Below are 144,179 nucleotides of genomic sequence, written 5' to 3'. Positions count from 1 at the left end.
ATATATTACAGATAAGATTCAACTTTATAATTTGACTATTCCATTTTTTCTTATATACTTACATTCAATACAATGGAATATATGGTTCCTATGCTACCAATACCATATTCATCTCAAAGAGCTAATATTATTCTATCATGTCCCATGCACTGCAACCAGATTGACATGCTGCTGCTTTTGAACTGCTTGCCACAACTTTATACAGCATCACATTATATCAAGGACAACTCAAAATATTTTGGTTACATCACAAGCAAGAGATTTACTCAATTCATAGCCCAGCTAAACTCATAGACATAGCTATATTTTTTTCCAGAGTAATTATATTATTTTATACACATCCCACCGTCCTTTTTCCATTTTAATTTAAAATAGAATAAAAGTATTAAAAGGGCTTGTATTTGATTTATTTTTTTTTTTTTAAATGAATGCATGTTTTTGTATGAGTTGATTTTGATGATGTGGCATGATTAAATTTGGAGGGTGAAACGTTTCTTTCATAAAGAGATAATGACGGCCTTATAATTGTCAGATACAGTGGTCAAATGTTATAGTATTACTGTATTAAGCACTATATACAGTGCCAGAAAGTTGTGAGAACAAAGATGCAGGTATTATATATATCACTAATTACAAAAAAGGGTGGACTCTAAACTTAAGCCAGCCAGCATATCTTCCTAGATCCCTGCCTACCGACGAAGATTAATTAATTTGGTAATTCAATTAATTAATATTTACAAAGTTTACTTTATGGTGTCACTATATATTCTTTTTACAAACATGACTTTCATTGTCTTCATTCATTTCATTAAAACAATTTAACACAAAAAAATATAGATGGTATACTTTTGAAGAGAAATCTGTTTTTGCTTTTACCACTGATATGTGATTAGTGCCAAGGAATTGAGATTGAGACTTTTTTAATTAGTTTTTTTCCCTTGGTAGATCAATGTATCTCCACATAAAATTGTAATGACTAATTTCTTGGAAGTAACTGACATTCATTTCCATGTTACTTGAATTGTTTGGATTGTTTTTGGTGTTCACTTACTTTGGAGTGGTCCTCATCATAGAAAGGTTTTGGCCCTAGTTTGGTATGCAATGACGTGGGCTATTTGGAGATCACGAAATGATGGTATCTTCTCCTACATGGTTGAATATGTTGAACAATTGGTGTATAGATCAGTTATATTTTCTTCTTGTAAAGAGTTCTTCGGGAAGTCTTGTGGGCCCTCTTGAACTTTTTACGAGTGAGTGGTGAAACATTCTCTATGCTTTTTTAGATGGGGTGGGGGTGTCTTGTCGATTTACATTCATCAATTAAATGACCATGTATTCCAAGGTACTCGCATTAGAGCGAACGATATGCACTAGGTTTAGTCTATCTTTAACAAGGTAGGTTGATAAGGTTAGAGTAAGTTAGGTATGTATTCCCATCTACGATCCATATCCTTGTTTCGATTATTGTGTCCCCCTTCACGGTGTTAGTCGTTGTTCGTGGGGGAGGCCTCGCTTCGCTGGTGATGTAGAATGTTGTTAGCTTGTGCAACTCGTCTAAGGTCTTAAAGGGTCGCCTTGTCAATGAGTTAGTAAATGATCCTACTTTGAGGCATGAAACCACCACGTAGAGCGCTACAGTCGGATTCAAATTTTTCATCTAGGAAGTTTCGTCATTGAAACCACCCTTGAAAGCACTCAAAGATCGATCTTGTATTTGCCCGAGTTCAACTAGGTACGTTGAACTCTCTAGCTATTCAACTTTAAGTTAAATGATCCGCGAACATCTCAGCTAACTACTTCTAGATATCACTAATCTTCTGTGAAGATGGAAGAATCACATTAAAGCAATTTGAAGAGAAATATGAATTTTATATGTTTCACCATGAATTAAATATGAATTTTATATGTTTTATGTGCTTAAAAATTCGTATTTAATTCATGTTTTTTTATAAAAAAAAATATTCTTGTAATTTTATAAACTCGAGTTTTTACGTCAATTCGTTTTGTTTACCCTTAATAATTTTCTTTCAGAACGAATTGACATATTTTTGGTCTCTAATTTTCTTTAGCTTTTTGTTGTGTATTTTAATTTTCCATATTCTTAACGAATTTTGCTATTAGATAACCCCAAAAATAATTGGATCAGACCTTTTAAGTATGTACCACTACACTTCCTATTTAGCATCAAATTAAGAAGGCTTCCCCTCACTGTGGCAATAAAAAATTGAGTGCTTATTAATAAACGTGGTTATAGAAGCATCGTTTCTCTCTTCTTCTCTCCCCTTTTTACATGCCCCACTTAATAATTTACATTAAAATAAATAAATTTTATTGAAATATAATGCTACAAAGTTATTTACGATATCTATTGAATAAGAAAAACTAAGGTGTTGGGTAGAAGAAATTGTGTATATTGGTAATATTAAAATATAAAATTAGTGATTTGTACATATAAGATGCAATCAGGCATTAAAAAAAATGGACTGAATCAATTTGAATTATTATGGATGGATCAAAATTATTCTTTAGTATTATTACTTAATAAAATTTTATAGTGAAATGGTAAATGGATTAAAGAATAATTTTGATCCATCCATTATAATTATAATTTAAATTTGACTCAATCCATTTTTCTGTCACCGGCACACGATCTTAACAAATCATTTTGAGAGAATGTATGAATGCACAAAATCTATATTTTTTTATCTTATTTCTTCTAACAACTAAAACTCATGATCCAGCGTAGATCACATGCAGCACCGAGTAATAACACATTTCATTTCCTTCCCTGTTCAACTATAGGGATATGGATATAGGCATATGATCAGCATGATCTCAGAAATTGAAGAGGGCATTTCCAGATAGACCTTTAGGTCCTATTCTTATGGATCAAAATGGACTAGGGAAGTAAGCTAAGTGATTGTTTTGCTTATTTAAATTTCACAATGATGCTGATCAAGGACAATTGCTAGGTATAGGTAATATATTGATGTATTGCATCATGTAAATGTATTGATTAGTCAATCCATACACCTGATCAGATGAATTTACAGGCAAAGAACCTATCTCATCTCTAGAGCTCAAATGAAGCGTAATGAGGATCTATTATCATCTTGTGTTATGCATGTATAATCGTACAATTACAAGTGGTTGCATAGTTTTAAAACTCGGCTCGGTCATCGACTCGGCAAGGGTACTGGGTCACTGAGTTGATGGTCGAACCACTGAGTCACTGGTTGAACCGCATGACTGAATCGGATTAAACCGAATAACTCGGTTAGATGACTCGGTCTGACGATTAATTTTTTTTACAAATATTTAACTAGATTAAATTGAATTGAACCGAAAGTTTAGTCACTTAATAACTAAAAAACTCACATGTAATATGTATATTAATAATTGTATAGCTATATTTTTTTTTTAGGGATATATTTTGTTGACATAAAATATATTTTGTTTGCATATATATTAATATAAATATAATATGCAGATTTTCTAAAAAAATATATAAAGTGTATTTTTTTTTAGCGAAGAGATGATATGTATATTTTTATTATTATTGCGTAAATATTATATTTATTAATAATATGCTCTCTTTTTTTTTAGGATAATGATATGCTCTTCTTAAAAGAAAAAAATAAGATGTGTTCTTATATCTTGTATATATGAAAATGTAATAAATCTAGATATATATAATACGTTTCATTTAAAAAACACAAATAAACAGTTGGTGCAGTGGTTAAATTCTCAGCAATCCATTTTAAGGTGCACAGTTCGACTCCCTTCCGCCCCAACTTTTTCATATTCTGAATTTTTCTACAAAAGTCAAAGCATTTCTGTAGCTAACATAGGAATCAGTATTAATTATCATTAATCAGCATTAATCCTTGCTTGATTGATCGAATAAATGGCTAATTATTAGAATAAATATTAAAAACAATATTGAACCGGATTGTTTCGAAAACCGGCCGAGTCACCGGTTTTGACCGGTTTTCAGCGAGTCTGACCGGTTCGCACCGGTTTAATTACATTGCCGATCTGATATGTGGCTCGAACCGGTATACCCACCGGTTCCTGGTCGGACCGGTTCGACCGGCCGGTCCGAGCCGGTTTTGAAAACTATGAGTGGTTGAATTTAGAACTACAGAAGATATCTTTAAATAAAGTAATGGTAAAACTGTGATATTTTTTATTTAAGTGTACCTTTTGTTGAAAAGAAATGCAAAATTATTAGAAGAAAAAAAAAATGCAAATGATTTACTAAGTTAAAATATGATAGATTGTATTTACTATTCCTACGTATTTCAATATACGATTAAAGTCGTTATGTTTAATCAGATTCGAGATATTGTTGATTTTACGTAAAACAAAAAAATATACATTCAAATTGTGATAACATGTAAATTCAACTATCGAGAGAGAAAATTAAATAACAACTCAAATTTTAATGACCAGTCGGCAAAACAAAAACTCATATTTTAATCATACAGTAATAATTTATTGATAATATGAATAAATTGTATTGAAAAATAATTATTAAAAAATCAAATTAATCTTTTTTTATTAAGGTAAAATTTAAAAATAAAAAGTTGAGGGACATAAACCTTACCTAGTAAAAAAAATAAAGACAAAAATAAAAAGCTAAAACAAAAATCTCCTCAAATTACCGAAGGGTTGGTTTTTCATGTCGATGTCTCACTTCAAGAGTCAACAAGACGCATATTCTGATATGTATTATCCTCCGTCGCTAATTATAAGCAAATTTGACTCTTTAGATTTATTCAATTAATAATGTATATAGTTCATATCGTTGACTTCTTTCGATCCATTCTTCAAACCAAATATCTCATGGTTGCTCATTCCTTCTTTAAATTTAAAAGAATCTATAATTTCTATCGATCTTGAAGATGAGTCACTAAAAACACTCTTGCTCTTAGACTAAGCCGAATTTAATTCAAAAAATGCAACACTAATTTAAAAAAGTTGTATATATTTAGCTATACATGTATGCATCATTTTGATATTTTGGTTGTAAAGTTTAAGGACGTGGTTGTATGCAGTCACAAAAGATACATGACCTGCTTTTCCACAATTATTTAATGACAACATAATTTCATGGAAGTTCAGGTGCGCCCTAATGATACATACATGTCCTCCAGTTAGATATACTTGATGTATTTTAATTCCTAATTGCGTACTCCTTTCCAATTTTTTCTCTCAGTCTTTAATTAATATAATGTTCTACTTTTGTAGAGTGTCAATGCTTTGATTAATAAATTATTATGATTAAAATAATAATTAAACCCCACTATGCTGAAGAAAACCAGGCCAATCATCCATTTTGGTCCGTGTGTTCGAATTTGAGTCACAATGTTGGTAGCTGTAAACATCACTAACACTACATTTACAATGTTTCTTTCTTTATAACAAACTTTGGATACTTTTTTGTCATTAGAAAACAATCAAACCCTACTGATTAATCAAACGGTCAAGATTTGATTGGTGACATAATTAAAAACAATCCAAATCCAATCCTATTTGAGATTAGAAAGCTCTCTTCTAGACAAATGACTAAACATTAAGAAGATTGGTAAATTAATTAAATTAAACTACATATATGTCCACATTTTTTTCTACATTTGAGTTTTGCATGCTTTTTTTTCTCTCTCAATGAAAATCTAATAAAATAACAATTTTTTAACTGTTTAAAAACAAGGTCTCTTTATTATAAAGCACAAGAAGTCCCCACAAAAGAGATAACCATCAGAGAGAGAGAGAGAGAGATAGAAATGGGAAGAGCTCCTTGCTGTGACAAAGCAAATGTGAAGAAAGGACCATGGTCTCCAGAAGAAGATACAAAGCTCAAAGAGTATATAGAAAAACATGGAACTGGTGGAAATTGGATTTCTCTTCCTCAAAAAGCTGGTAAGAATTCTTGGTATTTCATGAAAAATGCTTGATGAAGTTAAATAGTTTTAAACCTAACAAATCTCATGTTATATATCTTTTTTAGGTCTAAGGAGATGTGGAAAAAGTTGTAGATTGAGATGGCTTAACTATTTAAGGCCAAACATTAAGCATGGAGAATTTTCAGATGAAGAAGACAGAATCATTTGCACTCTTTATGCTAATATTGGAAGCAGGTATTAGTTATTATACTAATATTTTTATACACTATATATAGAAAAAATCTCACTACTAGTACTACTTGTACTTATTTTCACACATTTTTTTTGCTTTTTATACCTAATAATCTACTTTGAAATTAACTATCCAGATCCAGAAATATTGACATTGGCGTTTTCTTTCCCCTTTTTTTGCTTCAACTTTTGATCATGAATTTTTTCATTTTTTTTTATAAGCATTTTTTTTTCCCATTTTGATTAAAACCTCATCTATATTCTACCTATATTTTGACTACATGGATTTCAAGTATAGATCTAGCATCATCATCCACTCATATATATTGTTTGGTTAATGAAAACTACATTTGATTTTTTTTTTTTTTTGTCTTATTTTCATGATATTGTTTTAGGTGGTCAATTATAGCTGCTCAATTACCTGGAAGAACTGATAATGATATAAAAAACTACTGGAACACAAAACTAAAGAAGAAACTCATGAATCTTCTTCCTCAATCTCATAACACAGTCTTACCATATCTAACCTCTTCTCATTGCACCTCCTATTACAACCAAACACCAACAAACACATCTTTCACAACATCCCTTGAACAACAATTTTCTGTTCCTTCATCAAGTAGCTCAATCTCTCTCCCTTTTTACCATAACCAAGAGTCCTTACTCAATGGTTTTAGTAGTAATACTAATACTACTTCCATGCAATATCAACTTCAAAACCCTATGATGAAAGAAAGTCTTGTCATGTTTGGAAGTGAGGGAAGTTGTTGCAGTTCATCTGATGGAAGTCTTGGGAAACAAGAAGAAATAATGGGGTTTCAGAATTTCATGCAAATCAACAAGTTCAATCTTAGTCATGGAAGTGATGTTGTTGATGTTAACCAATGGGAAAGAGAAAAGGTGAATTTATGCTTTAGTCAAAATCATGAAAAGCAAATTACTAGTACTACACCTTTGGATTATGATCTTGAGTATATTAAGCAATTAATTACTAGTAGTAATAGTGGTAGTTGTAATAATGGTTACTTGAGTATTGATGAAAACAAGATGGAGGAGAAGACTATGTACTATTACTGAACTGATGAGTGGAAGTGAAATCAGAAAGATATGTTTCAGTGAAAGGTATGGTAGTGTGGAAGATTCAGAAAAGACAATTTAAGCTAATTATTATTTTTATGGGATTCTGTGTTCTTTTGATGGTATTAATAGTAGAGAAATTTCTTATTTTGTTAGTACATGGTATGGTTTAAGTATAACCTTCTTTTGTATTTTGTGTAGAATGCTTCTTGCAACTAATTAATGTTAACCATGATGTTACATTTTTACAAGTATTCTCTAGTATTAAGGATTTATGTGTACTAATGGTATAGAATTGTCAAAATATTATTTTATAATTTAATTATTGTATAAGTTAAAATTTATTTTGATATTTTTTAACATATATTATTATGATGAACAATCGAACATGATGCGATCAATTGATCGATAATCAGGTCTTTTGAATATGTGTTTAGTTTAGTTTGCCTCAAACCCTAAATACCTAGAAAAATTAGGCTGAAATATATCATTGGTGAGAAACTATGAAGCATGTCTTCGGATTAGACGTGTTCCGATATCAGACACATGTCATGTCCGACACATACACGACACTGACACATATAATTATACTATATTATATGATTTTTTTTTGTTAATGGCGTCGGTGTGTCCGTGTCATGTCTGGTATTCGTGTCCGTATTTGTGCTTCATGTATAAGAAAAACTGTAAAGTAATTTTAAAGTTTTCATTTATTAATCTTAATTTTAATTATGAAATTAAAATGTCTCACAAAAAATCAAATGATCAGTGTATCGTGTTAATAGAACAAACACCCTGACCAAGAATTTTCTGTACTAGATGTATGCTTTGTCCAAAAGTTTTTCTTGTTTGGATACGTCAGAAGTCAATGGAAGCTTGTTTACCATGAACGAACATCGAGTATCTTGACATTAACAAACAAAAAAGCAATCATGATTCTAAAAGAAATAAAAGAAAGAGTGTGATGGTGGAGAAATTTTGTTGTTTTGCGTAGAAGTTTGGGAATTCAAGCTGTAACTTCAATTATTTAGCACAATCTTAGTCATATTGCACAACTTTTTGTTATTTTAATACTATATCCGAACGACTAAAGACACAACCATCAAACTTATATCTTGTTTAATTGTGTATGTGAATTTATTTCTTTAATGAGTTTTGTGAGATTTATATCATCAAATATAATGAAATTGTTGGGTCTTCGTGAGCTTAGCTCAGGTGGTATGGACAATGCATAAGATATGCAAGGTCCGGGGTTCAAACCCCGGCCACCACCAACCAAAAAATGAAATTGTTGGGGGAATCTAAGGGCAGACTAGTAAGAGCCGGTCAATACTTGATGACCGCAAGAGATAGATATACCATATTTCCGTCTAAAATCGTGTTAGATATATGAGTTATCTTTGTTATCTTACTGTTTATTCATTTGTAGATTAGGTAGGATTTAACCACTCATACTTAAACTCAATAATCTTCACGTCAAGTATGAGTTTCAATAGCTTATAACAAATTATGTTTCTAAAACATATTTAACTCAAAAAAAGAAAAACGCAATAATTATCTTTCTATAAAGGCCAAGTTCAAACTCGTGTTACATTGACTTCTGAGTTCTGAAGTGGAGAGGCTCCTTTCCTTAGTTTTGAACCTGACATTGATTTTCTTGGGACTGGTTATACCTCTCAAAATCAAAATCTTCTCTCTTCTTGTCTAATAGTACTGCGTATTAGTACCATAAGGGAGAAGACAACTGTGTAGCTAAGCTGACTGATCAGACTCAGATTATTTTACGTCAAAAAACTGTAGTAGTACCACAGCCTGTAAGTTTCAGACAATATCAAAATAGACGACTCATGTTACATTACATGGTTCGATTAAATTTCTAAATGTACAATACACACAAAATAAATTCAATATATAAAGTATTTTTTTCATACGAATTCGACAAGATGATATAAAATTAATTTGGGAAAAATAAATTTTGTATATAACTTTTTCATTTTCTATATATATATATATATATATATATATATATATATATATATATATATATATATATATATATACATTTCATTTTATGTAAATAGATTTCTTCACTATATTTTTAACAGATAAATAAAGTGAATAGTTTTCTACACTAAAATAGATAAATAAATTTCATAGGTCCCCTTTAACCCAAAATAAATCATATTCAAGGCACCAAAGAAAATCAAATATGGAATGGATGTCTCACTCAACTGTTTCATCTAACTCTATTGATGAAGAATATAATGTTTAAGAATATGTTATTTGTCAATTTTTTGTAAACTAAATATCCTTTGTGCAAAAATGTAGAGACTAATTTCTCATGTTTTTTGAGACCTAAATAGATAGCAAATTCTCGTTAAGAGTTTTAACGTTGTCGCATGCACAATGTTGAATTCGAACCTAGAATCTTAGCTGGTTAAGCTAGAATTTTATAAAGGCTCCCATAGAAAATACATACAGGTATACTAACAAAATAAACCTTTGTGGTGTCCATTAATGTACAGTTAGGTTTCTATGTAGTCGGAGGGTTCAAGGTCATGCTATCAAGATCGAATGATTCAGATTTCAACATCAAAATTTCAAATTAAATAAAAGGAAAAAATTGTCTTGAGATATGAACCAATTGATCAATATCTACAATCCTAACCGAATCTGATCCAATTCCCTATCGACCACCCCTTTACTACGACAAATGAGAGAGTTGTCAGGAACTCTTCATAAAAATTAGTTCTGTAAGTGTAGTGGAAAACAAGAATTTTAGGAAAATTGTGGGGTAGAGATCAAATTTGAGGGTTTGAAGTAAACAAATTTCACACTGGAGCTCGGCCGAGTTGCATACTTTTTATGGAATAGGCCCAATAGATGATAGGGCCCCGTTTTTGCGCACTTAAAAGTTTGAATTCTGCTATATACCCAACAGTTTTTGCTCATTCCCAACTGAAATGATCAAATTGCCCTTGCGTTAGTTAACTCACGCTAGTGTAAATTTAAAAAAATTCAACGTGAGTTAACTCACGTTTATTAATTAATATGCAACTTTATTTAGTTAACTCATAAAATAAATGCAAATATAAATAAAAAGAAAGGAAGAAAGTAACATAAATAATACATATAAAATCATCTCATTTTATTAATAATTGATACATTTACAATAATTGGTACATTTTATTCGAAATTACTAAAAAGAGACCAGCCTTGGGGTAACAGAAGATCGAGGTTGGGGCAAAAAGAGACCAACCTTCTTGGGCAAAAAGACATCAACCCTTGGGGTAAATATAAATCTGGTTCTTTTTATACCCCAAGAAAGAGTCTTTTTACCCACGGTAAAAAGTTTTTGGAGTAAAAAGAAGCAGATTTACTTTTACCCCAAGGGTTGACCTCTTTGTGCCCCAAGTCGGTTGACCTATTTTTACCCCTTGCTTGACCTTTTTTACCCCTCGATTGGCATCTTTTTACCCCCAAAAAGCTAAAAGGACAAAGTCTATAAAGGTGAGAGAGTGAGGAGGAGGAGAGAATGTGAGGAAATGGTGAAGGTTTGAGGGGTATTTATAGGGGGAATGGTAACATAGGTTTTATATGCACTAAATGCAGTCAAAAAACTGTAAAAAAAAAAAAGAAAAAAAAAGAAGAAAAAAACGTGTAAAAACGGTGTAAAATCAAGGTTGAATAACTGACCACCGTCCAAAAAACGTGTTCTTGGTGCATGAACAACCGACCAACTAGCGTGAGTTAACTCACACAAGGTTTAACATTAGTGTGAGTTAACCCACTTTGCATGCATATGGTGTGAAGTTTTTTTTTTTTTTTAAGTTTTTTCACGCTTTATATTTGCATTTATTTTATGATTGCATATAGAATAAATAAATTCAAATTTAAATTGTGTAAAAAAAAAAAAGACCAATTAAACTCAGCGTGAATTCTAATAAAAATTGTGTATTAAATAAATTCGAATAAAGTTGCGTATTAAATAAATTCGAATAAAGTTACATTACATTACATAAAGTTCCTAAATATGTCATATCATTACATTACATTCGGGAAGAGATAAGTGGTACAACAACTGTCTTACCTCTGAATTTCGGGTAAATTCAAACTTGCCAAACAACAGCTCTCAAGCATTCACCTGGAAGTTTTATTGTTCCATTCACAACAACATGTATTATGCAGAATCAACTATATATGTTATCACATCGAATTCCCTCATATAAGACGAGTCATCACATAAAGAATGAGGTCCATTCCGTGACACTCATCTTATATGAAGGAATTCGATATCATAACTTATATAGTTGATTCTGCATAATACATGTTGTTTTGAAAGGAACAATAAAACTTCCAGGTGAATGCCTAGGAGTGTTGTTTGGCAAGTTTGAAATTACCCAAATTCAGAGGTAAGACAATTGTTGCAGTTGGAAGGTGCATTCCCTACCTAATCACGATCTTCTGGCGGAATCAAACTGTTGAGAATATCTTCAATTGATCTCTGCAACATGACAAACATATCGATAAACGGAACCATGCTGTGCTGCCAAAAAATCGAGAACATGCTTCTCACGTCGTCGTCGTTCTTTAATTCTAGCCGACTAAATGTTATTCTTCCGTCGTCCAATGTTGGACGTTCATACCAAATGTATTTCACCCTCCTTGTGTCTTCGGGGTTGAGTCCTTGGTTGATTTCATTCAGTTGATATTTGAGACCTTTTAATGTGACATTAATGTACCGAACCTTGAACATCTGAGGATTTCCACCATTGAAGCGTATGCTAACACTGAACAAATCGGTCATTGTTTCAAACCTACCTACACCATAAAAAAATTTAACAATCAATGAAAAACTCATTCAAACATTTCATCAAACACTTGGAGTGTAAATTATACATAAACCCTAAAACTGATAACTATAACATAAACATACAAACATCTAAACAATTAAGCAATATAAGTGATTTACATGTAACATTGTATCATTTCTGGCAAAAAAAATCAAAATTTAAACTAAACCCTAAAACTAAAAAAATCTAATATAAGGGAAAAAATCTAACATAAACATGCAAACATCTAAACATCTAAACAATTAAACAATATAAGTGATTTACATGTAACATTGTACCATTTCTTGCAAAAAAAATCAAAAGTTAAACAAAACACTAAAACTAAATTATTCTAATTTAAGTAAAAAAAATTATCATACCAACATAATTTAAGTGAAAAATTTGAAGTTGAAGGAATTTTGGATTTGGGTAATTTGAGAGAGATTTGAGATTGGAAATGAGGAAATGAGGTTCTGCCTGGCCTTAAAACAGCACGCAGCGTGACTTAACTCACGCAACGTGAGTTAAGTCGCACTAGTGTAAATCTCTGCTTGAGTTAACTCACACACCTTTGGCCGGTGGCGTGAGTTAACTCACGCACCTTCTGCACCACATTTGGCACATTTTTTGGACGGTGGTCAGATGGTTACCACGTTTTTTTTACACATTTTTGACCCACCATAATGGTTAGATACAACCTAGACTTGCATTAGCCCTATAAATACTCTTCCAACCTTCGCCATTTCTCACATTCTCTCCTCTTCATTCTCTCCTCCTCTTCTTTCTCCGATATTTGCATTCATTTTGTAGATATGTCTCAGAATCAAGGTGATGTTCAGTTGAAAAATGAGAGTGGTAAGAAGAAAGCAAAATCGACTATGACATTGCACGGAGTCGAATGTGATGGTTCCATAAAAAAATCAATTCGAAGGTGCCGGTCTACAATCATTCCAGATTGAGGAGGAGCGGAAGGACTTGTTATTTTGGTCCTCAACCAAAAGCAGGTGCCCCAGGGACTGTCGAGGACAACCCAATTGACTTAAGCGACGAAGGAGATAATTAAATGTAATGACTTGTAATAAAGTTGGATATTTTTCTACATTCCTTTCTAATGTAATGGCTTGAATAAAATTGAATAAAATTGCGTTTTGAATAAAATTGTGTATTGATTAACTAACACTAGCGTGAGTTAACTCACGTAGAAAACACAACTAGTGTGAGTTAACTCACGCAGGGGGTAATATGGATTTTTCAGTTGGGAGCGAGCATTTTCTGTTGGGTAAAGAGCAGAATTCTAAAAGTTTAATTTTTTGCTTTATAAATTAATTTAGGCTTTAAATTTTTTCAAAAAAGATATTTTTTGTAAGGAAAAAAAAAAGAGATAGTTATATATTGAAATCATTAATTTCTCGAAAAATCAACAATCAAAGGCAGACCTTTCCGAAGTATATGTTTTGAAAAAAGACCCTTCAGAAATATACAATATATTCCCTAAAGAAAAAAACAATATATAGGCAATGTAAAAGTTAGCTTAACATTGTGGAATCTCATAAGAGAATGAATTTTCTCAAAGTTTTTGCTTCTCATGTTTCTTATGTGTTATCAATCTCGTAAACGTTGTCAATCGATTGTGGAGCGATATATCCATGATTCACCTACTTGACTCTTACCATATGCTAACCTATTATGGGGAAGCTTTACCCCACACCCCTACATTTATACCTTTACCCATACATTTTTTTCAAAATTCCTATTTTGTCCTCATATACAAACTAAAATCCACCCCATTTTTTTCACTTTTCTCTGTATTTTTTTTTTTAAACTTTCCGGGAACAAGATACAATAAGTGATAGAAATGTGCATCTTTTATAAAGTCATCGCCGTTCTTGACGGTCGTCACGGTTGTCGTATTCTTTCTGGTGTCACTTCTATTTCTCAATTTGATTTGTAAAATTTAATTTTGTAGTTACATTTGCAGATGGTTGTGGCTTTGGATCTATTGTGCCATACTGCCATTATTATGTAATTCCTGTTATTACAATTATAAATCTTGTGTGTCCTTTAAAACTCGTTGTGAAATCGGAGATATCGATGAAAAATGGAGCATCAAAATTAAAAACAATTGTGATAAACATGTCAAAAAACGAGTAGGTGCAAAGGGGTAAAATTGAAAATGAGCAAACAAAAGAAAAACTAACAAGTGATGATATAATACATTTTGACGAAGAATTTGATGTAAGAAAAATCAAATTGATTCATTTTTGACAAAGAAGGGGCCGATAGTGCTCACTGTTGTTGTGAGCGTTTTTCAGAAAAATGTTGGGGTGAAAGGGTGATTGAGTTTTATTTTATATAAAAGGGTAAATTTGGTAATTTGTGTTAAATGTTGGGGTCAAGGTATAAATGTAGGTGTGTGGGGTATATTATCGAGATTCATGATCCATAACCCAGTTAGATGATGTGAATGTATGTGCCATGTTCGACGGAGGGTAACAAAATATGATAATTATATGAAGGGAGTGTAACAACAACTCCCCGAGTGCGGTGTCCATGATCAAGCCAAATACAAGGAAGGTGGTTCCTACCTCCCCACCTTAGAGGGGAAAGTGTGTGTCCCCTATACATGTGACTAAAGACATAAATCTTAGGGAACACACGCTTTTTACACCCTAATCACAAACTCTTAGACTTTCACCACGCACACCGTCAATAAGTACTCTTATATATCTTAGCAAACACAATCTCTTATCCACTTTTCCCTACAAATTACGAAACAATTATTTCTTGTCCTTTTTTTAAGACTAAAATAGTTTTTAATTTATAGGGACTGCAAAATGGATACAAGAGACCAAAAACGAAATACGTGAATTTTGTAAGATTTAAAAACATTTTTTCAAGGGATTTAGAAACATATTTAACAATATATTTTATTAAAAATAAAATAGAACAATGGTACAAGTTGTACCACTGTATTTTATCAACAGAAAGAACGTTGTACCACTATAGTATATTACAATAAAGCATTAACATTCCTTATTGTATAACTACTTTGATTAATAATGAAAAGCTATAAGCTTCCTTTTCTAAAAAAAATAAATAAAATAAAGCATGGGTTTCATCATCATCATCATCCAATAGACCAATACACCTTATGCACTTGATATTAACATGCAATAAAAAAAAAATCAAAATTTGACACCAAACTTTACTTTGTTCTGATACTAAAAACCAACTATTTTCTCTAAAAAAAACCAGCTATTCAATATTTAAAACCAACTCCAAACATAATTACAATAGGACCAGCAATATATTTTTTTTTGAGCAAATTGCACTCACCTCCCCTGAGGTTTTATTAAAAGACATTCACCTCCCCTCTAGTTTAGAAAAAACATTAACCTCCCTTAATTATATCATGATTGTGGCACTTTCCCCCTTGGACACTAACAGTGTTACTTTTAACGGTGCACACCATAAATCTCTGCCTTCATCTTCATTCACGGTCCTGCACAAGCACAGTGGTTCAAAAGACGTTGTGCTTATAAGTTTCCTCCAGTGGGAACATCCAACAATCTAGAAATATCGTCGATCAAATCAAGATACGAGTAACGGTTAGGATCAACATTTCGTAGTGGCAAAGTTACATCCCCTGCATAATGTAGAAGCAAATGCACACATCCTGGTTCTGGTTCATCATGCCTGTTATTCTCCATCTACTAACCCACCTTAAACATAACCAAACAACAAAATATGTGAGAATTTTGGGCCAAAAGTGATTAAAAGTTGATAAGAATGAAATATTGAACAAACCAGATGACAAAAGATGGAAAAATACCGTGCGAGATGATGTCTGTGATGGCTGGTTTTGTATGTTAATGAGAAAAGATAAAACCCTAATTGTTGTTTATGAGTTAAAGTAGAAACAAGAAGCAAGAGACAAGGGCGAGAGGCAAGGTGTGTTTTGGTGGAAAGCTGGTGATGATACGTCAGAGTGAAATGAATTTTGATAGCATCGTTTCATATTCTTGACTTTTGGACGAAAATACAAATTGGGGTTTAAATTTGGATGTTTGAGAGTAGCAAGGAAACGTCAGTCAGGTTAACGGTGTTAAAAAAAGGGAGGTGAATGTTTTTTCAAAACTAGAGGGGATGTGAGTGTGTTTTATTAAAACCTCAGGGGAGGTGAGTGCAATTTGCTCTTTTTTTTTTTTAAGGAAGGACCAGCAATTAAGATAACACCATCAATTTGTGAACATCACATCACATCTACATTTCCAAACATAATTACAATAGGACCAGCAATATATATTTTTTTTAAGGAAGGACCAGCAATAAAGATAACACCACCAATTTGTGAACATCACATCACATATACATTTTACACCCTTTCTAAAAAAAAAAAAGGTATTCATTTTACACCCAACCGCAACTTATTTTGTATCAAAATCCTTGTCATCATTATATGCCTACCTTAATTATCTACATCACAAAAATGGCATTGCACTTATACCTGCAGCTCAAACCTCTATCTCCACCTCAACTCAAATATTTCCCCACAGTTTTTTACGATCTAAACTGCTTTATGATTTAATATATTTACCTCTATTTTTGCAATACATATAGATGAAATGTAATCATAAAACACTAGTAATACTTATGAGAAAAATAATTTTTCTATGGGCACAATTTTAATACATATTATAAGAAGGAAAAAAAAACATTGTTGACAACAAATTTCCAGACATAAAATGATATTACATTTTTTTCTAAATAGAGATATCTACTGTGTATACAAATAAAATGTTAATTTTTTTTTGTGTGTTTAGTTTATGTTTTTAATGTTTCAAATATTTTTGTTGATATGCTCAAATAATTTGAAATGTTTTTTTTAGTCAAATGTTAGTTTTGTATATTAGCTAATTATATACTAATAATATATAAAACTGCATAAAATTGATATTAAAGTAAATAATTAGGATCTCTTCTTCATTTTGCTTTCTTTTCTTTTTCTCCTTTTTCCCTTTTTTACCAAAAAAAAAAAGTAAATAATTAAGATTTTGTCAAAAGAAAAAACAGTAAATAGTAAGAATTAATATAGGTCACCTATCAATGAAATTCAACATATCAATACTTTGAATCTGTCAAAGTCAATTGTCGATATTTATTCATTTTCATAAAAAAAAAAAAATATCCATATGGAGTTTAAAGAAAAAAGGAAGAAAATTATAGTCAAATCGGAAATAAATAAAATGGAAAAAAAATGTTCAATTTTTAAATTTTTGAGATAAAAGAATTCCTTCCACTTGTTTCCCTCATTTTCAGATTAAATTAATCTCGTACACTATAATACAGAGTACAAACTACAAACAAACACACCATCATCACCAAAGCACTAGAAAATCTCTGTTTCTTTAAAACCAAAAACAAAACTCAAAACCAAAAAGTGATTTTCAAAAAAGTGCTTTCCCAATGCAGAGATCAGGTTACGGTTCAGATGGAATATACAGATCCTTAAGACCTTCCCTTATCTTACCAAAAAATCCAAACCTTTCTCTTGTCACACATCTCTTCAACAAAGTCGCTTCTTCCCCAAACAAAACCGCTCTTATAGATGCTGATTCTTCTCAAACACTTACCTTCGCTCAATTAAAATCCCTTACAATTAAACTCGCTCACTCTTTAATTAAAATCGGTTTAACCAAAAGCGACGTCGTTCTCTTCCTCGCTCCTAATAGTTATCTCTACCCCGTTTTCTTCCTCGCCGTCGCTTCCATCGGCGCCGTCGCTTCCACCGTCAATCCACAATACACAACCGTCGAAGTTTCTAAACAAGCTAAAGATTCAAATCCAAAACTCATCATCACCGTCGCTGAATTATGGGAGAAAGTAAATCACCTCAAACTCCCCGCCGTTTTTCTCAATTCCTCCGGCGCTGCAACGCCGGAGACAGTTACGAGTTTCGAATCGTTTGTGAAACTCGGCGATTCAGAAACCGAATTTCCAAAGATTGACGTGAAACAAACTGATACGGCGGCGTTGTTGTATTCCTCCGGTACCACCGGTGTAAGCAAAGGAGTGATTCTAACTCACCAGAATTTCATTGCTTCAGCTGCAATGATTTCGATGGATGATGAATTGAACGGTGAAATCAACGATGTGTATCTCGTTGTTCTACCAATGTTTCATGTGTTTGGACTAGCGGTGATAACGTATTCGCAGCTTCAGAGAGGGAATGCGATTGTTTCGTTGAAGCGGTTTGAGTTTGAAGTGGTTTTGAAAACGATTGAGAAGTTTAGGGTTACGAGATTGTGGATAGTGCCACCGATTGTACTTGCTCTAGCGAAACATGATTTGGTTGATAAGTATGATCTTTCGAGTTTGAAGTATATTGGTTCTGGTGCTGCTCCTCTTGGGAAAGAGTTAATGGAAGAGTGTGCTAAGCGTTTTCCTCGTGCTGTCGTTTCTCAGGTCCATTCTCTTAAATCATGCAATGATTTTAGTTTTTGTGTCTAAATTTCGGTAATTAAGGCTCTGTTGGCAAAAAATAGTTGTCGACAACTGATAAGCAAGCAAGCTAGCTTGCTGAGGATGAGCTTATAGCGAATAAGCTAGCTATTTGAACTTGTAGTGTTTTGGTAAAATTAGCTTATAAATATGAAATGACATAAAAAAAATATGTTTAATTAGTATTTAATTTTTTTCAAGTAAGATGACAAGGACAATATTGAGAGAAAAAATGTTAAGCAATAAGCTAATTGAATTTTATCAAAATAATATATAAGCCAGTAAAAATTAGCTATAAGCTCATGAGAAATAAATGTTACCAAATAAGCCTTTTTTTGTCATATGAGTTTATAAGCTATAAACTGAAAATCTGGCATTGCCAAACAAACCCTTAATTTCAAACAAATTGACTAAAGTCGTGTTTGGATAAACAATTTTTAGCATATAGCATAAACACTTATCATGTAATTGCTTATGAATAAGTGGAAGGACAATTTTTATTTTGCAGCTTATAGCATAAACACTTATCGTGTAATTGCTTATGAATAAGTTATTTTTATTACACCAGATAAAGAAGTCAAACAGTTTTACTATAATATTGGAATGGAATATATATTAATAAGCTATCCTGGAGAGTTTATGAAACTAAGCTAAAAACAGCTTATGGCCATGTCATAAGTTTTTTTAATAAGTTATCCCAAATAGCATCACTGATGTAGATAAGCTCAAATAAGCAAATCCAAACAGGCTATGTTCTTACAATTTGAGAAGCTCAATTGGTGATGTACTCAGATTAATTATTTTGTGCGTCTTAACCCACTTGGGTTGGCCTGGTGGTATTGGCTTGGGACCTGGGAGTGTGCTCCTCCTCAAGGTCTCAGGTTCAACTCTCCCCGGTGCCAATTTAGGTGGGCTAATTTAGCTTCTTCAAAAAAAAAAATATTGTGTGTCTTTGGTTTTGGAAGAAAAAAAAAATTGATTTTTTTTTTTATGAGATATTTTGATTATGACAGGAAGTGTTTTGAACATAAAATAAGCTACTTATCCATGATTTTTGTGGTTTCAGGGCTATGGTATGACTGAGACTTGTGGGATTGTTTCTGTGGAGAATACAAGGATGGGGATGCGGCATACTGGCTCAGCTGGAATGCTTGTTGCGGGTGTGGAAGCCCAAATTGTCAGTGTGGATACATTGAAGCCACTCCCTCCTAGACAGCTCGGGGAGATATGGGTGCGGGGTCCTAATATGATGCCAGGTACACTGCAATGTAGCATCTGTGCATGAAATTTCCTCCATATGAATAGGAAGTGGTTTGTTTTTTGGTACATTGCCAATGATAATTGAATTCCCTAGACTAGACAGGTTGAACATAACTGGAATAATATTTTACTCTGGTTCGATTCTTCCGATTTTGTTCATAGCTGATTCAGCTTAACTTGGTCTGCTTTGACAACTCTTGTGCTAAATTACTTGTTTGACTTGTTTTGGGCAATTCTGCTGACAGAATCTATCCCTCTTTTGACAGAAATGTTAAGAGTTTTATTGGCAAGATTAAGCATCAGATGTTTGAACAATAGTTTTGCTTAGTGCTTTGCCTTTTCTTCCTGATGTGCATAGATGCATGGTGTGATTAAATAACCTTGCTTCCATTCCATGTTTTTGCCTTCTGAATGTAAAAAGTGTGACACAGCTGTTGACAGTGGCGGAGCCCTTCATGTGGCCCACCCCCAAAAATTAAAAAATCAACGATTATATGTCTATTTTGCGAGATTTTATACAATTTTGTGTCGGTTTTAGGTTTCGGTTGATCCAAATTCCCGCAAAGTGATGTAGTGGCCCACCCGAAAAATTTAAATAATTCAATTATAGGTCTATTTTGCGAGCTTTTATACAATTTTATGTCGGTTTTAGGTTTCGGTTGATCCAAATTCCCGCAAAGTGATGTAGTGGTCCACCCGAAAAATTTAAATAATTCAATTATAGGTCTATTTTTCGAGGCTTTAAACAATTTTTCAACGGTTAATTTTAATGGCCCACCCTAGCTTTTTTTTCTAGCTCCGCCACTGGCTGTTGATACATGTTTTTGCCTTCTGATGTGCATAGATGTTATCATCAATTGAATGATGCTTTTTCTCAAGTAGTTTGCTCGTGCTGGTATAGAGCTGGCATATAGAGCATTTAAGCTCTGTTTAGGAAATTCAATATATATTTACAAGTAATTTTCTTTTGAACACCGCATACCGATTTAGCAGATATCAAATTTAAAATATATATAAAAAAAAAATCAAAATATGTCACCACTGAAGTTTCTGTTGGAAGAAGATAAAGGCTTTGTTATTACCGGTGACTGGAAGGAGATTTCTTATGTGATGTATGGAAATGCATCCCAATGGCTTTGTGGTGTTTCCCATACTTTAAACTGTTTATAGTATGGTTGCGCTTCCTTTCTTTACTTCATATATAGTTTGTCATTGATTCATATTCTGTAGGCTCATTTTCAAAATGCAATTTATTGAACTAATACGTAATTTTTCAGGTTATTACAACAATCCACAGGCCACAAGATTGACTATAGATGAAAAAGGGTGGGTACATACGGGAGATCTTGGATATTTTGATGAGGATGGAAATCTTTTTGTCGTTGACCGTATCAAAGAACTGATCAAGTATAAAGGGTTCCAGGTATGTAATTCAAATCCCATTTCAATGATGATATATGAATGTAAAATGTGTAACATGTCATACATACATGCCAATTTCAACTGAAATCGCTGTCAGGTTTAATGTGATATTCTGGGATTGAGGTGCATTTAACATATGTTAAATACAAAACTGATTGTATCTGAAAGTCGAGTATTGTAACTTAAGACCAGCATAATGTGTATGCTGCTCAGTGTGTTTAATTATTTTGTTTATAACCCTTGTGGTTATACTTGATGAAGAACATTTATGATCAGGGGCTGTTATCTGACTGAATTGTTTTCCATTTTCTTCATCACTGTCTTAGGTTGCACCAGCAGAACTTGAAGGTCTTCTTGTTTCTCATCCTGAAATACTTGATGCTGTTGTCATTCCGTAAGTCTCCCCTAAATTATTTCCAGTTTACCAATGCTTGAAACACATCGCATGTTTTCGGTAATTGGGATTCTTAGTTAAGCTACTTCTGTTCTGTAGATTTCCTGATGCCGAAGCCGGTGAGGTTCCGGTTGCCTATGTTGTGCGAACACCCAATAGCTCACTAACCGAGGAAGATATCCAAAAGTTTATTGCTGATCAGGTAAGATAATGGACAAACTTGGTCTCTGACCTCTCATGACATTATGATAGTGATAAACTAACACAAAATCGCAAGACAAACCCAGTTAGGTAAAATTTAAAATTGGCATGAAATTCATACATAAGCCTTTTTAGCTTAACATTAATCCTGTTTGCATGTTTCCACTGCTGGCCAATTATCTCATCTGACCTACTTGTCTCTGCATTTTTTCAGCTGTCACTTATGTTTGTATTTGTTTGCAGGTAGCACCTTTCAAAAAACTGCGAAGGGTGACATTTATCAACACTGTTCCAAAAACAGCATCAGGAAAAATTCTGAGAAGAGAGCTTATTGACAAAGCACGATCCAAAATATAAGATCACATATCTTTTCTATTTCTAATCACAGTTTAAGGGTCCACTAAAAAGCCCATTTTAATAAGTTCTGTGATAGAACGCAAATTGTAAATCGTATAGGTATAATAAAAAGCAGAAGTTTGGACCACTGTGTGGAACAAAACAACTATTAATCAATTGAAGAGATTGATGAAAATTTGAATGACACTCGTGTGGTGAAGAAAACTATGGACCACTTTAAAATTTGATCTTGTCGTGGCTATTGAACAATCTCATGATTTAGTGGTCATGAATAATATATCAACGAGTACAAAAATACCTACAAGTTTATGAGAAATTACATCACATAGCCTCGTTCTGGTTCTCTAAACCCAAAGTAACTCAACGTAAAAAATTAATTTTGACATATTAAAATGACATTGATTATTTTTTTCTTTAAATTTATTGTTCATATCACATTCACATGATTTTAAACGTATCTATCCATACATAATGCTTTGGAGTTTATGGTTGAATATGTGTGGTATATTGAGGTGAGCAGAGGCTCACATGATTTTAAATAGAGTACAAATTGATGGTTGATGATAAGCTGAAGGACAAATATAATTACATTGCATATGGATATCTTGTGAAACAATGTAGATCTATGTTGCAATTGTACAAAAATTATCAAGTAGTAGTTTTACTAGACGATCATCAAAGGACAATGCTCGTGCAAAAGATCGAGCATTTATCTCTTAGGTTACTTGCAGTACTTTTAATTGCATTCATGATTGTATCTCTTCTATAATCATTAAGCAATTGCCTTAAGCTTTTTTGAGTAAAAAAATGTACCCAACCAACCATGAATATTTTCCTTTTAATGCATTTTTAAATCAAATTTAATTTTACAATATCAAATTTATGTGTGGGAAATCGCCAATTATGTCTCTAAATTATAATACCTCTCTGATTTAGTCTCTAACATATTACAAATAAAAATTAGTATATTTTTTTGTCATTTTTGTCTATAAAGTAAATTGTATTGAGTAAAGTCGCATATTTCATATAATATAACAAAAGTTCTTAAAAACACGTTAAAATGATGCAAATACTCCCAACGATAATTAACTATCGTTGAAATAAAAACGACGGTAGTTAGCTACCTTTCTCTTTTATTTTTCAACGGTAGTTAACTACTGTTGAAATTTTGGTACAAATGGCAGAAAGCAACAACAGTTATGCATACTCTCTCAATTTTCCAACTCTCAAAATCTCTACCAAATTCACCTAATCTCATTTTCACGAAATTCATCCAAATTTTAATTTTTTTTTTTGTAAGAAATGATTCGATGTGTACATGTAAAGTATTATGAATCCTTGTTAGACTAGATTTAAATTGATTAAATATTTAGATGCTTGCCTGTTTATGTTTTAGTTTTAAACTTCATGTATAATTTGTTGGTTTATATGGCCAATAAGGTTGCGCACTAGAGGGGGCTGAATAGCGGTTTTAAAAGTTTTACGGAGTTTTATCAAAAACGAATTGAAATGTTTTGACTAATTGGAGACAAGCTTGAACAATCACAACAATTACAAAAAGTTAAAGCTATGTGCTAATAAGATTCACAATAGAATTGAGATGTTCACAAGGTAAATCTTATTACAATCAAATATTAACAATTCTTGAACAATTTGCAAAACTAGACAATTTCAAATCCAAACTTAAAAGAGAATATAACAAGCTATGAATCAAAAACACAATGTATATGCAATTGATGAAATGAATAGGTATTGAAACTAATTGATCCAAGTATAATAGTGAAAACCTAATTCAAGTAATTAGATCAATTTTAATCAAAAACTACTTAGATCAATTTGTTAATTTTTACACAATCAATTAACATATACAATTAACTAAAATTAAAGAGGATAAGGAAAAGGGAACGACACCGATATTTTTATAGTAGTTCACCCTTTCGTCCTCGCTTCGGGTTACGTCTACTCTTCATGGTAAAAACGCCTACACCAAGGTCATCCACTAATAGTAACAATGTTGAATACAAATGTGATTACAAGAGTTCCTTGAAACTATCCTAGTTCTTCAACCCCCATGTAAGCACTACCCCAAACTTCAAATAACTTTTGAATTTGGTGCTTCTTGATGTCTTCTAATCCTCAATATACTCCTGCAACCCTTCAAACTCTTCACACAAGTGCTTCAATGCTACGTCCGGCAAATGGATCACCTTGAACTTCAAGAACAATTAGAAAGAACCCCCAAGACCTTTGGAGGTGGAATGAGATTATTTACTTCACTTTGGAACCTTGATTAAACCGAACCAATTTCCTTGAAAGAACCAACTTACAATCCTTACTAGCACACTAGCAAATCATATGACTCAAAACACAAAGTGATTCTAAGAAAAAGTGTTTAATCTTGAAGAATTTATGAACAATGAGTTTTTGAGACCTAGAGAGAATAGATACAAATGATTCAATAGTTTTGGTGTTGTGAGAAAGTGAGTATATATAGAAAAGGAGAGCAAGTACAATTTTTCGTCCAAAAACAACTACATGAATCGATTCACTAAATGTCTGAATCGATTCAGACAACTAAAAGACAAAACTAGAAGGAAAAGGAATGCTATGAAGATTGATGCGTATCATATGAGATTTGAGTCGATTCAAAGTACCCAGAATGAAGGATGATACGATTCAAAATAGTTTGAATCGATTCATGGCAAGTCAGAAACATTTGGTGATACGACTCACACATTTTTGAATCGATTCAAAAGTGACTCGATTCAGAATTTTATGAAACGATTCACACAAAGTCAGAAACTTTGTGTGATACGATTCAGATAAAACTGAATCGATTCAAACAGTAGACAAACACAGTTTTGACATATGGAATGCGATTTTCTTGGGACACAAGCAAGCTGGAACACAATGAGTCATTTAGTGCAAAGATGCTTAGATTGTTTGGGTGCTTTAACAAATTCTAAGACAAATCTATCAAAGAATCAACATACCAAACTATCAACCTTATTTTATCAAGACCTAGGACAACATCATCAAAACAATTGACAGCTAGAGGCTTCATAATTTGCACTCCAAGTGTTTGATGATATGTTTGAATGAGTTTTTCATTGATTGTTATTAATTTTTTACAGTGTAGATCCAAAGCAACAGACAATTATCCAGTAGATTCGAACATAATGTTCAGCGTTGAAGTATGCTTCAACGGTGGAAAGCCCAATTTGTTCAGGGTTTCAGAACGATGTCACGTTAAAAAAATCTGAAGGATCAACTAAATGAAATCAACAAACGACTCAATCACTAAAAATGAAGTATGTGAATTTTGTAAGATTTAGAAACATTTTTTTTAAGGGATTTAGAAACATATTTAACAATATGTTTTATTAAAATGAAAATAGGACAATGGTACGAGTTATGTTGTACCACATACTTTATCAACAGAAAGAACGTTGTACCACTATAGTATATTACAATAAAGCATGAACATCATCATCATCCAATACACCTTACGCGCTTGATATTGACATGCAATAAAAATAAAATCAAAATATGACACCATTATTTTTTTTTGGTCAAGTAGTCTAGTGGCTAGAGAAATTCACCTAAAAGATGAATAAGTGGGGTGTCCGGGGTTCAAACCCCGACCCCTGCATATATTGTGCATTATCTATTACCAAATGAGTTAAGCTCATGGGGACATATGACACCAAACTTTACTTTGTTCTAATACTAAAAACCAGGTATTCCACAAAAAAAAAATTATACTAAAAACCAGCCCAAACATAATTACAGCAAGACCAGCAATAAAGAAGAATTATATTAAAAACCAGCCCCAAACATAATTACAACAGGACCAGCAGAATTATACTAAAAACCAGCCCCAAACATAACTACAACATGAGCAACAATAAAGAAGAATTATATTAAAAACCAGCCCCAAACATAATTACAATAGGACTAGCAATAAAGAAGAATTATATTAAAAACCAACCCCAAACATAATTACAACAGGACCAGCAATAAAGAAGAATTATACTAAAAACCAACCCCAAACATAATTACAATAGGACCAACAATAAAGAAGAATTATATTAAAAACCAACCCCAAACATAATTAAGAATTATATTAAAAACCAGCCCCAAACATAATTACAAAAGGACCAACAATAAATATAACACCACCAATTTGTGAACATCACACCTAGTGGTGGGAATAGGCTAGAAAATTTCTTTTTTGACATCAATAGTTTTCTAAAAACACAAGTAAATGACCAAATTACCTCCAACGGTAGTTAACTACCGCTGAGCAAAACGGCAAAAGTTAACTACCGCTGGCCCCGACGGTAGTTAACTACCGCTGAATTCCTATCATTAACAGGAAGAAACTAGTTTTATTATGAAGTTGAACGGTGACAAAAATGGTAAGGGTGTGGGACCCAAAACCGAACATCTTGTAAGTAGACGGAAGCTTGATGGAAAACATTCTTCAGATTGTCCTACCAATGGTACTACATACGAAGGAAATCCTTCTATTGATTTTAATGGAGTGAAGCTCAATGCCTCTCTCAACATTCCCAATCAGCTGAATTCCCAATCTATGAATTTTGGCAATTCTGAGAATAAGAGCTTGAAAAAAGTGGAGCTGAAATCTTTACCCTTCAGTAATCAAAATAATTCCAGTCTGGTTGCAAAGTCTGGAAGTGGTACTCGTACGGTAGAGTCTAATCTCAAAAGCAGCTCTTGTTGACGATATGAATTCAGCGGTAGTTAACTACTGTTGGGGGTAATTTGGTCATTTACTTGTGTTTTTAGAAAACTATTGATGTCAAAAAATCAATTTTCAATAGGTCAGGCCGCTCGTCAGAGGCCTATGGCTCGGTCTACTGAAAGCTCGGCTTGGCCTAACTCGTTTAATAAATAGGTCAAATATGAGCTTTTTAAAAAGCCTATTAATTTAAATGGGTTAGACTTAGGCTTATAAAAAAAGTCTATCAAGCCTATCAGACCGTGTATATTACATTTTCCCACATTTATTATTTATATAGTAATACAAAAAAAATTAACAGTTCCTTCAAACTTTCATATTAAGTTGTTGATTTTTTTTTTATCACATTGAAGATTTTATGGACTTTTTCATGCTTAAGTGCTGATTTGTTTTTAGTTTCTTACTAATTGGAAGCTTGTAAAATTATCATTAAATACTCAGATTGTTATTTGAATTATGTGAACTTTTGATGCTTGGTACTAATATGCCTAAGGTTAGGTATGGATATCAGATTAAGTTTGAAATCTTTCTTGTTATGAGACATGATAATTCTTGAGTTTTTATCCATCTATAAATTTTTCAAATGTGTTTTATTAGTTTAATTTGTATCTTATTAATGTTTATCTCTACATTAAGTAAGTTGCACAAATTGAAAAGAAAGAAAAATGGATATGAATAAACTCTATTTGAAATTTGTAACACAAACCAGGCTTTTAGACAGGCTAATAGGTCAGGCCAAACTTTTTAAAAAGGTCAGGCCAGACTTAATATAAAGCCTTTGACAGGTAAAAGGTCAAGGCTTAGGCCTTAGTTTTTTCAACTAGGTCAGACCTATTTAAACAAAGCCCGGCTCGACCCGGCTCATTCCCACCCCGAATCACATCCCTTTAAATAAATTAATTAATTGTTCTCGTGAGCTTAACTTAGTTGGTAGAGACAATGCATATGTATACAAGGTCCGAGATTCGATTCCGATAAAAAAAAAAAAGATTAATTAATTGTGAACATCACATATACATTCTACACCCTTTCTCAAAAAAAAAGTATTCAACCGCAACTTATTTTGCATCAAAATCCTTGTCATCATTATATGCTTACCTTAATTATCTACTCCCTCCGTTTCAAAATGAATGTTGTTTAAATATTTTTTACACACATATTAAGAAATGCATTAATTAAAAGAAAGAGAGAAATTATTTTATCAAATTATCTCAATCAACTATTGGTTTGCTTTTCATTAAAGAAAAAATAATACTTTGAAAGTAGTGTATATAGTATTAATTGAAGAGTACAATTGAAAAGAAAAAGTTATTATTGCATTGAAAACTGAAAGTGACATTCATTTTGAAACAATTTTTTTTGGCTAAAACGACACTCATCTTGAAACAGAGGAAGTACATCACAAAAATGGTATTGCCCTTATATCTGCAACTCAAACCTCTATCTTCACTCCAACTCAAAGATTTCCCCACAGTTTTTTACGATCTAAACTGCTTTATGATATATTTACCGCTATTTTTAATATATATTATAAGAAAAAAAACATTGTTGACAATAAATTTTCTGACATAAAATGATATTACATTTTTTTTTAAATCGAACTATCTACAATATATACAAATAAAATGTTAATTTTCTTGTGTTTAGTTTATGTTTTTAATATTTCAAATATTTTTGTTGATATGCTCAAATCATTTGAAATGTTTTTTTAGTCAAATATTAATTTTGTATATTAGTTAATTATTTACTAATAGTATATAAAATTGTTGACAATAAATTTTCTGACATAAAATGATATTACAATTTTTTTTCTAAATCGAACTATCTACAATATATACAAATAAAATGTTAATTTTCTTGTGTTTAGTTTATGTTTTTAATATCTCAAATATTTTTGTTGATATGCTCAAATCATTTGAAATGTTTTTTTAGTCAAATATTAATTTTGTATATTAGTTAATTATTTACTAATAGTATATAAAATTGCATAAATTGATATTAAAGTAAATACTTAAGATTTTGTCAAAAAGGTACTCCCTCCGGTCACATTTATAAGCAAAAAAACACTTTTTAGATTCATTCAATACTTAATGTATTTGGTCAATATATAGACCAAATACATTATGTATTCAATGAACCTAAAAAGTACATTTTTGCTTATAAATATGACCGGAGGGAGTAAATAGTTACTCCATCCGTCTCACAATTATTGTCTCTTTAGCATTTTTTATTTTTCTCAAAATAATTGTCACTTTACAATACCAATGCAACATTTATTATTTTTTCCCATTATTATACCCTTATTTATTGAATACATCCAACTTAACTACTCTGCTAACTACAATTAATAAATGTATTTTAGTAAATGCAACTAATTTAACCATTGAAATCAACACAACTAATCATTTCCTTATTAATCGTGCACAAACCTTAAACGACTAATCTAATATTGTGAGACGAAGGAAGTAAGATTTAATATAGGTCACCTCTTGTCATGACAAAGAAAACTTCAATATTTTACTTTTTGAGAAGAAAAAAAAAACCCTTCCACTCATTTCCCTCGTTTTATAATCTCATATATATACACCAAAGCACTAGAAAATGGGTAAAGATCCTTTCCATTTATAGAAATAAACGAAAGATGCAATTTGGAAAGAGATAGACACAAAAAATAAGTGGTTGGTCAAATAATTAAGTAGGTCCTACCATCATTAATTATTTTTTTGAGCAAATTGTCATTTTAGTCTCTGACTCTGCACCTCGTTGTCACATAGGTCCCTGACTCAGGATTAAATACAAAGAAGTCTATGACACTTTCGTTATCACTTTAGTCAATGACGTTAAATAATAATTCTGTTAAATGCGTCATAGGGACTAAAGTGAAAGTAGAAAATTGTCACTTTAGTCCCTGAACCAAAAATCATTATCCCCAACTTGAATCTCAAATCTCTAAATCCCTAAACATCAAATCCCTAAATGTCATCCCTAAATTCCTTAAATTGAAAATCTCAAATCCATAATTTATTATCTTATTTGACAATATTAATATAACTTTTTTTTTGGGTCAAAATATAACGTTCTTTTATTTAACATTAAAAAATAGAGATTAATAATATCAGCATAATTTTTTTTGTTGCACAATTGGTTGTTTAATAATATGGACAAAGTTTTACCGTTAAGCATAAAAAAATACATAAAACTTTCAATACAATTTATAGAACATACAATATTCAATACATTTGAAGAAAAAAAGTCTACAATGTTTAGAAAAAAGTCACATTTTTTTTTACAAGAGAAAAAAGTTACACATTAGTCTACAATGAACCTTGGTTACATACTGGGGAGTTTATCAGTAGTGAAATTTCATATGCTCTTTTGTTCAAAATTTTACCATTAATAGCTCGATGAATTTGTATGATAAAAAATGGAATGAATAGGCGATTAGACAGGTGTTTATTGTGGATATAACGGATAAAATACTTCATACACCACTTATACTTCAGGTTGAGGAGGATAGAATCATTTGGAAAGCGGAACGGCATGGTTGGTATTCTGTGCGCAGTGCATAGAGATTATGCGTAATTGAATTAATTGATTCTTCTTATAACCGGCGGCCGGGGTATTGGGATGGGATCTGGAAACTCAAAGTCCCGCCGAAAGTCAAGAATTTACTATCGCGCATGTGTCAGTGCTGCCTCCCAACATGAATCTGTTTGTTAGATAAAGGAGTTGTATGCCCGACCAATTGTGCTAGTTGTGACTCGAATCAAAAAGATCTTAAGTATGTGTTTTTTGATTGTCCTTTTGCTATCCAGGTGTGGAATAGGACCAGTCTGTGGAGATCTATTCAGCATGCTATTTCTACTTCTGATTCGGTTACAGATGTTATTTTCTCATTACTAGAGCAGTTGTCTGTTGATTTAGCTCAACGTTCGTCAACAGTTTTTTGGAGTATTTGGAAACACCGCAACCTCAGAGTTTGGGATAATGTTACAGAAACCAATGCAACGGTTGTGGAGCGTGCTAGAAATATGGTCGTTGATTGGCAACTGGCTAATACTTCTGCTATTCTTGCATCAGCTACACATCACCAGCCTTCACCGACCCTTGACTTGGGGGCTTCCACTTCGGCACAACCTGTTATTCCTATGTGGCAGCACCCTAGCCCGGGGTGATACAACATTAATGCGGCTTTCTCATCTCATCTCAATCGTACATGTATTAGTATATGTGTTCGTGACTCAGAAAGGATTTTTGTTTTGGCCAAGACTGTCACATACCCTTGTATGGTTTCGGTTGATGTGGGTGAAGCTTTAGGTTTGCACTCGGCTTTGCAATGGCTGGGTGACATGCAGATGGATAGCATGGATTTTGAAAACGGATTCAAAACTGACATGTGATGCTTTTCTGTCTACTAGGAACGAAACATCCGAATTCGAGTCTATTATTTCATCTTGTCGTTCACTTTTTAATTCTTTCTTTTCTAACTCTTGGGTGGAGTTTGTTAGGCGACAAGCCAACGCGGTTGCTCATGCTCTTGCAAGAGAAGCTACATTATTAGCTAGTCCCGCTGTTTATTATGATATACCCTAATGTATTGAATCTCTTATTATCAATGAAATGCTACAAGCATGTTTCCCTAAAAAATTTTTTTTAGGGATTTGAGATTTAAGTTGGAGATATTGATTTTTGGTTCAAGGACTAAAGTGGTCATTTTCTACTTTCACTTTAGTCCATGTGACACACTTAACAGAATTATTTAACATCAGGGACTAAAGCGACAACGGAAGTGCAGAGTCAAGGACTTTCTTTGTACTTAACTCTGAGTCGGGACCTATATGACAGCGAGGTGCAGAGTCAGATACTAAAGTAACCATTTGCTCATTATTTTTTACTTTTTGTGTGTTTTTATCTTTTCAAATCGAACAAATGAAAAAAGTTATAAATTGACAGGATCTAACTCCTAGAAAATATGTGTTTCTTCAAAACCAAAAACAAAAATCAAAACCAAAAAGCTATTTTCAAAAAAGTGCTTTTTAATGCAGAGATCAGGTTACGGTTCAGATGGAATATATAGGTCCTTAAGACCTTCCCTCCCTTATCTTACCAAAAAATCCAAACCTTTCTCTTGTCACACACCTCTTCAACGAAGTCGCTTCTTCCCCAAACAAAACCGCTCTTATAGATGCTGATTCTTCTCAAACACTTACCTTCGCTCAATTAAAATCCCTTACGATTAAACTTGCTCACTCTTTAATTAAAATTGGTTTAACCAAAAACGACGTCGTTCTCTTCCTCGCTCCTAATAGTTATCTTTACCCCGTTTTCTTCCTCGCCGTTGCTTCCATCGGCGCCGTCGCTTCCACCGTCAATCCTCAATACACCACCGTCGAAGTTTCTAAACAACCTAAAGATTCAAATCCGAAACTCATTATCACCGTCGCTGAATTATGGGAGAAAGTAAATCACCTCAATATCCCCGCCGTTTTACAATTGGTATCAGAGCAGGTCGGTCCGTCCGGCCAAGTAGATGAGTCGTTGTGTTGTGTCGTCATGTTTTCTAGTTAGTAGTTATGTTTTATTATGTGATCAGCTTTAACTGACTAACTTTGATGTGGTTTTTGTGTTTTGTTTGAAGAAGCAATAATTAAATTTATTTTCTCTTGTGCTTTGAATTTCGAGGACGAAATTCTTTTAAGTTGGGGAGAGTTGTAACGCCCTCCTTTTATTTAATTATTTTTATTAAATTAGAGTCTATTTATGTGATTTAATTATTTATATGAAGTGTTAATATTTTATTGTGTGGTATTATTCTATTATTTAGAATATGAGAATTATTAGTGTAAGTAAAATTGGGGGTTGGAATAGAATATATGTTATTAGATAATAATTTAAGTATTATTCTTAAGTGGGGGAGAAATATTATTATTAGTAGAAATAAATAATTATTAGGGAAGAGAGTAGGATTGTGGTGAGAAGAGTAATTAGAGAAAGAATAAAATCTGTAAGTGAGAAAGAAAAACAGAACGCGTACACTTGGAGGAAAAGAGGAGAGAAAGAAGAGAAGTCAGAGAGAACCCTAAGAACGAAGAATGCGACTATTGGATTTCAGAAAAACAATCTAAGGTAAGGGTGAGACTATCTTTCACTAATATTAAGTCTGTAGATCATTAGATTGCATCTAACGTGTTTTAGGATGAGTTTTGTAAGATTATGAGAATTAGGGTTTGAGTGAGAATTAATGATTAGGTGATGATAAACCATTGAATTGATGTATAGGGAGAGTTTTTATTTACCATAAGGTTGTATGAACATATGGGTAGTGAAGGGTTTGTGTCTTTCTTCCTTGTTTTCATGAACTTTAGATAAATTCGAGTTAAATTCGTGCTCTACTTTGTTGCTGTGATTTAAGGTATGAGATTATCTCTGGATTGATGATATTGAAGTGTTAAATTCGTAATTTAATTGTAAATATTTAATATGTTCGGTGCTTTTCCTGTGATCAAATCGTTACTGCAGTTGGCAAAGTTATAACATGATATGCTTCATATAATTGTTTTCGGCGAACAGTGAATGTGCGTGCTACGTTCGCCTTTTTGAATTGTATCAAATGATGATGTGTTATGTGTCTATTCATGTTTAGCTGTTAAAATCACATAATATGTAGAAAAGAGTTTCTACGAGCAATCAATTTCCTTTTTCTAAAACTATATTTGAAAGCTTATATAAATCTCTAAAACTAAAGCAATTGAATAGCACACGTGCTGTTAATTGCAACATATTTGTACCCAATGATTGAAAACTTATATAAATTTATAGCTTATCTAATAATAATTATAGTAGTAAAGAGTTGCTATTATATTTAGAATTAAATATAATCCTAGTTAGTTAAGGAGTTAATTTTCACTGTTAGTTAAATTTGACATGTTTGATACACTGTGTTTTAAACAAAGAATTTAATTGATGAGAGATTTGAAGGTGTGTAATTGATGAGTTATTTAGCAAAGTGTAATTGATGAATTATTTGATTGAGTGCAATTTATGAATTGTGCAATGATTGTAAAATTAATGTGATAATGATAAATATGCTTTATGTGATTCTCTTGATGATTAAGTTGATGTGAATTGCCCCTATTAATGATATGATATTCAAGCACCATTATATGCTATACCTTGCTGCTGTTTACTGTTGTTGACTGTTAATGTCTTGAAGTTGCATGAGTCGGTCTAAGTTGTCATGATTTAGGAAGTTGTCCATTTTAATGGAGTTGTATAAGATGTTCACGTTGTTGTCCAAGTTGCATTTAGAGTTGTGTTGTTGCATAGTCAGCGATGGGGGCTTAATGCCTGACAGGTCCAAATATGACCTTAGCGATGGGGGCTTAATGCCCGACAGGTCCAAATATGACCTTAGCGAAGGGGGCTTAATGCCCTGGTGGTACCACATGCATATTGAAGATGTCTAAGATGATTTAAGATGATTTGAGAAGTAGCAGTTGCATAGTCGAGTCGAAGTTGTTAAGATGTTAAGATGTCAAATTGTCAAGTTGTTAAGATGTCAAGTTGATAAGTTATTAATGAAGTGCTATGATGAATGAAGACGAATGATTATTTGATGTTAGATGTTGATGCTTATAAATAATGTTTGATGAAATGTGGTGACGTTTGTGATTAATATTGATGCTATGTGATGATTGTTGGTGACTATTATATGATGTATATGTTGTTAAATGTAGTTTATGAGTTACCTGCTTAATATTATTGTTTGAGAAATCTCACCCCTTCTGCTTGAAAATGTTGCTCTTCGTATGGGTAACTTGCAGGTAACCAAGATTAGTTGCGGTCGTGAGTGGACTCCTCACAAGTGTGTGTCTTTAGGTGCTCTGATACGTAACGGGATGAGAGTTTTGACTTTGTTTTCTATTCCTTACGTATTGTTTTATGAGATTTTATAATAAAGGTGTTGGACTAAACCAGTTATTATATTTTAGACTTTTATGATGATGAGGCCTTAGTGCCAAAGACTTTTTATGTTGAATGAACTAATTCCGCTGCGAAGTTTTGAATTACTTATGTTAAATGGTTTTGAAGAATAAATTGTTATTTATTCAGTTTATGAATTTTTAAGTAGTGTAGCATTCCGTTTAAAGTTGAATTACTCTGATTTTTAATTATGAAATTTTTACGTTGGGAAAACGGGGTGTTACGCAACCTGTTATTCCTATGTGGCAGCACCCTAGCCCGGGGTGATACAACATTGATGCGGCTTTCTCATCTCATCTCAATCGTACATGTATTAGTATATGTGTTCGTGACTCATAAAGGATTTTTGTTTTGGCCAAGACTGTCACATACCCTTGTATGGTTTCGGTTGACGTGGGTGAAGCTTTAGGTTTGCACTCGGCTTTGCAATGGCTGGGTGACATGCAGATGGATAGCATGGATTTTGAAAACGGATTCAAAACTGACATGTGATGCTTTTCTGTCTACTAGGAACGAAACATCCGAATTCGAGTCTATTATTTCATCTTGTCGTTCACTTTTTAATTCTTTCTTTTCTAACTCTTGGGTGGAGTTTGTTAGGCGACAAGCCAACGCGGTTGCTCATGCTCTTGCAAGAGAAGCTACATTATTAGCTAGTCCCGCTGTTTATTATGATATACCCTAATGTATTGAATTTCTTATTATCAATGAAATGCTACAAGCATGTTTCCCTAAAAAAAAAATTTAGGGATTTGAGATTTAAGTTGGAGATATTGATTTTTGGTTCAAGGACTAAAGTGGTCATTTTCTACTTTCACTTTAGTCCATGTGACACACTTAACAGAATTATTTAACATCAGGGACTAAAGCGACAACGGAAGTGCAGAGTCAAGGACTTTCTTTGTACTTAACTCTGAGTCGGGACCTATATGACAGCGAAGTGCAGAGTCAGATACTAAAGTAACCATTTGCTCATTATTTTTTACTTTTTGTGTGTTTTTATCTTTTCAAATCGAACAAATGAAAAAAGTTATAAATTGACAGGATCGAACTCCTAGAAAATATGTGTTTCTTCAAAACCAAAAACAAAAATCAAAACCAAAAAGCTATTTTCAAAAAAGTGCTTTTTAATGCAGAGATCAGGTTACGGTTCAGATGGAATATATAGGTCCTTAAGACCTTCCCTCCCTTATCTTACCAAAAAATCCAAACCTTTCTCTTGTCACACACCTCTTCAACGAAGTCGCTTCTTCCCCAAACAAAACCGCTCTTATAGATGCTGATTCTTCTCAAACACTTACCTTCGCTCAATTAAAATCCCTTACGATTAAACTCGCTCACTCTTTAATTAAAATTGGTTTAACCAAAAACGACGTCGTTCTCTTCCTCGCTCCTAATAGTTATCTTTACCCCGTTTTCTTCCTCGCCGTTGCTTCCATCGGCGCCGTCGCTTCCACCGTCAATCCTCAATACACCACCGTCGAAGTTTCTAAACAAGCTAAAGATTCAAATCCGAAACTCATTATCACCGTCGCTGAATTATGGGAGAAAGTAAATCACCTCAATATCCCCGCCGTTTTTCTCAATTCCTCCGGCGCTGCAACGCCGGAGACAGTTACGAGTTTCGAATCGTTTGTGAAACTCGGCGAATCAGCAACCGAATTTCCGAAAATTGACGTGAAACAAACCGATACGGCGGCGTTGTTGTATTCCTCCGGTACCACCGGTGTAAGCAAAGGAGTGATTCTAACTCACCAGAATTTCATTGCTTCTGCTGCAATGATTTCGATGGACGATGAATTGAATGGTGAAATCAACGACGTGTATCTCGTTGTACTTCCAATGTGTCATGTGTTTGCACTTGCGGTGATAACGTATTCGCAGCTTCAGAGAGGGAATGCGATTGATTCGTTGAAACCGTATGAGTTTGAAGTGATTTTGAAAACGATTGAAAAGTTTAGGGTTACGAGATTGTGGATAGTGCCACCGATTGTACTTGCTCTAGCGAAACATGATTTGGTTGATAAGTATGATCTTTCGAGTTTGAAGTCTATTGGTTCTGCTGCTGCTCCTCTTGGGAAAGAGTTGATGGAAGAGTGTGCTAAGCGCTTTCCTCATGCTGTTGTTTCTCAGGTCCATTCTCTTAAAAGTTAAATCAAGTTTAAGATGGATTAATGTGATTGAATATTTAATTTTAGTTTTTGTGTCGAAGTTTAGGTAATTAAGGTTCTGTTTGGCAAAATAAATAAATAGCAGATAGCTGATAAACTAGCTTACGGCGAATGAGCTCATGCTATGCTTTGATTCTTCCTATGTTGTTCCCAGCTGGTTCAACTTATCTTGGTCTCCTTTGACAACTCTTGTGCTAAATTACTTGTTTGACCTGTTTGGGGCAATTCTGCTGACAGAATCTACCCTCTTTTGACAAGAAATGTTACAAATTATATTGGCAAGATTAAGCATCAGATATTTGAACAATAGTTCTGCTTAGTGCATTGCCTTTTCTTCCTGATGTGCATAGATGCATGGTGTGATTAAACAACCTTGCTCCCATTCCATGTTTTTGCCTTCTGAATGTAAAAAGAGTGACACAGCTGCTGATACATGTTATACTCCGCCCCTGTTCTTATCATCAATTGAATGATTCTTTTTCTCAAGTATTTTGTTTGTGCTGGTATAGAGCTGGCATATAGAACATTTAAGCTCTGTTAATTTTCTATTAAACACCGCATATGGATTTATCAGACATCAAATTTAAAATATTAAAAAGATCAAAATATGTCACCACTCACCACTAAAGCTTCTGTTTGAAGAAGATAAAGGCTTGCTTATTACCAGTGACTGGAAGGAGATTTCTTATGTGATATATGGAAATGCATCCCAATGGCTTTAGATGACATATTGGTGTTTCCTATACTTTCAACTGTTTATAGTATGGTTGTGATTCCTTTCTTTACTTCATATATAGTTTGTCATTGATTTATATTCCGCAGGCTCATTTCCAAATGCAATTTATTGAACTATTACTTAATTTTTCAGGTTATTACAACAATCCACAAGCCACAAGATTGACTATAGATGAAAAAGGTTGGGTACATACAGGAGATCTTGGATATTTTGATGAGGATGGAAATCTTTTTCTCGTTGACCGTATCAAAGAACTGATCAAGTATAAAGGTCTCCAGGTATGTAATTCAAATGCCTTGTTAATGATGATAGATGAATGTAAAATGTGTAACACGTCATACATACATGCCAATTTCAACTGAAATTGCTGTCAGGTTTAGTGTGATATTCTGGGATAGAGGTGCATTAACATATGTTAAATACCAAACTAATTGTATCTGAAAGTCGAGTATTGTAGCTTAAGACCAGCATAATATGTATGCTGCTCTGTTTGGTTAATTATTTTGTTTATAACCCTTGTGGTCATACTTGATGAAGAATATTTATGATCAGGGGCTGTAATCAGACTGAATTGTTTTCCATTTTCTTCATCCGTCTTAGGTTCCACCAGCAGAACTTGAAGGTCTTCTTGTTTCTCATCCTGAAATACTTGATGCTGTTGTCATTCCGTAAGTCTCCCTTATGTTATCGTTATTCCATTTTACCAACGCAAGAAACACATCTCGTGTTTTCAGTAATTGGGATTCTTAGTTAAGCTACCTCTTCTGTAGATTTCCTGATGCCGAAGCTGGTGAGGTTCCGGTTGCCTATGTTGTGCAATCACCAAATAGCTCACTAACCGAGGAAGATATCCAAAAGTTTATTGCTGATCAGGTAAGATAATGGGCAAACTTGGTCTCTGAACTCTCATGACATTATGATAGTGATAAACCAACACAAAATCGCAAGAAAAACCCAGTTAGGTAAAATTTAAAATTGGCATGAAATTCATACATAAGCCTTTTTAGCTTAACATTAATCTTGTTTGCATGTTTCCACTGCTGGCCAATTATCTCATCTGACCTACTTGTTGTCTCTGCATTTTTTTGGCTGTCACTTATGTTTGTATTTGTTTGCAGGTAGCACCTTTCAAAAGACTGCGAAGGGTGACGTTTATCAACACTGTTCCAAGAGCAGCAACAGGAAAAATTCTGAGAAGAGAGCTTATTGACAAAGCACGAACCAAAATATAAGATCACATATCTTTTCTATTTCTAAAACCATTTTATTATCTAAAAAAGAAGGTGGTTTCTTTATAAGCCCCCCTCATATCTCTTTAGGCCCCCTAAAGTTACCAAAATGCCCTCAATAAGACATGCTGTACATACCTACCGAAGGTGAATGTTTTTAATTTTATTTTTGCAGCTTCTGTACATATGTACCGGACAACACTTTCATTTTTTTGGTGCAGTTTCACTTTATCTTTTTTGGTTCAGTTTCACTTTCATTTTTGTTATAACGTAAACCACAATTTCTTCACACAATTTCTCTGTTTAAAAGTTTTGCATCATATTCTTGGTATTGCCAACAAATTCTGACTTTGCTGAGGCATTCAAAGTGGAAAATAGGAAAGGAAAATAGTGTAAATCCCAAATTATTAGGGAAGGCCAAAAGAACTTAAATCTTTTTTTGAGCTTGATATTTTTCCACATATTCTTTTAACATAATGTTGTAGACTCATATGTGTCATTGCTCCTTGTAAATAACTCATGTACCATACGTCCATACCCCTTTTCTCAAGTTACTCTTTCTTTAAACTTATAAATAACTTATTTAATAGAGAAAGATAGGTAGAGAATTAGAGATGGCAAATCACAGCATCTTAGACTCCTTTGTAAAGATTCCAACTATAAAGTTTAAAAAGCTTTTCATCAATGGAGAATTCGTGGACTCAGTTTCAGGTTTTTTTTCCTATTAGTTTCCTAAATATTTGCCTCAATTCTTATTTATTTTGGTACAATATTTACCTATGTACTATTGCACTACTTCTAAACGTTCCAAATTACATTCCACTATCAGAAAAATAAGAAGATACACATTGAACACTATCTGTCCGGTACGTATGTACAGAAGCTGCAGAAGTAAAATCAAAAACATTCACCTTCGGTAGGTATGTACAGGATGTGTTATTGAGGGCATTGTTGTAACTTTATGGGGCCTAAAGAGATATGAGGGGGGCTTATAAAGAAACCTTCAAAAAAGAAACAGTTTAAGGGTCCTTTAAAACATAGTTGTCAAAGCGGAAACGCGGCGCGGCCACCCCAAAAATTGACGCGGCGCGGTAAGCGGGCGCGACGCAGGCGCTATTACATGACGCGGACACTAAAACTAAATATTATATTATTAATTAAGGACTAAAAAAGTATGAAAAAAATATATTTAGTATTAATATAGATGAGAAAATTTTATTTTGCATTCACATTTAGACTTCATCTTGATCATATTAATTCCTAGATCTCTAGATCGTCTTCATCTTGATCATATTAATTCCTAGATCTCTAGATCTCTAATCAATCTTTCACTTCTTCCCTTTCTTCTTCATTTTGACTGTAAAAAAAAGGATGATTAACAGAGAACAGAGATGAGATTTTGTGGTTTCTGTTGAGATTTTTTTGTTGACCCGCTTTTTGCCCGCGTTGAACCGCTTTTTGCCCGCGTTGACCCGCTATTGTTCCGCATTTGCCTAACGCGCGACTTGGTCGCGTTCTGACGCGCTAGGCTGTTTTCAGCCGCTCCGAGCCGCGTTAGACCGCTATTGACAACAGAGCTTTAAAAAGCCCATTTTAATAAGTTCTGTGATAGAATGCATATTGTCCTTGACCAAAAAAATAAAAAAGAACGCATATTGTAAATCGTATAGGTATAATAAAAAGCAGAAGGAGGAATTCTAATATGGTCATAAGACCAAATAAATAGTTGTTTGGTCACACTCACATAAAGAAGTATTTTTTTAATAATAAAGAAGAAATTGATAAAGAAAATGAGTGAATATTTTGAGGATAATCTTTTTACGTGTGTGTCTCCAAACATTATTGATTTGGTCTTGTAACCATAGAAGAAAACCTCAAACCAGAGGTTTGGACCACTGTATGGAAGAAAACAACTATTAATCAATTGAAGAGATTGCTGAAAATTTGAATGACACTCGTGTGGTGAAGAAAATTATGGACCACTTTTAAAATTTGATCTTGTCGTAGTTATTGAACAATCTCATGATTTAGAAGCCATGAATATTAACGAGAACAAGAATATCTACAAGTTTATGAGAAATGACATCACATAGTCTGGTTCTCGTTCTCTAAACCCAAAGTAACTCAACGTAAAAAATTAATTTTGACATATTAAAATGACGTTGATTATTTTTTTCTTTAAATTTATTGTTCATATCACATTCACATGATTTTAAACGTATCTATCCATACATAATGCTTTGGAGTTTATGGTTGAATATGTGTGGTATATTGAGGTGAGCAGAGGCTCACATGATTTTAAATAGAGTACAAATTGATGGTTGATGATAAGCTGAAGGACAAATATAATTACATTACATATGGATATCTTGTGAAACAATGTAGATCTATGTTGCAATTGTACAAAAATTATCAAGTATAGTAGTTTTACTTGACGATCATCAAATGACAATGCTCGTGCAAAAGATCGAGCATTTATCTCTTAGGTTACTTGCAGTACTTTTAATTGCATTCATGATTGTATCTCTTCTATAATCATTAAGCAATTGCCTTAAGCTTTTTTGAGTAAAAAAATGTACCCAACCAACCATGAATATTTTCCTTTTAATGCATTTTTTTAATCAAATTTAATTTTACAATATCAAATTTATGTGTGGGAAATCGTCAATTATGCCTCTAAATTATAATATCTCTCTGATTTAGTCTCTAACATATTACAAATAAAATTTAGTATATTTTTTGTCATTTTTGTCTATAAAGTAAATTGTATTGAGTAAAGTGGCATATCTGTACTATATACAAAGAAAACAACCTATTTCAGCTCTTTTAGGTTGACTTTTTCTCTTTCCAAAAATACATTCAATTTTCAAAACAAATAATACATGTAACAAATAGATAAGAATATATTTAAATATTAAAAAAATGTAACAAACACGTTATGAATATATATATATATATATAGGGATGGCAAAGCGGGCCGGCCCGCCCCATTTAGGCCCGCCCCATCTAAGCCCGCTAAAAACGAGACGAGACGAGCCGAGTCAAATTTTGTGACCGAGTCCAAAATCTCACCCCGCCCCGTTTAGTGGCGGACTTGCGAGTTGGCAGGCCGGCCTGCCAAACAAAAAACATTTTTTTTATTTTTTTTACAACTTAATTGTTACAAAAAAAACTATGTTGCTTTTATCGTAAAAAATTATAAAAGAATAGGTAGCAAGTAAATTTGTGAAAAACAAGATAATTATCAAATTGTCGAATTCAACATCATAACTAATAGCAAAATAAGGCAAATCCGCAACATAAAACAAATCATAAAATAAATCCAACAACCAAATTATAAAATAAGTCTCAAAATAAATAAACTCAACAACTAAGATAAATCCAAAAGCATAAAATAAGTCTTAAAATAAATCTAACAACCAAAATAAATCCAAAAGCATAAAATAAGACTCAAAATAACAAATTGAAACACGAGTTAAGCGGGCCACCCCGTCCTGCCCCGTGCCTGTCCCGTTTCCAACGAGTTAAGCGGGCCGGCCCGCCCCGCCCCGTGCCCGCCCTGTATTTTAACGAGATGAAACGAGCCGAGCCAACTATAAAAAGCGAGTTCAAAACTTCGACTCAGCCCGCCAAAAATAGTGGGCCAAACGGGCCGGCCCGGCGGGTCAGACCCGTTTTGCCACCCCTATATATATATATATATAATAAACTAGATGAGTAATTTGTTTGATTTTTTTTCCTTTATCATTTAATAAGTGTAACAAACTAGATGAGTATATTTCTCACTTTTTCATTATCCCAATTATAGTCTCAAACAACTTTTCCTATAATATCTATAATAAAGATTGTTGTTGGTGTAATTAAAAAAAGTAATTTAGATTATATTTTATGTTGTATTGTTGGTGTCATAGACATAGATAATCATGATTAGTTTTATCTGTTATAACTTGAAAACAACAAACACTTATATTTTTAGTTTTAATCAAAATTAAAATTACAAAAAAGAAACAGGGTTTTTAATTTTCAAACGTTAGCGTAATAAAAAGAGCGGAAAGACAAGCACGTGATGAGTGCCCGTCTTTTCGCTAGTTTCATACACCATAATATAATGAGTACTTATTATTCATAAATTCAAGAGAAACTGATACTTTATGGCTTTGTTTGGTAAGACCATTTTTCCAGATGATTTCACTTGAGTGTCTTTGGTGCCTTTGATTTTGTAGGAGTTAGAAAATCACTTTTTCAATGTGAATAGATGTGGTGTTCGTCGGCATATATTATGCAATATCATTATCAATTGAGCTAAGTTCATAAAGACATGTGCCTTTATTCCTATCTCACTTAATCAATTATTCTTTTTCGTCTAAATAATTTATTTTAATTATTCATCTCTTAAATACACTAAAATCATCAAAGTCACTAAACTTCAATGTCAGCCGAGTGTAATCCTTTCGAGATTATAATGGATAACATATGGCTTAAAAGCTCATATGTAGAGGTGTTCACGGATACTGGTCAACCAGAGAACTCGATCACCTAAACCAATTCAACTCGCATTTTAAAACAACCAAATTAAATTCAGGTCCTACCCGAACCAACCTATTCAAATTCATTGTTGTTTAGTTCGCATAGCGGACTTGATATTTTAAATAAACGAACTCAACCCGTTAACATTTGACATGCCTTATATATATATATATATATATATATATATATATATATATATATATATATATATATATATATATATATATATATATATATATATGGGTTTTGCTAGAAGCCACCTTTTATGAAGGTGTCTTTTAGCAAAAGTTATAACTAAAAAGTGGAAATCACACCTTGAGGTGTGGGTTGCTAAAAGACACCTTCATGGGTGGCTTCTAGCAAATCCCTATATATATATGGATAGGATCAATTGACACCAAGGTGTCAAATTAATTTTGACACTAAATCTCAACCCTTTATTAATATTTGATCAATGGCTTATAATAATTCATTTAATTATCTCACGTGACTATAAAAATTTCCACTTTTGTGTCATCGCCAATCTCCAGTTGTTCCTACTGACTCATTAAAAAAAAAAGAAATGATATTTTGACAACCACTTTTTTGATAACTTTTGGACAACTTTCTCTCTCATACTCACATGATGTTGTTATCCTCTCTCTTCCTTTTTCTCTCTCCATTGTTTTTGACCAATAAGAAGTGAGAATAACAAGGTTGTCAACAAAGTTGTCATCAAATTAATGGATGTCAAAATATCATTACTCTAAAAAAAAAAGATCCTAATAATGAGTAATTAATGACATGAACTTGCAGAGAAAACAAATACATCAAGGGTACAAATTCTCATATAGAAGTATGCACATGATATGCTTGGGAAAATTCCATCTCCTATTTATTTTAGAATATATATTTCCGTTAATCTAATAAGGACTTGAAATTGGGGTTGAAGCAAGAAGCACCGGTAGGATCATCAACAATGAAAATACTTCAAGAGGCATTTGTAATTGATTTTATTGTGAAATTGTATTATATATTGTTGTTATATGCAGGATTTTTTTTTTTTTTTTATATTGATCGATAGTCATTCAGGACTTATACTTCTCCTAAAAAAAAATGTATTTCTCATTAAATTATGAATCTCTAATTTATATAGAGGCAAAGGTTTGAATTGATGAAGGCAAGTTGAGATGAACCCAGGAGAGCCGAGAAATTAGAGGATAAAATAGGCAAGTTCAGATTTTTTATTTGTAGAAGGCAAGATGAGATTTTTGCTAGAAGCCATCCATGAATGTGTCTTTTAGCAATCCACACCTCAAGGTGTGATTTCCACTTTTTAGTTATAACTTTGCTAAAATACACCTTCATAAAAATTAGTTGGTGTTTTTTAGCAAATGCTCATAAAATAACTTGCTAAAAGACATCTTCATAAAAGGTGTCTTCTAGCAAAACTCATATATATATATATATATATATATATATAGTAAAGCACAATTCTTACCATAAATCTATTTTTAATTACAATTATAGTTTTTATTAATTTTAAAAAAATGAAGTCTAAATCTAATTTGAGAGAATTCCTTCATTCATTTAAATTGAGAGACCTCTTGATCCTTTCACTTTTTTTATAGATAATATGTATTTATTTTTAGATTTGATTCAAATTGTGGAAGAACTTTTTAACATCCAATAATTTGTTTTATTCCATTTAATCTTTCATTCCTTGCGTTGACCCAAATTGCTCTATTGAATGATTTGTATTTATCATGGCGAAGGATTAATTATAAAGGAAGATTTTCAATCGATCATGGTTGTGATCTCCCACTTCATCTTGTGTGATATCTTTCCTTATAATTAATCTCTAGCCATGATCGTCTTCTTTCTCTATTGATAAAAGAAGAATTGGACTGCGAGCTCATGAGTCGTATTAGCAAGACTCTCATAGTGCTTATGAAGGAAAAAAAACTCGCATAGTGTAGGAAAGAAAATCTTGGGTTACATAAATCCATTTATATTTACATTAACCTAGCGTAAAATTGTTCGTATTCTATTCTTGAGCTAAGAATCAAATCCACACTTAACTAGAATAGAATAAAAACTCCTTCAAAAAAAAAAAAGAATAGAATAAAAACAACAGTGGGGATTAGTTGGACGGTGTTCGATTTTGAAAGAGTAGCTGTACTAGAAGACAAATGATATACGATAGAATATTATGTACCTTAGTAATACAATAGAATTGACTACTCATTAGCTTGTTTCTAGAGTGAAATACCTTTTTTTTTTTTTTTTCCATCTGATTCTAAATTTAGTTGCACATTTCTTGATTAGCACTAGAAGTTGCTACTAGATCACGATTTTATAATTGTCATTTAAAATAAAAGATTTCAATTTATAATGCTTTTTAATTAATATCTTGCTAAAGAGTTGGCATGCTAATTTTGAGAATTGATTCAAAATTGAAGTTTGGAAATCTGCCAAAATTGTAGCACGATTTTTGGACCATAATTGACACTTCCCATTCGGAAAAAATCGTAGCACGATTTGTCAAAATGGTAGTACGATTTTGCGCTGAAGAATAAAAATAAAACGTATTTTTTCAGCATGAGATTTATTCCATATTTTGAGGGTTTAACTGCTCTCTCCCCCATATTAGGTCAATATTGGACCGAACTGGGTAAACAAATTTCGTGTTCTCTCTCTCTCTCTCACGATGTTTTCTACTTTTGCTTGTGTTTATAACTGTCACCCACTTGTTTTGGTTGCTTGATTATTTTGCTCGACACATCAAGAATTTTATTGGTGTGATTTTTAACGAATTCACAACAATTGGCGCCCACCGCGGGGCAAGGATCAAACGATAATCATGTACCATGGGTTCGAAGTGGGATGCTGAGATATTTACCGAAGATAATGATTTTGGGTTATGGAAGGTAAAGATGGAAGCGATGTCAATACAACAAAAGTGTGAGAAAGCTTTGAAGGGTGAAGGTGCGTTATCAGTCACCATGTCACAGGAGGATAAGACCGAGATGGTGGACAAGACCAGAAGTGCCATTGTCTTGTGCCTCGGGGATAAAGTTTTGAGAAAGGTAGAGAGAGTGTAGAGAGCCAGAAAACAAGGGTTTAAAAGCATACACAAAAGCTAGGGTTTGTAGAGTTTGCTCTTGGCAACAAACACTAGGGTTGGAATTGATTCACCTTGGAGAGAAACACTATTAGAGGATTGAGTCTATTGGTCACAGGAAGAGATTGGGACTTTGGGTAGAATTAGGTTTGAAGACTAATTCTTGTAACCTCTTTGATATCTCTTTGTAAAGTTACTCATCATTATAGTGGAACGGAGGGCTGATCTCTCCCCCGGACTAGGTCAGTATTGGACCAAACTGGATAAACAAATTTCGGGTGGTTCTCTCTCTTTCTCTCGATGTTTTTTGTTTTTGCTTGTGTTTATAACTGTCACCCACTTGTTTTGGTTTCTTGATTATTTTGCTCCACACATTAAGTATTTTATTGGTGTGATTTTTAACGAATTCACAACACTAATATGTGTCGTAAGGGCACATGTTAAGAATTTTTACAAATAAAAATTAATTATTGATAAAAATTAATTTTAAATTTTTGAAAAATAAATTGACACAATTTTTTAAAACATTAAATTAGTCGGTTATTGGATCGAATACCGAGTTTTAAAAAAAATCACCTAAATTAGAAGTATTTATTTGAGACAAAAAAATTATTACAAATATGTAGGAAGTAGTATGTTATTTTGAGACGCCAATTCAACATCAAAATCCGATAACAATTTAGATATACTAAACAATTCTAATACTCCCTCCGTGTCAAAATATAAGCAAAATTGACTTTTTAGATTAATTCATTTAATGATGTATGTAGTCCATATTATGAACCACATACATCATTAAATGAATGAACCTAAAAAGTAAATTTTGCTTATATTAAAAAACGGAGGGAGTATGTGGCTAACTGCCCTCGTTACATTGTTTTTTGGACTAAACTACACTCGATAGTCGATACATTATTAATGAATATAATAATATATCGTTACTCATTAATTATTTACTACTCCCTCCATTCCTTTTCTTTTGATGTTTTAGAACTTAAACTTTATTCCAAAACTTTTGATGTTTTAGAATTTTTAATACTTTTTATCCAATTTTGCCCTTGTTGAAAAACACACTTTGAAAATTGGAAGTTTAAATAATAAATGCAATTTGTGTGGTGAGTTTCAATAATTAAGGAGATTAGGATTTTGAGAAGAAAAAAATCAAGGAGTAAGTAAGGGTATTTTAGTATAAACCATACAATTATTCCTATAATTTAATGATTCCTTAATATTTGTGCAATCACCTAAAACATCAAAAGAAAAGGAATGGAGGGAGTACTAAGTATGATCAATTTTTTACTTCTAAAAAATTAATTATTTACTTCTAAAAAATGTTCAATTTTTTTGGTTAAAAAAATATGATCAAAATTCCAAACAAAACATTGAAAGCATAATTTTAGAAGACGGCAATATTTTCGGTAGGTTTTCCCTTAAAAAAACGGCAATAAAAAACGTGTTCAAGTGTTAAATTAATTTTCATTAGGAATTTAGGACATTTCCAATGGGTAAATTAAAACAACCATGTATTCAACGTAACTACAGGAAATTAACGTATGTCAAGTTAGGACAACCTATGTCAAGTGTTAAACGTGGTTCATTAATTTTAGGACATTTCCAATGGCTTGTGTTACCAGTTAGGGACCACCACCTAATAGCTGGGAAATACTTGGGTGACATAATGTCACCGTGACATTAAATCTGGGCCACACAAAGGTGTTGTGTTGTGTGGCCCAGATGTGTTGTGTGGCCCAGATTTAATGTCACGGTGACATTATGTCACCCAAGTGCTTCTCCCTAATAGCTACCTGCCCCAATATTGAGATGAAAATAGTGGGAAGGTTGTTAAGAAGGGGAGGCTATACGTGCAAGACCCCTCTCCATAGCCGGATCTTGGGGTGTGCAAACCGCAAACAACTCAATGGACCCTAAGATATGTGCCTCAAAAAAAAAAAAATTATAGTCTAATAGTACTATTAAGTGTTAGGTGAGTGTTTTCATGGGATGGTGGTTTGAGGTTCTTCATGTATGCGGTAAAGATTTTCACTTTTGGGTGTACCGCATATATACGGTTGTATTTATCTTTTAAAAAATTTAAATAGAACATTGTTTTTAAATAAAATACATTTTTATTTTATTTCGGGTCTCTTTTCACTTACAGAACCGAACCCGTAGAAACGACTCTGCCCCTCTCTCTTCTCATTTTTATGGGTATTTGGTCGTAGCATTCAATGTAACGAGTTTAGGTTCTTTGAACATGATAAAGTTTTTGAGAAATGAGTCATGCTTGTTAAGAAGCTAGGACTGTCCTTGAACATTCGATTCAAGAAGATGAAGATTAAACGAAGATAGAGAGATTTGTTTCTGGTTTTTCATAATGGTTAAGGGTCGAAAAGGTTTGGAAAGAAAGTGGTTCAGTGTGTTTGTACATTTTTCCATTCTAGAGAAGGTGCCTAATCCGTATGTAAATGGAAAAATCTCATTAGAAGATGAAATTGAACTTGATCATGCACAATTGCTTATACATTATACATACACAAACTATAGGCTGATAAAAAAAACTGAATCTTTAGATCTTGAGAGAGTAATTTTCTCAACTTAGATCTAACTCTCTCCACCATTGTTGCACGTACCATGCAGCTGTAAGAGAGAGATCGGGAAGTTATATATATATTAGCAAAGAATTTAAGAACTAAGTCAGTGATCTTACCCTTTGATCGGCGCCGGCGCAGCCAACAACATTGGCTACATTACATTCGTACAAACAGCTTCAATGAAGTTTGATCAAAATAACCAACATGGCATTCATCTGCATATGCATCTGCACCTAGCCCTTGCTCCTTCCTCATACTATATATTATTATAAATTTATTGACATGTTTCTATGTTACAGACGCAGCCAGGGAAAGTGCAGGTGCAAATGCAGATAAAAGCAACATATTGGAATCAAGATATAAATATAATGGCTAGCAATGACGTTGGCAGCTACTATTTTTTATGTGAATGAGTTCCACATGAATGAAGGGGATATATATAGTGAGAAAAAGTTCAAAGGGATGTGAGAATGATTCATTCCAAATCTCTAAAGATTTGGCACCAATTCAATGAGAGGCTAAAATATCTCGAAATATTATGGACCATTGATTCAATAAGACAATGGTCTATCTGTATAGCATATGTCCAAATACTAGGAAAAGATTAAGTCACTGTACCAACTAACCAAGGGTTGTTCCAAGGTGTAAGCAGCATCTCGACCCTAGTTGAAAAGTTTTTTGGTCGTTTTCTTTGATTATAAATTAATGTTAATTACTTGTTACCGTTGCTATTTTTGGTATGAGAGCGTTTAATTTTGTTGGAAATCAAGTGTGAGTGATTACATCCTACATCGAATAAAAATGAAGAAAACGTTGAATGTATAACAAAGAGGATTCACATACCTGATACCTTGGAATTTTTGGTAAAAGTACGATGAGTACGATGTCTCTTTTAGTGGATCCTACATTAACTCATTGCCGCTCCCCAGATTCCTCATAATATGACCACTTTGAGATAATTTTTGGGGCAACTCTCCCTCCTACCCTCAATCTAATTAGAGAAATATATATCTCTCTTTCTTAGCTCAACGGGTTAAAATGTCAAAATTGTTAGACGAACGTCATAATCGGGGTTCGAACCCCGACATCTCTATTTTATGTATCTGAGTTTAAGATGACTTTGTCATTTCGTCTATCTAAAAAAAATTATATTTAGTACATAAATATAATTTTTAGATTGATTTAAACAAATTGAAAATTAACGTAAACTGATTAATATATTTTACATATAACATTACTTAAGTTAATTGAAAATTTTGAGCATTCTCCGGCACACCTTGTGCTAGAGAATTCGTTTGTGTTTCTAATATATTCCATTTTTTATTGTAAAAAAAAAAATTTACTTTTGTCGGTTGATCAGTCAGATATTTTATCTCTTTAATTATTTTATTTACTCCTGGTGTTCTAATAACAAATTTTAGAAAGAACACTCCAAAAAGAAAAGAACAGAAAGAATAAGAGAGAGATATTTTAATAATTAATAGAAGATTTGCTTTAGTAGTTGGGAATTTAGGATGATGAAGTTGAAGCAGAGAGATAAGACCATTTTTAATGTTTGTCCTAGCGTGTGTCTAGAACACTTTTCATTATCAAACATTCATGAAAGTGTGCGTTTATTACTTAAAAATGAGAAGCTTTAATACCTAACTTATATGAGGTAAAAATCATCGTTAAATAAAAAATACGCTTAGTTTTATAAGACTTGTTACTAAATATTCTGGATCGGCTAGAAAGCCAATCCCATAACAACACGTGGATAAAAACTCTCTGAGCAAAACGTAAACGTCTTGAGTAAGCACGCTAGTTCCGGTGTGCAATGCACTGGAGCACGCCCCCGTACTTCCTGCATCGTACATATGGCTTCCAACGGCTACCTGATGAGACGCCACATTTCACAGAAGTCGTTGGCGCGTCCATCTCCTATATAAGAGTGATTTCGCGTCACCCTAAAAATACGATTCATTTCCTACACACTTTTTCACATTCAACCTCAATTTCTACACTGACTTGAACGTTGGAGTGCTAATGCTTACATTCACACTTCGTTCTGCCGTGAAGATCTCACCGCCACTGTGCGAGAGCATCTCACCGCCACTGTTGCCTTTGTCCGTTCATTACCGGACAGATCACTAAATAATTCTTGTCATTGAAAAAAATTAGTAGAGAGATGTGTTATATTAAGTCATCTCTCTTTCTACGAATCTCACACTGTTTTAATATTAAAATGTTAACGATTAGTTATACTTTTGGTTACCGTATTTTAGAAAACCCACAAAAGGGCAACAAACATAAAAATAAATAAACCAAAAAGTTTTATTTTGTCCTTCAAAGAGTTTGATAAAATAAAGCATCAAAAAGACAATTAAGTCAATTATTAAAATATAATAATAGAGTAATATTGATATATAATATACAATTATTTCTTAGATATATTTAATAACATCTTTTATGTATCGTGTTTGAAGATTTAAGCGTTTATGAAGTATTATCATTAAAAAAATTATGAATAAATTATGTTTATATGTGTGGTCCATAAAGAATGGATTTCTCAGTTGAAAATGCTCTAAAGAAATTATGAATAAATTATGTTTATATGTGTGGTCCATAAAGAATGGATTTCTCAGTTGAAAATGCTCTAAAGAGATTTAATATTCTTTTTTTGGTGGTGGCCGAAGTTCGAACCCCGGACCTTGCATATTTTATGCATTGTCCATACCAACTGAGCTAAGCTCACGAGGACAGAGATTTAATATTCTATATTCAAAACAAACATCGATATCTTTAAAAAAAAACAATGATATATTTTTTTTTGACAAGAAAAACAATGATATATATTTACCCTAACATCTATCATTTTCACAATACAAAAACATACTTATAGTTTTATGACATAGGTTAAAAAGTTAAATATATCTTAAAATTATACATTTTATATCTTAAAAGATTTTAAATATTTATCTTTTCAATATAAATCTTTTTTTTTTTTGTGAAGGATTTTCAATATAAATCTTGTTATTTTATTCATTGTTAAGCTCTTTAACATATACCTTTAGAATACGCCATTCAAAAAATATATATATATACCTTTATAATACAAGTTAACATCACTCATAAGATATCGGTATTTTAATATGCAAATAATACACCCTTTAAAAAAGCATTAAGCATATCGGTATTTATACATTACAACATTAACATTTCATCGACGTTGTAATGTAGCATATAATTTGTCGCAATTTATTACAAGTTATGTTTCTTTTAAAGTGACATATAATAAAATGAAAAAAGATTGATGTACACCCAAAATCATTTGATATCTTAAGAGTGCAAGAGATAAAGGGTGTGTTTGGTAAAAATAAGTTATAAGTTAGCTGATAGCTGAAAAGCTAGCTTATAGCTGATGTCTGATAGCTGATGGCTTATAGCTGAAAAGTTAGCTTATTAAAATTAAAAGTGTTTGGTAAAATTAGATGTTGAAGTGACTGATAAATATAAAATGACATAAAAGGACTTGCTTGTTTAATTTTTAATATAAGTGATATATATAATTTTTATTACTTAACGTATTTCTTTTTAAAGATTTAAATATATTTCAAATTATTTTCATCTCTAAAATGATAAACGTATATATAAATTTAACTGATATTTTTTATTTAACAAAACATTTTTTTATGAATTTTAAAATTGCTTCACTATTTATTGTAAGTTTTATATAAAATTATTTATTATATGAATTATGAACAAGGTCAAAAAAACAAAAAAAAAGTGAACAAGAAAATTTAAAAAGAAACCATAATATATGACATGGGTAACGTGGACAGTTACCACAAGATTGTGGGTATTTTTTTTATTATAATAAAATAAAATAAAAGGTTAAAATTGGAAGAAAATATAAAAAGCTACAAGCTAAAAGCTCAAAAGCTACTTGAAATAGCTCAAAAAACGCTATAAGCTAGTTAGAAAAGCTTTTTACCAAACACGTCTCATTCTATCAAAACAAGCTTATAAGCTAGTTCAACAAGCTATAAGCTAGTTTTTTTGTGTTACCAAACACAGCCAAAGAAACTAAATGTGATATGTTGTTGATGCGGCGGAATGAAAAAGATAAAAACAAATATTGGATGTCAAACAGGTGTATGAAAAATAAAGGTAATGTCATTGTTCTAATAAAAGAGAAATGATATTTGTACAATCATTTTTTGTGACAATTTTTTTCTCATATTCACGTTATATTTATATGGCAAATGTTAATTTTTGTCATCAAGGGCACATGTTAAGGAACTCATTATAGAAATATACGTATTAAAATTTGTGCATTCAATTTCTTAAAAGTTAAACTATCATGTTTTTCAATGCAAAATTGCTCTCTTTAGGTTCCTTAACATGTTCCCTTAGGGCACAAATTAACATGACCCTATTTTTATTTTATTTCTTTGTTGTTTTGATTTTTATGTTAATACCTACTTTTTTTTGTAAATTTATATTGTTCCATAAGTTGTCGTTCAACTGATTGTTCAAATAAAACAACTCCGAATAAAATAGGAAATCAATAGTATCAAAAGCATTGAGAAGAAACCACACCTAATAATTGTGATTAGAGGTTGGATTATGAGAAGATAAGGATTTGGGGATCTCACTTAAACTTTAAGTTTTGTCTTGTAATGGAAAAAGTTTGAAAGTGGTGTGCACCCGGCTGTCCGCCACAAACAAACTGGTCATAAGGCCACGTGATACAAACATGACAAGCACGTGGGATTTGATAACTCAACATATGGAAAAATGACACGTAATATAAAGTACATTGGCATCACTTGATATGAATGAATATATGTCTGTTCTGCCTGTGAGTATTCGGTGGGTGTAAGTAAACAGTGAGGAAAACGACCCTTGCATTCCAAACAAGTACCATAATACAACGTTGCTTTCATATTACATTTTCTTGAAATAGAATAGGGTCAATAATGTAACTCACTACACAACTTTAATTTTTGATTTGAATTGAAGTTTTTTTTTTTTTTTGTTGGCGGGGTTTGAACCTCGACCTTACATATATTATGCATTGTCCATACCAACTGAGCTAAGCTCACAAAGACATTAACAAATGAATTGCAGTTATTTACATTAACAAATTAGAGAACTCATGTTGAATCACATTTTACAATTTTGAGATTTATGTTTATTTGGATAAATAAATACCTATTTTGTTCTTGTTATTAGACGAAGTGATAATACTACTAAGCACATTAACACACACAAGTACATGTTCCAAGTATGAACATGTTTAATCTAACAATATCGATATTATCATTAAGTTAAATTTTACCAACCAATTATCAATTTTGTAGGACATGATCCTCTCCCATGAAAATTTAATTGGAGAGAGTTCAATGACAATCTCAACCGCTCAATGTTTTTTATCACATAACTATCTACACCAAAAACAAATGTATGCTTGTGATTTAACTTATACACTTCTCACTGTAGATGATCTCCACCCCTATTATTAATTTTTGTGAGTTAGTATGTGACACGTTTAATGGCACATCATTTTTGCATCTGATCTCACATCATTGTTAACTTCTTACAACTAATTTGATTATGAAATTTAAGTTATCTCGATGATGAAATTATTGGTTATTGCAATTTTAGAAGGATTAGTTTTTGACAAATTATTTCACGTGATAAATTTCATAGGAAAATTAATCCTTAGTTCGTATAGTGATAACAATGTGACATTAACGGAAAATATCACATATTTAGTTAATGGGTCACATCGCAATCTATAATGATAAAAATTCAAAGAAAAATTACATGGATAGAATAATTAATATTAATGTGATATGATTCAACCATCTCAAAAGAGACATTTTTCTTTTGTTACAAAAAGACAGTATAAGAAAAAACAACGCTTAATGAAAGGCAATTTGCATCCACCGGAGGATAAAAGTCACCGTCAATGGTGGTTCATGAATAACTTCAAGTTTCACATCACTTGTAGGTTGTACCTCCCATTCTTGCTAATAGTCAACAAAAGAATTATCTACTCTAAGGTCGTTAATATATTGACAATCTCAATCGTACTGCAATATACCCTTTGATAGCAATGACATAATTGTAAAATTTGAAAATCTCCTTTAACCTAGTCAAGCCCTCAATGAGGACCATAATAATCTCCTTTAATATATTATGCATTCTAACACATTTGAAGACCATAGAACAAGTGACAACAACATAAAAAAAAAAAAAAAAAAGGATAATTTCAGTGTAAATCATGCAATATATAACGGTGCTTCCAAAATAAAATTCTAGTTATTATACTTTACCAAATATCATGTGAAGTGTTGCTCACAAGAACTCTTTTCCATTATTGAGACATCTACAAGTTAAAAAATACCTCATTTTGGAATTCAAAATGGGTAAACTCAAATGCAAAAGAAGAAACCAAGGGGGTATATTTCAATACAAACTCTATCTCTTTTACAAAGAACGTAACGAACTTAGAAATATACAATAAGCTATTCCAATTCTTTTAGTAGGGCTACAATCTTGTCTTAACTGTGAGATAGTTGTTTTTTAAATAATATAGTCCTAATTCAAAAAAAAAATTAATAATATAGTCCAATCAATAAAAAGAAAATCAATTACCACATATAAAAGAACTAAAATTGGTCACCGAATGTAAAATTTGAACATGAAAAATCATTACAAATAAAAGTTACAAAGCGTGTCACTTTAGTATGGCTAAGTTGATAAAAATGTTGCAGTATGCAGAGTTGGAGTTTAAAACTCAGATTCTCCACTTATTCATCTTAAGAGTTGAATTATAGCTACTGAACTACTTAAAAAAAAAAACATAATGTTGCCCTAGATATACTTGTCCCAAAGAACTTGTATTTTGGTTGGATGCAAAAAGTCCAATCTTTGGTTTTGATCTTAACCATTGATGGATTAATCCTTTTAATATTTTGGGTTTAGCCCTCTAGTTGTTTTTGTGTGTTTTCCCTTCATCCTTTTCTGTAAGTGATATTTTGTTCTCTTAATTCTCTTTGCGCACTTCTTACGCTAGGGAGAACTTTGGTGTTGTTAATATATAATCCATTTTAGCTTGTTAAAAAAAAAACATGAAAACATATGGTTGCTCTTTTGGCCCCCACAAATTTACAAACCTTCTAAAGATAACTTTGAAACAACATTTTTTATGTTTTTAAAGACTTCGGAAGATATATTCCAAATTTTATTTTTAAGGATAAAGAGCAAATAAAGGGGCTAAAAAGCAACAATTTGAAGAAAAAAAATTAATCGTATCGTTTTAGCCCAATTTAATTGGCCTTATCGAAAAATGGGTTGGGCCGAACTAACCCACTAAGCTTTGGCATGATCCGTTTGAAATATCAAAAAACCATTTTTTTTTTGTTAGAAATAAACTATTCTTTTATAAGAAATGTTAACCAGTGCCTCCGGGGCACTAGTTAAGGCCTTTAAATGGTAACTTATCATGAAAATATGTGTAATCAATGCATCGGAAATTGAAATATTTGACTTTTTTTATAAAATAATTTCTTCTTTTGGAATCCTTAAAGAGTGCCCCGGGAGCACTCGTTAACAAGACCCTTCTTTTATTTAGGTTGACCATTTTTTGAAAATAAATTATTAAATTATCCAATTTATTCAGCTCACTAAAAACCCTAACTCAGAATTTTGGTTACTCACTTCCTCTTCTCCTCTCTTAGTCACGCACAATGACTGCTCTATTGAGCACCATGGGGTACAATGTTTGAAGATACAAATGAAGCAAGAACAATACAAATACCACCGAACTCAGTGATACCATCTTTCAAATTCTCTAATCTATAAATATTAAACGTCAATTAAAAATTTAAATCCACGTCTTCGTGACCATAGCTCAGTTGGTATGAACAATGCATAAAAAAATATGCAAGGTCCGGGGTTCGAACCCCGGCCACCACCAAAAAAAAATTAATCCGGGGTTCGAACCCCGGCCACCACAAAAAAAAATTTAAATTCACATTAAATTAAATCCACATTAAAAAAAGTAAAGGTCCGGGGTTCGAACCCCGGCCACCACAAAAAAAATGTAATCCGGGGTTCGAACCCCGACCACCACCAAAAAAACCACCAAAAAAAAATTTAAATCCACATTTAAGGTTGCAGATTGTAACAATAGACAGAATTAAAAGAAATTTTGACTGGCTGTCTATAGAAAACCAGTTGTTGGCATGTACAAGTGAAACATTGATACTTTATTTTTATCCCATCATAAATCATAATAATGTAGGTATATGGGGGTTTGCATTAAAGATGCGTATAGTCAATTTTCACTTGCTATTAAAGCGACATCATGGTTCCGTAAGCTTAACTCAGTTGGTATAGGGACATTGCATATATGCAGAGGTCGGGGTTCGAATCCCGAACACTTCACTTCTCTACATTTAAAATGTGTGAGCTCAAGCCACTAGACTAATTTTTGTAAAATCCACTATGTCGAGCTTGTTTGAAAACAAGCTTTCGTGTTAGAGCAGACTCATCTTTATCTTGTGTTCAAGAGCAGACTCATCTTTATCTTGTGTTCAAGTGTTTCTACATGTATTCAACATATTATATGAAATGCAATAAACAACGTCGCAAAAAAAAAAAAGTACGACTATATTTTGTTTTCAAAGGAGGAACATTTGTTTGATCACAACCATAAATAATTTTATTTGAGCACACTCTAACAATTGGGAAAAGGTAAAAGAAGAAACACTTAAATAATATGTTATTTTAAATGATAAATATTTTTATGTGTGTGCCTAAATGCATTTTATTTGTAGTCCTGCATGTACAATTATTTCTCGTTTTAAAGGTTAAATATGTTTTTGGTTTTTATAAATATTTCAACTTTTCATTTTATTTTATTTTTCATCGACTTTTAGTCTTTCAAAAAAATTTCATCGCCATTATTTATATCAGCTATTAAGTCAACTTATGTGTATCCTTGAAAAAAAATCAACTAATGTGTATCATTTGAATTTTTTTTCCGCATCATATTGAGAATATTATATGAATCTCTCAAAACAAAATAATTTTTTTTTTTTAACAAAACATGACTTAAATATAAAGTATATAAAGTTTTTTTTTTTGACACTTAAAAATTCATATTTAATTTATATTTGGTTAAAATTTTGAATTTTACGGAGAAATTCTTATAATATTATAAATATTCATGCAAAAATTCATTCAAAAATCTAAAAGATACACATGACTTGATTTAAAGCAAGATCCAAGAGTGTGGACGAAATCTTTTGAAGGACTACAAGTTGAAGAATTTTTTTAGTCAACGGTAGACCCTTGATAAGATTATAGTAGGCCGACTTCACAGAATACCGACCTTCTGGATTACTGGCCCAAGACCACCTATCCTCCCTCACAACCCTCGAGAGCCTAGCCGCGACCACGAGAAGATCAACAAGGAGATCCAATTCTCAGATGAAGATGGGTCTCCTCCAGGAAAAATCCCAAACCCAGACTCCCCCCTCCCAGTGACCTAACGCCCCCATTTTCCAGTCCACCTCGAGAGAAAGATGAAACAACAGACTAAACCTAACTCTAAGGATAGACGGCCCACACCACGGGTCGTGACAAAAATGAGTCGAGAGACCATCCCCCACCACCCTCGCCACCCCATCTTAAAACCAATCTCTAGTCGCCTCCTTCTCTCCACCCAAAAGGGAAATATTGGACAACCACGAGGAAACACCACGAAGTCCCGAGGGCCTCCCGCCAAGGTGGAGGGAAGGAAAACAGACCCCATAACGGACGGTAGTGCCACAGATTAATCTGACGGAGGTCCCTAACAAATGTAAGCATATATATAATCTCAGTTCTCAGTTTTATTTTGACATTAGATTATAGATAGATTGTATTCATCCTTTAATTTCTAATTAAATTCATTAGAATTATGTTGTCCTGTATAAAAAGAAATTAAGAGGTTAAGAAGAAGTAGAAAACGTTGAAAGTTGAACGTGGACACGTGGTATATGGTGGGGTCCAGTCATATTCACACAATTCTTAAAGCTCTGTGTTAACCTCTCTACTCTCTGTAACCGTTCCACTCCCTCCACCACCATCATCATCATTTTTGTTTTTGTTTCTTTCATTTCACGCTCGCGCATTTCTACTATCATTCATCATGTCGCAGAAGAAAAAGAACAACGCTCAAAACGACACCAAGCAAAACAATGAAATGCTGATCAAGAAGCACAACAACAACAACGAGAATAAGATTGAAACGCAGAAGAAGCAGAACAACAACAACAACAACAGCAAAAACATAATCAACAACAATAACAACAACAATATGAACGAGAATAAGAATAAGAATGAAACGAAACCAACCAACGTCGTTTTGAAGATCGACATGCATTGTGAAGGTTGTTCTTCCAAAATCGTCAAATTCATCCAAGGTTTCGAAGGTTGCTAGTTTCTCTCTCATTCCAAAATTATTCATCAACATTTCCGATTTTTTAACTGTTTCATTAATTTTTATTTACTTATTTTTTTTTTTTTTATGAACTGAAGCCTTGAACCTTCTTGTTGAAGGCTTCGAGAAACTTGATATTGGTAAGGGAGGAAAGTTAACCGTCACTGGAACCGTCGACGCTGGAAAACTCAGAGATAAACTTTCTATTCAAACAAAGAAGAAAGTCGACCTAATTTCTCCGGTTCCAAAAAAAGACAAGGAAAACAAATTCGAAAATGTGAACAAAAATAAACAGGAAGACAAAAAACCTATAGAGGTAATTTCATTTTCTCTGTTAATTGTTATTATTTACATCTTTTATTAATCTAATTTAATTTTTTTTTGTTGCTAATTTATCTGGTTTAATTTATGGATGAACATGAAATTGGAATAGCCTCCGGTGATGACCGCGGTTTTGAAGTTGGAGCTGCACTGTCAAGGTTGTACCGAAAAGATTCGCAAAACTGTTTTGAAATCTAAAGGTGATTTATGTTATAAATTTATAATATATATTTTTTTTTGAAGGAATAAATTTATAATATATATTTTTGTAATTTATTTTAATTATTATTGAAAATGGTGTTGGTTTTTGTGTGTTGATGTATTTTGGAATGGAATTTGGGTGCAGGTGTTCATGATGTCTCTATAGATAAGGAGAAAGAGATAGTAATTGTGAAGGGAACAATGGATATGAAAGTTTTAGTGGAGAAGTTGAAGAAGAGGTATAAGAGGAAGGTTGAGGTGGTCCCTACTAAGAAGGAAAAGGAGAATGAGAAAGAGAAAGAGAAAGAGAAAGGAGAGAATGATGGTGGTAACAAGAAGAATAATCAGAAAGGTGGTGAAGGTGGTGGAGGAGGAGGAGGAGGAAAGAAAAAGGGTGAGGGAAATGGCGGTGAAAACATTGCAAAAAAGGAGGTTTTGACACAACCTAGTTATGGTTATGGTAATGGTTATGGATATGGTGGTTTTTTTGGATTTGATGAAGGTTATAACTATGGACAAGTTCAAATGATGCATATGCAGGAAGCACCACAAATGTTTAGTGATGAAAATCCTAATGCTTGTTCTGTTATGTGACTTAGGGCACAAGCAAGGTTTTATTTTCTTTTTTCTCTTTTTAGGTTGGATTAGAAACAAGTAGACTTTGTGGTTGGTTAACCAATATTGCTTGTTAGGTTTATAACAAATTTGAGACTCTCATACTATGATCCATGTGATGCATAAAACCATGAAACTTGTAATCACTACTTTGACTAGTTTTCTACTATTGATTTTTTTGTAACATGGTTCCTCTTATGCAAATGCACTATATGAATTGTTTGCTTTTAAGTTTTTGCTACAACTATTCAACTTTGCAATCACTAATTTCCGTATAAAAAAAGGAACTAGTCAGACAGAACTTGTACTCACTAATTTGACTAATGTTAGTTTTGTAACATAAATTCCCCATGTAAAAAATAATTTGGCTCTTTTTTGTAATTACATTTTAATTGCATTGAGGCAACAAGAATTCTGCTTCACTCTCACACGATGAATTTGCTCAGTGATTTGTCCCTACATGTGAGAATAAAAAGCAGAACAATCAAAGATATACAGTGGCACAAAAATTGAAATCATACGAACACCCCTAGCCTCTAGGGTTTACACCAACAACACGTTGTTCCAACCTTTCTATCTTGGATGTTGATTTCTCAAAAATACCATTTTTTTTAGTTTGAGTTGCAACAACACTTTCTAAGAATCTTTCAACCTTAGAACTTTGTGGAAAATCGACGGTTGATTGACTAACAATACTACCATATTCATTCGATGCAAGGTTAGAATTATATATGCCCTCATTTTGGAAGGATAACTTTTCATATTACCATTGATATAAATTTTGTGCCATATCTTTAAGGAAGAAGAATTCATCTTCTATGCTTTTATTCATCAAGGAACCTCTGGCACACGCGTCCACCGTCAGCCTAGTTGTGTGAAGCAGTTCATTGTGGAAGGTATGAATTATCAACCATTTTTAAACCCACGAGGAGGGCATAAACTAATAATTTCATTGAAACTCTTTACCCAAGTTTCATATATCAACTCTCCATCTTTTTGTGAAAAAATGGTTATTCCATTTTTTAATCGAGCAACTCTTGATGGATGGAAATATTTAAAGAGGAAAGATTGTTTTAAACCATCTCAGCTTTTTATGGAATGGAAATCCTCATAATGTAGCCAAGCCCTAGCTTCATCTCTTAGTCAAAAGGGAAAAGTCTAAGTCTCAAGGTATCAATAGAAACTCCATATATTTTCGTGGTATCATAATATTTAAGAAAAATAGATAAATGGAGGTTCGGATTATCCATTCGCAAACCGGAAAATTGTCCTTTTTCTTGTAACATAATGAAAAGTTCAAGGTTTATTGCAAAATTGTTAGCTTCTACATTTGAGTGAACGATACTAGAGTGTGGTTCTATGGCATAGGGAGCAGCACAATTTTTCAAAGCACGATCTTCAGTAATTTTCACAACTTTTATTGTTTTCTTCTTTAATTTGTAGATGGAATAATCTCTATCTCGGGAACTTGCTTAACAATTTCCCAAAGACTACGATTTCTTTTTTTTTTTTTTGACACAAAAGACTACGATTTCTTAACATCCAAACAAGAAAATAATACAAAAACACAAAATTAAAAGAGGGGAAAAAATTAGTTTAATCAAGATAAAAAAAGTTATCAATATCAACAACTAGTACCGACCACGGTGCCAAAAACTTGATGAGCTCTCAAGTGCATGGTTTTATCGTGTAATAAAAAAGTATCGGTCCCAAAGAAACTAAGTGTTTGAGTACCGATTCACTTTTTTTTGAGCTAGATTACCGATTCACTTATCTAAGTTGATTAGTTAAAATATTATATTTTTAGATTTGGGTTGAGGTTTTTGATTTTTAGAAAATATACAATTTAGGGTTAAAAGAGTTTGGTTATTAAGGTGATTTTTGAGGTTGAAGGGAGGGGTTGGAGTGAGGTTGATCGGGGGTGGTGGAAAGGGAGGAGGGACACTAAAGTCGGTTAGTGTGTGATTGTTAGTGGGTGTTGTGAGTTTTCAATGAAGTTTATCTATATTATATATGAAGAAAGTAGACTGTTTCAGACTGATTTTTTTCTCCTTTTAATTGTACACTTAAGCAAATTTGACTATAAAAATGTTATTTTGTTGGTGTCATTCACAAATATAAGAATTTATATTGTATTTGTTATATTGTTGGTATCATTGAAAAAGATTCATTGAAAAAGATAAGTATAGTTTATTACAAATATAAGAATTTATAGATAAGTATAATGTTGGTATCAAAATGCAGATATTGATAAATTTACATTTAGACGTATAATTACTAAAATGGGTTTAAATATATGTGTGAAACTATTTCTCTTTTGTTTTAGATGATAATTTTAATTTAATATAGTTTTATACTATTTAAATTTATTTTAGTTTAATTGCGTTGACGAAATTATTTAGTTTTTTTTTTAAAATAACATCTTTTTCGTTTTAATTTATTGACATTAAATTACGTAATAAATTATTCAAATAAAAATACGAACATTTAATGTAAAAAAACACAAAGTCAATTCGGCAAAATTACGATATAATATTTTTGTACCTTTTTCTTTTTTATAAATAACTAGCTTGTTTTCTAATTACTATAGCATTGTTTCATATTTTCTTCCATGGATACTTCACTTTCTTTCACTCTTTCCCAAGAGGATTTTCTCCTGTTCCACAAATTGGACAGAGACCTCTACAAAATCCTTGTCACCAACCTTTCTCGTGATCCATATAAGTCTGTACAATTGCTTGCTATGTGGCTTTGGTTGGAAAGAGTTGGTTTTCAAAATGTTGTGAAAAAGATTTTATCTTTACCTGTTATTTTGATCAATGAAATTGTTGTTGAATCAATGATGTGTCTCACTTGTATTACCAACAACAATAACACTTCCCAAATCGAAAAATCATATTATGAAGAAAATGATATTCCACTTCTTCAAAGCCTGATGGACAAAGAAATCTCTCTAAAATTCTTTCTTGAGAATCGTGTGGAAGCAATTCGAGGGGTGGTGAAAACAGAACAAGAAGTTTGTATGAGAGCATTAAGTGACATCATGCAACAAGCGATAATGAGAAACATCACGCATAGAATGATGAAGAACAACAATTTTTGGTTTGGTTCAATTGGACCGACGAATCTGCAGTTCGGCTCGGTTAGGTTTGATGATACAATTGTGCAACAACAAAACAACAACAATGGAGGAAGAGGAGGAGAAATCATACCGGCGGAAGATAGGACATTGTTTGTGACATTTTCAAAAGGGTGTCATGTTGAAGAATGGGAAGTTAAGAACTTTTTTACTATGGTTTATGGAGATTGTATTGAGGCTTTGTTTATGCAAAAAACTGCACCAAATGAACAAGCACTTTTCGCTAGAATTGTTTTGCATAAGGTGGATGATATTGATATGATTTTGAGAGGGCATTCTAAAGTCAAATTTTTTATCAATGGGAAACATATATGGGCTCGTAAGTTTGTTCCAAAAAGACATTAGCAAAGTAATGCTTCCTGAAGAGACATCTGATTTTGATTCTGGATTTGGGAGAGAAAATTATATGATGTTTATGTTTCGTGTTGTCCTGTTTAAGGTGGTTTCAGAAGATGTTGTTTTCAGTATTAATGTTCTCAAGAATAAAATTATGTACTCGCATTGATTTGCATGAATAAAACTGTCCGATTAAAAAATATCAATCACCTGCTAATTATTAAGACACTAGCATCAAGACAAACACTAACTTGTATATCTTTTCGCTTTTTTTGTTGTGTTTAATTGTATATGTATTATATCACATTTGTTTTTTTTTCTTTTTTTAAATATAGCACAATAAAAAAATTTAACTAATATTGTTCATATTTACTAAAAAAAATTAACTAATATTGTTCATATTGTAGTTGAATTATTCTTCTTATTTGGTGGTGTTTGGGGTTCGAACCCCGGACCTTACATATATTATGCATTGTCCTTACCAACAGAACTAAACTCACGAGAACTAAAATTAGTTAAATTCTTATTCTTCTTATAGTGGGCTTTAACAAATTTTGTTAATTAAAAATTTAAATAATATTATAATATAAATAAAATTGTAATTACAACAGTTTAAATAAAACGTATAACTGGAACAATCATAAATTCAACCTAAAATAGGCTATCTTATTTATATATTGTTATCCATACCTATATTTTTTTCTATAACATATCCATACCTATATATATATATATATATATATATATATATATATATATATATATATATATATATATATATATATAAAGTCGATACATAATTTTATGGTCGCCTTTTCACTTCCAACTTTTATCCTTCATTAAACTTTTATATTTACTATTTTATCCCTTATACTTTATTATAAATTCCTTTAAAATAGGAACAACACCACCACAACAGTAATTTAAATTATTAAGGCAAAATTACTCATTTTGTTCCTTAACTTAATTTCAGGCAACACTTTCGTCTTTTATCTTTTTATTTTCCTGATTTCATCCTTTATGTTACAATCAGGTAATTGTTTCGTCTTTTATCTTTTTCTTTTCCCGATTTAATTTTTTATGTTAGAAAATGTCAACATTGTTATCCTTTTTATGGGATTTTTCAATGAATTTTGAGTTATTATGTTTGTATGCTGAAGATTTGAGTTTGTTTATGAGTTTAATGAACTTTTCTTATTTTGTTTTGATAAAAAAAAAAAGACAACAATGTTGACATTTTATAACATAGAGGACTAAATCGAGAAAAGAAAAAGATAAAAGACAAAAGTGTTACCTAATTGTAACATAAAGGATGAAATCGGAAAATAAAAAGATAAAGGACGAAAATGTTATCTGAAATTATGTTAAGGGAAAAAAAAGAGTAATTTTGCCAATTATTAATCATAAGGGAACAAATAATCATAAGTTGAAGGTTTTTCTTGAAGAAAGAAGAGAAGGGGGAAGAACATAAGAGAGGGAGCCGAGAGATAAGAGAGAAATCGAAACTTTGAAGAAAGCAGAGAGAGAGAACCAAGAGGGAGGAAGAAATCCAGATTTTTCTATTTCATGAATTATGGGTTTTCTTTTTCTTTTTTTTAATTAATTAATCATACTTTTTAATTTATTTATTTAATCCAATTTAATAAAAAAATGAAAAATAAAATTAATTATACAGTTACACTGTCACATAATAAAAAAAATGTTGAGTCAACGTGCCATATCAGCGCCGCATCAACGAATCTGATGAGTTGGATGGGTCAGGGTCTATTTATGAAGAATCTTGATTTTACAAGGATGGAATCCAATTTTTTTTTTTTACAAGGGGCAAAACCAAAAGTGGCTTATATTATAGGGGGTAAAACGCTATTAACCCTTAAAATAATATACTCAACTAATACATTAGAAAATGATTAATTCATAAATAATATATTATTTTACAAAATATTTAAATATTAAAATTAATAAAATATTTTATAAAATAATAATGAAAATATGTCCACATAGTTGTTGTCATGTCATAAAAATTGGCCACATCATGAGGGGAGGGACCAAAACTAAAATAAAATAAAATAGGGAGACCCGATGACACTCTATCATGCTATGTTATTTTACTCATTTTCATGTCTTTTTAGTGAGTTTTAGAGAATTTTACAATGTTTAGATACTGAAATAGATCAAGACAAATCAGAAGTGAAGTATTATCGATGTGTTATGAATTATGGTCCTTTTGACACATTTTTGGTGCTAACAATCATCATGTCATCGCTAGAAATATCATGCCACGGTCTAGGAGTATTGTGGCACGATCTGAAGAGCGCCAAGAGAGAAAATTCAATTTCACGATAATCATGTCATGCTCTAGGAACATCGTGGCACAATTCTGCAGTTAAGATTCCAGACACGTAGGATTAATGAGAAATCGTGCCACAATTTCTACATAATGTGACACGATTTGCATGTTATAGAACTAGCTCTATAAAGGTCAAAAATTTTGAGCAAAAGGGTTCTTTTTCTTGGAGATTCAGAGGCTATTTCGAGCATAAGATCAACGATTTTCGTGGTGGTTTGTCATCCAACTCATAGTTGGTCCTTATTACATGTAATGTCTTCTTTTAATTTAATTATTTGTGCTTTATCGATAAGTAGTTAATTTACTTGTGACTATGTCTGAGATGAATTTATTCTAGTTGTTTGAACCATGCAATTGTGAAACACTATATTCGATGCAATTACAATTATAGTCTTTATTCAGTATAATTTGCTCTTAATGCTTTTTATACCCGATCACATATGAAATGAAATCAAATATCAATTGACTATTAACACTAATTGTTGAAACGATCCAATTATACTATTCAATCAAACTGTTCACTTTAGAGATACCAAACTATTAGATTATGATAAGAAATTAACGTTTAGTAAAGCCTTCAAAGATTACGGACTCACCTAAGAGATTAGGGGGTTGTAATCTTATAAGAGGGTTTTGAATCAAGAGATTGATCAGATCTATTTTGTTAATTATCATGAGACGAAAAGAATAATTGTAGAGAATATGTGCAATTTACTAAATAATGAAGAATAAAAGATTCGAAAGACCTGATCATTTCTCTCTCTCAAAATCTTGACTAGTTTATTTACATTTTGGAATTAATTTTATGATTATGAAACCGACTTTTTGCCCTATTCAATCCCCCACCCTTTATACATCCGACATGATAATGAAATTTCTGAATGAAGACGAATTTTTAATTTTATTACTCTGACCACGACAAAAAAATCTGTTTTTTAAAATTGGGGGATCATAACTTCATTTTTTTTAAATAGGGGGCCAAAAATGCGTTTAATCAAATAATGAATAAATAGGTGGACAATAGGTCTCCATGTTGTTTTCCTCTCTCGAGGGTGATAAAGCCAATCATTTCATTATTTACAATCATTAAGTACAGACTCAACATACTTCATAATCTATTGTACCTATTGATGAGAGAACCCCATTTTCAACATAGTCTCCTTTAGATAGAGCCAATCAATCTGGTCGCTAGCTTTGCTAATAACTAGCTTAAGAGCCACACTAAACTCACAGCTAGAGCTGTCAAAACGGGCCGGGCCTTACGGGCCGGCCCGAAAGCCCGAATTAAATGCAGGGCCTGGGCCGAAAATTTGGAGCCCGAATCGATTCAGGGCTTTTTGGCCCGGCCCGAAAAAGCCCGGAGCCCGGTAGGGCTAGCCCGGTCGGGCCGCGGGCGGCCCGCAACCCCGCCAAAAAATAATTTTTTTTTTTGTCTTTGTGTGTATATGAAATTCAGTTCTTAGTTCTCACACAGGCGCCAGACAATACCATCTTCGCAAGCTCACTCACGTCTCATAATTAATATAAAATAATATCCAGTCAATTAAGAACCCTTTTTTATCGTATTAATGTTAGTTTTTTTTTTTTTGGTGACATTAGATGTGCAAAAGTGCAACACTTATAAACTTCAACTGTTCAACATCACACCCATGTTAATTACATCCAAGTGATTGCCTCGATATTTCATTTTCAACTTATTTTAATAAAATTATTTTTTGATTTTTGAAAGGAAAAAAAAAAATACGGGCCAGGGCCGGCCCGTTAGCCCGGGAGCCCGTGCAGGGCCGGGCTCGGGCCCCAATTTTCCAGCCCATATTCGAACCGGGCTTTTTAGCCCGGCCCTAAAAAGCCCGTTGCCCGATCGGGCCGGGCCTAAACGGGCCGGGCCGCCCGTTTTGACAGCTCTACTCACAGCCTTGCGTCTTGACTTTCATATGATGGACAATCTCGATGACCACCATAACATTAGCTAAAATATAACGTCCTCACACAAGACCACCATAACATTAGCTAAAATATAACATCCTCACACAAAAGTAGATTGGCTATCAGAGATGTATTTATGGAGCACATTCTTTAACCTATTAGACACAACTTTCAAAAGAAACTCATACAACACATTGCAAAGAGCTATAGGTCTCTAATCCTTCATCGTCTTTTGCTCTTGTCCCTTAGGAATAAGGACTATATTCGTCGAATTAAGCGATGGAAGGAATTGGCCATTATTGAGCCACAAAAAACATTTTTGAAAGATGTCTAGAATATACACATTCCAGAATTGATGATAAAAACTTGGATTGAAACTATCAGGTTCTAGAGATTTATGTGGTTGTATTGAAAATATTGCCTCTTTGAATTCTTTAATTTGAAAAGATATGAGAAGCTGCATATTATCTGATTCATCAATGACCATATTGATTACACTAACCATCGGTTCACGGACACTAGCCTGTTCTTAGAACAATTCCTCAAAACTACTCTTTAGCTATATTGCACATACTTGGGTCATTAGTTACCTGCACACCACCAAAGTCTTCCAAATAAGAGATATAGTTCACCTTCTTCCTTGACTTGACTGAAGCATGATTTTTTTTTTTTTTTTTTTATATTAAGAGATATAGAAATACCAATGGGTTTTTGCGTGTTGCCTTCAATATAGACCGTCTTGCACCAATAGATGTGTGATGCATTTTTTAAGAGAATCAAACTAAGAAGAATCGTGCATCCGCCTTGGTCATGACGTCAAACCAAATTACTACGACACTCTTCAATCTCGGTTTTCAGTTTGCTTTAGTGAGTCTTTCTCCAATAGACCAAGTTATTTGCACAAACCTCCAACATTTTTGTCTGTGTTGCCTTACCAACTTCCACGAACCACATCATTCAACCTAGATTCAACACACCATGCATTTTCAAGTTTGAACTTGAGACGTCATCTACTAGGTCTCACAGCAATACATAGTCACTAAAGAATAAGTATCTGTTTGGTTATACGTTTGCAAGCTCCAAACGTGCGTTTTTCAATCCCAAACATGACATGAACCATTTCATAGATGTTTGGATAACTTGCAAAATCAACTCTCTCTAAACCGCAGATCTAATCTTAAACGCGATTTGCTTCAAAGCTACAAATTGAATCGATTTAAGGATTTTAATGATTTGTGACAGGTTTACTTACCATATTGCCCATATCTCATTCTCCAATTTCCTACACACAAGATACTTTTTTTTTCCTTTGACTACGATGTTCCTTGTTCTTGTTGTTACTTGTACATTTTGTCTACAACATTCCATTCTTAATTTTCTTCCCACAATTTCAACTAAACATAAAAAGTAACTGAACTTGGTGGTGACACGTGTAAGCTGACACCTCTATATACCAAACCAAACCTCACCACCTCAACAAAAACGAAGAAATCGAAAAATAAAAAAAACCTAACTCCTCATCACCACTGCACAAGATCTATACCTTCTTCTCACGTTCCAAATTCCAGGTTCGCATGTTCTATAGCTTTTTTTGCGCTTAATTTAAACGCGCGTTTAGAAATTCCTACATGATCATTAAGTTGAAATTATTTGTTTCCATGCAGACGATTGAAGATGGTTTCTGAAGCCAGCAAGAAAAAAGCTGCTCAGAAGAAGGCTGCCGCCGCTGCAAAGAGAGGAGGGAAGGTCGCCGCCACCGCTTCATCGAAAAAGGCGTCGGAGAAGGCGGTGGATAGTGTTGCTAACGGAATTGGGGATATTCAGATATCTGATCGGACATGCACGGGAGTACTTTGTTCCCATCCTCTCTCTAGGGATATTCAGGTTAGTAATTCATCATCGTGTTATTGATTAGTTTAATTTTGGTTGATTTAGATTTAATTAATTGTTATTCGGTGTTTTTGTTTTGTTGATTTGTTCTTTATGTTATGTATGGATGATTAGTTCTTTTGTAGGGTTAAATGAAAGTGATTAATTAGTATAACTTTTGATATTGAACAGTAAAACAATGAACAGAGTTGATCTGGAAGAAAGAAAGATAGAAACTGATTTCCGAAGAGTGAAATCATTTTGGCCCTGATTGGATAAATGTAACGCCCCGTTTTTCAGCACCAAAAATTGTGTTAGTTTTTTTTTTTTTAAACGAAAGAATAAATAAAACCTTTATAAACTCAAGTCATAGACTTTTATTAACAAAATTACGGGTCTTACAATAAACATCTTAATTTCCAGATTATAGCATAAGCACTTATAAAAAGCTGTTTTTATATCACGATAAAGAAAGTCAAATTGTTTTCTTTTTGCCATTCCAAAAAAAGAAAAAAAGCTTCTCTTTTAAGGTATTGACTGTTTTCATAATCTATTCTGGAGAGCTTATGAATATGTCATAAGCTGTTTTCATAAGTTCTTACCGAACGGGTTTATAAGTGCTTATTTAGTAGATAAACTCAAGTAAGTGAATCCATCAGACCCTTGGTGGTAATTTTTCAAACCTAATTCTGATTATTATGACTGAAATTAGACCATGAAAAATAATTTGAAGTGTTTAGATCAAAATCAATTTTTGTATTAGGTTCAACTAATGAGTTTAGTTTGAGTATTTTTCCTTGTGTCCTTCAAATTTCAACATAATTCTTGTCTTGGTTTTTCAATTGAAAATGATCTGGCTTACTTTTGTATTGAACATATATTGCATTGTATCTCTGGAAAAAAAGAGAGAACTGGATATTATACCCAGATTCTCAATTAATTATTAATCCCATATTTTCGGACACTGGCATAGACATTCTCACTTTAGATAGTAGTCTTACTTCTAAATTATTGTAGCTAGCGTGGGTGCGTGCATGTATTTGAACACCTAGTCAAGCAGTTGGGCTGGTAGCAATGGCTTTCTACCATGTAGCCCATGTCAAAATCTCTGTTTATGAATCCTTCAGAGGTAGGTAATATTTCAATATTGAACAATAAAAAGGATATTTCTACCATATAAATACATTTAATTGTCAATGCATTTAAAATGATCAATGTTGTATTCTATTGACATTTTGGTTTATGCTGCGATGACAGATAGAATCTTTATCAGTTACTTTCCATGGACATGATCTAATAGTTGATTCTGAGTTGGAGCTAAATTATGGAAGGTTTGTCAATTGTCATCCATATTTATATCTTCTGACTTATGAATATGATGTTATCATTTCTTACTATAATATTTGTTTGTGATTGTGTTTTCTTTAACTTATTTTCAGACGTTATGGTTTGCTTGGATTGAACGGCTGTGGAAAATCTACGCTACTTACAGCAATAGGTTGCCGTGAGCTTCCTATTCCAGACCACATGGATATTTATCACCTTAGCCGGGAAATTGAAGCCTCTGACATGTCTGCGTTGGAGGCTGTCATTAGTTGTGACGAGGAAAGGTTGAAATTGGAGAAAGAAGCTGAAATTCTGGGAGCACAGGTATGTTTTAAGTACTTTGACATCTTAACTTTTACGCCCAAGTTGTTTTGCTTTTACGGATTAGTCCACACTTTATTTATTTATGTTCCAGGAGGATGGTGGTGGTGAAGCACTTGAACGAGTTTTTGAACGGCTGGAAGCTATGGATGCATCAACTGCCGAAAAGCGTGCTGCTGAAATTTTATTTGGTCTTGGTTTCAACAAGCAGATGCAGGCAAAGAAGACACGTGATTTTTCTGGTGGATGGAGAATGAGGATTGCTTTAGCACGAGCCCTGTTTATGAACCCAACCATTCTTCTACTTGATGAACCTACAAATCACCTTGGTATCCCTCTTCCCCGAAAAGAGTAACTCTTTCATTTGTGACTAAATGATCATTTTTACCTTGTCATGTTTTATGCATTGATTTGCATGCGATGATTCTCTTTGCGAGCAGACTCGTGTTTTTTAATTGAAGGTCACATGGGTTCTTTATATGTTGTTTCAATTATGCCTATCAAGTATAAGACATGGATAGTATTGAACCCTTCTAGTTCTAGTTTGTTCGTTGGGCAGGCCTCTATGTTGCTTTGAGTAAAGTTTTCTTGGTGTATGCTTTGATAAAACATTTGGCAGGATTTCATCAAGTTCTGAGAATATATCTTTTGATGCTTTGTATCATCATGGGCTGTGCTGTATTGTGCTTTGGATGCTGCTTCCATTCACTTGCATCTTCTATTTCTTTGATCGTTATTTGTATTGTGTCTCTGCTTTCTACATTAACATCTAATTTTATGGAGGTCACATTTTTCTCAAGACTTCGTACTCTGATATAGTCTTGGGTAGTTATCGGTGTCACCTTTTAGTTATGATGATGCTTTCAGACTAAATTCAATGTATTGGCTTTCTCTGTTTCCCTTCATATCTTGCAATGTTTTTTGCTATTTATTTTCATAGCATCTGTCCTTATAGTCTAATCTTTGGTCGTATATCATAGCTGGGTTCATATATATATTTTTTTTATAATAAATATTTGTAGATTTGGAAGCATGTGTGTGGCTGGAGGAGAATTTGAAGAAATTTGACCGTATTTTGGTTGTGATTTCACACTCCCAAGATTTCCTTAATGGTGTCTGCACAAATATCATCCACATGCAAAACAAAAAGCTGAAGTTCTATACTGGTAATTATGATCAATATGTTCAGACACGTGCTGAACTGGAAGAGAACCAGATGAAGCAGTACAGGTGGGAGCAGGAGCAGATTGCCTCAATGAAGGAATACATTGCACGATTTGGCCATGGATCAGCAAAACTAGCTCGCCAAGCTCAGAGTAAAGAGAAGACTCTTGCAAAAATGGAGCGCGGTGGACTTACAGAGAAGGTGGTAAGAGACAAAATTTTAGTTTTCCGCTTTGTTGATGTGGGGAAACTTCCCCCACCTGTTCTCCAGTTTGTGGAGGTGACATTTGGCTACACTCCTGATAATCTCATCTACAAGAACATTGACTTCGGGGTCGATTTAGACTCCAGGATTGCTCTGGTTGGACCCAATGGAGCTGGGAAGAGCACGTTCCTGAAGCTTATGACAGGTGATTTGGTTCCTTTAGATGGCATGGTTCGTCGCCATAATCACCTTCGCATTGCACAATTTCACCAGCACTTGACTGAAAAACTAGACTTGGAACTGTCTGCTCTCCAGTTTATGATAAAAGAGTACCCTGGAAATGAGGAAGAAAGGATGAGAGCAGCTATTGGGAAGTTTGGATTGTCGGGTAAAGCACAGGTGATGCCTATGAGAAATTTATCGGATGGACAAAGGAGTCGCGTGATCTTTGCATGGTTAGCCTATAGACAGCCTCACTTGCTGCTATTAGATGAACCAACTAATCATTTAGATATCGAGACAATTGACTCGTTAGCCGAGGCATTGAATGAATGGGATGGTGGCATGGTTCTGGTTAGTCATGATTTTAGGCTCATAAATCAGGTGGCCCATGAGATATGGGTGTGTGCTGATCAAACAGTGACCAGATGGGAAGGTGATATTATGGATTTCAAGCTGCACCTAAAGGAAAAGGCGGGTTTATCTGACTGAAAAGGCAGCGTCTGTGATGCGCGGTGCTATCCCAAAATGTCACGATTATGACCTTGTATTACAATGTAGGTTGGTGTTGCTAGCTGCTTGAGGTGGATTTCTCTCATGGTGAATATAATCAAATGAAATGGAGAATCAGACATAGAAATCACCGGCTTAATTATTTTTTGAGCTGAGAAGTCCGTCACCTCTGTAATATTTGTTTTTAATTATTTATGATGCTTATCAATTTGGTTGCTTGGATGATGACCAACATGATACATTGATAATGGAATGTAGTTGTACACGACTTGTTCTATAAAATCATATATTGTAGTACTTGTTTCCTCTGGCTCCTTTACTCTTTATGGGAATGATATAGATTTGTTTACATGATCGAAGGAAACTGGTGGTATTTTCTTATTTGGTCAATATGCTAGGATAAAAGATGCAGTACTTAGACCAAAATACTAGCTCATTATGGGATTCAAATTCGTTAACAATTATCGTGAGAGCAAGGGAATTTTTTTTTGAATTTAACTTTTTAGGAAGTGATAGAGATTTGAAATGTTTTGAAGCTTCAAATTTTATTATATCTCTGCTAATAAACAACAAAAATGTTTTATGGACATCAAATCTTCCTACAAATGTGATATCCAACTATCACATGCAAAAATTGATGCCCGAATATTATTACCGAATAAACAATTGCCAAGTTCAGTTCTCAAAAAGCATTGGAGTCACAACTCACAACACAACTCCCGTATATTAAGCAAGGGTGTCCCTAATTATTAAATATCACTTTTCAATCATTTGGATGGGAAGAAAGGGCCAAAAAGTGCAATTCCTTAAGAAGATTTTTTTATCCAAATAAAGCAAAAAATACTCAAACAGCGGATCAGTTTGAAGTTGGTCTGAATTTCAGTTTTAGTTTATGATTAAGGTCAATCTAACCAATGTCTGATCAAGAAATTTTCAAAAATATATACAAAAGTTATTGTAAAAAAAATTACACTAAAAATTATAAAATTATATTTTTAAGACTACTACTTGTTTTGCATTTTATGAAGAAAAAAAATTGTATAGTATTTTTTTTTTGGTAAATTCATCTATCGATTTTTAATCGATTTTTTTTTTAGACGTCAGTTAAATTCATTTACAAATGAAATTAAACGATGGAAATGAAAGAGGGTCGATTAAAGGAACAAAGAAAAATATATTGCAAATTATTTTTATTTATCAATCTTTAACATTTATAATATTCCAATGTTTGCCTTAAGAAACTAAAAATTAATATCTAAAATACTATAAACACTTTCGTTATTGTTTTTTTTAGGGTTCATTATTGTTTTAATAAACATAATTGTGATTTTATTATAAACAAATAAACATAGTTGCGAATAGATTTTTTTTTTTTTGAATAAAGTTGCGAATAGAATTTGATTTGCACATCTACCAACAAAAAAAAGAATTTGTTTTGCACATTCCAAATTAAAATTAAAACTTAAGCCTAAAATTATAAATCGAACTTATTTTAAATTAGTAGGCATGGCTGTAGTTAGACGATGATGATGATAAATCACAAATTTGCGTTCTAAAATTTTGCCTAAACAATATTTAATTTAAACCTTTATTCAAAAAAAAAAAATTTAATTTAAACCTACTAAACATATTTTAGTCGTGAGTGGAGTTTAATTAATTTGTACATCCAAAACTAAATTTAGTTTGTGGGGAATTATACCTCCAACATATATACAATCAATTTGGGTGAATCTAGGGATGTCTCCGGTCTAATATTAGACTAATTCTTTGAAGTATTTGAGATTCATTTAAAGGATTGATCATTTTCATAAGTTCTTTGTATTCAAACTTTTTTCAAAAGATGAGATCTTGTATGCACTCTTCATCATTAATTAGATCTACTTTCATATGGATTAATGAACTAAATAACTTAATTTCATTTCAATATAAATTACTAACATATTTCCTATAGCATATATGCATGTCATTAATTATTTATCTATAATTTGAAAAACCATGAAGTTATTGGAGGAATTGCATGTTGTAGCAGTTAATTTCAGCACCTCCCTCTTGTTTTTGCCATTGCTGTTGCAACATCTTGTGAAGTTCACTAGGTTTGCAAGGAATGGTTAAGGCACCTTGATGATCAAAACCATACTCTTCTTCTGTTTTCTCCAATAGCCTTACAAATGTTGGATTAGTTAAACAACTTAATGGTAACACAAATCTCTTTGCTTCTTCTTCCTTCCTACCCTTAGCAATCACAGCAAAATGTCCTTCCTTTACATCCTCTGGCACATAGGTTGATGTTGATTTGTTTCTCCCTATTACAATTTTCTTTTGTAGCTTCTCAATGAGCTTCACAATGCCACCTCCACCATTCTTTTTGTTGATGCTTCTCACACTGAACATGGCCATGACACTTGAAAAATGTAACTCTTAAGAATATTGTCTAGAACTTTGTTTATTTGAGAGCTAGAATTTTTTTTTTTTTTTGAGGAATGAGCTAGAATTGTTGAGTGTTTGAGCTCTTCACCATCTACTTATAGACACACTTGTAGTGTACAACTTGTAATGTTGTGCTCATAAGATTATTTTGTGGGTTCCATTAAAACACATCATCTTAAAATAATTAATTCATTTTTTACCCTAATGGTGTAACCTTAAAAAACTAATAGTGGGTCCTACTTTATCAAATATTTTAATATTGTATTTGCTTTTAATGGCACTCATTCATCTTTTCGTCTATTTTCCGTACAAAAAGCTTTGATAAATGTGTAGGATAGATTATTTTAGAAGGACACGGTGTTTACATGTTGAGTGCTGACACACTCCAATAATTTTTTGTTTTGCAAAATACCCTTCTTTTCAAATTACAGCTGCGAACAATGAGAAAATACCTTCCATTAGAAGTGCTCTAAAGTCGTCACAAAGGTAGGACCACAAAGACAAAATATGTCTCCAAAAGCATAGTAATTTTACTCAATAAAAATACTATATTCTACCATTTTTAAAATTAGGATTAATAAAATTTTATCTAAAATTATTATTGTCTTAATAAATATTAAATTGATTAATTTTATTATTCATCGAAGAAAATATTAAACAAAATTGATTTCAGGGTTTTAAGCACTTGGAGGGTTAAAAGTTCAAGGTTCAAGTCTTAGCACGGAGAAAACTAACATAACAATCATCATACTAACATTTGTCATTAAAAAAAATTTGATTCTAGTAATTTAATAAAAAAATTTGTATTCTAAAATATTTGAAAAATAAATTTTAAACAAAGATTTAGTAATTTCACTAGAATATTATTTTGGCCTTTAGAAATGCTTCATCTTAAAATTAGTTTTAGGCTTCGTGTTTGACCCGTGAGATTAAAAAGTTATAGTTGACAAGGTTTTTTGAAGTTCATACTAACATTAACACGAGCACTTGACACAGATTAACACGTTAATTAAGAACATTTAAAAAAATAAATGAGTTGAATGTAATCACATATATCGATATCATATATTGATACATGTTGAACATCAAACGCACTTTATGTCGGTTCTACCGAGTGAATAATAAGTTTACAAAAAACTTGATAAAAAAATGGTTGAAGTGGTAATTAGGGGAAGGGAGACCGAGGCATGTGAGTGCAGTGTCTACGACCTTTCATACTACGAAACGTCCCTTTTTAAGTATTGTCTAGTCATGTCTCCCTCCAACTCTCTTATTAAATAGGTCCATTCCTATCTTCTCTTGCCAAACTCTTCTTCTTATACTTCCATATGCCATGCCTTAATTGACTTCAATTCGGAAACGACATTACATAACGTCTAGACCTTTTTATGCTTATCCTTTTACACTATTATTAGTTATAGCATGAGTGATATAGATCATCACCAAGTGCCACAATAGTTTGAAAGAGTTTAAATTCTGGAAGTTACAATTGGTGATTGATTAAAAGACAGTGAATAATAGGGTGGAAATTTAAGAAATACAGTACATCAAGAGTTGGATGAATGTATTTTAACTCGTGCATGGATTAGTCCATTAGCTTAAATATTAAATTAAAGAAACATGAAGAAGCAATTAACGTTATTAACTTGCATTCTTAAATAAAAGTCATTTTCCCCTCTTATAAATGGAGGGACTTTGTGAAGAGATAAAATAATCCTCAATTATGTCATAGAGGACAACATGCAAGTGATCATTTGCACGGAGATGAATGTGTTTTTATCATTCCTTATAACTCATACGGTGCGTTTCTAGGACTGAACAAATTAGAGGGCAAGAGATCGGACAAAAACTAAAAATTTTGTCCCCTAAACCATAACACAACTTTTTTCAGAAGTACAAATTGTCTAAAATGCCAACGTGACATTTTATCCCCCAAGCATTTTACGAGACAGAGTTGCTTAATACCTTAAAAGTTTGTCATGTGTTATTCTGGCTTGTTCTATTCTATCCAATACTAACCTTTTACCATATCAAACTTATTCTTAGATAGCTAAACTGGTAAAATGTTTGTGTTAGCTATTGTCTTCTCTATAGTATAGTATATTCATGCGTTTCATCAAAGATTCTTGATGTATAGATAAATTCAAACGAGTAACTAACGTCAGTAACTTATTAACTAATAGAATAACGTTAAAAACAAACTAAAAGTACGAATTCAGTAATCTCAATTATTCACCCATAAGCTGTTAGGTGATATTACCACAATCAGCTTGAACTACAAGAAATTGAAGCAATCAATGCAAATAAATCCTAAAAATAGCATGAGGAACTGCTAAAATATCAATAGAAAAATGGCTAGACAGAGTAATAAGTAATCACTTGACCAATCTTACTCGAAATCGTTTACAGCCGTACTCTTTGTCCTAGCATATAATACAAGCACTTTTTGGGGTCCATCCATCCAAAAGGTAATCTCTGAACACTGATATTTTGACATCGAAAATTGACGTTGTATAAAATACATCCTGAATAAGTGTTGGTTTTATTTGAGAGAACAAAAAAGTACCAAATACCACGTCGGCTGTCGGTTTAAGATGTCCAAAAAGTGTTTCTACAAGTATTTAATGTCGCAGCCCCCACCCACAACAAAACACCTTTAAAGGGGTCATGTGTTGGATGTCCTACGTTGAGCAAGTGTTCCTTAGTAGTCCCTCTCACTCAGTCTTCAGGTCATATATACATCAGCATACCGCAAACAAAAATGTCTCAATTTTGAAACCAATAACTGGGAAGATAAGTCATTCATGAGCTGCAGCTACTGCTAGTGTTGGACTAAAAATGCAACCCTAGATATTTAGCTTGGTCCACCTGTCAACAGATATGTCTACTCCACTCCAGCTGCCTCAGATATTTATGAGCTCAAATGTTGAAAGTCAAGAGAATTCATTAGAAGAACTAGTCAACATTATGCCTGCCTGAGCTACTCAATTATCTCTATCTACAGCACAGTTGATCAAAGTTACCAACAGAAATATAGATACATCTGAAATGTGAACTTATCAGAGTCAAAAAACACTACTCTTCATTGTTTTAAGGTTACCATTGTTAGAGTTCATCGAGCGGTTGTTTCTTGACTAACATGATGTTTGGATGTTGAAAAGTAAATGTGGGGCAAGCAAAACATCCAGGGTCACCAAAGGCTTGGAGACATTAAAAATTGAAAAGTACTTTAAGTGTGAAAATTTAGGACAATAAAAACTCCTTTAGAAAAAGTGACTATATAATGAATATTTCTTGCATAATTTAAAATTGTTGGATCTATCACATGCAGATATACAACATGACCTTAAGAAATGAAAAGTACTATATGTGTGAAATTGAAGACATTAAAAATTCCTTTAGAACAAATGAATTGTTCAACAGCTCTCCTCTCTCATGGCCTGACACATGGCTTCAAAAAAACAGGAAAATTGTCATTCCTATACTGCATACCATATGCTATTTGCAGGGTATCAACCCTTTAAAAGAAAACATCAAAGCACTTGTATACCTATCATTTCTGTCTAAAGATACAATCCTAACTATGTACACCAAACCTAACTGTCATGTACCGTTGCATAGGTTAATAATCATCTGACCTCTTCTGCCAAAACACTGCCCAGCCAGGAAGCATATCTGCAGAACCACATCATTGCTCTTAAAGGCAACTTGCTCATGTGAGAGAACTGTGCCTATAAACAGAGAAGACTATAGAAAAAAAGTGGTATAAATGCGTTGTCAAGTTGCGCCGTGTAGGCCTCCAACAAACCACTTACAGTCACAGCTAGAAAGAGAGAGAACCAATGCTGCAAAAAGTTATTAACAAAGGTGTCAAAGAAGAACTCAGTAATCTAAGGAACAGACATTCTAGAGTACTAGCAGGCTTATCCGTTTCATTTTATCAACGGTAAACGGCAATTTTTTGTGCTTTCCTCCTTATTAAATGGGACACGCTAAAGATGAAACTGCATCTTACTGTCCTTGGAATATACAACTTGGCAGTATGCTATAGGCTTAATTTTTCCATTCCTTTCTCTCCCCACTGAGGAAGGGGTATAGGAGAGATTGAAATGAAGCACAGTGCGATCCCTTAAGCAGGCCCCGTTTGCACATATGAAAAAAATGAGGGTTGGGGAAAAAGAGTGCAAGTACTTCCTTATGACACAATACGTGGAACCTTAAGTCCGACCTAACTCCTCATGCAGCAGATGGCTTGTATGCATGAATCTAGGTGGGCAGTGCTTGTCTACTAGATTCTAAACTTATTGGTTAAAGAAAAAATTGTTTGATGTTAACGGTGACAAAAATAACTGTATAAAGCTTTGGTGCTTATATGAAACAGAGCTACGTGGAACCAGAATAACGTGGGACTTGTTTATGCGTAGAGTGATAGAAGACCTGAACTAAGATATCAAGTTCCATTGATACCAACACCAAAAACAAATAATATCAATTTTATCACTAGAGTTTGCTAACACCCACAATTAACCAAATCCTTTCCACAATAAGGAAAAAAAACAAACACAGACGCGCAGAGAGAGAGAGAGAGAGAGAGAGAGAGAGAGAGAGAGAGAGAGAGTGTGTGTGTGTGTGTGTGTGAGAGAGAGAGAGAGAGAGAGAGAGAGAGAGAGAGAGGACCTGAGTGAAAATGTATCCAGTTGATGCTATGAGTGGAAGGAGTAAAGAGCAAGCAGCTAGTACAGACGTTATACCAGCTGCAGTACCTTCAACTGTTTTCTCTGCAAAGAGAGAAAGCTACATAAACATTATGCAACAGACAACACTGATAAAATCATTAATAACGAAAATACTTACTGCCAGTTTTACTCCACCTCAAAACACCATACTTGTGCCCAACCATTGATGCCTAAGCAAAAAATAGAGAATCAATTACTATCAACTACAGAGATACACAACCATTAAGAGAACAACTCCTTTTAACATTTCTGGATCAAAAAAATCGATAATAAAAACATGTTTTTTAATGCTTTTCTTTAGTCTCTGACTTCACCACCTCAGACAAAATGGTATCCACACATCCTCATTTCTCAATGTAGCCCTGTTAGAAATTAATCAATTTACTTCTACATGGGCACTGTTTACAGTTAAAGAAAATAGTCCAAATTCTCACAAAAAGTTTTCAAACATTATTAGTATTCATGAAAAATCATATTGATTCCCCAAAGTGGGAGTAAATTACTTTCACCAAAATTGCCACATCATAGATTGATTTAGGTTCTTGCATATACGGTTCATAAATTATTGACTGATCCAAAATAGTTACATCTACACACTGCATTTAACCTTGTGCTAAGATACAATTCATCTGTTTCCTTTTTAATAGAAGGAAAAATTCATCAGTTGGTTAATTGAAATGGCTCCAAAATTCAGCAGTTGTATACAGTACACCCCCCTCCAGAGAGAGAGAGAGGGAGAGAGGACTTACCATTGTATCCCCAATTCCTAGGCTCAAAATTCCCGCAAAAGGGGCAAGAGGTCGATCATTGTACCCAGAAGACATCCAAATAGGGAGAGCACATCCAAGCAAGAGTGAGAAGTGGCTGAGCAAAAGGAAATTTTGTCATGAAAGAGAACTAAATGCTGCTGTGTATCATAAACACTGTGCTTCATAACATGGGCTATATTGAAAACTGAAAAGAGCATAATACCTGACAATGAGAAGATCAGAGTCACGGTGATCGGTAAACGCATTCATAAATTGATTTATTGGTTGTCCGAAGGGCCAGATTCTCCATACCTAAGTAAGAAAATGTCAACGAAAAAACAACCAGGAAAACTTTGTATACTAATCAGCCTGCTCGGAATCATTTGAACTCGTGGGCAGTAATATTAGAAATTTTAGCCTTTTGGTAATGTAAAGAAGACAATAACTCAGCTTGTGAAGTTCATTTTCAACAAGTCATAACTGGGAAAAAAAATATATGCAGTTTGCATCAGCATCCAATGGTTGCAATAAGAAATGAAACTGTACTGCAGTATTCTATTAATGACATTGAACAGCGCTATTATTGGGTTTAAATGATCACATTCACTTTTTAAATGATTCAACAAATTTTCATGAAATCAGAAATCTAATTTAATGACATATCTCTATGGAAATTGTTCTAGCAGATTGCAATGTGTCCCAATTACATGCTTTATACATCCTATCCTTTTGCTATCAATACATGGACTACTGTAAATACATCTCACAGGACCCACTCAATTAACTGTTCTTGGCCGCATAAATATAAATACATAATAAAATGCTGGGTGTCATTTCTTTCATAGCATTTTTTCAAACTGAAGTATATTGAATTTAAACATTGATTCCTTATGGATTGTTATCGATAAAATAAAAAATAAACAATGAAACACAAAACACCCTTTTCAAAGTATGATCTCATCAATTTTAAGCTGAATGCATTCCAAGATACTTACTCGAATAATTTCTAATATTAAGAAAACCGCCAACGCTGCGCCGAAAGCTAGATCGAGAAATTTTGGCTGAAAGCAATAAAAAAGTGAGCATTATAGCTGACAGACATTAGCATAATTGATCAATATAAAACATACACCGACACAAGTAATGTCTTCGATAATGCCAGGGTAAAGGAAAAAATACTTATGTTTTTGTACACATCATGGCTCAATTATTCCTTTTGCTTCTATATTTCTTAACCATAGTATGAAAACTAACTTTTAAATAGCGTTCATAAAAAAATATATTAATGAATCAGTTATCACAAGACTTGCATGTGTCAATTATTACATACAACAATCTCTAATTTGTATAAACCATATAAAAAAATCCCAATTATTTATTTTTAATTGCAAAAAGTAAAAAATATACAATAATTTTTAAAAGGCTTAATTAATGATTTGGTCCCTTAAGTTATTTGTTGGTTACATTTTGGTCCCATAAGTTATTAACGTTACAATTTGGTCCCTTAAGTTATTTGTTGGTTACATCTTGGTCCCATAAGTTATTAACGTTACAATTTGGTCCCTTAACTTATTTTTGGTTTCGTTTTGGTACCTTAACTCTTCCTCCGTCAACCACTCTGGTCCTTTATGTTATTAGAGTTAAGGTACAAAAAACGAAACCAAAAAATAAGTTAAGGGACCAAAACGAAACCAAAAATTAAGTTAAGGGACCAAATTGTAACGTTAATAACTTATGGGACCAAAATGTAACCAACAAATAACTTAAGGGACCAAATTGTAACGTTAATAACTTATGGGACCAAAATGTAACCAACAAATAACTTAAGGGACCAAAATAGTAATTAAGCCTTTTTAAAATAAAATTAAGAATTTCAAAAATATTATAAAAAAAGGACAAATTAGAGATTGTCATATGCATCAATCAACAAGTACAAGGCTTGTGATGAATAGTTTTTTATTAACGTAGATATGTAACTTGGAAGGGTCTTTTTATTATTTGAGGGATTATAAGGGTCTATTTAGGGTTTACAAGTTTCAGAAATTTGAACTAAATGGCCTTTCATCAAAGATTCAAAAGTTAATCGTGGCTATACAAAATGAGGTAAAGTCTTGGGAGGGTTCATACATTTTTTCCCTGCTTTCAACTATAGTAAACACAAGGCAGAATTCAATGAAAAAGAAAATGGACAATGGGTACACAGTGGTACAATCCACTCAATACCACCAGATAGCAACCAACCATCTAGTCTCCTAAATTACCTGGAAGATAAGGGCAGGCGAAAACATCAAAACAGCTATCAGATGGTAGTATTTCCGCAAAAGAATTCTCTCAATCTTACTGTTCTTAGAGATCTTATAGAATCGCAAAACAGAAACAGAAATTATACACATCCAATAGATACATAACGACAGTCTCTTGGATGGCTCTGAGAAAACAAAGGAAAGCACCCTGTAATGAGATGTTTAAAAAAAATAAAAATATAGTTATCTAACAAAACAGTATAATGATAAAAAAAAAAAAAAAAGTAAAAAACAGTGGTTCTACGCTTACAAAAAAAAATAAAAAATTGAACATGAGGCTATCATCATGGCTATAATTGGTATTTTAACAAGCCCACTAGACTTGGCTTAACAACTGAACTATCTGAATAAGACACAGTTTCTTCTATTGCTATTTCTCTCCATAAAATATGGATCCATGATACGGATAAAACTCAGCTGCGTGTGCGGTCAAAATAAAAAGCCACATTATTGGCTTCTATAGTTTGTTAAAAAAAATGAACTGTATTTGGAGAATTATATTCAGACTTTCTTAAGATTCTCACATTACCATCTATATAAGATAATTCTATATTAGCTGGAAATGCGCATGCTTGAATAAGTTCAATCTACATAGGTATGTGAATACAGTAGAACCAGATGCTACAATGAACATGCCACAGTTTCTAGTGGAATTAACAACTTATGTTGCTTTATCCTATAAGATGTATGCATCAGAGCTGCCAGTAGGAAAAATATTGAATCCTGCTCAATTCATTCATAGTCAAAAAACTACTTTCCAAGCATCCTGTTATTACCACTTCCATAGTATTTCAGATCATATCTGAAAACATCAGTATCTGGCAGCTAACAAAATTATCAGATATTGATGGCATACCAGAAAAAGGGATGCGTATCAAACTCCTGTACGAACTGCATCCATAATGGTACAATCACGATGAGGACGAATCCAAGGGAAGCAATAAATATAAGAGATCTCCCAATCTCATAGTATCTTCTTTGTTCAGAATAAGTTGTATTTAAAAAGAACTCCCATACTTGGAGAGTATACTTCAAAGTTATTGGATATAGCAGAAGACCAAGCACAAGCCCCTGCAGAAGCAGCAGATAATTTTAGCTGATCTAGTTACACCAGTAACAGAAAAATAATAAGTGCAGGACCAATACCTGAATTATAATGTTTATCTCACTTCGCTTTATTTCATCTGCAGTAATCAACTCTGATGACACCAATAGTCCACATAGCTGTTTAAACATTGTAATCGCCAATGACATATATGTATACTATTTATCAAGAAAAAAATTGTGTTAAAAATCACTAACCTTTTTTATAGTAAGCAATAGCATATCACCAAAATAGAGAACGATACCAGCAGTCACCAAAAATGCTTCCCCTGGAATCAAGGAGAAAACATGATAAATAAAAGAGCTGACAAATTAAACACTCCTAATCAACCATGTAATTATTCTAAGATAAAATCATCTGGTGGCAGGGTTGCATGATCCGTATTTCAGATCAGGGTGAAAAATGAATCCAGCTACTGACGAAAGGACAAACAAAACAAAAATCAACTAACAATTTGAAGAAACATGTTTATAAATAATGATGCTTTTGTTAGGTTGAGTCTTCTTCATTGGTGGTGCTATAAAGCTCACACCAAGGCAAGGGTTCAAGGAAGGGCTGAATCTATTGTAGGAAGCCTTTAACAGAGAATATGGTCAATAATTTTAAAATTAAAAAGAGGAAAAGAGCGGGAAAAAGGAGAAAGTGTGATTTGATAGAAGAGACAGAAAAGGTTGTTCAAAAACTTGGCCACCCTTTCCTTCAGTAAAATTCTGTTGATGATCTTGCTGGAAACTAAGGGCTTTACATCTGTATGGCTGGATTTTCGGTGAATATCTGTTGTTCAAATATGCCTTTTGCATATTGATGCCTACCTACTCACTCTTTCTGAACAGATTTGCTGATTTTAATTGATATGTCAGGACTACATGAAGCAGGTTAAGTAAAATAAGAAGTGCACTTGCCTTACATGGTTAATTGACAAGTTCCTAACATAAAGTCTCTGTTTGTTACTTGAAACTTGAAATCACACAAAAAGTATTTATACCCAATTTCTTTAACTTGCAGTGCCATGTCAATAGTAAAATCCAAAACACACAGAAGAAAAACCGGTGTATAAGATAGACATACCGATGGAAGCACAAGACGGAAAAGTTCTCATGAAATGCTGAATTAGTTTGACAGATGCCAATCCATGAAAAAAGACCCATGAAAGCTTCAGTGCAGGGTGCAAGCCTAGGAAGAAAGAAGCAATAGCAGTTTAATCAGAACACATATTCCTCAACTATTGGCCTATTTGGATTGGCTTATTTGAGCTTATCTATTGACATAAGCACCTGTGAGACTTTTAATCTCTAGATCTTTCTTATAGTTTTTCTAGGTCTATCTCTACCTCCAGTGATCTAACTATCCTCCATTTGATCTACTTTCCTTACTACAACATAGCATGCATCTACAGGTCTTCTCTCTTCATGCACAAACCACCTAACTCTAGTTTCCACCATTTTTTCTACTATAAGTGCTAACCAAACTCTCTCTCTCTCTCTAATGTTGTCATTTCTAATCTTATCTTGTCTAGTCTTACAAAACATCTAGTGCAACATCCTCATCTCCGCTACAAAAACAATTAGACTTTATTTTATCTTTTGTTATGGAAATAGCTTATAAGGTATATGATTCAACAATCCAAAAAACAAACTTACCAATTTGAGACGTAGTCAAAAGCGCGGCAACACAAAGCACAGCTTGAGACAAAACAAAAGCGAAGCTAAACCTTACACCCCAATGAGAATGCCTTATAGTGAAAGCAAGGAATAAAAGCACACTGAAGACGCTAGCAGATGTTGCCCAGTATTGCAATGTCAAATATTCAATCTCTACATATTCAAATTTCACACATATCACAAAATTGAAATTCATAATCCTAAATCCTAAATATATAAAATAAAATAGAAAACCTAAAAATGGAAGCAACATGCATCAATCAAAGGGAATTGCAATAAACCTTGAGGTTGAAGTTGTTGAAGCGAGAATCCACGTGAAGATTGAATCAATTTGGAGAGAATGAGAGAAGGAAGAGTGATTGCACCGAGTAGAATTCCAGAGGAAGCACCGGGTCTGAAATGAATTGATATCAATTAACCGATGAATGAATCGATAGAGAGAGAGAGAGAGAGAGAGAGAGAGGAACATACCTGGTGCAGAGAGAAAAAGGAGAAACGGAGGAATCGACGGAGATCTCGAGGAAGAAGGAAGCGATGGCAAGGAGAGAGAGGGAAACGCCGTGGGAGAGGAGAGAGAAAGGAAGAGAGTAGAGGATTGTAGAAATGAAGAAGAGAACGATGAGTCTCTCGCCGTTGAAAAACGACGTCGTCATGGAAAATGTTCTAAACCAGAATTGGGTTTTACGCGGGAAGATGAAGCTAACTATAGGAAGAAGAAGAAGAAGGTTGTTGGACTCTCATTTTTTCTCATACCAAACTCATTTTTGTCAATTCCCAGTCAAATTAATTCACGCGTTCTGTTCTGCTCCTTTCACATTAATTAATTATCTTAATCTTATACATTCATTCATTATGTATTATCATATCAGATTAATTAGAAGACTAACCAATTTTTAGGACTTTGTCAAAAAAAAAACAAAAGTAGGAATATTCTACCATACCTCTCAAATATACCTCTACTCTATAATTTTGTTTAGTGTACTTATAAAATTTTTGATGCACAATTATTTTACGTATGTATCTAATCTTATGTTATCATGTTAATTAATAAATATAAAAATAAAATTATATGAGTTTTCATATTTATTAAGTAGCTAACAACTCTCCTAATAAAATTAAACTCGTTCTTTTTTGTCCTAAATAAATAATTTTAAAATAATGTTTGATTATGATTCGTAACTAATTCAAAATTTGACTTTAGTGACATGGAAATGGATTCCAATGTAGTTTTTTTTTTTTTAAAAAAGGGTTGGATAAAGTTAACTTTGAGTTTATGCTATTTCTACTTAATTAACCTTAGTGAAATAGGAATAGATTACAATAAGTTGAATTTGAGTTTACCGAGATAGAAATGGATTTTGAAAAATTCGAATTAAACTTTACTTGAATATAACTACATTGGGCAAGTTAAATTTTGGAGAGGGTTAGAAGTATGAGAGTTATGTTATTGTTGTTGTGTTTGTTTGAAGATAATTGGCCAAGAGAGAAGATGGTGTGAGTGAGTTATGAGAGAAGTGTACAACTTCTTTTGGTGTAGCGTCGAGTTTTTTTTTTTTGTTGAAGCAGCAAAAAAATGTATTTATTAATTACTAAACGCACAAGATGTGCAAGTAACACCAAGGAGCCTCTCATTCAAATTCATACCGTCCTTTGAGAAATGACGACAATGATGAAGATCATTGTGATTTGTGACTATAATTCAGATTCAGAAATGAAACTTAAAACTTTAATGAAATTTTATCTCTCTCAATATTAGTTGCCTCAGAGGACTCTTATGTATGCATTAGCATTCTTGGTCATTTTAATGACAGATTGACTGACTCTTCTTGTGAACCTTTGTATTTTATTTATTTATTTTCGAAAGGAACCTGTGTGATTAGTTTAATACAGAGGTTATATTTCATTTTTAGGGTGTAATTCTCAATAAATACAACCTTTGTATTTCATTTTGAATAACAGTTTGTTGATCTGCCAATAGACTTTGTTATCCATGATAGTCCGTAACTAAAGGAAGACAAATGTGCTTTAGGATTTGCATTTTGTGACATTTCCTAAGATTTGAATTTTGCTTTGGGAGCAAGCAGATAGAATACAGTTTAATTCTGTTTAACGTGGTTGCTTAGGAGAATGTAAATATCAAAAAATGAAGTTTAATCTAAGCTGGACGTCTTTATTTAAATTCGAATTCGAGACCTCGTAGTTGTAAGTATAAGTTTGATGTTACTATCACAAATTGGTGAATGTTTGCGAAATTTCTATATGGAAAAGAATTAGTCCTGCACTAACTTGTACTTTGACACATAATTAAGATTCTAAAGTCTGTCTAAACTTACTGAAATAACCACCCGGACCCGGTTCAAAAATAGAGACCATAGATACAAATAGGTTCACATGGTTAGCTATAGAAAAATACAAAGCGAAACTTCCAACAAAACCTATCCATAGTTAATAGAACACCACCCCTAACACCAAGGAGCAAACCGAACTCCTTATATCAGCACCAAATCAGATTAGCAACATGCTTAAAAGCAGGAACTGTGATAGCAGAGACATTCTATACAGCCTGGCATTAAATTTCCACAACAATCAAAAAGACTCTATAACACTATAACCAACACAGATGCATCCTCCTCAGTCCGAACAGAAAAGCGCAAACCCAAAACCAAACATAAAGGATTGAAGAAACACGGGAACAATTTCTACATAAACCTATGCACCCCCAAACATTCCTAAGGATTAGCGAGCCACTGACTAAGGGAAAAATTAAAACCTGTCGATCTTGATCGAATGATTCTCCAAGATATAACTTTATATTTATCTGCAACCCTCTCCCAATCAATATCAACCTGTGTAAAAACCATTGCGTTCCTAGCATTCCAAATGGACGATATAATTGAGACCCAAATCACACCTAGCCTCTCGTGAATGTTTTTACCTCCTTCAACCGGACCTTTGAAAAGATTGAGATGCTCGAATCCTGCTTCAGCAAAAGCCGCCGAAACTCCAAGCCATTTCAACGTCTCACTCCAAATCGATGCCAAAATATGACAATTAAAAAATATACATGATTTTTTGTTTTTTTGGAGGAAATCTCCTACATGATATCAGTAATTATATATAACAACCATACGAAGTATCATCAGGAAGGCACCAACCATTGGCAATATGATTGAGTTGTACCAAAGTCTGTTAGAGCTAGAATTTCAACTAAATTTCCTGCATATATGTAAGTCTAGTTCCAAGTTCTTACCGCCCAAATGAAGCCTCAATAAGTTTTTTTTCCCTTATTTGATTTCCATTGCTTAATTAAATGGGAAACTCCCTCCTTCAACGAAGCCTTCCTTCCTTCCTTAAAATTCCAGAGTTCCGGTACTGGGTACCTACCACTAGGGTTGTACTCATTTAACTCCTTCAGAGCTGTAGCTACTGCATCATGCACCTCATCCCCAAACTCATCCTTCAAACTTTTCAGCTTTTCATCTTCTCCGTCTAAAATTTCCTGTGTGATATATCTAACATATATTAGATCATGGCTTATGCAGTTCATAGCAGGGAAACAAATATGCCAAATAAGTGCTAGCAACAGCAAGTTCCAGTAAATAGATCCCTACACAATACCAATTACCATGCTTTCTAATTATTATGAAATGCTGCATTATATGTTTTAGGGGATAAATATATCCAACAGAGTGTCTTGATAGAACTGTTGTGAAAAAAATATTAACATTAACGAACAAACATAATCCGTGAAGTCGTTGTACCTTGGAGTTCCCTTCTTTATCAGTTACAACTTTGAACGGATGCCAGCTTGGATCTTTAACACAGTCATCCCACTTTGAGCACCACTCGATTGCTTTCATTTTCACTGCCTCTTAAAGTTTTCTCTTAGTTGCTGCTTTCTCATTCATTTCATCAGAAATTTTTCTCTTAGCTGCTTCCAGAAATGGCTTAATATCAACTTCACCCATCCTTTTCACAGAAATTATGGCTAGAGTGGTGTTCTTTGGGCAGCCAATCCACTGTGAACAAGGAAAAATAATTACTTGGACAAAACAAACAATGAAATCATGGCAACAAAGCAACAGCAACAAACTACCTGAACTTATTTTGCTTGAAGTTTAGGCATCAGATACCTTATGATTAAACCACTATGAAACAATATGCCAAATTAACTAAAAATGTATAAATAAAATATGCTCTTTTCATAGACCTGACCAGATTCTACCAATTTTCATCTAAAATGTAAAACTTTATGTATTAAATCACATCTTTGGACACAAACAACTGGATAGCTAATAGACAGTTGAAACAAGCAACCACGTGAAAGGATGATACGTTGAGAAATTGTAATTCCTTAGATATAGAAACTGAGATGAAAACGCCAAACGTTTTGCATTGGCTGTTGTAAACACATGTGAACAAGACCCTGTCTTCCAAGCAACTTAAATAAGATTCCAACAACATGATTTGAATGTTTGCAAAACAGGACACTCTTCTATAAGTATTATATAAACAGCTGTATGTCAATTAAAAAACATAAATGACCCTATATTTCTGCTTAAGTGTTACAAAGGAAATTTATACAAATAAAAAATTGATCCTGACTTTGTAAAATATTAGTGACGGAAGACATTTTAAAGTTGATTTTCAAAGTATTAGATGAGTTGGTGGCCAAAAGACATATTAACATTAACATCACAATGTTAATATTTATATGCCGAGGAAGATACATACACTTATTAACTTTTTGCAGGCATCTTGCAATTCGTCATTAGTTTTGCGCTCCTGAACAACCAGTGTTTGTTGAAGATCTTCCACGCCCTCCAATTCCTCTTCCTTTTCCTGCAGCTCCATTCTGATTGCTTCCAATTTTTTCTTCTCATCTAGATCAGTCTCTCCAATGTGATTCATTACCTGGAAAGCTCCTTTCAGCTGTTCTATCTCCAATTCCAATGCTTGTTTTGCATCCAGTCCTCTCTCCAGGTCATGAATTTTCTTGTGAAGTTTCTCTTTTTCCTTCTGCGACATCCAACCAAAAGAGTCCTCAAAACTTAAGTAAATACATGTAACTGAATTAAAAACTGTAGATAATAGGAAAATGAAATGCGTGCCTTATGTTCTTCCGCCAAATACATCATTTTTTCATCAGCCTTTTGTTGCTCTGCTATTGCCATCTCATTCTGTAAACAACAAAATGAAGAACGGTTTTAATCCGTCAGAAGTTATTAAAAAATAAGAGGGATTGGTGTACGTAATTTGACACAAAAGACCAAATTGTCCATAGAGTAAGGAATGATAACAACACTTTTTGTGATTGGTCCATTTTTAAAGAAGCCAATTTAGTTCTCCAGTAAATTGATCACTTTCAAAGAAATGTGTTAAAATTTTAGAAACAGACTAAGGAAAAAGTGTGTTAAAGAAACTGTTAAAAGGGGAGAATTATTCATCTAGCATTGCTACCATAAATTCAAAGAGCCAAGATACATTACATGTTTCTTCTCAAAATATAGCTTGGTTCTCTCATTGTGATTATCTGCTTGACGCTTCTGCAGATCCTTCTCACGGGACATAAGTTCATTCCTCCGAGCTTCCAGTTCCAGCCTGGCTTTTTCATGATCCTTAGATACTTTCTCCTGATACTCGCGTTCAACCTTCCGCATCTTGCTGATTTCTAATGAAACAATATGAAACAGACTCAGCTACCATGAAATATTAAAAAATCATATCAGCTATAAATCATTCCAAAATGCAGTAGAATGTAATCTACACCAAAATGATAGATATAGTAGTAAAAACGACAGTGTTTCACCTCTAAATCAATGAAGCAGAATACCAATATTAATTAGAACAATTCACTTTAACTATCAACATACCCTTATTGAAATGTTCAAGCATCTTCTCTTTTTGCTCCATCGCTTTCCTTAGGGACACATTCGCCTCATCGTATTTGCTTGCTGTCTGTTCCAATTCCTCGGTCTTCAGCTTTAAGGTATTTGCCAAACCAGAGACAAGCTTCTTCGCTTTCCTATTGTCCTCAGCTTCTTTTCCAGAAACCGTTTTCAAATCCCCCTTTTCCTGGAGGTGTTTGCCAACTATATCCTTGACATTATAGTCATCACGGCGTGCCATCCAGCCAAATAGTCTATCTCCTCGCTCCTGCTCCCGTAAACCCAAGTAATCCCTCTTACCACAGTAAAATACATTTCCAGAGCTGAATGCTTGGCAATATCTTTAACCGTCTCATGCGAGTCACCCACAATTCTGGACGCATGTCTCAATAGCTCACTCAAAGAGTAGTAGTCCTTGTTGTAGCAAAATGGACAGCGATACATCGAATCAGATATTATGAGCTTGTCCTTGTAGTAATCATCTTTCAAGTCTTTGTAATATCTGCGCTTGTAGTACTCCAAATCGGATTCATGAGTCTGTTCTGATTTTTGGAACATCTGAAAATGAAAATCATAAAATTAATTCCAAAGAAGTTGCTAAACAAATAGCTGCTACATACAGTGACTAAAATGAAGCCATGAAAAAGTAAAATACAAACTAGATGATTTAATTTATTACGAGTGTATGATTAAAACGATAACATTATCATTGTCCTTATGCTTTTTAATCAGTAAAAATTATGAACCAGTGTGAAACAATATGAGAAATTAACAAAAAATGTAAAAAGAAAATCTACTTTTTTCATAGACCTAAAATGCGAAATATTATGAATTAAAATCATTGTCTTTGGACGCAAACAACTGGATAGAAAATGGAGAGCTGAAACAGGACACCACATGATTCGCATTAAAATGAGAATCATAAAACCAAGTCCAAAGAAAGAGCTACACAAACAAAGAGATACAAACGGTAAACTAAAAATAAGCCATGGAAAATAAAGTTAAAACAAAATGATTATTAACCTAGAAGTTATTGTAGGAAATAATCGATTATGGAGCAGATTAGAGTATACAGTGACTAAAATGAAGCTATGAAAAAGTAAAGTAAAAAATAAACGATTATTAAGCTAGGTGATAACATTGTCATTGATTTAAGATATTCTAAAATGAAAAATGTGATTATGAAGCAGATTGAAGTAAAACTACATAATAAAACGTAGAAATTAAAGTAAAAATACTCAAATAGCTACATACAGTTGACTAAAATGAAGCAATGAAAAATCTAAGTAAAAACTAGTTTAGTCGATTATTAAGCTAAACCATAAGAATGTCATTGTTGTTACGCTCAAAAGGAAGAAATATGCGATTATGAGGCAGATTCAAGTATAAATTCGCATTATAAATGAAACATTATGAATTAAAAATCTGTTCTTCTCACATACCTCGCCTGATTCTACCGATTCTTACCTAAAATGCGAAACATTATGAATTAAAACCATCATCTTTGGACGCAAACACTAAATAATGAGAACCATACAATCAATTTGAAAGAAAGAGCTACACAAACAAAGAGATACAAACAGTAACTAAAAATAAGCTCAAAGTAAAAAGTAGATATTATTAAGCTGAAAATTATACTAGTAAATAAGTGATTCTGAAGTAGATGAGTATTAAGCTGAAGTGAAAAAAGCGATTATGAAGCAGAATAAAGAATGAAAATAAGTTATGGAGTTACCTTGTGCTAGAAGAATGCGTTTGACAGTGAGAATTCGAAGGAGAAAATGGATTGAATGTGTGGGAGAAGATGAAGAATGTGGGAACCCTAGAAATCTCCAGAAGAAATGAAAATGAAAATTTTCATGTGTGATTGGTAGTACTAATATATAGAAAAACTCGTACAGCAATAGAAAGAAGAAAACGGTGTCGTTTGGATGAGGAGGAGGAATTGGAAAAAAGAATGAGTAGGTTTTTGATTTTGTCATGATTTGTGTTGTACGAATACGAACGAGGAATTGGTGGGTTTGCACTGCCTGTGTTTGTGTGCGCAGCGCAGAGAAATGAATTGGTGACCCAGCTGTTTGTTTCAAACTCACTCGTACTGTACACTATGAACACGGCTACTATTCTATGCTGTACCTATGGGCTTTGGTAATGTATGTGAAATTCTCCAATCAGAATATGACACGTGGAAATTAAAACATTAAAAGCAATTTTTTGAGGGAAATGATAGATCAACCGAAGAACCATTTCGCGATAATTTCACGACATGAGTTGGCGCCAAATTCAAAGGTATAACCATTTTGAAATTTAACACTACCAATCGTGCGCTTTCGTGAGCAGCTCGTGAATAAGAATTCGCTTGAATCAAAAAGGAAATGCGACCGCGACCAATTTTACAATTGAACTTCAAAGAAAATGATATTAGTTTTCAAGACTCTGATGTTTGCCCAACTTTCTTCCAAGATATCATCAGCAAAATATAAATGAGATATACACATCACATTTGACAGACCAACCCTATAACCAGAAAATAAACTTGCATGCACTATAGCATTCAACATCAAACAAAACAAAAAAAATAGTGGATCATCTTGGCGCAAACCTCTTTTCAAATTGTAACAAAAAAAAACCTCTTTTCAAATTAAATTCATCAGTAGGGTTGTCATTCACAAGAACCGATGTTGTTGCAGTACTCACACAAAAATTCATCTTCCTCATTACGACATCTATATACTTCCAACCAGTCTAATTGTACGCCTTCTTAAAATCAACTTGAACAATCAAAATTCATTTTTTAGCTTACGCGCTTCATCCACCACTTCGTTAGCAGTAAGAATCTCATTTAATATTTGTCTCCCTTTAATAAAAGCAGACCAAGAATCAGAGACCACGTTGCCAATAACCTTTCTTAATCTATTGGTTAAAACCTTGACCAACACTTTGAACAAACACCTAATAAGGGTTCCCTATAAACGTACAATTCAATCCGAAAGGTAATGTCATCCTTTTGTTAACGTCCTTAATTATTTGGTATTTAAATTATACTTTGTCCTAAATAAGAGAATATAAAAATAATGTTTGATGATGACTTTCAACAAGCTCAAAATTTGACTTTAGTGAAATGAAAATGGACTCCGATATAGTTTTTTTGGGTTAATGTTGTTTTACCCCCTGTAATATAGGTCATTTTCAGTTTTACACTCCGTAAAAATTTTTTTTTTATTTACCCCCCTTTAAAATATATTTTTTTTTATTTACCCCCCTAATAGGTCATTCAAAAACCAGAATTTCTGAAGAAAAAAAATAAAAAATTGGTTTTTGAATGACCTATTAGGGTAAATCAAAACAAAAATATTTTACAGGGGTAAATCAAAAAAAAAATATTACAGTGTAAAACCAGAAATGACCTATATTACAAAGGGCAAAGCACTATTAACCCTAGTTTTTTTAACAAAGGATTATAATAAAGTTAACTTTGTGTTTATGGTATTCCTACAAATTCAAATTTAACCTTACTGAAATAGGAATAGATTACGACAAAGTTGAATTTGAGTTTACGACATAGAAATAGATTTCGAGAAATTCAAAATAAACTTTACTTGAATAGAATTACATTCAGCAAGTTAAATTTTGGAAGGGATCGGGGGGAGAGAGTTATGTTCTTAATGTTGTGTGTTGTTTGAAGAGAATTGGCCGAAAGAAAAGATGGCGTGAGTGAATTATGAGAGAAGCGTACAACTTCATCATCTGTTTGGTGCAACGTAGAGTTTGATATTATCCATCTATTAAATTAGAATAGTGTTTAATATTATAAATCAATCAAACTCCATTCTAATTTAATAGACGGACAATATCTTCTGCTCTCAAACAAAAAGTCATGGCCATTTGTAGCAACTACAAGTTAGCCTAAATATTTTTTTTCCCTCCATCTCAAATTGATTTATCACCTAATTTTCATTTACCCAAAAGTGCTAATGTCAAGTTGCCCTGTTATAAGACATGTCACAATACTAGTAGAGTAACAATTTGGTACGCATACGCAACACGTTCAACAAATATAGATGAAAGAAAGATCCACTTCAACAAAACAAATGGACAAACCTATAGAAGATCATGCTTCATCACCAGTACCATACCCTTGTAACAAATTTCAATGCATCTAGATTTGGCTACGTCATAAACCAATTATTTAACTTAACAACACAACAAAACAAACAAGTAGCTTTCAGAACTATGGCCTCAGCTTTCAGCAACAAGATTGAATCAAAATTAATAAAAGCAAAAATATATGCACCAAGATTAAGAGATGTAACAAATAAATATCATATTTCCTCTTCATTAGTCTAAAGATAATAAATTCACAACACTAGAGTTGACAGCCAAAACTTGATCAAAAGGAATTATACAATGTAAAATGACTAAACAAAAGTTCCTATCAACTTGTATCTGTTGTATCCCTATTACTACACTTGAAACTTTTAAGCAGGGATATTTTTTTCCCTACGAATAAAAATAATAAAATAAACACAAAAATTCGATAACCTATCGCCATAAGAAACAAAACCAACAGATTTTTCCACTTCGAACTACTGTCGGGGGAGATATTGTACACATTTTGAAGAGCTAGAAACCCGGATATGGACCTTACTTGCCCAACTGGAAAGGAGGTGCCTAGGTACTCATTCTCCAATAGCCCCTAAGAGAGATCAAAACAAATAAATCATTTCACTAAATGCCCATTAAGAAATAAATCTGAACCATCTGCAAATTATTCACTCAGTTTTGTCCAAACAATAGGTATAATCACTGCACGGTTAGTATAATTTTGACACATTTGTCCAATTACAGATCACAATGGTGTCATGTCACAATTTTCATACTAATACATATACACAGTGAGATGATTCAATGTTTTTGTACTACTATTTTATATTGTCAATGCATCGTAGTTGAATTCTACAAACAATTATCCATTACCTGAATAGCGTATGTATGAAAGGCTATATAGGACATTGGATACATCCACACTGGTCCTGGCAAAGTACTTCGAATTCTAAAATAGCCAGCTGCAAGCATCATGACCACCTGAAATGGCGTACATATGTGAGTACTTTGTTAAGGAAATGCCTAAAAGCTTTAATGCACGTACAACGAAAATATGGACTATTAGTTGAAACTAACTTTTATTATTGTCTGTGTAAAGTCGCACATATCAGTGATTTGTTGTCAATGTAAAACAATTTTTGCTGGCATTGTATCAAAATTAACTCTTAAAATAAATGGACAGCAGAACTCACATGTATGCATAAGAGTGTCAAGACACTCCAGAAAACATCTTGCCACAAAGTAGCAACAACTAGCATAATTCCTTCATTCAGTAATAGAGTCATGAAAAAATTCAGCACGAAGTACATTAGCAAGCTAAACTGATCTTCCAGCCCTACTAGGAAGTAGAAGACTAGACTTGATGTAATGGAGATGAGAAAAAGAAACGGAATGCTGGACAAGAGCTGCGCGAGTAAAAATACAAATGTGCTTGAATGCTGGTTTGATTCTTCACAAGCATATATCTGCAGAAGAGTAGATTATTCAACTTCATCAATATTTCACAGCTTACAGGGTGAAACTAGCAAAATTAGAACCTAACCTTTAAAATAAGACATATGTCTATTAATATAAGGCCATGTTGGGATAAACAATTCAATTAAGTGCTTATGGCATACACACTTACGTATAAGCAAAGTGCTTATGTATAACTTATTTCCATAACAAAAATAAAATAAAGTCATTTTTTTCTTTCATATAGGCTATAAGCCTATTTTATAAGCTATCAAGTCATAAATTGTTTTCATAAGCTCTCTCAAAAAATCTAACAAGTGCTTATTGTCAGTAGATAAGCTCAAATAAGTCAATCTAAACAGGCCCTAAATAATATATTCGCGCATGTCAATTGTATTATCTTTGTCACTTTTGTTCTTGGACAGACTAGACTATTAAGTGCTTGCTTCGCCAAGCATGGCAAAGAGACCAACACATACTAACACCTAAGTCAATGTCAAGGCATATTTCAATAGTGTATCAGTACCAAAATTTCCAGTTATTAGTACTACCTACTACATTTTAAAAATACGTGTCAAATGGGTAAATAAAATGACACTTTATTGCATGCATAATAAGGACATGAAGGCAAACAAATAAATTGCTATGAAGTTGAAAAAGCAAAAAATTACCTTGATTTCTTTCATAAGTGCGGGCACCCTGGCAATGCTTAGAAGGGAACAGAATGACACAAATACAAAAATTGCTGCAACTCTTGCCTGCAGTTTAAAGCATGATAAAATTTAATTTATATGTGTTACAACTTACAAGCATATCTACAATTGTTGGTATATATAAATGAAGTTTAGACTATATGAGATATATATCAAAAAACATAATGTGATTGTCATATCAAGACTCACCGAAACAGAATACAGAGAATGCCCTAGACCGGAAAATACAGTACCAATGCACAGTGTGAGGAGCATGTAAAGAACAAGATGCAGCCAGTAATATTTCCATTCCCTTGACACAACTAATAAAGATCTCCATGTCAATACAGCTACCCGAGTAGCATTGCTAGCTTTCCCTTTGCTTTTCAGAGCTGGACCTTCCTGGAAAATCAATAATGTTTTAAAAAGACTCTAAAGTCAATAATTTATTAAAACCAACATAAAAGATAGCTCTTCATGGGAAACATGTAATATGGTATTTGTGAAGGAGGAGACTAGTGGTGCAATTTCAAGTCCACATTAACAGAAGTTCTAACTTGTATAGCGGCTATAAGATACCTTCTCGGTGAGTTTCAGAATCATTGTTTCAACAGAAGCTGCATCTGCAGATGACTTATAAGTTGCTTCAAGTGTTCGTATAGCAACAGCAGTGTCCATGTTTACGGAAGAAAAATCTCCATTGTCATCCTATTAGGATGAAAACATTAATAAATAGCATAACATTCGAAAAAGTTTAATCTATTAAAATTAATATAGCAATGACACGAGTTTAAACAAGTTTAATCTATTAGCATTAACATAGCAATTATCACACAATCATCAATCTACTAGAAACAATTACCTGCCAGTTTTTACACATAGCAATTATCCTGTCAAAATCTGTATTAATTGCGCGTAGAAAATGATCAGAAGGACTTTGCATGATTGGACAAGGAAATCCAGCATTTGAGAAGTGCTGTAAGAATATAAAAAATACAAAAGTCAACAATAAGATATCCAATCCATTTACTAGCAGAGTTGGTTTAGCGGAAAAAAGGAAAGTTCTTGACAAAGTCGCGACCATTGTCGTTTTCCAACAGTCGTTTTTAACTAAAAGAAAGTGACCCTCATACTATTGTATTCATAAAGAAAACAGTACTACTTAACTCATCCAAAATCAAATCTATGCGGAAGAGAAAGAAGGTATAGAAGATAAGTTACCTGCAAGCAAGCTAATGTTTCTCCGAAGAACAACGTATTTCCATTTGAAAGCAGACAGATACGGTCAAAAAGACCAAAGACTTCTGTGCTACTCTGGTAGATGGTTATGATAAGAGTGCAACCAGTACTTGCAAGTCTCCTCAATGTAACCATCATCAAAAGTGCCGAGACACTTCAATAAAATAGATAAATAACATAAAGGATGTCAACGAAAATTGCTCTAAAAAAGGAATGCTGTCAAGAAACTACTAGAGAATAATTACAGAAAAATGAATTGAAAAAATAAAAAATAAACACCTGTCCAAGTGATAAAGAGGTTCGTCTAGAAATAAAATACGTGGTCTCATCACAAGCTCCCTAGCAATACTAACAAGCCTTCTCTCGCCACTAGGAAGTCCTTTCATATAACAATGTCCACCTATAAGTTTATTTGCATGATCACCTAAAGACATTGCATGTATAGCATCCTCAACCACACTCTTTTTCTGACAAAAGAAACCAGGAAGTTGCAGCAAGGCTGAATAATACAGAAACTCGCGAACAGTGAGGGATCCAATCAGAGTGGTTTCTCTATCTACATAACCCTGCAAGTTAAGAAACAAATATTTATATACATATACTTTTAAGCTTACACATTCATTCTTCTCATATTATTATCAATAAACAATATGAAAGCATGGTTTTGAAAGATAAGCAGATTAAGTTCGATGAGGTTGGCGACTATAAACATAACATAATGGAAATTCAGATATTAAACAATCAATGAGGCACTGAACTCACGTATGATCCATATGGCATTTGCGATTTCGCCCCGTTCACAAACACTTCACCATACATCCTAGCTGAAGGATGCAATCTTCCTGAGGTAAAGAGAAAGTTCAATTTTAGCTTTGACTACCTAAATACAAATGTGAATATCTTTTGAGATGATTAGTAAAAAAGAACAAAGAAAGTGTTCTTAGAGACCTGCAATGGCTCGTAATAAGGTAGATTTCCCTGATTTAGCCGGCCCCATAATTACAGTCAGTGTACCAGGTAATGCATAACCGGTTGAACTCTTAATAACCTTATCAGAGTATTTCCTTTTTCCCTTTATAGTAACAGTCAAATCTTTCCAGGCAACAGAAGCTCCAGCAATTTTGCGTGGAATGACTGCACCATCCGGTATATGCGGGGAAGGCAGGGAACCGCTATTGAGCTTTGAGAGTGAGGGTGAAGCCGGTGTTGTTGCAGCATTAATAGAGTCGCCTCCTTCATCAGCTCTAACATCAATATCAGTAGTATCATCCCACTCAGGTGAATCCTCAAATGAGATCGGTTGCCTAAGTGAACCAGGTTTACGCAGATAGAAAAAGTTGCTTGACGGTACCCTACTCGCAGGACTACTAGCTGACGATGATGAAGATCTGTAATTATCTGACTGAGACTGTATTTCTTCCATGATCTTCAACTTTTTCCACTTAAATCATCAAAATTTATACGTCATTTCACGAGTAGCAAAATCCACTTGATGCATGCTAATTGAACTAAGCAGTCAAATCCTACAGAACATTTCACTCTCTATCAACACCCTGCAGTGCAAATCACAGATCAAAATTAAAATAAAATAAAAAACAATGGAAAAAGGGACAATATTTAAGGCCAAGTAACAAAATTTCATCTAAATCTCATACATTGAACAAAAAGCAGACTACGCAATGTCAATCTTCAAAATGCAATGAATGTATACAATGTAACACTAACTTCTAATAATGATCATTAAAAATGAAAAAAAGCATAAACATTAAAAAAAAATGTAAAAATAAATAAAAAAAGACTTAAACAAGTAAAAGGGGTATCAAGGGTTTGGTACATGTCTTACACAAAACCCATATTTGTTTTCTATTAAAAAGTGGAAAAATAACCGAAAAATCAAATCTTGTACACAAGATTTCCTTTTCCATTTAAACATCCCTTGCTTTCAATCAACTATACTTTATAAACCAAACTATTACTATTATTGTTCATTTATACACCTCTTTCACACTAACCATATAGAAAATAAATAAACAAAAATATTGAGAAAAATGAAGATTCTTGTTTGTTTTACTACTAAGTTGAGCTGAAAATCCAACACAAACCTCGAAAAAAGCACAAACTAGAATGAAAACCAATGAATAAGAATGGTAAAAACTAGAAAGAAGATAAAGAGGAAATGACAAAGGACATACCTGGATCTATGGAAAAAAGTGATATTGAGAGAGAGTGAAAGAGAAAGAAGAAGCACAAATGTGTGAAGAAGAAGCTGAAAGAAGGACACAGACCTGTTGTTTTGTAAGTGTTTTTTTGGAAGAGTTAATGATTTGACCCGTTGAAACCGGGTTTTTTGTAGTGTCTGTCTCACACTTTCTCTTTTTTATATATCTTCTTCTTTTCTTTTTCTCTTTTTCTATTTTTTCTCCTTCTTGTCTTTTCTTTTTTAGTGAGGATTTAATACAGTGTGTTTTTTGTTTCTCTTTTTTTTTGCTTTTTTGTTAAGACAAATAATGTTAAGGATGTCTGATGTAATGATGATGGCTTCCAAGTGCCAGCAAGACAGTTCAAGCTACAACAGCCAATGAGTGTTTGCCACCTTTGATGACAACTTTTTATAATTTGATTTGATCGAATCAACATATTGGGTCTACTTATCATAATTACAAATTAATTACTCTTATTGTTCATGTTAAAGAATGAAATTCTCAACTCTATGTGTAAAAAAAAAAAAAAAAACTCTTACTCATTCAAGGGTTATGTTATGTAAATTGATTTTCTAAAATTCATTGAATAATTGTATATCTAATTTATAAATATAATTGAGTTATATTAGTTATTCAAAAATCTAAAAATGAATATTTGCTTTTAATAGTACTATTATCTTCTTTCATCAATAGTAGTACAAGACTGCTTATCTAACTCATAGTTAATTTAGTTAATATTAATAAATTTGCCATCGTGAAAAGAAAAAAAAGTTTGAGATCATACAATCTTACCAGTTTTCATTGACATTAATTAATTTATTTTTGGCGGGCTACTACTAATCAAATCACAAAATGGATACAGAATATTATTATCTTTTGCAAAGGCCAGGAAAAATATAGGTAGCTTTTTTTTTGAATAAGAAAAAAAAAAAAATATATATATATATATATATATATATATATATATATATATAGGTAGCTAGCTAGTCATACATGACAAGATTTGTTGGACCCACCCATAACATACTTATCAACTTAATTAATCAATATCATCATACAGTAATATCTTTTTGTTAAATCACTTTGAAGTAAGTAAGGGAGTCCAAAATAATTATTCAATTTTTAAAAATTACATTTTCTAAATTTATTCTTTAAACGGATGATTAACTTGTTTTTTCATTATGCTTTTTCCAGCATATAACGGCTTTTAATTTGGCTATGTTTGACAAGTGGGGGGTGAAAATTTTAAACGAGACTTAATTCTCTTGTTTCTCGCATTTTAAAGGCTAGTTACTTTCCAACTAAGTGTTATCTCACTACTAATCTAGGTCATAATCCAAATTATGATGGAGGAGCGTTTTACACGCAAGATTTATCGTCCGAGTTGGGGAGAGATGGAGCCTTGGACTAGGTAATTTTAATTATATTCTTGATGAACCATGGTTAGTGAATGGTGGTTGCTGCATTGATGATTTTACGGGTGCATTTCGTCCATGATTTCACTGTTGATAGCTTGATTGATGATAAATCAAAGAGGTGGAATGAGGTTCTTGAGTGGCAAGTATTTAGCGACGATATCGCTTATGTTGTTCTCAACACGTCATTGTTTGATCAGATTTAGAATTATCTGTTGATTTGGGAAGAGGAGAAGAATGGTTCCTATTCGGTGTTGAAGAATTAATTGATATGTCTCACCTTCGGCGTTCGGGATATTGGTCGGTATTTGGAGGTTGAAAGTACCGTCAAAGGTTAGAAATTTGGTTGGGCGAATTTGGTTTGGTCGGGATTCTCAAGTTTTTCTTTACTCGCTTTCTTTCTTCTTTGATTAGTTTTCATTGGTTCCCTTTACTTAAACTAATCATATTTGAAGTGTATCAAACACTAGATATGATACATCTTCGAACTTTGATTCTTCACGTTGTAAGAGTTTAACTCTTTCAACTAAACTTAATCCTTGTTGGTTCATTTTCTTTCTTAATTCTACTTGCATGCAATGTGCCCAAGGATTACAATTAGGATTACTCAATAAATGATGTATATAGTATATATTATAGACTAGATATATACATCATTTATCGAATAAATCTAAAAAAATGATTGTTCTCTTGTAAAAAAAGACCGAAGAGATGAGTTATTTATGGAAAACAATTTTCTAAAAAAATGTCTATCATATTTTCTCAAATTTTAAATCCAACCATTAATCCATCTTTCTTCTTCTCCGCCGTTTCAAATTCTAAAACCTTCAACTCCTTATATTTTAAGAATTTAAATCTTTCGCATTATTTTTTGATGTTTTTCAACATAATAGGATCCAAAACTATCCGTTATTTATTTTTCTAATGTTGTATGTTATGATGTCGTCCAATGCCAAAATGAGGCGGCATTTTGTGCTCACATTTTGAGATGGCATCAAATAGTTAAGAGACTCGATTATCTACCATTTGTATTACGATTAATGGAAGTTGATTACCTTTATATTTTGGTTTATTTGTTAAATGAATCGTGAATTTAGAACTCGGCTGTTGATGCACTTAAGCTGATATCGAGCTAAATGTCTTGATATATGAACGATACTGTAATTTGGTATAGATAATGAACCAAACTTTGAACAAAAAGAATAATGAATTATATTATATTTCTTAAAATATCCATCTATCTATTTTGACTTAAATCTATATTACTAAAAAAAAAGTTTTCCTTTGTATTTTGTTTTAATCCATCTATCCAATATGAATCTATATTATTCGACCAATTTATCATATATCGGTCCTATTAGCAAGTATTTTATAACATCGTCAAAAAAAAAAAAAACAATTTATAACAGAAAAAGCTAGCTGGTTTGAACTTTTATGATGAAACTGCGAGAAAAGCAAATCACTTACAAAATTATTTAGGCTTAAATATGAAAATAGTCCCTGCAAATATCTGACATTTTGGTTTTAGTCCCCGTAAAAATATTTTTTTGGTTTTAGTCCCTGCAAATATAAAAAATTTGGTTTTGATCCTTGGTATTTTGTTTTAGTCCTTGTAAAATTGATTCATATTGGATTTGGTCCTTGTAATATGTAGAATATTTGATTTTAGTCCCTCAAAATGAGGACTAAAATGAATATTATAGGGACCAATTTCAATATGAAATGATTTTACAAGGATTAAAACAAAATACAAAGGACCAAAACCAAATATTCTATATTTGCAGGGACTAAAACCAAAAAAATATTTTTGCAGGGACTAAAACCAAAAAAATATTTTTACAGGGACTAAAACCAAAACGTCAGATATTTGCAGGGACCATTTCCATATTTAAGCCAATTATTTATATAATAATACGTTTCTTGATTGCTGAAAGACAAATATATCAAGATAATAATATGTTTGCAACCGTTTAGGTGATTTGAAAGGAACGGAACAATCGTGTGTTTCAAAACGTGACCGCTACTACATATCTTCTCCTTGAAAAAGTCAAGCTGAATTCTTTTTTGTTGTTGAAATCAAAACAGACGACTTTAGTTTATTCTTATACCAACGGGTGGAAACACCAGTTGCTTTTTATGGGTCTGTTTTAGTTTCTTTTATTGACTAGTCCTTTAAAGGACATCTCGACATTATAATTATATAACATTTTGGTGTGTTTCCTCCTTGCACACCTTGTGCGGTTGGAAGCACCTTTGAGTATAGATATCATTTTGATTTGTTAAAAAAAATAAAAAAAATACTCTAAGCAATACCCGGATCCAAATATAAAGAGATAGATATTAACAAAGAAAAAGATAAGAACAAACACCAAATATAAAAAACATCATAAATGTCAAAGAGAAAAGGAAGTTTTGTTTTACTTTGTACAATTGTACACTCTAGCTACTCTAAATGCTGCTCATACTACTTGTGAGTATTTGATAAAAAAAAAATGGTCTTACAAACCATACCTAACCAAGAGTTGTGTCCACTAAAGAAGCTGGTATACATAATTGAGAGATCATCGAATTGATTATCCGTATCTATTATAGGTACCCATTGACATCTCTACGTGAAAAGTCCATCGTAAGTTTCTTAAAATAAAATAAAAGCATCAAATGAACCTTAAGCTAAAGAGGTGATCACAATGTGAAAAGTCATAAGTTTTCTTAGGAAAAAGAAAACATGAAATGAACCTTAGGCTAAATAAAGAAGCATAAATTCGTGGCATGTTGCAGCATGAGACTTCTCGATGAAGTCGTTCTTGATCAAAACTTGTTTTTTAAGGGAAAATTACGACAACATAGCAATGATGGTAGTGATTTCATAATTTCACATAGTACTCTTATTTAAGATAAAACGTTGTTAAGTAACTTTTTTGCACATGTCTTCTCTTTTTTATCCAATAAATTTCTATGGATATGTCTGCAAGTGCATCTTAGTGTAACAAACGTAATTTACTTTTCTTTCTACAACTTTATTTTTTAAACAAAGGGGTCTAGGCCAACACACAAAAAAAAAAAAAAAACTACCAAATATTGGTGTGGATTGAAAATATACATCGAAGAAGTCTTAAGTTGCTTAAAACTATAAAAGAAGAGGTAAACCAATACTATATGTATAGACACACACGAAAAGTGACTCGTATATATAATCTTTAAGGTTTTGAGTGAAGATGTGGTGTTCTCTCTCTTGTGGTCATGGAGTAGCAAGTCCAAAGGGAAAAAAGGGGGAAGTAGCACTGAAGATAAATATTAGCTAATCATATGATGGTTAGCGAGCTAATTGAGGAAGGCGACAATTATTGGAAAATGAATATTATCAAGGAGGTGTTTAATGAGAGAGACGCCGAAAATATCCTACCCATGCCAATTATGGACAACATGGGAGAACACAAATAATGCTATAAATTCACAAACCACGGGAAATACGCGGTTAACTCGGCACATCACTATATCATGGAGAACCTAGTGGATAACAACGAGCTGAGAGCAGAAGATGACTAGATGAAAATTTGGAGACTTCGAATCTCACAAAAAAGTAAATGAGTTCTTATGGAGGGTAGCAAGGGGATGTCTACCCATGAGACACATGCTTTAAACATGCGGTGTACATTGTTGTGGTCGTTGCGTGCACTGTGAGAGCTCATATGAGAATGATTGGCATGTATTTTTTGAATGTGCAAAACTAGATGAGGTGTGGAGTGCAGCAGGCCTATGACACATTATACAAGACGATATCGATACGAAAGATGGTTTTGTAGCTTATTGTTTCTGTTACTAGAATCTCTACAACACCAACAACTTCTTGATTTTGTAATGACTTTTTGGTGCATCTGGAAACAGTGAAACGACAAGTTGTGGAACGACGTCAAAACACAACCGCGTACCTTAGTGCATATATATGACGCGTAATAACCTACTTCAGTGGCAGCAGGTCCACGTAAGTTAGGGAAGGAGAGAACAAGGAGAATATCGCAACAATGGAATGTCAGATCATAATCGAGATGGGTGGATTAGACCGGTGGCCGGGGAGGTGAATTGCAATGTCGATGCGACAATTTTTAAGGATCAAGGAGGTTATGAGGTCGGAATGTGCCTAAGAGGGGAGTTCATTAGAGCGAAGACATCTTGGTATATAGGTCTCCCATAACCCAAAGAAGCAGAATCAAGAAGTCTAAACTCTAAAGGAAGCGATAAAATGGTTTGGTACTTTGAGATTTTCTTCGTTGATTATCGTACTTGATTGCAAGCAAGTATTTGACGACATCTCTAGCAACTTCAGCACCATGTCCATGTTCGGCGCGATCCTGAACACTTGCAAAACTTCTAAATTTTCATTGACTTCGAACTCGGAGAATAGATGTAATATTTCTATTAAATATTTTTATTTTACTTAATATACAAATTAGTGAGATTAAAACGTTAACCGATCACTACCAAAAAAACGTTAACCGATGACATATAAAATTGCTAGATTAAGTGAGAAGAATAAACTTTTACCTATATTTGTATCTTAAGAGAGAGAAATAAATGGTTTTCTTATATCTTCTCAAAAAAAGGTTTTTCTATATCGACTCAAAAAAGTTGTTTAAAAGACCAAACAACCTTTATATATATATATATATATATATATATATGGGATTTGCTAGAACACACCCACTAGTTTTTATGTGGGAGTGTTTTAGCAAGCTACACCTTAAGGTGTATTTAACTACTTTTTAGTTATAACTTGCTAAAACACACCTTCTAAAAAATAAGTGGGTGTATCCTAGCAAATGCCTATAGGAGTTGCTAACATACACCCACTTATTTTTTAGAAGGTGTGTTTTAGCAACATTCACCTTAAGGTGTATTTAACAACTTTTTAGTTATATCTTTACTAAAACACACCTTAATAAAAACTAGTGGGTGTATCCTAGCAAACCCCTATATATATAGGGGTTTGCTAGGATACACCCACTAGTTTTTATTAAGGTGTGTTTTAGTAAAGATATAACTAAAAAGTTGTTAAATACACCTTAAGGTGAATGTTGCTAAAACACACCTTCTAAAAAATAAGTGGGTGTATGTTAGCAACTCCTATAGGCATTTGCTAGGATACACCCACTTATTTTTTAGAAGGTGTGTTTTAGCAAGTTATAACTAAAAAGTAGTTAAATACACCTTAAGGTGTAGCTTGCTAAAACACTCCCACATAAAAACTAGTGGGTGTGTTCTAGCAAATCCCATATATATATATATATATATATATATATATATATATATATATATATAAGTTCATTTTTTCGGACAAAAAAAAGCAAGATAATTTATAATAGTATTTTTGGCTTCAAGAAATTGTTTATGATACTTATCAACGTTTTTTATATATACTAATGAAAAGACGAAACTCAAATATATGTTTTTCTGCTCTTTTTATTATGTTAAAGTTTGAAAATTATGAACAGTGTTTTTTTATGAAATTTTGATTTTGATTAAAAATATAAATATAGCTGCTTGTTACTTTCAAATTATAACAAACTAAATTAATCATGTTTATCTATTTGAATTACATTGACAATATATAACAAAAAATATAATATAAATTCTTGTCTTTTTAATGACACTGACAAAAACTATTATTATAGAAAAAGTTGTTTGTTTAAGGATATAATTGGGATAATGAAAAAGTCAACCCAAAATCTTTCATTTATATATTTATATATATATATATATATATATATATATATATATATATATATATATGGGGTTTGCTAGAACACACCCACTAGTTTTTATGTAGGAGTGTTTTAGCAAAGCTACACCTTAGGGTGTAATTAACCACTTTTTAGTTATTTACTTGCTAAAACACTCCCACATAAAAACTAGTGGGTGCGTTCTAGCAAATGCCTATAGGATTTGCTAGAACACACCCACTTGTTTTTGTTAGAAGGTGTGTTATAGCAACATACACCTTAGGGTGTATTTAACCACTTTTTAGTTATTTACTTGCTAAAACACTCCCACATGAAAACTAGTGGGTGTGTTCTAGCAAACCCCTATATATATATATATATATATATATATATATATATATATATATATATATATATATAATATAGATATCTACATCTATATCTATACTATATATAAAGAAAACAATCTCTTTTAGATCTTTTGAGTTGGTTATTTCGCTTTCCAAAAATGCTCTTAATTTTTAATACAAATAACACATGTAACAAATACGCACTCCGTCTCAAAATAATTGTCACTTTAACGTATTTTATTTTTCTCAAAATAATTGTCACTTTAGAATATCAATGCAGCATTTATTATCTTTTTTCATTATTATACCTTTATTTATTAAATTTCATTCAACTTAACAACTCCACTAACTACAATCAATAATGGTATTTTAGTAAATGATATTAATTTTACCATTGAAATCAACACAATTAATCATTTTCTTAATACTCGTGCACAGATCTTAAACGACGTATTATTTAGAGAGGGAGAGAGTAGATAAGAATAAATTTAAATATTTAAAAAAATGTAACAAACACGATATGAATATATATATATACACACACACACACCCTTAAACAATTTTTTCTATAATAAAGATTGTTGTTGATGTCATAAAAAAAAATTTAGATTATATTTTTTTGTTATATTGTTGGTGTCATTGAAATAGATAATCATGGTTAGTTTGGTTTGTTATAACTTTTTTTTAGGGATGGTTTGTTATAACTTGAAAGCAACAAACATTTATATTTCTAGTTTGGGTTAAATATGTTTTTGGTCCCTATAAAATGGTGACCTTCTAAGTTTAGTCCTTACTTAATTTTAATAGTTTTTTTAATCCCTACAAAAAAAAATTACTTATAATTTTAGTCCCTGCTAAAATAAATTTTGTTTAATTATCCTTAAACTCTTAAATTTTTTAACGATTCTTTTTATACAAGTTTAGAACACTATGAAAGGTTCATTTACTAAAATCTATAATTTTTTAACATGAAATAAATTAAATATGAATTTTTTAAAACGACAAAAGTTTAAGATATAAGTAACAAAAATATGGACGTAGAAATCAAATTTTTGCGATATTTTTTTCGGAGGACCTTTTAATAACGTTCTTAACACGTCTGTAAAAAATTGTTGAAAAACTCAAGAGTTTAAGCATAAATTAAACAAATTTGGATTGAGTAAGGACTAATATTGAGTGCAGAAATTTTTTGTAGGGATTAAAAATGCTATTAAAATTAAGTAAGGACTAAACTTACAAGGTCGCAATTTTGTAGGGACCAAAAACATAATTAACCCTTCTAGTTTTAATCAAAATCAAAATTTCATAAAAAATCTCTGATCATAATTTTCAAACGTTAGTGCAATAAAAAGAGCGAAAACGTGCCCGTCTTTTCGCTAGTATTATATAGTATAGATATACTTGATCTACTCCCTCCGTCCCAATTTATAAGCAAAAAACACAAATTCACACTTATTAAGAAAACAAAAACATAGTAGTTTGAGATATAATTTTTTGTGTTATTCTTGGAATAAGTTTCATGGAAAGATGTAAAAACAATTTTATTGGTTAATGATTATGGAGAGAATAAAAAGGAGAACAAATTGAATGCAGTTTGCGTTTAATTTTACTTTGGAAAAGATGATTTTTTTGAAATAACATAAAAGTTGTCTTTTTTGCTTATATTTTGGGACAAAGAAAATTAGATTTTTTTGCTTATAACTTGGGACAGAAGGAGTAGTTTGTAACATTCATTTTAAGGATAAATGCAAAAAATTGGACATATACTCCTATAATATTTGTTATACAATATATTTTGTGTGGGGACCAAAAAATAAATATTGTCTTTGTTACACCATTTTTAATATATGATTTCACTCTCATCCATTATCTTTTTTATATGTGTTATTTGTATTCAAAGTTAAGGGTAATTTTGAAAAGATAAAAAGTCAATCCAAAAGAGCCGAAAGAAACTATTCTATGTGTGTATATAGAAGTATAGATAAGATATGATAAAATAAAATTATGACATTTATACAAATAAATCATGTTTTTTTGTTTGAGGGAGAAAAAATAGAATTATGAATATATATATATATATAATGGGCTGTTTACTTGCACCTACCTAAAAACACTAAGGTGCAAGTTAACAAGCTGCACCTACTAGTTATTTACCAAAACACTCATATTTTTCTATTATAAACAAATATTATTTATGCTATTTACAAAAATGTCATTTTAATTAAAATAAAGTTTAATAGAGACAAAAGAGTGTTTTAGTAAAGTACAAGTAGGTGCAACTTGTTAACTTGCACCTTAGTGTTTTTAGGTGGGTGCAAGTTAACAACCCCCACTGTTAACTTGCACCCACCTAAAAACACTAAGGTGCAAGTTAACAAGCTGCACCTACTAGTTATTTACCAAAACACCCATGTTTTTCTATTATAAACAAATACTCCCTCCGTCCCTTAATGTAACATCCCTTTGCTTTTTTCACATTTCTTAAGAAAAGCTGTCAGTGTAATTATTATGTCTGTTTTGTGTGTTAATATTACCATATTGTCCTTTGTTTGTATATGTATTAAATTTGACTTTTAAAATTTCAAGATAAGTTAGTAGTATTAATTAGGGGTATGTTTAGGAAAATAATAATAAATGCATCTAGTAATTTGAAAAGGGGTTTAGATTTAGGGACAAAAATAAAGTCAAATGGGTGGTTAGATATAGGGACGGAGGGAGTATTATTTATGCTATTTACAAAAATGTCCTTTTAATTAAAATAAAGTTTAATAGAGACAAAATGGTGTTTTAGTAAAGTACAAGTAGGTGCAGCTTGTTAACTTGCACCTTAGTGTTTTTAGGTGGGTGCAAGTTAACAACCCCCTGTATATATACTCCTTCCGTTCGTTAATGTAACCTCCCTTTGCTTTTTTCACATTTCTTAAGAAAAACTGTCAGTGTAATTATTATGTCTGTTTTGTGTGTTAATATTACCATATTGTCCTTTGTTTGTATATGTATTAAATTTGACTTTTTAAATTTCAAGATAAGTTAGTAGTATTAATTAGGGGTATGTTTAGGAAAATAATAATAATAAATGCATTTAATAATTTGAAAGGGGTTTAAATTTAGGAAAAAAATAAAATCAAATGGGTGGTTAGATATAAGGACAGAAGGAGTATATTATAAAATATAAGAATATCTGCATTCGAGATATTTATCAAAAAAGATAAACTAAATTCAGACTTGAAAAACAAGATAAAGCATAATTTTGGCAATAAAAAACAAACGTAAACAATCTATATAAATATTGAAACGAAACCCTGTCTTTATTCACTACTCTACTGTCTTTTGTTTCATCACACAAACAAAGTCAAGGTTTTTTCTGCGCCATTTTCAAATTCCATCGACAATGGCTCAACCTGAATCATCGGACTCGTAAGTTCATTCACTTCACCGCGTTCGATTTTCCATTCAAATTTTTCGATTTTCGAATTTTGTTTACTTTTTTTTTTTTTTATGATATTGAAGTTTGTTGGTTTGAATTTCAGGAAATCAGGGAAGAAGGATTTCTCCACTGCGATTCTGGAACGTAAGAAATCGCCAAACCGCCTTGTGGTGGATGAGGCGGTTAACGATGACAACTCTGTTGTTGCCATGCACTCTGAAACCATGGAAAAGTTGGGGCTTTTCCGTGGTGATACTATCCTCATCAAGGTACTGTTTTGGATATACCCTCTTTAAATTAATCACTTTTCCAAACTGGGTTTTCACTCAATTCTCAAAATAATCGGTTTTTTTTTTAGTCGCACTTTGTGTTTATTTTTTTATTTTATATTTTATTTTGCTTTTTTAAATTTTTGGAGAGTGGTTATGTTAGGGTGTGTTTGAGAAAGGTTTTGTAGGGTTAAGTCTATATTTTAAAGTATAATAATTGATGTTAAAAACAAAAAAACTCAAAGAACAACAAGGTGAATATAAATGATCATATTATATAATACTTCAATTCAATCACACACTTGATTGAATTTAAAAAATATTTTATAATGTTCGTAATTTAATAGAGAAAGTAAGCCCTTGCTCCAAAACTTTATATCCAAACATACAGTAAAGGTGTGTTTGCTAGTTGGAAGGTTTTGGAGGGGAAGGCTATGCAGTGCCAAGTCTATATTTTAATATAGAGCAAACAGTCACTTTAGTCCCTGACTTTGCCCCTCGCTGTCACATAGGTCCCTGACTCAGGATTAAATACAAACAAGTCCCCGACTCTACACTTCCGTTATCACTTTAGTCCATGCCGTTAAAAAAATCTGTTAAGTGATGATATGGCACGCTGACAAGGAGTATGACGTGTCACAGGGACTAAAGTGAAAGTAAAAAATGACCACTTTGGTCCTTGAATCGAAAATTAATATCCTCAATTTACTATTAAATCCCTGACTGTGTATACTTATTGTCAGTTAGGTCCCTGCATCGAAAATCAATATCCTCAACTTACTGTTAGGTCCCTGACTGTGTATACTTACTGTCAGTTAGGTCCCTGACAGTAAACACGAAATTTCATCAAGATCCTTAGCAAGTTGTCAGTTTAACATGCTACTTACTGACAACACTAAGGTATCTGTGTATATCATAAATAGTTTTATGGTTTGTTTTCATAGTTTAATAAAAATATACACAGAGATGGTGTTCTTGTTTTTTAGCATATCATTCATAGAAATATCAAACATAAATGCCCAAATATGATGCAATCATTTGATTACTCTACGATTGTCATTAATGACTTAATAGTTATGTTATGGAAACATTTTTTATTAAACTATGGAATCATTTTTATAAGTGTTATAATAATATTTTGGTATTTAGCACAGATACCTTAGTGTTGTCGGTAAGTAGCATGTTAAACTAACAACTTGCTATGGATCTTAGTGAAATTTCGTGTTTACTGTCAGGGACCTAACTAACAGTAAATATACACAGTCGAGGACCTAACAGTAAGTTGAGGATATTGATTTTCGATTCAGGGACCTAACTGATAGTAAGTATACACAGTCAGGGATCTAACATTAAATTGAGGATATTGATTTTCGATTCAGGGACTAAAGTGACCATTTTTTACTTTCACTTTAGTCCATGTGACACGTCATACTCCTTGTCAGCGTGCCACGTCATCACTTAACAGATTTTTTTAACGGCAGGGACTAAAGTGATAACGAAAGTGTAGAGTCAGGGACTTGTTTGTATTTAATCCTGAGTCAGGGACCTATGTCACAGCGAGGTGCAGAGTCAGGGACTTAAGTGACTATTTGCTCTTTAATATATATTTGATTTGATATTATAATTTTTTTTTAAAGAAAGAATATGACACACGAGCATATAATATTAAGTTGTTCTCTTAATTTATTCTTTTTATAAAAAATCAAATATACATCAAAATATTGACTTTTCCCTCCAAAAACCAACTCGGCAAACAAACCCTTACAGAATTTGCAGAAATATATGGAGTAAATCTCCAATTTGGCACCTAAACTATAACAATATTCTATTTTCAATCCATCAAGTTACTCCCTTAGAGAATAAGAGAGAAAACATGATATATAGTTCAGGGACTATTTATTATGTTTTTATAATTCAGGGACCATATAGAAGAGTGTGTGATTGTTTAAGGTTTAATTTCAATGACTAAATTAAATGTTTAATCAAATATATGTGTTGGGCTTGTTGGGTGTTAAGTTTTTTAATGTGGTTTATGTTGTGTTGCAGGGAAAGAAAAGGAAGGATACTATTTGTATTGCTCTTGCTGATGATACCTGTGAAGAGCCTAGGATTAGGATGAACAAAATTGTGAGGTCGAATTTGCGAGTTCGGCTTGGAGATGTTGTGTCTGTGCATCAGTGTCCTGATGTCAAGTATGGTAAACGTGTGCACATTCTGCCCATTGATGATACCATCGAGGGCCTCACTGGCAATCTATTTGATGCTTTCTTGAAACGTGAGTTCCCACCTTTCATTACTGAATATTTTGAGTGCATTTTTCAGTTATGATCATATTTCTATTGCTTTTTTTTGAACAAAATCATATTTCTATTCTTAAATTTTCATGTATTCAGCTACTATCTGTTAACTATCCTGATTAATGGTTCCCTTGATTAATTCCTGTTCAAATACTTGCTGAAAAGTTTTGGCTTTGCTTCATGGGTTAATGCTTTTGATCTGTCTTGCAATTAACTCAGTGGTTGCTGGGACAAGGCTATTTTTCTAGCGGCCTGTAGCATGCCGGGTTTGGGCCTAAGTCCAATAAAGGGGCTGAGCAAGGAAGATAGGGGAGAATTGCTTATGTGTCAATTAGTAGGGATAGGCAACCGCAAATAGGGAAGGGAAAATAGAAAGGGAACCACTCTGTATCATTTTCGGTTAGAAGCGTAGAGGTTGGGAAGAAGAGAATAACTATGGGATTATATGAGTTTTTTCTATAATATTTCTAGAGGCTTTATTTTTTACATGTTCAAACATATATATTTTTGTCTCTGCACAAGTCTAACTTTTTTAATGTATATAATTTACAGCCTATTTCTTGGAGGCTTATCGTCCCGTCAGAAAAGGAGATCTATTTCTTGTGCGGGGTGGGATGAGAAGTGTAGAGTTTAAGGTCATTGAAACTGATCCTGGGGAGTTCTGTGTGGTTGCTCCAGACACTGAGGTCTTCTGCGAGGGGGAACCCGTGAAAAGAGAGGATGAAGAAAGGCTTGATGAAGTCGGTTATGATGATGTGGGTGGTGTTAGGAAGCAAATGGCACAGATCCGTGAGTTGGTTGAGCTTCCACTCAGGCATCCACAACTTTTTAAGTCAATTGGTGTGAAACCACCCAAAGGAATTTTGCTATATGGACCCCCAGGTTCTGGAAAGACATTAATAGCAAGAGCTGTTGCTAATGAAACTGGAGCTTTCTTCTTTTGTATTAATGGACCAGAGATTATGTCCAAACTGGCTGGAGAGAGTGAAAGCAATCTTAGGAAAGCATTTGAAGAAGCAGAAAAGAACGCACCATCCATCATCTTTATTGATGAACTTGATTCTATTGCTCCCAAGCGGGAGAAGACAAACGGTGAAGTAGAAAGAAGGATTGTTTCACAACTTCTGACTCTTATGGATGGGTTAAAATCTCGTGCTCATGTTATTGTCATGGGTGCTACTAATCGTCCCAATAGCATTGACCCAGCATTGAGAAGGTTTGGTAGATTTGACAGGGAAATCGATATTGGTGTTCCAGATGAAATCGGGCGACTTGAAGTCCTTCGCATACATACCAAAAACATGAAGCTCTCTGATGATGTAAGTTGGACATTACTAATTAACTTCCACATATGTTGGTCTGTCTTTTCTGTTTTTTTGTTGTGGCTTAAGGTGTTGTGGTTATAATTCCGTTCATCAGTTGAATTCACTACTATTTATTTAATCATGATATTGCAGTATTGATAAGGTTTTACCCACAATCAAGTTTTATATTGCTTTGTTGTGATTTTGCTTTTCAATTTCCTCAAATTTTCATTCGCTCATTTATGACTTTCTTTGTAGGTTGATTTGGAGAGAATTTCAAAAGATACTCATGGGTATGTTGGTGCTGACCTTGCTGCTCTTTGCACTGAAGCTGCTTTGCAATGCATTAGGGAGAAGATGGACGTCATTGACTTAGAGGATGAGACTATTGATGCTGAGATACTAAATTCCATGGCAGTTACAAATGAGCATTTCCATACCGCACTTGGAACAAGCAACCCATCAGCTCTACGTGAAACTGTTAGTTTTTTCTTTCCGATTCCTATATTTAGAAATCATTAGTTGATTACTTGATCAGTCAATGAGTCATTCCTTTTTTGTTGTCTGTTTTCTTACTAATGTCTGTATTAACAGGTTGTTGAGGTGCCTAATGTCAGCTGGGAGGACATCGGAGGCCTTGAGAATGTCAAGCGTGAACTGCAAGAGGTCATAAATCTCTCCCAGTACTTAATTACACATTATTTCCTTACCAATATTATCTGTTTCTGATTTTGGTTTATGTGTACGCAGACTGTTCAATATCCGGTTGAGCACCCGGAAAAGTTTGAGAAGTTTGGGATGTCACCATCAAAAGGAGTTCTCTTCTATGGTCCTCCGGGATGTGGAAAAACTTTGTTAGCCAAAGCAATTGCTAATGAATGTCAAGCTAACTTCATCAGTATAAAAGGCCCAGAATTACTTACAATGTGGTTTGGTGAAAGTGAAGCCAATGTTAGGGAAATTTTTGACAAGGCTAGACAATCAGCTCCATGTGTCCTCTTTTTTGATGAGCTTGATTCTATTGCCACTCAGGTTGGTTTTCTAGTTACTATAAACTCCTGGATTGCTATGTTATTATGCTTTAACCATGGTTGGTAATCTAGTGAAATGTATTTTTATATTTTGAGACTGTTATTATTGCTTGTACTTGTTTGAAAAAAAGAAGACATACGGGGATATCAACCTGAGCCCTGTTTGGATAAACAACTTGCTCAAGTGCTTATTGTATGTGTGCTTATGCATAAGCTTTTTTTATAACAAAATAAAATAAAGTCGAACTGTTTTCATATAAGCTCTTCCTTGTCTTACTAGCTTATGTCAATAGATAAGCTCAAATTAGAGAATCCAAATAGGCCCTTGATGTTTTGTAATATGTTTGTGATTGCTTGCATCTCTTTGATTTCATATTTTCAGCTTGTATTTTGTATATAATCATTGTGTTGTTTTTGCAGAGAGGGAGCAGTGTTGGGGATGCTGGTGGTGCTGCTGACAGAGTTCTAAATCAACTTCTGACAGAAATGGATGGCATGTCTGCCAAAAAGACCGTGTTCATTATCGGGGCAACTAACAGACCTGACATCATTGATCCTGCACTCCTTCGGCCAGGCCGTCTAGATCAGTTGATCTATATTCCTCTTCCTGACGAGGATTCCCGTCATTCGATCTTCAAGTCCTGCTTGAGAAAGTCACCGATCGCGAGAAATGTTGATTTGGGAGCATTGGCTAGGCATACTCAAGGTTTTAGTGGTGCCGACATTACAGAAATATGCCAGCGAGCATGCAAATATGCTATTAGAGAAAACATAGAGAAGGTATGTTTTTGGCAAATAGATGTATGCTTCTTTTATTCCTTAGAACTTTGAAAGATGGAACTTTCTGATTTGATGAACTTGTGCTTGCTAATATGTATACAAATATGAAACTAACTTGATGAATCTCTTCTGATAATGTTTGAACTAATATATTGTTGTGATTACAGGACATAGAGCAAGAGAGGAAGAGGAAAGAAAACCCTGAGGCGATGGATGAAGATATGGTTGACGAAGAAGTTGCGGAGATCAAGGCGGCTCACTTTGAGGAGTCGATGAAGTATGCACGCAGGAGTGTCAGCGATGCAGATATACGCAAATATCAGGCATTTGCTCAGACTTTACAACAATCTAGAGGTTTCGGAAGTGAATTTAGGTTTGCAGATAGCGCAAATAGGACTACTGCATCTGATCCTTTTGCAACTACTACTGCAGCTGGTGGGGCTGATGAAGATGACCTGTATAATTAGATTTTCTTTTCAAAGGAAAACTTGAAGCTTACCTTATGTTTTGCTTTTCACACATTCAAGTTAAATTAGTTCAACATATAATATTTAGATATGGTTTGTTATGTTAATATTTATGGATTATGGATGGTTTTTTTTTGTTATTTAGAATATAGTTGAGCACGTCTTGCATTTTGAACGGTCGCGTTTCAAAAAAAATAAAATCAAATGTATCATATATCTTATAGACTGATGTCTTAAGCATAAGTCAGACTTCTATATAATACCAGAAAATATCACTCAAAATTGTAATTGGCAATATATCAATCACAAGGAAAAACATATATAATGTGATCTTCTCACTTTCTAATTCACTACTGGTGATCTTAGAAAACCATATACAAACAAAAAGAAAAGGCTTCTTCAATTTAAAACAAAAATATATGATCTTCAAGGTTTCCCTGAATGCATTTTAGAACATCCACCAGATCCTTCAGGCTTAAAGTTAACAAATCTACTTGGAGCTGAGTTATGCCTAGCACCTTTTGGTAAACAACCCTTCACTTCTCTTCCTAATTGAAAAACTTTCTGTTTGTGATCTTGGTTTGGCATCACAAAACTTGCAACCTCTGATGAAACTAATGGCCTTGTTACTGTGCTTGGTGCACTTGGAGGAATTATACGTCCACCTATGGTTGTGTGAAGAGAATTTAGTGAAAGAAGAAGGTAAATTGCCAATAAGGAGAAACATTTAGTAGTAGCCATTTCTGTTTTTCTTTTTTTCTTATGAAGTTCTGTATTTGTTTTGATATATGAGAGTGGGATATAGGAGAGGTTTTAGAGAGGTTTTATAGTAGCTATAGATTGTTGCAAAGAGGTTGAAACTAAGTGCCTTAAATAGGCTTGTGACAAAGTGTGATATATGAACACATAGTGCTTCATTGTTATATATGGTATTACTTTGGGACTGTGGTGTGGTGAGTTGGCAGGGTGGGTGGACCTTTTGTCTGTGAAGCAAGTGAGGAAGCTCGTGAGTTCATGTTTATTGCACCAAATTTCAAATATTTTCAAATCCAAGCATTAATTAGATCTTTTAGGGTTACAAGTATGTGTTCACTTTTAATGTGTGAATAAATTTTAAGAAATAAATAGCGTGACATTGTAAAATACAGAATGATTGGATATTTGTGAGGAATTTATTGAAGAAACAAATACTGTGACATACTAACATATTCACAAAAAAAAATAAAAAAATACTGTGGCATAGCACATCATAAAAAAAAAAATTGTGACATAACTTTTTTTAAACAGCAAAACAAATTTTATTCAATTCGAGAAGATAAGTATAAGTGGTACTAACTTTACAATTATAAATGAAGTACAAGTAGTACTCTATCCATCAAATAAATCCCCACAACTGCTACATGCCAAAACATCATATTAGGTTCACAAACCATTCATAAAATAAGTACGGATACCCCATTTCCACCCCAAAAAACCATTGCCAAGACAAGTGTTTAAGTGGTTAATCAAACTTCAATTAAGGGGAGAACTCGAGTTCGAATCTTAGTTAAAATAATCATTGGTCACTCACTTCTATTATTATGAGTTGTAAGTGAACATGTTAGCACCCACTTCTACCTTAACTCCACCTTTTCTTTGTTAACTTCTCTTAAAGTATTCTTCAAAAAAAAAATTTTCTCTTAAAGTATATCAAAAATCCACTTGTTGTATTCTAATTGGGCTTCTCTTAAAGTATTCTTCAAAAAAAAATTTTTCTCTTAAAGTATATCAAAAATCCACTTGTTGTATTCTAATTGGGCAAAAGTAAAAAAGCATTTAAACTTATTTACACCTTCATTCGTACATGGTTATTACTTGTAAATAACTACAAGTCACAAAATATATATATATATATATATATATATATATATATATATATAACCTTTAAAGGGAAAATCTCTAGGAAAATAGTATAACCTTTACTACATGCCATGCAAGTTGGGAAACACACTTAAAGAACATTAAAGATTACATAGTAATCTAGTTAAGAGTTTCGTGTAGTATTTTCTTCATGGCAGTTGATCAATCATTATAAGAATTGAAGATAGTGAGCAAGTTTCTGTCGGATCATCACCATAGTCTTTGCCTCCCATTAATTAAATTAGTTGCACACTATAAAATGAGCCATATCAATCTTCTAAATGCACCCCTACCAACAAAGTTGATTATTTATTGGGGGCCAATAATAATTTAGTTAGGGTGGATGGTGTTCAATGTGAGGATTCAACTGCTGGCCATAGAATGTTCGGATGAGCAGTTGAACTTAGAAGAAGTACATGGAAACCTTGGAAGATGGCAATTATTTGCTTTGAAATTCGTGTCACAAGAATTTGCTTTTTTCATTACAATTATATGCTTTGTACTACTAATAACTCAATAACTACGGTTGAGGAAAATCTTACCGATAAAGTACGTACATTGACAAGTGTAGATAATTAAGTTATTTGCAAGAAATTCTCACCTGTTTTGTTTGGTTTTGATAATTTTCGTTATTGACAAAGCTCTCACGGTAGTTAGAACCGAGATTGAAAGTATTAAAACAAGACGAATAAATAAATTTATTCAATCAAATTTTCTTAAATATTTTTTTTTATTCAATCAAGTTGTAATTTTTTGACTTTGCTATTTTTACTAGTTTTTAACAAATAGTAGATATTGTTTTTTGACGGTATACGTTAATAGGATAGGTAAATAATAACTATACTAACTTATTAAAAAAAAGTAGCCAAGACTACCTCATTGTTGCACAAGGCTCGGTATCTCTAAGTTCATAAAAAATCTATAGAATTTCTACATGATATTCTTTAAAAATAAAAATACTCTTGTAGTTTAATATAATATCATAATTTTTGGTAAACAAAAAGCATAATATCATAATTTCAACAATATATACACACTTCGTAAGTAATTTACACATTGAAACCAACTTGGTATTGGTCAAGTGGAAGCAATGCAACTAGCCTCTATAGCAGGACTTGGGAAACCCAAGTTCAAATTCCAGCGGAGTCACCCACGTTGAGAGGTTGAAAACCAAGTGATAAAATTTTACTCGTAGCTGACCCAAAGGGTCAAAGCTTTAGAGATATCTTGGTAGACTCATTGGAATGCCAAAAACCCTAATTGTGATGAGTTCCAAAATAAACTAAAAATTACACAATGAAAACAATTTCTTTTATCAATAATATGAAAATATAGTAACATTTCATCATGCAATTTGATCTGTCCGGTGAGGAACTGATGGACGCAACGGTGGCGGAATGTGCTCCGGTACGATGGCGACGAGTCTTTACGGTGGGAGGAAAGGTGCCTGCAGACACGTTAACACTCTAACGCTCAAATCAGTATGGAAAATGAGATGAAATGTGTGGGAAAAGTGAATCATATCTTGGGGGTGAAGTTAAGTCACCCTTATATAGACGTGTGTAAGAATAATCATCCCTGTGAAGTGCGGCGCCTCATCAGGAGGCCGTTGGAGGATACGTGTACGGTGTCTGATGCACGGGGGCGTGCTCCAACTCCAGTAAAGCTAGGTGTACTGTTGCTGAAGTATTTCTCTAGGCAATGCGCCTTGGTCCGGTGGGTGTTTGGTCCACGTGTCAACGTTGGATTGACTTTCTAGCTGGTTTGGACACAATTTTTTATGTGTAAATTATGCTAATGTTTTCAAATATATAAATTATTTTTACAAGAAATAGATGGAACATATCAACCATGCACCCGCCAATTTATTTTCATTTTTGAGAAAACCCGCCAATTTAATTTAATTTGTTCAGCGCCATAGATTCATATATATGCATTTTCAAACTTTTTAGTGTCCCTTGGAACAATTGGTTAAGTTTGGTCTGAAATATTATTGACATGCAGTGACTAGTACTGACATGAATATAATTTGCCAAAACTGAAATATACAATTGGAATTAAGATTCTACCCGAAGCATTTACTGAACCTTATACCATGCAGACATTACCATTTATGATCTTTCACGAACTCAATAAATTCATAATTAAACCGTTCGATTGGATAAAATAGATTCAGATTCCACACGTGAGTTTTGCTTCTTTAACCAATTTGAAATCCATGCAACACTCAACTCAAACAGTAATAAATTTTACTCCACTTTGTAAAGTGTGTTTATTTTTTTCATGGACAAAGTAGCAAATACCTAAACTCAATTAAAAAGCGTACTATTTACCAATATTGATATTGTTAGTTGAGTTCGATCTTAAAAACACACAAAATACTAATAAGTGACAAATTATTATTGTTTTGAAACCACACTGCTAACCCTCTACATATCAAATAGGGAAAAGACTCCTTCACGTGAAAATCTAAATCTTTAGACATATTCTCTCTCTTATTTTAAAGGTTGAGACTTCACTAAACCTATCCATCTCCATTCATTAGATAAGATCAGGTCTCTTTCATGCGGTCTTTTACGGTATAAGCTAAGAGACATTTTTAGCTCTTTTATTTCAAGTTATAAAAACTTGAGTGTGTAGTTATGGTTTTGTAAATATATTTTTCTATGATTTGTTTTCGGTAAACTAATTTGAAAATGAGCAATGATATATGAACAACCATCAATAGACAACTTTCATGACAACTTCATTTTCCTCTATTTCTATTGGTTGAAAATAAAAGAGAGAGAATAAAAACATATTGTGAGTATGAGAGAGAAAGTTGTCAACAAGTTGTTGGCAAATGATTGTCAAAATATCATTTCTCTTTGAAAATTTATAGCATGAAATTGGCTGCTGTAGAGTATAGTAATTAATGTGACTCATGGCCTTGCTATTGTTATTGATTGCCAATGAGAAGCTGCCAGAGGTACAGAAGAGCCAGAACCAAAATTTACTTTCCTCACGCGGCACACGTCTTAGCTTGAGGATCTTTTATTTAGCGTCTTGCTAACAAGTGTACTAAAGGCATTGTTTAAGTAACCCAAAAAAAGAAACAATGTCTTGAAAATACAAGTCAAACATTTTTCAGAGTCATAACCGTACAATTTCTAATGCAAAAATTGCTACTTTTAGATGCTTAAACAATGCCCTTAGGGCACTTGTTAGCATTTTTCTTTTATTTATTCTACAACATTTTCAGAAGATAGAATGTTTTTGTCCCTATAAATATGTTAACTTTTCGTTTTAGTCCCTCTAAAAATTTTCTTCAACTTTTAGTCCCTCAAAAAATTTTCATCTTCACTTTTGGTCTCTCTTTTAAAGTAAACTCATATGTAAAATTCATATTTTTGAATAAAATTTTGCAGAAAAATTCATAATATTATAATAAACTCTCCAAAAAAAAAATAGATTTTTTTTAACAAAACATGAATTTAATATGAATTTTTATAATTTTTACGGTTAAAAATTCATAATTAATTTATGATTGGTTAAAAAATTCTATTTTTTTTGGAATGATTTTTACAATATTCTATCCATTTCTGCAAAATTTCATTAAAAAATACAAAAATTTAATTAAAAATAGGGACCAAAAGTAGTGATTGAAAATTTTATAGGGACTAAAAGTTGAAGGAAAATTTTAGAGGGACTAAAACGAAAAGTTGGAATATTTATAGGGACCAAAAACATATTTAACCCAAAAATTTATAACGTATTTTACATAGTATGAAATTAAACTATTTATTGATTTGATTTGAGGAGTGAAAAATAATAATAATAAACATAATTGTATTTGGGGTTTGTCAAACATGTACAATATTGTATATGTTAAAGAAACTAAAGGTAGCTAGTTTTTTTTACTAAAAAACAAAAATTATTTATTAACAATTTTTATATTTAATATAAACTTTGGTATATATTCTTTCAAAAAAAAACTTTGGTTTATACTGTCTACAGTTAATATTATGTGAACTTGAATGAGTTACTCTAATGTTAAAAAAATATGTCTAGTTGGTCCACATGTTCAGGTTTGAGCTTCACTAATATCTTTAGATATAGACAAATATAAATTCTTTTGTGAGTGTTCTCTAAGCTCTAAGATCTTTTCTCCTTTGAGCCGAGACACAATATACTCACTCTAAATATTTCATAACATTTTTTTATTTGTTTTAGCCTAATTACGAGAACTTTTACGCCTGTTAATTTTTTAAAGGGTAGTGTTAACTTGTGCCCTTAGGACACATGTTAAGAAACCTAAAAGAAGAAACTTTCTCTAAAATTTTGTGCATTTAAATGATTAAAAAATTAAATATTAAATGCAATGCACACATTTCAATAAATTTTTTCTATATTTGAATCATTAACTTGTGCCCTGAGGGCACAAGTTAACATTCTCCTTTTTTAAAAATAAATAAATTTGAGACACCAAACATGGCAATGCAAGAGGAGTACATAATCAATCACTTTTGTCCTTAAATGTATGAGACGTTGTCACAATAAGATTATAAAAACATCATAGAGTTGTCTTCTACTAGTAATTTTAAAAATCAAACTATTTAGTAGAAGACATATTTGAAAGACACGCCTGAGAAATCAATTAACTAATAAAAGAGGGGGTTGAGTAGCTCAACTGGTTTGACCTAAGAGATTAAATAAGTTAAGGAGTTAAATGCCTGATATTAAAGTCATGACAATAAGAAAACACTAACATAACAATTAACATACTAATATTTACCATTAAAATAAATTAACTAATAAAAGACAATTTCAAAATATTTTGGCAATTTTTACACATTAAAGCAGTATCATTATAGTGACTACTGCTCACACATTAATGACTATTTACTCATGCATCTCTTATGATCTAGCTGTCCATGAATCCATATCATTCCCATGCTTCTCTTAACATATGTTATAATTCTTATTCTTCATAAAATGAAAACATTATTATCAAGTATTGTTGGTGTAGGAGTGAAGGTAGCTTAACAACAAAATCAATTAAGTTAGTTTGCCGCAGTTATTTCTAATATAGTCATAAAGTAAACTAGGTAGTTGCTGATATTAACATAGTCAGAAGTATCAACTCAATGAAAAACCATATTCTGAACTAGTCTCCTGGTATTTTCACAGCATATTGAGGCTCTGTTTGGTAAAAATAGCGGATAACTGATAAGCTAGCTGATAGCTTTTAGCTGATAAGCTAGCTGATAGTTTTTAGCTGATAAGCTAATTGAAGTGTTTGGTAAAAATAGCGGTTCAACTAGCTGATAAATGTAAAATGACATAAAGGGTAATCTTAATTCATAATAAAAATTATATCAATTAATATTTAAGTATTTGTAATTTTGTAAACTAATTTTTCTTTAAAAAATACTTTAAATTTATTAATTTAATATATCCTATGTATTATAAATTAAATTAAATTTTATTCACTAAAATTTTATCTTATATTTATTATCATTCAAGTGTTTCCACTTTATAAAGAAAATAACATTTACCTCAAAAACAAAAAAAAAGGTAACACTAAATAGAGTAATACTAATAAAGTAACACTAATAGAGAATAAAGAAAATAACACTTACCTCAAAAAAAATAAAAAAAATAAAAGTAACACTAATAGAGTAATAGTATTTTGTTTCGTAAAAAAAAAAACGAAGGTATATATTTTTTCAAAACAAAAAAAAAAGGTCAGCTGATATATATACAAAAATTGGAATAAAGGGATAATAGTCTTTATTACGTAGCTTATTATAAAAATTGTAATGGATAAAAATGGAATTTAAATGAAATAATAAGGGTAAAATTGGAAGAAAAAGTGAGAAGCTATAAGCTATAAGCTCAAACGCTACTTAGAATAGCTTCTGAAAAATAGCTTATAAACTCGTGAAATAAGCTATAAGCTCATGGTCAAAAAATGTTACCAAACAGAGTTTTTTTTGTCAAATGAGCTTATAAGCTAGAAGCTAAGAGCTAAAAACTCTTTTTTTGGGTTTACCAAACAGACCCTCATCATTTTCCCTGATTAGTATTGTTAAAAAACAAAATCACCTTCTGTGGTAAGTAAATCACAAAGGGTTTAATTTTTCATAATTTCTCAATTCATCCCCTCATGTTGCTAGAAGCGCGCTTCTAGTAGTGTATTTTTGACAAATTTGAGCAATATAGAGGACGGATTGAGAAATTATCTTAATTTTTTTGTGTTGGTGTAGATGGTTTGAAGTTTTTATTATAAATCCCAAACCATGAAATAGAAATATGCAAGGAAAAAAATTACTGAAGCCTTTGAAGTCCAATCAATATAACTTCCTGCTAATTTAAACATCAAGTCTACACATTAAATCATTACAAATCAACAGCAATGAAAAGTTCATAATATGCACATCAAATGATTTTGGTCCACTTCTTTAAACTGGTCTGTAGAGAAGGTTTATAGTCAGCACATCAAATGTTTGTGGCTCCCCTTCTTTGAACTGGTTTGTAGAGCACTGCGGTAACAAATTTGGTACGAAAGCGATGAGTGTATCCCAAAGCTACCACAGATCTTTGTGGCTTTCTATTCTCAATATAAAGATGATTTAGAATCGCGTTCTGAGGCAATGGAAGAGAACTAAAACTATCGACGTTAGCAGGATAGCCGACCAAGGTGTTTTGCAATTGTGGAGGAATCTCCGGTGGATCACGTGCCTCGTCTTCATTCAAAGGGTATGCATTATTGTAACCGGAGTCGGATGTTTTCAAAATTTCAAATCCCATGACAGTTGCTTCACCCTGCATGCAGATTGTAAATTTAGACTTACTAATGACAAGTAATAGATGTTATTATTTGTTACATGAATTACTTACAGGGTTTGCAGCATATGGATTATTCATCTTGCTATTCAAGTCAACCACTAGTTGTGAATTCATCAATGAGTCCAATTAAGATTCCAAGAAACCTGAAGAAAGATACTTCAATTTAGCATAATCAACAAATAATACGCAAAAATCTATTATACAACGGATACAGTCCAATTGGTTAATCTAAAGAGAGAACAAATTTCTAATACTATCAACTTATGTACACCTAATCTGATTAAAAACTACACAACAAAGCAAAGAAATGGGAACACAGATTTATTCATAAAAAGGAAAAATCTGATAACAACTTAAAAGTAAGGGATGATATCTTCGTAATAAACAAAGTTACAAGGTTATAAATGTTCAAAGGATATTTACAGGCAGCACTCGAATCTTTTAAAATACAAAATACAACAGATTCATAATCATAATTCTTCATACAAAATTACATTTGCCATCATTTTCAGAGCCTAATACATGCAAAGTGGAACTCAAAGTAGCTATATAATATAACGCAGGCAGGCACTCACAATTACACAATTACATCTACGACTCAACAGTGGATAACATATCCTTCAGTGCACAAAACAAATCACAAGTTAGCATTTCAGTGAATATGATCCACAACAAATTTCAATATTTTAAACAAGTTGTATTGAATGCTAATACAGTAATAACATGGTATATTGATCAAACTCCCAAGCTTCGACATACATCTTTGTTATTAGTATTACAAATCTGAGCAGTTGGAGATATAAATAACTTGCAAGTTTTGCATCAGATTACCAAACTAATAGAAAGAGAATAAATACCTAACATTAAAACAGGAGAAATCTCAAGAATCTTGATAAGATTCATAATAATAACAAAATACAGATTTCGACGAAATGGTGGTATGTGATGTGAAACAACTTATACTAAAAATATTAATATCATGTCTTCTATGACCGGTAGCCACAATATCATAAAGAAAATAGACACGGATGGTTCAACAAACAAGCAATATCATGAATTTAAAGTCTTTATAGTAAAATCAGATTATAATTTCACATCAATTTTTGCGAGATTACACTGTGCACTACCTTCAAACACACTAAAACTGACTATAGCCGTCCAACAACATAGACCCATCAAAAGATTCAATTTTCTCACAACAGGAAACCTACAATAAGAATATGGTTGAAGATATTGCTTTACAGACCCCCTAGCATTGTTGCAAAAGCCCCTCAAAACACCCATCGGAAGATAACTTCCGATCATTTCTACGAGCAAAAAAACAAGCCTATCGGAAGATACGTTCCAATAGGTTGAGCAACTCGGAGGGCCTATTCAGCAATTAAAATACAACATTGGCCCAGTGGTACCTTAATCTCCCCTGGTCTCAAAATTCAATTTTTAACTGGCCGTTATGAGTGAAACTCGAGCCAAACTGCTAAATGATACTAACATAAAAATCCAGCTAAAAAACTACTCCATCAGGTCCTAAATAGCGCCTCTGGTCCTTTTTGTAAGAGACATGTAGGCCAACAAAAGTTGATGTATTTGGCTCATAATATGGACCAAATACATCAACTTTTATTGAATCGTATGTCTCGTATGTCTCTTATAAAAAGGACAAGGAGGAGTATAAGAGAAAGTTGGGTTGGGTCAACAAAAGTTGATGTATCTGGTTCAAAATTTGGACCAGATACATCAACTTTCTCTTATATTTTAGACCAGAGGTAGTATATGCAAATCCTTCTAGGCCAACTTAACCTAGATAATTGCTTCAATTGCATTCACAAACACAAATCCAAGGCATATAGATTACACATCAAAGTAATGGTGGCAGTCACTCACTATTAGAACTCAACAGAGGATAACATATCCTTCAATGTACAAAACAAATCACAAGTTAGCATTTCACCAAATGTGATCCACAACAAAGTTATAATATGGTAATAACACAGTATAATGATTATACTGCCAAACTTCTACATACGGATAGAAAGAGAATAAAGATCTCAAATTAAAACAGGAGAAACTCAAGAATCTTGATAAAATTCATGATAATGACAAAATATAGGATTACAGATTCGGAAGAATAATGGCATGTGATATGACACAACCTATATTATGAATCTTATACTATGTTCTGTATGATCCGATAACCAAGATATCATGAAGAAAAACATGAACCATGAAGCAAAATAGACACGGATGGATCAACAAACAACCAATGTCAAGAATCTCAAGCCGTTGAGCAACATAGATCCATCAAATGACTCAATTTTCTCACAACAGCAAACATACACCAAGAATAAGATTGAAATACAAATTGGTCCAGTGGTACCTAAATCCGCCCCTGCCCTGGCATTGTAGTCAGGATCGAGTGCTGGTTACGGCACCTCGATCGTGCTTCGACTTTACTCAGGTTAATTTTTCCTCTCTTTTCATCTGTTTGCCCTGTTTTTACGGCACCTCTGTTTTTCCTCTATTTTCTCTGTTTTTCTCTCAACTCTATCAGCAACCTACCGATCCTACTTATGAATCGTGTTACGACCCTCATGTTTACGATCTTTTACCAACATACCGATACTACTTAAAAACTCGAACCTGACTACATTGCCCCCTGGTTTCAACATTCAATTTTTCTCACCGGTCGTTATTATTGAAACTCAAGTCAAACTGATAAATGATGCTACCATAAAAATCCAGCTAAAAAACTACATTGAGTCAACAAAAGTTGATGTATCTGGTTCAAATTTGGACGGGATATTGTTGATTCAACTGCCTTTTATATTTAAGACCGGAGATAGTATATGCAAATCTTCCTAAGACAAGTTAACCTAGATAATTGCTTCAATTGCATTCACGAAGACAAATCAAAGGCACACAGATCAAACATACACAATCCCTCATCAAATGAAATACAATGACAACACCCATATAACAAGAACCTCAAAAACAAACTACAGATACCAATTGAAATTACTCCTAAGCAGAAACAAAACTAAAAGCAATAAATCCCAAAACCCTTTTACACTGAATTTGGGGTCATATAGGTATAAACAGAATGCAATAACATAAAACACAATTTTTAACCGATTAATAACAAATTCAACACAAAAAATGAAGAAGAAAAACATACCTTGAGTTATCTTGCTTAAGAATTCGATAGTGACCAAACCAAAGCACAGGAGGGAGAAAGTGATCGACGATGAAAAGTGTTGAGCTGCAAATGGAAAGAAAAAGTGATTATTAAGAGGAAATAAGCGTTGATTTTGAAGCAAAAAACAAAAACAGTTCCGAAGAAAACGAACCCTAACTAAGAGTGTATCGTTTTGTGTGAAGAAGAAGAAGAAGAAGACAAGCAGAGCACGCAACGCAACGCAAAGATGGGGGGGGGGGTGTTCTTTTGTTGGCTTTTAAAGGTTGTCAAATGTGTGGCTACTAGTGTGCTGCCCGTGCGTCGCACGGGTGGAAAGCAGTCGGCAATGGCCTACACGACCACATACTATATGACACAAGATCACAAATTCATATTACATGAAATTACAGCCGACGACATACCACTGTACCACATACCGCACGACATCCACACGACACAGACACAACCTAAACCAATGAAATTTACAAAATTTCTACTATAAATTCTTGCATCAATTCTCATATTGTCAATAGTATCTCTTGCATCAATTATTATGGGATAAAATTCGTACTATTTTAACATTATTTAAGTACATAGTGGAAAAAGTCATAAGGAAGGACCAAGTTACATAGCAATTATATTTTTTGGAACACCTCATGGTAGACCACATTCAATGTCGAAGTCATTAGTTCACCATTAGCAAAAAAAAATCTCAAGAGTGTGTTCAACTCGTCGATATATCCGACTCTGTCCCAAACAACTCCTTGAGCAAAGGACACACATGTTTTGTATCAACAAAAAAAAAAGGACACATGTTTATTGTAAATCTAGAGCAACATATGATAAAATGCACAATTATATTTTGGGTGTAAAGTAACTTTGTCACTTAAGTGTAAGTTACACTATGAAGAGTTCAAATCACTTGAGCAACTGATACCCATATTGATTGTAACTCTACATTAAAATATGGCAAAAGCGAATGACTTACGAAACAACACAAACACAACCAAACCCATTACATATGCACAACTTACACAAAGCCAACCCCGTAAACATAACCAAGTACATGTGCACATCAGCGATTCAAGGGAAAAATGTTACATCAAATTCAAAGTACATAGACAGTGAAACATAAAAGATGACAAACACAGCCACAATCATAAATTTATCAAGTCAAATGCAGCAGCTGACATGAACTAAAAGAGGTTGAACCACCCAAAAGATTTCATTCCCTTTAAGTTTTAACAACCTTGAGTGGCATGCTAGCTTCCAAAGCAACAACTTCATAAGCAACCTCGGAAGTTTTTCTTAACAACACCAAAGCCTTCTTCAAATTCGGAGCTTCAACAACAGCAAAAGGGGAGCACAAACCAATATCTATAGCTGTATCAATTGATCATATTTCCATTAAAAAACAAATACAATAATCAACCATTTCAACTGAAGAGTAGAAACATAATATGATCACAAGCACTCGAGCCATTTAAAATAAGACACCAAAGTATATACTTTTCTGTCTAGACCAAAGTATATACTTTTATGGGAGTTGGAAAACAATTATTATACTGTGATAATCTCTCTCATATTATTTCAGATAAGGGTGCGTGTGGACTCTAATAACTGAATAAAACATTATGGACTCTAATAACTGATTCAACAGCAACCGAAAAAAACAACAATGTTATTATGTCTTGAAACTTATTTCTGCAAATTTCACCACTCTGATTTAATTTAATTCAAATCCAGCAGCGAAAAAATAACACACAGACAATATATAACCATATATAGTCTCAATTAGTTAAAAACATAAATGCAAGGTATAATGGAAGGGACTCGAAAATAATATGGAGACGTTGCTTGAATTTAGTTAAAAACATAGAAGCAAGGTATAATGGAAGTGACTCAAAAAAATAATGAAGGAAACATACCATGAGATTAAAATGCTCCAGTGAGATGAAAAAGGTTGAGGCCAAGTTCTAAGAGCTCCAAAGTCACAAAAGTGGGTGGTTGGAGTAAGATAAAAGAACAAACTTGTGTTGGAAGTTGTCAAGTTGAGATAAAAAAACCAATTTTAGAGACTCTTTTGTGACGGAAACAAAATTAACCCAACCTTTTGAAACACAAATGCTCAATGGAAGAAGAAAATACATAAGAAACTGTGTGAGCAGGAAAGCAGAGTTGCAGCAACAAAAAGTATATTCTGGATGTATTGCTGGTATCAACACCATATCCATCAACCCTTAGAGCTATTCCATTTGTGGTAACCTATATTAAAGAAAAATACAATTTATTTTAACTATTGGCACTAATGCCCAAAAAGAATATTGTAGCTTTCAAATATAACAATGAGAAATTCTATCATAGAATTAATGTTGATCCTATGCTGAAGTAGGAAAGCATCAATAAATGTTTATAGAATTAAAAAAAATTCTTGTATGTAAATTGTTACATAGTATAGTTTCAATCTATATTCAGCAAAGTGATTTCTTTAAATATAGATAAACTTAAAATGAAAGGGGTTCCTAACAACCCAATGTATCAAAAAGGATAATAAAAACTAAATTAAACTTTGAAACCATGGCCAAATCCAATTAACAACAAAGTAAACATACGCAAACTATCAGTAATACACATTCATAATTAAGCAGTGTAATTAAGAATCTCTACTGTAGTTAAAAGCTTTTAACTCTCCATGTTGAACTCAATATATTTAGTAAATAGACCAAAAAATAAAGCTAGTTAGAAAAAAGACAATAGGGAGGCAATTAGAAGATCAAAACAGAAAGCTTGAAGATATTATGATCTTTAGCTGCAGAGAGCTTGAAGATGAAGTTAAATAAAATTTGAATGCTCCAGATTGATTGGGAACAACACACCTCTACCACCATCTGGCATCAATTTATAACACTCCATGACAGGGAAAAATGGTACAAACCACATTGAACAAAACTCATGGTCTCATATAATTTGCAAAAGGACAAATTTTTAGTTCTGAAGTATTACATCGTAAGGGGAGTCTGACTACCAAAGAAAGAAATTTTATGTACAAAATCCTGAAAAAGTATATAAAGTAACACAGATTTTTGACAGGTTCAAATAAAAAACATAAAAATTTGTACACATTGACACATTGCAAAAAATCTTCAAAGCAAACCTTGGGAAGAACTTTCTTTTTTCTTTCAAAACCCTATGTTAAATCTATACATGCATGACATGGTTTCTTAGAAAAATCAAGGGTAAAACAACAACAAAATAGATTCAAATATGATTCATCAAATTCTGAATTGCCAATTTCGCTACATCTGTTTATCTAAAGAGAACTTGGACCAATTTCAAATACCAATCTTGTCTTTATGGACCATCTTGACATTTTACAACCATCTTATAATCAAAATAAAGCTTAATTTTACTCCACTTCATCAGACACGACACTTCAACATGACATCACTAATACCATTATATATCCAAATCCCTCCCTCACACACTTAAGTGAATCTTTACCACTCAACAACACCAAATATTAACAAATTTTGCTAGTCCCTACATTTATATTATTAAAAGAGCATGCAAATCAAATATAATCCCCAATATAAGATAGTATGCCTTCTGATATGAATTTGATGCAATCAAAAAGCAGAAGCATTAAAAAAAACACAGCAGCAACATCAAAAACTAAGAAGACAAACCACAACTACATAACACACATCATCAGTTGAAAAATCGACATCTTACATCCAACTATAAAATAATAAGACTGTCAAATTCGTAGGTTACCTTCAAATTTGTTGATTTGCAAATAGGAAACCAAATACAACATCTGCAACTGCAAGCAGAAGAAGATCTAATCAGGTTATAACAAAAGAAGAGGAAAAAAACAAAAATAGGAACAATAAATCATTAAAAACAAATTGTAATTAAGTGGAGAGGTTTGCGTTTTAAGAAGAGGAGGGAGAAAAAAGAAGGCATTGTTGGAGAAGAGAGGGGAAAAAGGAAAAGAAGAACAGAAACACTTAAATTAAAACAGACCAGAAAGTCTATAGACACAATTTTAAAAACAAAAATGCAGGTAAGTAACCAATAAAAAACTGCTCTCTATATAGACTACACTTATGAGATAATCCAGAATTCAACACCTAATGGCTAGATGAGATGAATAAAAACAATAAAATATGCATATAACTGCAGCAGTCATGTACATTTATCTCACACCAGCTCCCAGTTCCCACTGCATACTACATATCTCACAAATGCTTTTGAAGACTTTATTTCCAAAATTGTGAGAAGCTTCTTATACCTAAAGAAGAAGAAAAAAGAAATGCAGTTGAACTTAAGCATGTTCTTCTATTAAGATCAACATTTGTAAATGCAAGATTTCAAGTTTCATTTATGTCATTTACATATTTGATTGTTAAACAAAATTGTCATTGGCTAAAAACAATAAAACATAAGAGGATGACAGAACTTAGTCCTAAGAAGCTCCTCGATATCTTCTCTAGCACTTTTCAATTGATCAGGATCAGACTCAAACGCAACCGTTCCAAATCGTCCACTTGAAACACGAACTTCTCCTCTTCGCTGAAAAATCGCAAACGCAATTAACACAAACGAACAAAAAAAAATGGCATTGAAATGGAACTCACATCCACACTTTCAACATGATCAATTACGACATTACTCAAATATGTGGATGAAAATAAAAAATAAAGGCAGAGAAGAAAACATCAAACATATGGTGATGCTAATTTTGATCAGAATTCACTATGACATTTTATCAAACATATGGAGTGCAGTGTAGTGTGCATATATGGAGAAATAGCAGAGTTCAAAGTCACACACAACAAAGAACAAAAAATAAAGAAATTAATGAAACAAATGAAAGAACCCAAAAAATAAAGATGGAAGAAACGAAACACTGGAGCAGAACAATTTACCAACCTTTTCATCTATAAGCACCATCTCTATTGAGTTTGGTTGTTCAGGGTTCAAAAAGGATGGAACCTCCCACATCCTCAGAGAAGTATGACATCTTGTACATTTGCAACTCCCAGAGCGCAGCTATGCAATGACAATGAAACCTCCCACTTATCAATAGTGCACTCACAATGGAGAAGTATGACATCTTGTACACCTCCCCTTCCACCAGCTTCTTCTGGAAAACGTATAACAGCTGTTTTCTAACAGTGGCATGGATCTAGGCACCCTAACACAACACCCACACAAAAAATGACAATCAGGGAAAATAGGTAAGATTCAGCACACCATTACACAACTGAAACATCAAAATATCACATTAAATACCTTTTGATCAATCAATCAGGCTTGACAAACGCAGGAACCTCCCACATCCGAAGCACACAAACTTTGATCCTCCAATTCTCACGACCAGGAACAATGTCAGCCAAACAATCAATTGATTTCTCCATCAGTGATTCAAACCCCAAACTCAATCGAAGAACACAACAAACAAACGAAGCAATCTTATGTGGATTCAGATCAGAAAATTGATACATGATTCAATCGAACCACAAACACATCCTTATATAGTCTTCAGAACCAAGGGGTAAAATAGAGATATCAATGTAATGGGGTAGCCTAGCTTCGACATTCTCTGTGATGCATCCACAAGCAGAATTTCTTGTCGGAACATCGGCCAATAGCCTCAAAGAATTATAGATCTCTCGACATAATACAACCACCACATTCTCCATGTCACAGGAAAACGCCAAATTAGAAGAACCACTTGACCAAAAACATGGAGACAAACCAGACAAAGGATGCAGAAAAATTTGAGGGAAGACGCTATCAACAAAAATGGAATTCAACAGTAAAGAGAGAGACTATTCTCTTTTGTAAGATTTATTGATTACCTTTTTCCAACAAAGACAGATGTCATGTTACTACGCAAATACTCCTCTCTGTTTCGAAATGAGTGTCACTTTAACTAAAAAAAAATTTGTTTCAAAATGTATGTCACTTTACACTTTAAATACTACTTTAATTTTTTTCTTCCAACTTTACCTTCAATAAATACTTAAACTTTTCTCTCATACAATTTTCAATGCAACTTTAAATTTGTCATTTTCTTATAAAGTAAGGGCAGTTTAGTAAAAATGTTGCCTAATGATTATTTAATTCTATTCCTTAATATGTGTACAATTGGCTAAAGCGACACTCATTTTGAAACAGATGGAGTATAAAAACATATATTTTCTTGACCAAAAATATATAAAAACATTTTAACCAAATAATCGAGTTCAAATGATTAACGAGTACCATCAAATACAAACTGTTTAGAAGAACGTGAGTTTGATCTTTAGATGAAACAATTTTTTGTGTTAAAATTCAGATTACTAAAGCATCTTCCTCAGAAAATCGAAGCGTTGACAAAAAAAAAACATTGGGTTATGCTTAAACTTCTAAGGATTCATATTTTATGTAAAAAAAAATATTGTTTTAAGGATTCAAAAGAGGAAATGATTTATAAATTTTATGTAAAAATAGTTATTTTTAAGTTTCAACGTGTCGAATACATAATTTTCAAAATAATTTTTTTTTCTTTTAACTTCTAAACACGAAAGACATTTGTTAATATTTCCATTTGTTTAATTATATTTAAACTCTTAAGTTTTTGAACAATTTTTTTATAGACTTGTTAAGAACATTACTTAAAGTTCTTCCGCAAAAAATTTACTCAAAATTGGATTTCTACATCCAGATTTTTGTTACTTTTATCTTGAACTTTTGTCATTAAAAAAAATCATATTTAATTCATCTCATGTGAAAAAAATTCTAAATTCTAGTAAATGAACCTTTAATAATGTTCTAAAAGTGTCTCCAAAAATCCGTACAAAAATTTAAGAGTTTAAGAGTAATTAAACAAATTTACTCTTAGCAAGGACTAAAATTACATGTAATTTTTTTTATAGGGAATAAAAAAGCTTATTATAATTAAGTAGGCAAAATTACACAATAATCAGAGACCCTAGATGAATATCGTGATGGAGATGGTTAGCAAAGTTATTTCGAAGGATTTCTAAAGTGGACAAAACCATTCACACCATCACAAACAGTGACTCAGTAACCAATATCTCAGCCTCACCTATTCCTAAAAAACATACCAAGATCAATTCATTTCCCTAATCTACCCACTTAACTTTTCAAAATTAAAGTTCATTTCCCTAATCTAGTTCAAGTATTCTACTTCCACACCAGGATCTTTTCTGACAAAAATCCGCTCGTGTGCAATCTTAAAGGAGTTGAAATCAAGCTAACCCCAAAAATATTGGCAAAAATATTATATCTTCTAACTTAAAGGCACACATTGTATGGATTAAGTTCGTATTACCTTGAAGATTCAGAAGAAGCAACCTCTTCAACAAATGTTCAACTTGGAGGGAAAAAACCTATAAGATCCTTCATCCTCAAATATCGCAAAGGAGTACAAATGGTTGCATAATATGTGTTATCACGACATATTTTCAAGGAAGAAAAGCAAAGAAAAAATTAATGATAATGACCTCATGGTCATGGTCATGTATCATTTGGCTAATAACATCAAGCTAAAATTGCCTTAGGTCATATATATCATACTTATTATAAAAGCCAGTTAGGTCAAGCAAATGCTTAACCCTAATTGCTTTTGTGTTTTCCCTCCCAAACACATCTCCTAGGTGTGTTATGCAAGCTTTGGTACCATCATTTAATGATGCATTTAATGTTGATTTCAAGTTTTCAAATTTGAATTTCCCTCCCAAGTGTGGACATGTCATCATTAATGTCTCCTTGGTGTGTTATGCAAGCTTTGGTACCATCATTTAATGTTGATTTCAAGTAAATATTTTTTCGTAAAAAAGTTTCGGTAAAATATTTTTTTACTTTAAAAAAAAAATCGGTAAAAAAAAAATTCCCAGTAAAAAATTTTTTTTCATATTTTTTTCAAGTAAAAAAAAATCCCAGTAATTTTTTTCCAATAATTTTTTTTTAAAAATAGTTTTTTTTCGGTAAAAAAAATTATTTGTAGAAATTTTGGGGCTTAGGTCCTTTTAGATTGATTCACATATGAAGGTCATATGCTAATGCTCTCCATTAGTTTCTGTGGTGTTTTTGTTTATTGATGCACTTCCTTTACATTGCTCTTTTTTGCCGTTGTTTAGAAAAGTTTAATTGACGTGTTTTTTTTAAGTAATAAATTTATTTAGATCGATTCACAAACTAAGGTCATAAGATATTGTTGTTAGTTTCTGTGCTTTTATTGTTTATTGATGCACTTTGTTTACAATGCTCTTTTTGCCGCTATTTAGAGAAGTTTAATTGACATTGCATTTTTTTGTTATGCAATATGTGTCGCATGATTATATGTTTTTGGGTACACACCATACAAAAGACATTGGTTATGAGTTGTACCGTTATGTAACTTTGGTGGATCCAAAATGCAATCATGCATAAAACGAAGAGTTGTTACTGTATTGAGATACACAAAGCACGTACTCCATCCGGTCTCAAATATAAGAAAAGATTCATTTTTTAGATTCATTAAATAATCAATGTATCATCTTCACAATGTAGACCAGATACAGTAACTACTCAATGAACCTAAAAAAAGAATATTTTCTTATATTTGAGACCGGAGGGAGTATATATCAGCAAGCATGCACTGGTTTTACATCTATAATTGTGCAGTACTTATGATATGAGCCGCATGTGTATGGGAGGACTCCACACGTGTGTGTGTATGTATACCTAACTGATGGACAACTAATCGGCATTGCAAAAAATGAACCATTGACTTTGTTATCTAAAGCATAGAAGGAAAAAAAAACCAAACTGGGCATGAAATGGGCAACAAGTTTCCCAAGAATCCTCTAAAGATCATCATTGTATTCATATGAGGTAAAAAAGTCGTAATATAAGTTCGCGCACTCCTTTTGCCGATATCACTAATGGAAAGCAATAATAATACTATAAGTTATAATGAACACAAAGAATTCTATTGCGACTATTGTCAAGATCACCTATCCAAATATATTAGATAGCATGACTGATATAGCTTATTTTCAAGACAAGTCCATATTAACTCCAAAGCATTCAATTGTCAAACAAATAAACGACTATATATTGGATTTGATTCCAGGCGAAGCAAAAATGTATCTGAGTTAAGATTCGCCGTTAGCAACAAACCCGAATTGCGATGCAATTGATGTTGTCCACACTCCTGAATTTCTCAACACAATTAATACACCTGGTCTTCCAAATCACAAACTCAGGTTAAAGGTTGGTGTTCCAGTGATGTTGTTAAGGAATACAGATCAAAGATCAGGATTATGCAATGGCACAAGACTAATCATAACTAGAATGGGTAAATTTGTGCCTGAAGGAAAGGTCATATTTCGAAGCAATATATGCAAGAAAATTTTTTATACCAAGATTATCTCTTACTCCTTCTGATGTCATGATACCTTTCAAATTTCAACAGAGACAGTTTCTGATAGTTGTTTCTTTCGCAATGACTATTAACAAAAGTCAAGAACAATCTCTGAAGAAAGTTGAGATATATTTGCCAAGTCATGTGTTTTCACATGGTCAGTTATATGTTGCAATATCAAGAGTTACCTCCAGAGATAGATTGAAGATGCTTACAATGGATGAAAATGTTCAAGATGCCAATGTGACTTCAAATGTAGTATATCCAAAAGTATTTCGTAATGTAAGATAAGTTGTGCTAAAAATCAATGATTTTTGTACGATATTTTGATTTATTGCATTCCAATGGTAGCAACAAATTATATTACTAAAGTCACCATTATGCGACTAATATTTATCGTAATTGGAATTTTATAAAATATTACTTACATATTGATTCAGTTATAACCAATTAATATAGGAAGAGACTAATAATCGTAACTTCAAACGCGCATGTGTAAGCTGGTAGGACCCGTGCGGAGCACGGGTCGATGGTCTAGTTAGGAAGAAATCTAAGTAGGTTTTCGACATTGGATCCATTCTTTGTATTAATTTTGTGAAAATTGTTGTTTATGCCAATTGGATTGCTCACATGCTCCTTAAACATCCCAAAATATTCCATCGGGTCTTAACTCCCGAACCGATGAAGGTCTAACTCCGGATGGTTAAGTTCAGGAGTAATGATCCAAGACACATTAGTAACATACCATATTCAAGTTCTTGTTAAAAAAAAAAAACCATATTCAATTGTAAGACATTTCAAGAGTTACAACATATCCAAGATAGAGTTCCAATCTATACAAAAACCTTATTTATCGCACTTTATGTTTTGTTGCTTGTCTTGGACTGTATGGACATGCCATCAAACCGAAGGTACATCTATGTACATATTCCAAAAACTCTTAGTGTGTGTTTGGTATGGCTTTTGGAAGCTAGAAACCACTTCCCAATGCACAATTCACGCTACCCAATGCACAAAAAACGTGAAAAAGCATAAGCTCCAAATTGGAGCTTTACCCAAAACGTGGTTTTTTTCATTTTCACCGGTATGGCAAACACACACTTAACATCTTGATTTTAATGTCTTGTTGCTTGTGGTATTGTGTTTTTTGGACAATTTCTCGAAGACATTTACTTTTTACAGATAACTTTTTTGTATATTGATGGTACCAGTAATGATAATGATTGGTGATTTTATTATCTTGGTCTAGTAGTGATTGGAGACATTATAGATATTCTTGAAATTCTGTCTTACATTGTGTTTTCATACTTTGTAATTTCACCATACACACATGTTGGGCGGATTATTCTTGAAGTGTTATAATGTGGATTCAATCACTATTGCATACAAGCCTTTTTCTCTCTCTTTAGATTCTTGTTTATTAACTGAGTGTATGGTGTCGATTTATGATAGAAGATTATAAGGAAAAAATAGGTTGTTGTGGATATGCTTAAGATGGTTGGACTTTAATAATTTTGAGTAATGATATTTTGACATCCATTTGATGACAACTTTGTTTTTCTCACTTCTTATTGGTCAAAAACAATGGAGAGAGAAAAATGAAGAGAGAGGATAACAACATCATGTGAGTATGAGAGAGAAAGCTGTCCAAAAGTTGTCAAAAAATGGTTGTCAAAATATCATTTCTCCTCTTCATTTATTCTTGTCATAGTGTATGTTAACAATTAATTACACATATGCTCATTATAATTATTTATGATAGTTTTCCATAAATGAGTCCATTTCAAGAGTATAATTTTCTCTTGTAAACTTTTTCTTCCAAAACTTATGTGTTTCCTAAGGGTTCTAGTATGGATCAGGAGTTAGGCCCTGATCTTGGATCGGGTTGCAACTCCCGAACTGTCTCATAACTTGAATTGTTATATTATTGATGCGGATCATATCGTAACTCTCTAATTTAAACGATTATGAGTTAGGCCATGCTAGATTCAAGAGTTAGGACCTGAGAAATATACTAGATGGCGCTCTCATGCTTTGCACGGGTCAATGATGAACACAATACATGAGTACAATAAATTAAAAGAACGTTAAATTTGAAATATTATCATTTTTCTAACTAAAGTCAAAGTCTACCATGTAGCCTATATATATAGGGTGACGATAAAGGTGCATAGAACAGTGCACCTATCTATGTCTACATGTAGCCTTCATGTATAGGGTGGCAACGAAATTATTGTTTTCTTATCTAGACTAACAAAATCTTTTTATGGTTGCTTAAGAATGCATCAAAGATTCGGATAATAATAAGATTTGCATAATGATTTTCATATAAGAAACTTTGATAATGACATTGTTTGATTGCTGGATATCATCAATGCCATGGCCTTGCATTTTGGCGTCCATGTAGGTGCATTTTAGTAAAAAAACCATGAACAAACCTAAGATTTTTTTTAGGATTTGGGTGCAACATTTCCTTGCATTTGTATATAAGATAAGATAAGATTAGAATTTTTGAGGGACATGTGAACAATAAAAATCAATTTTCTAATTTTGTTAGAAGAGTAAGAAACATGGCCGCTCACTTTTTGGTTAGAGGGGAATTAATTGAGCCCAATCGTTCATGGTTTAACACATCTACTCGTATATTTCCTCATTTGCTTGCTATGTGTGTGTAACTAGGGGTGTTCATGGTTATGAATTGCATTGTAACTGAATCATATAAATGGTTTAGTTCATTTCATAAAAACCACTTTAATAAAAACTAGTTAATTCATCAAACCAGTTCCAATTCAGTTTAGAACCAGTTCAAAATCGGTTTACAGTTTTGAATCGGTTCGCTTCACTTTAACCGTTTTTGAACCGGTTTTCTAGTTGAACCAGATTATGATTCTTGAAGTGCAGTTGAAATTTCGCAAACAACAACCTAAAAAACAGTGGTAAAAAGCGTAAATTTGAAGTAGAT

General features: G+C 32.7%; 9 protein-coding genes, 2 long non-coding RNA genes, 1 other non-coding gene and 3 pseudogenes across 18 annotated transcripts; 8 read left to right on the top strand and 7 right to left on the bottom strand.

Moving 5' to 3' along the window:
- The first annotated feature begins 5,758 nt into the window (after nucleotides 1-5,758).
- Nucleotides 5,759-7,468, top strand: LOC146950858 (transcription factor RAX2-like). Its single transcript, XM_085746814.1, has 3 exons — nucleotides 5,759-5,925; nucleotides 6,014-6,143; nucleotides 6,536-7,468. The coding sequence occupies exons 1-3, from the start codon at nucleotides 5,790-5,792 to the stop codon at nucleotides 7,215-7,217; spliced, it is 948 nt and encodes a 315-aa protein (XP_085602940.1). The 5' UTR covers nucleotides 5,759-5,789; the 3' UTR covers nucleotides 7,218-7,468.
- Nucleotides 7,469-17,418: 9,950 nt separating this feature from the next.
- On the top strand, nucleotides 17,419-22,406 carry LOC146950857 (putative CoA ligase CCL7). The gene is made up of 6 exons (XM_085746813.1): nucleotides 17,419-18,514; nucleotides 19,617-19,806; nucleotides 21,088-21,233; nucleotides 21,559-21,626; nucleotides 21,726-21,828; nucleotides 22,071-22,406. The coding sequence occupies exons 1-6, from the start codon at nucleotides 17,516-17,518 to the stop codon at nucleotides 22,182-22,184; spliced, it is 1,620 nt and encodes a 539-aa protein (XP_085602939.1). The 5' UTR covers nucleotides 17,419-17,515; the 3' UTR covers nucleotides 22,185-22,406.
- Nucleotides 22,407-36,039: 13,633 nt separating this feature from the next.
- Nucleotides 36,040-39,313, top strand: LOC146950856 (putative CoA ligase CCL7; annotated as a pseudogene). Its single transcript, XR_015027719.1, has 5 exons — nucleotides 36,040-37,091; nucleotides 37,784-38,117; nucleotides 38,440-38,507; nucleotides 38,610-38,712; nucleotides 38,958-39,313. The product of XR_015027719.1 is annotated as a putative CoA ligase CCL7 (transcript).
- A 9,843-nt stretch (nucleotides 39,314-49,156) lies between these two features.
- Nucleotides 49,157-50,640, bottom strand: LOC146950855 (uncharacterized). Its single transcript, XR_015027718.1, has 2 exons — nucleotides 49,406-50,640; nucleotides 49,157-49,335 (listed from the first exon to the last, which is right to left on the bottom strand). It is a non-coding gene; the product is annotated as an uncharacterized LOC146950855 (long non-coding RNA).
- Nucleotides 50,641-59,383: 8,743 nt separating this feature from the next.
- LOC146950854 (Heavy metal transport/detoxification superfamily protein) lies at nucleotides 59,384-61,137 on the top strand. The gene is made up of 4 exons (XM_085741580.1): nucleotides 59,384-59,761; nucleotides 59,868-60,085; nucleotides 60,203-60,290; nucleotides 60,437-61,137. Exons 1-4 carry the CDS (start codon nucleotides 59,479-59,481, stop codon nucleotides 60,883-60,885), a joined length of 1,038 nt encoding a protein of 345 aa, XP_085597706.1. The 5' UTR covers nucleotides 59,384-59,478; the 3' UTR covers nucleotides 60,886-61,137.
- Nucleotides 61,138-61,825: 688 nt separating this feature from the next.
- LOC146950853 (small nucleolar RNA R71) lies at nucleotides 61,826-61,933 on the top strand. The gene has a single exon (XR_015029540.1). It is a non-coding gene; the product is annotated as a small nucleolar RNA R71 (small nucleolar RNA).
- A 1,584-nt stretch (nucleotides 61,934-63,517) lies between these two features.
- LOC146950852 (uncharacterized) lies at nucleotides 63,518-64,550 on the top strand (annotated as a pseudogene).
- Nucleotides 64,551-70,135: 5,585 nt separating this feature from the next.
- LOC146950851 (ABC transporter F family member 1-like) lies at nucleotides 70,136-74,571 on the top strand. 3 transcript variants are annotated; one of them, XM_085746812.1, is made up of 7 exons: nucleotides 70,136-70,225; nucleotides 70,322-70,541; nucleotides 71,548-71,655; nucleotides 71,784-71,857; nucleotides 71,966-72,176; nucleotides 72,268-72,502; nucleotides 73,196-74,571. In XM_085746812.1, exons 3-7 carry the CDS (start codon nucleotides 71,623-71,625, stop codon nucleotides 74,251-74,253), a joined length of 1,611 nt encoding a protein of 536 aa, XP_085602938.1. In that variant the 5' UTR covers nucleotides 70,136-70,225; nucleotides 70,322-70,541; nucleotides 71,548-71,622; the 3' UTR covers nucleotides 74,254-74,571. The 3 variants fall into 3 exon arrangements, with proteins under 3 accessions (XP_085602938.1, XP_085602936.1, XP_085602935.1); XM_085746810.1 differs by having other exon boundaries at nucleotides 71,544-71,655; XM_085746809.1 differs by lacking the exon at nucleotides 71,548-71,655.
- Nucleotides 74,572-76,056: 1,485 nt separating this feature from the next.
- Nucleotides 76,057-76,777, bottom strand: LOC146950850 (SAUR-like auxin-responsive protein family). Its single transcript, XM_085746808.1, has one exon. It carries the CDS (start codon nucleotides 76,669-76,671, stop codon nucleotides 76,276-76,278), a length of 396 nt encoding a protein of 131 aa, XP_085602934.1. The 5' UTR covers nucleotides 76,672-76,777; the 3' UTR covers nucleotides 76,057-76,275.
- A 2,126-nt stretch (nucleotides 76,778-78,903) lies between these two features.
- Nucleotides 78,904-88,081, bottom strand: LOC146950849 (phosphatidate cytidylyltransferase family protein). Its single transcript, XM_085746807.1, has 14 exons — nucleotides 87,727-88,081; nucleotides 87,537-87,649; nucleotides 87,235-87,408; nucleotides 86,663-86,767; nucleotides 85,792-85,862; nucleotides 85,636-85,713; nucleotides 85,346-85,560; nucleotides 84,448-84,637; nucleotides 83,182-83,247; nucleotides 82,410-82,498; nucleotides 82,187-82,301; nucleotides 81,556-81,607; nucleotides 81,379-81,479; nucleotides 78,904-80,546 (listed from the first exon to the last, which is right to left on the bottom strand). The coding sequence occupies exons 1-14, from the start codon at nucleotides 87,906-87,908 to the stop codon at nucleotides 80,433-80,435; spliced, it is 1,665 nt and encodes a 554-aa protein (XP_085602933.1). The 5' UTR covers nucleotides 87,909-88,081; the 3' UTR covers nucleotides 78,904-80,432.
- Nucleotides 88,082-89,559: 1,478 nt separating this feature from the next.
- Nucleotides 89,560-96,168, bottom strand: LOC146950848 (factor of DNA methylation 4-like; annotated as a pseudogene). The gene is made up of 7 exons (XR_015027717.1): nucleotides 94,879-96,168; nucleotides 93,129-93,701; nucleotides 92,745-92,926; nucleotides 92,367-92,435; nucleotides 91,990-92,274; nucleotides 91,017-91,274; nucleotides 89,560-90,754 (listed from the first exon to the last, which is right to left on the bottom strand). The product of XR_015027717.1 is annotated as a factor of DNA methylation 4-like (transcript).
- A 1,274-nt stretch (nucleotides 96,169-97,442) lies between these two features.
- Nucleotides 97,443-102,889, bottom strand: ABCG3 (ABC-2 type transporter family protein). Its single transcript, XM_085746806.1, has 12 exons — nucleotides 102,826-102,889; nucleotides 101,582-102,186; nucleotides 101,396-101,475; nucleotides 100,913-101,199; nucleotides 100,616-100,787; nucleotides 100,257-100,370; nucleotides 99,974-100,102; nucleotides 99,605-99,796; nucleotides 99,374-99,460; nucleotides 98,441-98,713; nucleotides 98,121-98,228; nucleotides 97,443-97,839 (listed from the first exon to the last, which is right to left on the bottom strand). Exons 2-12 carry the CDS (start codon nucleotides 102,054-102,056, stop codon nucleotides 97,579-97,581), a joined length of 2,178 nt encoding a protein of 725 aa, XP_085602932.1. The 5' UTR covers nucleotides 102,057-102,186; nucleotides 102,826-102,889; the 3' UTR covers nucleotides 97,443-97,578.
- Nucleotides 102,890-113,626: 10,737 nt separating this feature from the next.
- Nucleotides 113,627-120,066, top strand: LOC146950846 (cell division cycle protein 48 homolog). Its single transcript, XM_085746805.1, has 9 exons — nucleotides 113,627-113,733; nucleotides 113,847-114,012; nucleotides 116,059-116,287; nucleotides 116,862-117,628; nucleotides 117,872-118,093; nucleotides 118,208-118,279; nucleotides 118,364-118,645; nucleotides 119,065-119,424; nucleotides 119,592-120,066. Exons 1-9 carry the CDS (start codon nucleotides 113,708-113,710, stop codon nucleotides 119,889-119,891), a joined length of 2,424 nt encoding a protein of 807 aa, XP_085602931.1. The 5' UTR covers nucleotides 113,627-113,707; the 3' UTR covers nucleotides 119,892-120,066.
- An 8,033-nt stretch (nucleotides 120,067-128,099) lies between these two features.
- Nucleotides 128,100-132,082, bottom strand: LOC146950845 (5'-AMP-activated protein kinase beta-2 subunit protein). The gene is made up of 4 exons (XM_085746804.1): nucleotides 131,969-132,082; nucleotides 131,797-131,880; nucleotides 128,673-128,764; nucleotides 128,100-128,597 (listed from the first exon to the last, which is right to left on the bottom strand). The coding sequence occupies exons 3-4, from the start codon at nucleotides 128,733-128,735 to the stop codon at nucleotides 128,271-128,273; spliced, it is 390 nt and encodes a 129-aa protein (XP_085602930.1). The 5' UTR covers nucleotides 128,736-128,764; nucleotides 131,797-131,880; nucleotides 131,969-132,082; the 3' UTR covers nucleotides 128,100-128,270.
- A 554-nt stretch (nucleotides 132,083-132,636) lies between these two features.
- Nucleotides 132,637-137,660, bottom strand: LOC146950844 (uncharacterized). Of its 3 annotated transcripts, none has more exons than XR_015027715.1 (5): nucleotides 137,095-137,660; nucleotides 136,732-136,996; nucleotides 135,571-136,371; nucleotides 133,725-134,061; nucleotides 132,637-133,179 (listed from the first exon to the last, which is right to left on the bottom strand). It is a non-coding gene; the product is annotated as an uncharacterized LOC146950844 (long non-coding RNA). The 3 variants fall into 3 exon arrangements; XR_015027716.1 differs by lacking the exon at nucleotides 137,095-137,660 and having other exon boundaries at nucleotides 135,571-135,619; nucleotides 135,993-136,371; nucleotides 136,732-137,083; XR_015027714.1 differs by lacking the exon at nucleotides 137,095-137,660 and having other exon boundaries at nucleotides 136,732-137,083.
- Nucleotides 137,661-144,179: the final 6,519 nt, after the last annotated feature.

Source organism: Medicago sativa, chromosome 2 (assembly GCF_051527215.1).
Source record: "Medicago sativa cultivar Bolivia chromosome 2, Bolivia_mono, whole genome shotgun sequence".
In the NCBI taxonomy this organism is placed as follows: domain Eukaryota; kingdom Viridiplantae; phylum Streptophyta; class Magnoliopsida; order Fabales; family Fabaceae; genus Medicago; species Medicago sativa.
This window is presented reverse-complemented; position numbering and strand designations above follow the sequence as displayed.

Excerpts from the sequence above, each read along its gene's own strand:
- LOC146950858 (XM_085746814.1), top strand. The coding sequence starts at position 5,790 with ATGGGAAGAGCTCCTTGCTGTGACAAAGCAAATGTGAAGAAAGGACCA. Across the intron at positions 5,926-6,013 it reads TTCTCTTCCTCAAAAAGCTG|GTCTAAGGAGATGTGGAAAA; the intron begins GTAAGAATTCTT and ends TATCTTTTTTAG. Across the intron at positions 6,144-6,535 it reads TATGCTAATATTGGAAGCAG|GTGGTCAATTATAGCTGCTC; the intron begins GTATTAGTTATT and ends ATATTGTTTTAG.
- LOC146950857 (XM_085746813.1), top strand. The coding sequence starts at position 17,516 with ATGCAGAGATCAGGTTACGGTTCAGATGGAATATACAGATCCTTAAGA. Across the intron at positions 18,515-19,616 it reads CTCGTGCTGTCGTTTCTCAG|GGCTATGGTATGACTGAGAC; the intron begins GTCCATTCTCTT and ends TTGTGGTTTCAG. Across the intron at positions 21,829-22,070 it reads AAAAGTTTATTGCTGATCAG|GTAGCACCTTTCAAAAAACT; the intron begins GTAAGATAATGG and ends ATTTGTTTGCAG.
- LOC146950854 (XM_085741580.1), top strand. The coding sequence starts at position 59,479 with ATGTCGCAGAAGAAAAAGAACAACGCTCAAAACGACACCAAGCAAAAC. Across the intron at positions 59,762-59,867 it reads ATTCATCCAAGGTTTCGAAG|CCTTGAACCTTCTTGTTGAA; the intron begins GTTGCTAGTTTC and ends TATGAACTGAAG. Across the intron at positions 60,291-60,436 it reads AACTGTTTTGAAATCTAAAG|GTGTTCATGATGTCTCTATA; the intron begins GTGATTTATGTT and ends ATTTGGGTGCAG.
- LOC146950851 (XM_085746809.1), top strand. The coding sequence starts at position 70,332 with ATGGTTTCTGAAGCCAGCAAGAAAAAAGCTGCTCAGAAGAAGGCTGCC. Across the intron at positions 70,542-71,783 it reads CTCTCTCTAGGGATATTCAG|ATAGAATCTTTATCAGTTAC; the intron begins GTTAGTAATTCA and ends CTGCGATGACAG. Across the intron at positions 72,503-73,195 it reads TGAACCTACAAATCACCTTG|ATTTGGAAGCATGTGTGTGG; the intron begins GTATCCCTCTTC and ends AAATATTTGTAG.
- LOC146950850 (XM_085746808.1), bottom strand. The coding sequence starts at position 76,671 with ATGGCCATGTTCAGTGTGAGAAGCATCAACAAAAAGAATGGTGGAGGT.
- LOC146950849 (XM_085746807.1), bottom strand. The coding sequence starts at position 87,908 with ATGACGACGTCGTTTTTCAACGGCGAGAGACTCATCGTTCTCTTCTTC. Across the intron at positions 87,409-87,536 it reads TCAACAACTTCAACCTCAAG|AGATTGAATATTTGACATTG; the intron begins GTTTATTGCAAT and ends TTGAATATGTAG. Across the intron at positions 81,608-82,186 it reads TAGGAATTGGGGATACAATG|GCATCAATGGTTGGGCACAA; the intron begins GTAAGTCCTCTC and ends TTTTTTGCTTAG.
- ABCG3 (XM_085746806.1), bottom strand. The coding sequence starts at position 102,056 with ATGGAAGAAATACAGTCTCAGTCAGATAATTACAGATCTTCATCATCG. Across the intron at positions 101,476-101,581 it reads CTTATTACGAGCCATTGCAG|GAAGATTGCATCCTTCAGCT; the intron begins GTCTCTAAGAAC and ends TCTTTACCTCAG. Across the intron at positions 99,797-99,973 it reads TTCTGAAACTCACCGAGAAG|GAAGGTCCAGCTCTGAAAAG; the intron begins GTATCTTATAGC and ends TTGATTTTCCAG.
- LOC146950846 (XM_085746805.1), top strand. The coding sequence starts at position 113,708 with ATGGCTCAACCTGAATCATCGGACTC. Across the intron at positions 117,629-117,871 it reads ACATGAAGCTCTCTGATGAT|GTTGATTTGGAGAGAATTTC; the intron begins GTAAGTTGGACA and ends CTTTCTTTGTAG. Across the intron at positions 118,646-119,064 it reads TTGATTCTATTGCCACTCAG|AGAGGGAGCAGTGTTGGGGA; the intron begins GTTGGTTTTCTA and ends TTGTTTTTGCAG.
- LOC146950845 (XM_085746804.1), bottom strand. The coding sequence starts at position 128,735 with ATGAATTCACAACTAGTGGTTGACTTGAATAGCAAGATGAATAATCCA. Across the intron at positions 128,598-128,672 it reads ATCCATATGCTGCAAACCCT|GGTGAAGCAACTGTCATGGG; the intron begins GTAAGTAATTCA and ends ATCTGCATGCAG.